At 37.6% G+C, this 125000-nt stretch overlaps 2 protein-coding genes and 2 pseudogenes across 5 annotated transcripts; 1 reads left to right on the top strand and 3 right to left on the bottom strand.

The window, feature by feature from the left end:
• The first annotated feature begins 60 nt into the window (after nucleotides 1-60).
• On the top strand, nucleotides 61-32814 carry LOC132593306 (RING finger protein 11-like). Its single transcript, XM_060293435.2, is given in 4 exon segments — nucleotides 61-3169; nucleotides 23834-24018; nucleotides 24020-24047; nucleotides 24049-32814. Coding segments are annotated over 3 exon segments (369 nt in total). The 5' UTR covers nucleotides 61-3169; the 3' UTR covers nucleotides 24205-32814.
• On the bottom strand, nucleotides 2086-35040 carry LOC132593318 (centrosomal protein of 78 kDa-like; annotated as a pseudogene).
• Nucleotides 35041-47988: 12948 nt separating this feature from the next.
• LOC115849905 (mitochondrial import receptor subunit TOM20 homolog) lies at nucleotides 47989-48415 on the bottom strand (annotated as a pseudogene).
• A 15947-nt stretch (nucleotides 48416-64362) lies between these two features.
• On the bottom strand, nucleotides 64363-113971 carry LOC132596498 (hippocampus abundant transcript-like protein 1). 4 transcript variants are annotated; one of them, XM_060293432.1, is made up of 11 exons: nucleotides 113878-113971; nucleotides 98382-98444; nucleotides 84331-84458; nucleotides 82229-82343; nucleotides 76605-76823; nucleotides 74860-74973; nucleotides 71867-71938; nucleotides 70327-70439; nucleotides 68735-68832; nucleotides 66841-66983; nucleotides 64363-66124 (listed from the first exon to the last, which is right to left on the bottom strand). In XM_060293432.1, exons 1-11 carry the CDS (start codon nucleotides 113884-113886, stop codon nucleotides 65873-65875), a joined length of 1326 nt encoding a protein of 441 aa, XP_060149415.1. In that variant the 5' UTR covers nucleotides 113887-113971; the 3' UTR covers nucleotides 64363-65872. The 4 variants fall into 4 exon arrangements, with proteins under 4 accessions (XP_060149415.1, XP_060149416.1, XP_060149417.1 ...); XM_060293433.2 differs by lacking the exon at nucleotides 113878-113971 and adding an exon at nucleotides 98767-99062; XM_060293434.1 differs by lacking the exon at nucleotides 98382-98444 and having other exon boundaries at nucleotides 113878-113921.
• Between the last annotated feature and the right edge of the window lie 11029 nt (nucleotides 113972-125000).

Raw genomic sequence — 125000 nt, 5'->3', positions numbered from 1 at the left:
GAGTGTCCTTTCCCTTCACCGGCTGACTCACCAGTTTTTCACGAGTCCTTTAAGACTTAGCTTAGCGACTGCCTCTTTCAATAACTTTTCTTTGCCTCACAGCTCCCCCTCTTCTTCCACAAACACTGACCAAACGCCCTGAATATGCCCATCACAGCATGTCATGTGCAGGATGAGACATCTGCTGTGTGTCTTCCCCTCTCACTCCACTGCTAAAGGGCCAACGCTACATCTTGCTCATTGTTTCACTCCTCTAACACCTAATCCATGACGAATGAACTAACTAGTACTGTAGTAGCCCTCTTAGTAACAATCAGGCAGGAACTTCTAGAAGAAATCTGACACTCCAGCTGTTCTCTGCTCTCACCTTTCAGTCTGAATGAACTAAAGACTCATCCGTACATGTTTTACCAGGGAGACATAATTTAATCCAGAGATGTGTCATCACATACTCTTACATACTCTGCCGTTTAAAAATTCTGCTCACGATGGGGGAAGGAGACAGGTGTGCTTTCTGACAGCCCCACTGTTTTGCACTTCTAGTGCTCACTGCATTCTCTCTCAGTCCCTTCCTTAAACCCTTCTTCTCTTCTTAACAAGGAAACAGGATAACAAAGTAATTAAGAGCTTGGGTTCTGCCTATCTGTGAAACAGAAACATAACCAAGGACAGAGAGAATAGACTGGTGGTTACCAAGAGGGAGGGAGTGGGAGAGGATTGGATTGGGAGTTTGGGATTAGCAGATGCAAACTGGTGTATATACAGGATGGATAAACAAAAAGGTCCTACATGGGACTTCTCTGGTGGCGCAGTGGTTAAGAATACGCCTGCCAATGCAGGGACACGGGTTCGAGCCCTGGTCCGGGAAGATCCCACATGCCAGAGAGCAACTAAGCCCGATGCCACAACTACTTAAGTCCATGCACCTAGAGCCCGTGCTCTGCAACAAGAAAAGCCACCACAATGAGAAGCCTGCGCACCGCAACTAGAGAAAGCCTGCGTGCAGCAACGAAGGCCCAATGCAGCCAAAAATTAATAATTTATTTTAAAAAAGGTGGATGTATTTTAAAAAAACCAAAAAGGTCCTACTGTAGAGCACAGGGAACTATGTATCCTGTGATAAACCGTAATGGAAAAGAATATGAAAAAGAGTGTATATAAATGTGTAACTGAGTCACTTTCCTATACAGCAGTAATGAACACAACACTGTAATTCAACTATACGTCAATAAAAAAATAAAATTTTAAAAATTGCCATAAAAATAGTCACATAAGGGGGACTTCCCTGGTGGTCCAGTGGTTAAGACTTCACCTTCCAATGGAGGGGGTGAGGGTTCGATCCCTGGTGGGGGAGCTAAGATCCCACATGCCTTGAGGCCAAAAAACCAAAATATAAAACAGAAGCAATACTGTAACAAATGCAATAAACACTTTAAAAATGGTCGACATCAAAAAACATCTTTAAAGAAAAAATTCACATAAATCAGAAACAAATGAAACATAATAAAGTCCATACATTAAAAAAAAAAAAAGAGCATGTGTTCGGGTCACATCGCAGCTTCCCACTTACTTACAGCTGTGTAATTCTGGGCAACTCACATAATATCTCTTCAGACTCCTCATCTATAAACGGGGATGGTAACAGTTCCTTACCTCAGAGCGTTGCTGTAATCCATAAACACGGTTAAGTGCCTTGGTAAATGTTTGAGGCTCTCTGGTTATTGTGAATTAAAATACCTCAATGGCTTCTGGCCATGTGATTTATAATAGTTTGACATTTAACCAAATGGTAAAACTATTCCATTTATTATTCCCATCTCTTTTTAACCCTTACCCTGCTTTGTTGTTTATGTTTTCTCCCAACACAGAGTGCTAGTTCCAGGAGAGTAAAGGCTTTATTTTGTTCACTGCTGAAAGCAATAGCACCCAGAAAAGTACTGTACATATGAAGCCCTCAGTAAACACTAGCTGAATGAATGGTGCAAAGTGTCACAAGGAAAAGTACACCAAAACTTCCATTATAATTAAAAAGTATAGATAAATCTTTCTCTAATGGCTTCCAGTCAAGTAACTGAAACCACCATATGCTATAATAAAAACATAAGTAATTTATTAAAATTTGAAGGCAAAAACATAATTTTAAAAGATTTAGACCTATGTTAGGCGTGATAGAGTATGGATGCTTTCTTGAAATTCACAGTCACATCCAGGAGTATCACTTTCAGAATGTTCTAGTAGATTGAGTTTACTTTTAGTTGTCTTTGATGAAAGTCACTATTCTACTCTCTTTCTTAACAGAAATGTTTTTTCGAAGACTCACTTTTAATTGGTTTATTAACCAAAGAATTATTTTGCCCAATTCCTTTGCTTTTCCGCTTTACAGGTGAGTCAGAGCAGGAATGCAGGTCCTTCCCAGGTTGTTTCCTAGCAGAGTATTTTTTGGTATATTCACCTGCTTTGCTCATTTTCTCTGAAGAAGACCTGCTATTTCTAGATAATTCCTCTTCTTTTCTTTGACTTCCAGTTCCAGAAATGATGTCTGCTGAAGGGAGAACATGTTCTAGCAATGAAATCTTCAAAAGACTCCTGCCGCTGCTCTGTGACTGGGACCCCCAGGTTGTCTTTGGAAGTTTCTAAGGCCTCCTGAGTAGACACTGGGACATGGAAGGAGTCCAGAGGCAAAGGAATCCTAGCATCACCTGTAATTTTCTGAAACTGGATGGAAAAACAAAAGACAAGACAAAAATTCAGTGATGAACAAAGCCAACCATTAAAAAGTAGAGTTCAAAACTTCAGTGTTACTCTGTGATCTTATTATTAACACAGTCAATATTCAGATTTCAGAGCCAGTTTTTTTCTAATTATATCTTGCCAAGTGATCTCAGCTTAACCTAGCTATATCCAAGGGTATGTCCGCTACATTTTCAGACTTTGGTGACTGGGGTAGTTATTACCCATTTCCTTTCCCTCACTAAAAATAAAACCCTATTCTGTAAGATAATTAATTTCTCTTCTATCCTCCAGGCACATGCAAACAGTATATAGTTTGTGACCAGACTGTGTTCTCAAGCTGTCAGTTCCCAAGACCAGTCTGAGATTGGTTGATGGGGGCTCCAAGTAAGGCTAGAGGAAAAGCTGACAGGTTTTCCCCTCCCATTCCCATAACCAGGTGAGTCACTGTAATATGTTACCTATTAGCTATGTCTGGATTACTTATTTTAAAAATTATATCAGTATGTGTACCTTCATTAGTGTTCCTTCATTGTAAGCTGACTGCATACAAATAGAAACCTAAATAAAATATGAATAGAATAGACATTTATATAATTTACAATCTGGAATATTTTCTCTAATGTTTTCTTTCTTCATTAAGGATAGTTTGCTTTAACTCATAAATTTTCGAAAGAACTTCCAGTCTCCTTATTTACAACAATACAGTATCATGAAATGGGCAAACATTTACTAATCTCAGATTTGGAAAGGATTCCAGAGTCTTCTAGCTCCTGAGCATGTGAACTATTAGAGATTGATCATTATTGTTTTCTCCCTGACTTGGTCATTTCCTTTTTGCTAATCACTCTTAGAATCATTAAGTGCTGTTCTGTCCACTTACCTGGAGATTTTTCATTTGTCCTGGGGCACCCTGTTTTGATTCTGATTTTTCTTCTTCAAGTCCCTTTTCTTCTTTACATGGACTACTAACAGTAGAATTCATCTAGGGACGACCTAGTAAATGAAAATCTGACTGATCTGTACCAGCCATTGTGGCCAGCTGCCCAAGCCTGGACCAGAGGAGAAAAGGAGAAAAGACAAAGGTTATTATAATCACATAAGAGCAGTTTAGATTTCCCCAGACCTACAATCATGAAATACTTCTAAAACTCTTAAAAGCCAACATCCTACTCCAGACAAGCCTCTCTCTCCCCCAAAATCTCAGCCCTTTCCAGATTCATCCTCTAAGACACATCCCACTGTCTCACTAGGAGCTTCAACATGTACCATGCATTTCGTCCACTGCCTGTCACACCTCTATTCTCACACTTCTTTACCACCTTTCCTCCAGTTTCCAAGAATGTGTTTGTTCCTTCCTTCCCAACACCAACACCAATTCATTCACTGACAAAACACCACTCCATCAACTATCCATCTCCACCTCCCTCTTCCAGCAAAATTGCTCCCAGTTGAGAACCACTGACCTATATCTCCCCTGCAGATTAATAATAATTTTTACGTCTAAGGCAAAAATAACTTTAATTCAGACTTATCAAACAAGCAAAATAAGTGAAAGATAGGAAAATTCTTATGCATTCCCGAATACTTTCAATGAAAACTGCCTTCAATTTAGTCCTTACAAAAACCTACACCTACTAATTATCTACAGGTTACTCTTTTATAATGAGCTCCCCACTCTACCAAAGCAGGCTTCCCTATTTGCATTTCTTAACAAATTTAATTCCTCATTTTAAAAAGTCAACTATATTACCTATTATTACACTAAATATGGCCACGGAAGTGATGAAAATTGCTCCAGTTCCTCAGCAAACTACCATTATAGTCGCAAAGAGAAGAACGGCCATGAAGAGAAATGAACTAACCCAGCATCTTTAAGGACATCCAAGAAAGCCTGGAACTTCTGAAAAGAATTCTCAGTGCTGCCCAAAACACCTGCATCACCCAGGATCAAGCTTGTCAATGAGTGGGCATGAAGGGTTTCAGACAAAGAGAAATTCATATTTCTTAATTGGGCATTTTCATGTTCCAGCTATAAAAGAAGGCTAAAAATGTCTGACATGATTTTTTCTCATTGTCGTCAGAAGTAGTCTTGCCTATTTCCAAGGAACAAAACTAAAACACTCAAAATGTAATTAATTTGTAATTAACCTAACTTTCCACCAGTAAAGACAGAGACCATATCACACAGTAACCAAAACCCACAGGCACCCAACAAAGTTTCCTATATAAACACTTAGGTGGTATATAAATAAACCGAAGTTATTGTTTTATTAATGATTTTTCACAAAAGATCACATTTCTAACTAGTTCAATTCATAATGGAGCCTCATTCCACATTAGAAAATTACCTGCTTTAAGTTTCTCTTAAATTAGAAAATGAAATATAGAATCTGATTTGAATAAAACATATTACAACTCTGCTGAATGTTAAGAATTAACTTTAGTGAGCAAAATATCTAATGCTTACGTTTAAAAGTCCTAAATCATACCCAACCCAATTTATTAAATGTACAATCACCAATATTTTCTTTGGCTTCTTGAAAATATTCCCCCTGTGCACTCTTCCCCTTCCGCTCATCATCTATGCACTTAAAACCCCCTGTAAGCTCAACTCTAGTATTTCTCAGAAAGGCCATTAATGTTCATGATGCCCCTTGTGCCTTACATGAGCAGGTGCTAAACATTTATTGAATGAGTGTCCGCCAATCCAATGGATGCACTTTCAAAAATTCCTCCCTACACTCACCCTGTGATAAATTATATTTAGATAGAACTTTTTAGATTATGCCCTGCTTTCATGCACATTCCCTAATGTAATTCTCATAGTATATATTTTTATCTTTCATTGCATTCTCAGAAGTTTTCCAATATCTTAAATTTATTTAAATGATTCACTTTCCTAATTCATTGCCAGGAGAGTCTCATCGTGTACAGTATATGCACAAAAAGTGCCTTTTTGAATCAAAGAATCATGAACAGGAAATAAGCTAATGTCATCTAAAAGCACGCACGCACACACACACACACACATAACAAAACCAGATTTTCACATTTTTAAAAACATGCTTTCCAGAATATAGATCATATGATCACTAAATACCAGTAAATGCAAAAGTCCATATTACACAACCAATTTGCAACATATTACAGTTTTAAAGCTTACAAATTATGTGTATATGGCTTAAAATCAAATCAAAATAAAACCAAAACACTCTCTAAAGCAGAAGAAGAAACTTGTTTACCTCACTGACTCGTTTATCAGCCTTCAGTCTTATTACTCTTTCCTCCTTTAACTGCTTTAGTCACTCCTCCAGGTTTTCCTAAACAAACAGAGTCAATATTATAACTAATTCATAGTATAATATCCCAAAGCCTTTCCAGCTATTGGTCTCATCAGGATTTAGGGGCAGAGCCAGAAGTGAACTCAGATTTTAGTCTGCTACTGGTAATATCATACCATGCTAGTGAAATGAATTATCAAAATCTGTCAAATTAGCATAGGTAAGATTTATTTAAATTCCACTCTTCCCAACATAAATTTGTGGCAGCCCACCATAAAAGGCATATGCATATAACATAGTAAGTCAGAAATAAGAAGTTAAGACCAAGAAAGAAAAATTCTATTTGTGGCTCTCTTTACAGCAGGAAGTCCTATTAATGAACATGCTTAACACACCTGAATTGCCTAATTGCAGATTCAAAAGCATGTTTTTAAAAAGTAATCACTTTCAAAGCAATTCACAGTCAAGCACTGTTCCTGGAGTTCCTTGGGTATGAAATAATCTAATCATCAAAACCCTAAAAGGGGGCTTTCCTGCTGGCACAGTGGTTAAGAATCCACCTGCCAGTGCAGGGGACACGGGTTCGAGCCCTAGTCCGGGAAGAACCCACATGCCACGGAGCAGCTAAGCCCGTGCACCACGACTACTGAGCCTACGCTCTAGAACCCACGTGCCACAACTACTGAAGCCTGCACGCCTAGAGCCTGTGCTCTGCAATAAGAGACGCCACCACACTGCAACGAAGAGTAGCCCCCCGCTCGACGCAACTGGAGAAAGCCCGCGAGCAGCAACGAAGAACTAACGCAGCCAAAAATAAATAAATAAAATAAATGTGTAAAACAAAAAACCCTACGAGGAAAGAACGATCACTAACTCCATGTTTTTGTTTTTGTTTTTTTGCATTACGCGGGCCTCTCACTGTTGTGGCCTCTCCCATTGCGGAGCACAGGCTCCGGACAAGCAGGCTCAGCGGCCAAGGCTCTTGGGCCTAGCCGCTCCGCGGCATGTGGGATCCTCCCGGACTGGGGCGCGAACCCGTGTCCCCTGCATCGACAGGCGGACTCTCAACCACTGCACCACCAGGGAAGCCCTATTTTCCAGATGAGGGAAACAAGAGGCAGAGAAGTAGAATAAGTAGAGCAGCACAGCCAAGGTCACACCACTAAGTAGCAGAGCCACACTGTGGACTCAGGAAGCTGGGTGCCATTCCTGTTCACAGAGGTGGTAGTCTTCCCATTCACCAAGGGCACTGAAATAAAATGAACACTGATAAACTCCCTTAGGAGTTTCAGGAACTAAGACACTTCGCTCCTTGAAGTGGGGACACTGCTTGCAATAGGCAGAATTCTAACAGAGCCCCCAAGATTCCTACTTACTGAAGTACACAAACCTTCCACTTATCCAATCAAACTCTAAATCTAGGTGCTGTAATGAAGGGATTTTGCAGATGGAATTAAGGTTCAAAATCAGTTGATTTTTTAAGATAGGGAGATTATTCTAGGTGGATGTGACCTACTCAGGCACCCTATGAAAAGGACCTGAACTCTTCCTGAATTGAAGTTCAAAAGGGACAAGAGGGAGACTCTCCACTGCTGGCTCTGAATAAGTCCAATGCTGCGGCAGGGAAGGCAAGCGAGAGGCCTCTAGGACCTGAGACTGTCCCCCGACTGACAGCCAGCAAGGAAATGGGGACCTCTGTCCTGCAACTGCAGAATCTGAATTATGCCAACAAGCCGAAGAAGACTGGAGGCATTCTTTCCCAGAGCCTCTGGATGCTAACACAGCCTGACTGACATCTTGATTTCAGCTCTGTGACCCACACAAACTATGGTGAACATCCAACATTTGGGGCTCAGTGTCTTACACTTAAATTTCACATGCTTTAACACTCTTGGGAGGGAACCCACATGTTCCAGTGTGTATCTGAGCAGGAAACGCAGTCACGCTGTGCCTGGACTTCTGACCTACAGAACTGTGAGCTAGTCAAATAGGTATTGTTTTCAGTCAGTAAGAGTGCAGTAAAAGAATTAATATTCTACTCAGCTTCCAGGTTCGTGAACAAAACAAACGATTTTCATTGTTTTACGCCACTGTTTCAGGGTGGTCTCCTATGCAGCGATAAACAATCAGAATACCTACACTTATGAAAACAGTAAGGTATATTTATACATTTTAGCTGCTTTGAACAATCACTTAAAGAATGAGGAACTCTATTATATGCCATCATTGGGAGAGGAGCTGGTATGACTTTCTGGAGAGTAGCTTTTGGTACCTAACAACAATCCTACATCAGGGGTTTACCCTAAGGAAATCAAAGATGTGGGCAAAGATTTATCTACCAACATGATGTCATAAGATTGTTTATACCCAAACCCTAGAAGAAAGCTAAGAGCCTCCAAATTAGGATTGGTTTAAACAAAAACAGCTCACCATATGAAGGAATGTGCTATGAAGCCACTAAGAAAATAATGACAACAGGTCTCAACCAGAGTTAATGAATGGGCTTCAGGAGTTCTACATTCAAAATATATCTCTGCGTTTTTCCTGGGAGATGGTGCATAAGCTTAATCAAATTCTCTGATGCAGAAGAGTATTTAGTGATAAGACAAAATATTTTTCATACATTTTTCAGACAAAAGAGCAGATTAGGTGTGTGTACATGCAGAGGTGGCTTTTATTTCCTTCAATGAGTTGTCCATTGTTTTCAAAAATTTACTCAATGAACATATATTTTTATATTCAGATCATATGTTTAAAAAACTGACAGTCTAAGAACTTCAAATTCTTTAATGTTTCATGACTAAAGCCAGCCAAGTTTTCAATGGGGAAAAAGGGGGAAAAATTGCAAAATTCCTCTACTTTCAATATAATGGTTTAATAAATCTTCTAAAACTGATTTCAAAGAATTTCTAAACAAATAAGCAAACAAACAAAAAAACCCTCACCACAGGAAAGTAGAGTAAAACTGTCTGACTGGTTCTAAATAGCACATCAAAGTGCAATTACATGAAATAGTTTCTCCTTCTAGTGGAGGGAATTAGAACACAGTGTTAAATTTTTGTGAAAAAGTGTACCCTCCTCCCACAAAGTATTAGTAATTCATGCCCCTTACATGGAAATATGGAAGCAAAAAAGTTAGAAAGTAAAATTGCTTGATATTCTATTACTTAGGTAAGACTAATGATAAGGCTTTGGAATAATTTTCCTTCCTGTCATCTGCTCTCCCTTCCTCCCTTCTGTACACTGGCTAGGGTGATTTTTCTGGGACAAAGCTCCCATCATATTGGATATCAAATTTTAGGTTCACCTTTTCTCCATTTAACATTGAAATCAATCATTTCTCATATAATCAGGGGATTCATAACCTAGATTTTTTTGTGTGGGCTACAGAATATTCCACTGAGTGGGTTTACTGGTTAACGACTTTACACATTTAAATTCTTTCCAACTTTTCAATATTATAAGACAAAATAACCGTTTTTACGCATGAAAGCTTTTTTCTGTATTGAGAATAACGTTCTTGCAAGAAATCCATAAAAATGAGTTTGAGGTCAAAGCAAATGAACATTTTTAAGGCTCTGAGGTACCTATCTCCAAACTTCTTTCCAAAAGATTTCTGAGATTTTGGGGCTGCCCTGGTGGCGCAGTGGTTGAAAATCTGCCTGCCAATGCAGGGGACGCGGGTTCAAGCCCTGGTCTGGGAAGATCCCACATGCCGCGGAGCAGCTAAGCCCGTGAGCCACAACTACTGAGCCTGTGCGTCTGGAGCCTGTGCTCCGCAACAAGAGAGGCCGCGGTAGTGAAGAGCCCTACGCACTGCGATGAAGAGTGGCCCCTGCGCGCCGCAACTAGAGAAAGCCCTCGCACAGAAACGAAGACCCAACACAGCCAAAAATAAATATAAAAATAAATAAATAAAAGATTACTATTAAGAAAAAAAGATTTCTGAGATTTTATACTGCCATCAGCGATGTATCACTTGGTATATAACCTCTACTACAACTGTTGGCTTATTTCCTCACGTAGAGTGCAAGTTATTTGAAGATAGGGGGTGTATTTTATTAAGTGTTTATCCCCAGCACCTGTGCCTAGCACAACGTAGGCGGTCAATAAATAATTGCTTAATAAGGAAAATCCCTGCCAATACAAGATGTATGTGTGTGAAAGACAGACTGTGTGTTTTTCTCTAACTGGATAGATGAAAACTTGTCATCTTCTTTAATGGCAATGTTTTTTCTTATAATTAGCAATTAAATTTCTCTTTTAGATTATATTGTAAAAATTCAGATTCTCTGAGGCAAATGGGCCTGGCACTACCCATTAGCTATATAACCTTGGACAAGTTTTATAACTCTAGGCCTCAACTTCCTCATCTATAAAATGGAGATAAGCTCCCGTATCACAGAGCTCTTGTGAGGATTACATGAGTTAAAACACATATAAAATTAGAAGAGTGCATGGTACGCAGCATATGTCCAATTAATGCTGAATGAATAACATGTGAATGCAAACAGTAGTGAAGGGCTTAAAATGAAATAGTCTCATCCCACTCCCACATCCAGCACTCAAGAAGCGACCGATTCTTTACTCAGGTTTTTAATTGTAAAATACGATATGCGTACTGAGAAGTGCACAGAACAAAACGGTCAGTGTGACGAAGAGAATACTTACATAACCAGTACTCGAATCTGAAAGTATTGATACTTGTCAGCATCTCAAAACCCCCCCATATCCTTTTCCCATCACAATCTCCTTCCTTCTTCCCAGTTAAACACCATCCTCATTTCTTGACAATCCTTTCCTTTAACCTGCATGCATCCCTAACAAGAGTTTAGTTTTGTCATCTAACTTTATGTAGACGATCATAGTATATGAAGTCTTTTCCATCTTATTTCTTTCACTCAACATAGGTTTAAAAAATTCATCCACATTGCAGCCTGTAGCTCTAGTTCATTCAATTTTATTGCTTGATAGTTTTCCCACTGTACGAATACACATAATTTATTTAATTTTTGACTCTTAATGGACATTTAGTTTGTTTTCAGTTTGTGCTAATGCAAATCATGGACAGGAATCCTGCTGTACCGGCTATTCTGGTGCATTTACACAGGGCAGGGGTGAGGGCTACTGGGTCCCAGGCTATTTATATACATTCAGTTGATGGAGAGTGCTAAATGCTTTCCAAAGTAGTTGTGTCGATTTATACTCCAGTATAAGCAGGGTAGAGGATTCCCATAGTACTCCAGGTCTACAATACCTGATACTACCACACTTCATGTATTTGTCAAACTGATTGGCATGTAGTTTCATTGGTTTTGACTCACTTTTCTCTTATTACTTAATGAAGTCGTACACTTTTCTGTGTTTACTGGCTGTTTGGATTTCCTTTTTTATGAGGTTTACGTCAACTACTGTTATTTTTTAATTATTATTATTTATTTTTGGCTGAGTAGGGTCTTCATTGCTGCGTGCAGCCTTTCTCTAGTTGCGGTGAGCGGGGGCTACTCTTCATTGCAGTGGCTTCTCTTGTCATGGAGCACAGGATCTAGGCAGGCGGGCTTCAGTAGTTGTGGCACGTGGGCTCAGTAGTTGTGGCTCGCAGGCTCTAGAGCACAGGCTCTGTAGTTGTGGCGCACAGGCTTCGTTGCTCCGCGGCATTTGGGATCTTCCCGGACTAGGGCTCGAACCCATGTCCCCTGCCTTGGCAGGCAGATTATTAACCACTGAGACACCAGGGAGGTCCAACTATTGTTATTTTGAATTCTTCTCCATTTCCACGTAATACTCTTACATGATCATTTTCTGACTAAGCTGGAGGCATTATCTGTTCACTTTCTATTTTACTAAGTAAGGGTTTAGTTCCTTTACACTCTTCCTATGTCCACACTGCTCAGTAAAGTTATGTCATCATTAGTTATTCCACTGCTCATGATCTCTTTGACTTGTAGTGATATACTTAAAAACCTACATTGTTGATCAACTATAAACTCTCTCAACGTCACGCTTTGTAAAATGAGGACATTCATACCATCTTCCCTTTTTTCTACCTCCTGTCTACCTTCCAGACCTAGCTTTTACATTGTCAGAGTTGAAATTTATATTCTGTTCTATGTGCAGTTAAGTCTTCTGTTATTTGAGAGTCAGTAGGGAGTAAGGTTTAAGACAACAGGTAGAGAGCCTAAACTCAAAACCTCGATCCAACCCTAAATTAGGTACAGCCTGGGCAAGTTCCTACCCTGTCTTAGCTTCCTTTTCACAAAAGTGGGAATGATATTAGCACCAACCTCATAAGGCTATTCAGAGGATTAAATGAGTTAATATATGCAAAAACACTTAGAGCCTAATATATACTAAGTACATACTAGTACATTTCAGTACATACCAAGTTAATGCAAATACATACTAAGTATAGTTTAGGTTAGTTATTTGTTATTACATGCAAGTTGACAATAAAAGCTGCAAACCAAGACAGTATTGCCATTATTACAATGAAATTAATATTGCCCACTGCAGATGTACTGTCTCTGTGTATAGACTACACCTCGTTCCATACTGTGTCAGTGTTACTGCCCTTGTGCAGGGTGACCACATACCCCAAGCCGCCTTGGGCTGTTCCAGTTTATACCTGTTGTCCTGATGTTACAGCATTAGAGTGCCTCCTTACACTATTGAAGTGTAAGGAGTTTGGACAAGTTCTGGTTTGGACAACAAATTAGATAGGTGGTCATTACCCCCGTGTGTTGCTGAAAAGGGGGACATCTATAGTGTCAAGTTTAAGTGGATTCTTCTCTTCCTCACCAATAGTAGGTTAAAAATCAACCATAGCTTAGTTTGCTTCAGGTTTATGTCAGTATAGCCTTTTGTCCTCTGGAGTTCAAGTTCCTTCTCCTCTTCCTCTCCCTCCTCCCTTCCAACAGTGCCTAATACCTAGTAAGTATGATATGCCTCAAGGTGTTTCTCAGCTCTCAATCACACAATCAATAGAAGCCTCTCCAATCTAGACTAGCTGCTCTCTGCACTGAATCCCCTATTACCTTCCTTCTTGGTTTATTGCCTCATTTTGCTGGGTTATTTCTATAAATAGCTTAAGGTGTAGCACACGAGGTCAAATTTTCAAATTTCTTTGTGTACAAAATATCTTCTTCAGCCTCCACTTATGACTGATAGTTTGGCTGGATACAAACACCTAGGGTGAAAATTATGTGCCTGAAAAACTTTGGAGGTATCTTCTCATGCCTTCCAGGATCCATGGTGCTGATGACAAGTATGATAAAATCAGATTTTAACTTTTTCTTTTTAGGTGACCAGTATTTTTCTCTCTGGAATGGATGTATCCTGTCAGTATTTTATTCTATGTTAAATTATTTTTTCAGTATTTTAAAGTTTCATAACGAAGGGTGCCTAGGTGTGAGTCTATTCTTGTTCATCATGCTCAAAACTTGAGTAACTATTTTCAATCAGAGGCCTGATGTCTACTTTAAGCTGTGGGGAATTTTGTTGCCCTTTGACAGCTTCCCTCCATTTTTTTTCTGGGTCTGGAGTTTCTAATAGTTACATGTTGCATCTCCCAGATGCAACCTCTTTAACATATTGCTATCACATTTTCCACTGTGTCTTTCTTTTTTATATAATGAGAAATTTTTTAGATTCCTACTGAAGTTATTTCAGCAACCATATTTTCATTTCCAAGAGAACTCTCTTGCTTTCTGACCATTCTCTTTTTAATTAACACCCTAGCCTTATTTTATAGTTGCTAGCTCTTTTTAAATTTCCCTCAGAATACTAATTAGGGTTTTTTCTTAAATTATTTTGTTCCCTAAATTGTCCCCGGTCCTACCAGGATACGTTTACACACTTTTTCCCCTCTCTCATGTTGTAAGCTTTACTCAACTATCAGGCAAATGACAGTTATTTTCTATTTAAGAATGAGCGCAGAAAGCTCCCTGAAGTCAACGATTGATTGGTTTTCTTATGCAGGAAGAAGCGGGGAGTAACTGTAATAGGATCTCCCCCAAACACAATTTTCTAGGGTGTAAAAACTCACACTAGCTGCCCTAGTTCTCGCCAGTTTCACTGTTTTCAAAATGAAATCATCTCATTTCAGGAGAGTGAGGGCGGGGCTGGGAGTCCACTCCTCCAAACACAACCCTTCAATGAGCTCCCCTATTTCAGTCACACTTTTAACTAACTCCACCCTCTCTCCTACATGCGCATCTGAGCATGGGGCTACTTCTGCAGGTGGGGTCAGAATCCTCCTCAGTTGCAGGTGGTCCCTGTGCATATTCTAGGTGATGCTTTTCCTCTGTCCTACTGCCTCAGTTTCACACTCTTCCACTTGTCTTCCGTCTTTCAAAACTATGTTGAAATCCCTTGATTGTTGTGGGCTTATATACTTAAACACTTTGATACCATCCTTGTAGTGTCTTGTCAAAATGGAGAAGAGCTGAAAGGGTTCTCAGTGCATTCTGAATCTGCTATTCTGTGGTCCCAGTGTGTAAACTTCTTGGTCCTCCCCAGTGTCTATCATTACTATTAGAAATACAATCTCCTGGTCTACTCATGAAGGAAATGAATACAACACATCTAAAATGACAAGGAATGCGGGTTAGATGCTCTAGGGTCTTGTCGTACTCTGCCATTTACTAATAAACCACTTACGTGCTACAAATTGTAGGTGCTCATTTATAAAATGAAAGAGGGTAACACTACATGAACTATAGATTTCTCCTACTCTAACATTTCATAATTTTCTAAGTTTTTTTCTTAAAATTTCTCTATATTATCATTAATTTTAATTAAAAAATAAAAATCTAACTTTCTCTTTTGAAAATCAAAGAGTTAATTCCCATAGTCCTACAATAATGGGATAATTAGTTCTGAAACCGGTCAAGTTTCATACGAAAAGAAAATCATATTAAATTTTTAAAAATTAAACATGGGACTTTGTAGCACAAAGACAAGGTCCCCCCCAAATGGTGTTCCTTTATTTACTAGAAATGTTCAGCTCTTCATTAAAGTTGAAATAAAATAAATATATTATATTTTAGGTGCAAAAATTTCTTATGAAAATCAATTTTTCTTTTCTGTCCATACAAACAAAAGTATGGAATGACAATAGAGGTCAGGTTTATTTGGTAATAGAATGTAGCTTCTTGATATTTTTTATTTTAGGAAAGGAGAATATCGACATCAAAACTTTTTTCAACTTTACTTTTATTTAAAATGAGGCCATATTTTCCTCTTGTAAAAAGAGAGTTCAACTAGAACTGTCAATTTTCTCATCTGTAAAACAAGAGCATTGAATCAGCTGACTATATTCATTCAGAACTCAATTTCTTTATCTTATGATCACTAAGGTTCTCCCTAAATCTAATATACTAAGGTTCTAAGGAAAGGAAAATATATTACTAACGACATGTTTTGATTTTTATTTCTTAGAGTTCAAATGTCCACCATTCACCTTGGTCTAAGGTTAACCATTCAAGGGGATACAATGCAGATGGGAGTAGAAAACAGAACCCTCACACAAGCTGTGCAGTGTTGCAATCAGGCTTGCGTTTGAAAAATAATCTTCTCTATAGCTTTAAAGTGATACCTTTGTACCGGCAATGCTTCTTGTTTCAAATGGATTTTCTCTGGCTCTTCCTGAACACTTTCTGAGGAATCATCGACCTCTTCAATTTCTGAGGAGGAAGGACTCTCTACTGTCACAGTCACAGGAAATTCTCATGGACCTGAGTGTCACAAGAAGAAGACAGGAAACCACACAGTTGTTAAACTATAGTGCAAAGAAAGAAGACAAGATTGTATAAAAGACAACACAAGCCAGATACCAAATATGCAAATATTAGAGGACATTTAACAAAAGTGATCTGAGGTATCATTATTTATAAACGTCTCTCACTGCTCCTTAGTCTAAAACAGGCAATGACTAATTAAAAGTACAGTAACTTATTTTTGCTATGTTACTGTACAGACCTCTGTTGTACATGGTTAGGATTAGTAATGGGAATTGCCCATATTATTTTATTAAGTTTCTTTCACAGAAGCCAAGGGAAGATCCAAGGTAACCATTTTTTCTCAGATCAACTTTAGACTGCAAATGAAAAATTTATTTTTCGCTATCAGACAAAAACAGTCTGGAAGAAAATGTAGTTTTTCAGAGGAAAATACATCAGTAAAGGGACTGATAAAGAATCAGAAGAATAATCAGAAAGTCAACATATCTAAGCTGTGTATAAAACAGATGTTAGAATTTAAAAAAGTAAATAACATACACATACATAACTAAAACTGACCCATCAAAAATTTCATCTTCTCATCACCCTTAAGCCAAAACTAGGGTAACAGTAATACAATTCTCCTGTCAAGCTTCACTGTCACTGCAATGTTATTCAATTGGACATTTCCAAACATTTAAAACCTGACCTGGCCACAACCCCATAAAAGTCTACAGATCATAAAGAAGTGTGCTGGGATTATGTAACTATGCAGAAGACAAGTCACTAGGACATCATTTTGACAACAAGCTGCAAACCTGCAGCATAGGAAAATCCCAACAGGAGAACAAGGCGCACATCCTTCTCTCTGGGCATGCAAGGGCAAGACTGACACCCAAGATGCTCTTCTCTCAACCTCAGCAGAGGTGCCTCTCACAGAGCAACTATGCAGTCTCCCAGAACCACTGGGAAGGAGAATCTGATACTGACAGTATTAGCTTGCCATGAGGCCAGAAGCGAGGGAATGTGTGTGGCCTTGGTGAGACAGCAGAGGTTTGGGAGATGTTGCTTTATATTGGCTTTCAGATCAGGAATTTGTACATATAGCCCATAAACAACGTTTCTTGAAAACATATGAACATTCTTGAGTATGACAGCTCCATGTGAGGGGTCAGAAATGGCAGTAAAGTTCATTTTACTGGCTAACAGCTGATTTGCAGACTGGAGAACAGGCTTTCTTGTTTACAGACAACCACAAGGCTGCCAGTCGTGTGCCAAATCCACACAACTACACAGTTGCATTGGGAGAGCGAACAAACATGTTTTACATGGATTTATTTCAGAGAGGGAAGTGCTGCTTGTAAGGCTCTGTCAGTTTAAAAAGCAAGAAGAATGACCATCCACCTTTCCCAATTCAAGCCCTATATATCACAAATATAGCTACACACCAGCAACTGATTACATACATCACGAGCTTTGATGAATGGAAAGCCCCTAAAAAAGATATCAACAAAACGAAGCTAGATATTGATGTAAATACATCACCAGTTAAACCCAGTTAATTCTATTTAGTATTATGTACAGTATCCACACAGAATTGTGTATAAAAATAAATAAGCTCAAAAGAAGGACCTGGAAGGCTCTGCTATGGAGAAAACTGAACAGAATTCAGCTGACTGGCTTGGTAATAACTCTCTGAACTGCTGAGAGGCCCCTTCAGTTCCTATGTTCAGTATGGTTGAGATTTCAGTCTCACTTCTGTAAATGGTGATATTAATCGTTCTCTAATTTACCACTCTGTGTGACGAGGATGGACCTGAGATAGTGTCTCAGGAAGAAGATAAAAAACCACAGAGTTGTTAAACTCAAATGCAAAGACTGGGGATTCAACACTATACTTTATGCAACAGCAATTCACATTACCATTTGGTCAGATTCTTTCAACAAAACAAAAGATGCACTCACATGTATTAAAAGACAAATTTAACTGCCATCTGTATCAATATGTTAATGTGCTCCAATCACATGTTTTCATGAAAGTTTAAACATAAAATCACCTTTACGATCTGGGCCATGTGATCTGTTCCCTGCCATGTCAGATTATACCCCGTGAAGTTTACTGTCTTAAGAGTGATAGAGTTCTTTATACCTTGACAAATAACTAAAAGGAAAATAAAAACCCACACACACAATAAGATGAAGAGCCTATACATTTGTCAATCTTGATTTATTTGCTTTTCTTGAGTCAATTGGAGGTTTATAGCCACATTCTTAAAATCATTAACTGCAATCTTCCCAAACAGGTAATTGATGAACTGATGCATTCTAAAACTTGTCAGTAACGAAGTGTTATTCCAGTTTACAGCAACAGTTTAATTCTATTTCGGTACTAAAACTGAATACACTGAATACTGCAAACTTTATTCCCAACCACTCAGTAAAGTACTACATACATTTGAGACAAAGGGGAAAAAAAGAAAAACCTAAAAAGCCTAAGACTCTTCTGATTTTCATTTCCAATGATACATGCCAATCTTGATGATCAATCAGCGACTTAAATGTCAACTATAAACCCAGTATTTTATTAGCTGCTATGCAGTATAAGAGCAATAGAAGAGAGAGGACCTCAAACCCTCTGTTCCCTCAAATTGAAAGGCAGGCTTCCTGACCCCTCCAGACCACTACTGGACACAGGGAACACACACTAATGTTTCAGGACCCCAATCAAGAGTCACCTGCTTTGTGATTACTTCCATGACACACCCTCACCAACACCATTGAATTTGCTGCTCCTACGGGACGTTACATATATTTCCTATTTTAACACATACCACAGTGCAGTATAATTATGATTGCAGATACATGTTCTAACAATTTAAAGATCATGATGACTTTTTTGCTCTTTATATCTTGCTATTTCCCTTCCCATATTTCTTGAAGAGAAACCATAAAAATATAAACAAACACAAAAAACAGAAAATATACAAAACATGTGGTTTATGGCTTAACACAGACTTAAGATTAATTCTGACAGTATCCAGCATGACAAACTTCCATGGTACAAATGAGAATGGACCAAGGTTTGAGCAGGTATAGGAGACAATCCAGGCATGAACAACACCAAGAAAAGGTAGACAGGAAGTAACGTGGTGTGTAGGAAATCACGAGACCAGTCTGATGGGAAGAGACTTAAACAAGACTGAAACTCACTTTCTAAACCTCCATCTCCAATTGGACAATTCGCAAGACACAGGTGCCCCAAAGTGGCCGATTTATTCAATCCCTTTAATGGGGAGGAACAGTTTAAAATTTTACCCCTTTAGTTTGCCCCAAAAGCAACTATCAAATGTTGGCAGGACACAATGAAGGCTTACCTTTGTTAACATAGTTACGTCTCTTTCTCTCACAACTAGCCCACTTAGTTCCAGGTTCCTTAGCGCACCTGACGCACTTACACAGCGTCTAAGAGCTTTACACAACTGGAAGGTCACATCTTTATTTCTCATTGCAGGAACACAACTTCTGGAAACTTTATTTCTGTCAGAACCTAAAGCAAAATTATTGTAAAATGAGTGATATAAACCATACATTTTATCACCGTTAAACAACTAAAAAGAAAAAAAGCGTCTGCTCTGTGCTAAGGATTAGAAACCACTCCTGCCCTTAAAGCCTCATTAAGGAGGGACATGTGTAAACTCAAAATTTCAATCACATGAGATAAAGAACCATAACCTTTATGCACAGAGGTTCCTATGGAAGCTAAAAGTTATGTCTGACGGCTTCATGATAACCCTGAAGTACAATCGAGAAAGATGAGGCTATGCAGAGTTGGAGGAGGAGGTGCATTAACTGCAGAGGGAGCACCTTTGCAAAGACACTCAAGCCTGACTCCTGCTGGGCACTGCAGGTGGGGATGACTAAAGGCCAGGGGTCCAAGTGTGAGAAGGGACAGAAAATAGAGATGTTGGTCGAATCAAGCCTGGGAGAGAGCATGGCTTGTATCCCACAGGTGATGAGGTCCGGGGCTACCACTGGCTGAGTAAGGGTGCCTCCACTGATTAGCAAAAGGCACCCCGCTGCTGAAGGACCAGTTAGATAAAGGGAGTGATCACAAAAAGCTTCCCTTCCTCAGGGCCAAAGAGCCCCAGGAGGCTTGGTAGAGCACAGTTCAGACTACACGCCTCTGGGCAGAGCACACGCTGGGCGGCTAGTATGCACTAACTCTGTGTGGGCAAGCCATTAGCAGCATTATTTTAGGCGTTATCTTTTCATGTTAGAAGATCACTCAACCCCAGTAGGCAGATGAACTTAGAGGAACTGAGTCCAGGGGCCGCGAAACCACCCAGGAGCTTCTGCCATAGTCCGGGCAAAATGCAATGTGGATGAAGAAGCAAATTTAGGAGGAGGCCAAAATCTACAAGCTAGCCCCACTGGATGCAAGACATGAAGAAAGTTCAGTGAAGGAACTCTGAAGAGAATGGGCTCTGCAATAAATTTTTCTTACAATCAATGTAAAATATTAGGCAAAATTAAGTACAGTGGCCTTCCAGCTCTAATTTCTTTTGATTTCTAACTTATTACTCTGGTTAAGTAAAGTCCCTTCAGAGGTGCGGAACAGTTCCTACACCTGAATGGGATGCAAAGAAAAATCTAATTTCTCTTCACCAGGGGATGAGTTGAACTGTTCTTACAGAAGAGATGACACATGGTGTGAACCCCAGATCCTAGAAAAGGGCCAGGCTCACGATAAGTATTCAACTTTTTGAAAACAAATGAACAATCATTTCCTCTCCTAGATCTTAATGCCCTTTCTCTGCTGGCTACTTTCTTTCAGCTTATAAACATCCTCAATATACTCACTTTAAAAGCCCTCAGACCTATGATTCTTTGGATCTTCTTGTGGGTAACCTAAGTATCTCCCATGCCTTCAAATACCTGTCCTCCCAAAAAGCTCAGATCTGTACCTTGGGCCCAGACCTGTCTACCAGGCCCCTCTAAAGCACTGAAGATGAAGTAAGATCCTCTCCCCACCCCCAATCCCTTTCCTACTGTGCTCTGTATCTCACAAAAAGATGCAGCTGTAAACCGTCACCCACACTTGCTGCCCTTCCTTTTCTAACTGGTCACCAGGCCCCACCCATTCTCTCTCGGATCTGCAAAATCCATTTCAACCTTTTATAACTTAAGTGGGACCCTTAGATTACAATTCACCCTGCACCCAATCAAGTGCCTTCCACATGGAGGTCTGAGTGAGTCTCTAAACCAGAAGTCCATCTCACTGTTCTTTAGGGTTTCCCACAGCCTTTAGGATAAACATCTAAACTTCTGACAGGACAAACAAGGCCCCTTTCTGTTGGGCCCCACTAGGTTTCCAGTATCAACTCTCATTTCTTTCCCAAACACTGAGTTCCAGTCCTGTATCTTAGTTTTGCCATATTTTCTTATATTTCTCCAACTTTGACACACACTGCTCCCTCCTGCCACCCCAGGAGCTTCTACATATCCTTAGAAAGGATGGCACCTCCTCCAAGAAGCCTACCCTGAACTTTCCCTTCCAAGATTCTGTGCTCTGCAAAGGGGAAACATGGGGGGGGAGGGATAAGTTAGGAATTTGGGATTAACATATACACACGACTGTATATAAAATAGGTAATCAACAAGGACGTACTGCATAGCATAAGGAACTCTACTCCATATCCTGTAACAACCTGTATGGGAAAAGAATCTGAAAAAGAATGGATATATGTATAATGGAATCACTTTGCTGTACACCTGAAACTAACACAATATTGTAAATCAACTATGCTCCAATATAAAATAAAAATTAAATTAAAAAAAACAAGATTCTGTTCTCTGTAACACCAGAACTCACTTCTTCCCTAGCACTGACTACTGTGCTTGTGTTTACTTGCCGCCCAGTAGAAGGGGACATTACCTAGGGCAGAAGCATCCTCTCCAGCAGCGCTTGGTTCTGACAACTCATTCAAGTGCCAGGATACTCTACACACATAACCTGCTTAATTAATTCTAAGAACCCACAGAAAGGGTGGTTTTTAATGTCATTTTACAAGTGTGGGGATTGTAGTGCAAAAGAAACCTGCCCAGGCCACAGAGAGCATAAACTCTGGAATTCAAACCCTAAGCTGCCTTCACACCAGTGCTCTTTCCACTGTATGATAGGACTATTGAAAAAAAATTTTTTTTTCCTGAGCCCTGTTTTAATGAAAAGGAAATGAAGCTGGGATATATCAATTTCCTAATTGCTTTGGCGTGTACCAGGCAAAGTCATTCAACAGACCAGGTAACATCTGTGGAACAATGAACCATGCTCCAAACTGTGCTAAGTGTTCTACATTGTAGAGTCTATAAGCATTAACAGAGTGCGACCTTGTAACTGCCACAGAGAGTGACCTTGTAACCGCCACAGAGAGTGAGTCCTGTTAAGCCCATGCTACAGATGAGAACACTGAGACCTAGAAGCCTTAAGGCACTCGGCCAGGATCACCGAGCCGGCAGGAGTCCTAGGCCACATGCCCCGTCTAGTGCACGCACACCTGGGCACTGGGCACCGGTTCTAGTGCCCATCCTCCACTTTGTACCATCTAAAACTCTGCTTCGCAGCGCCGACACGAGAGCCCCTGGAAGTGGAAAGTACAAACCCGTCTCGCCAAGCCATGGCTGGAAGAAGCTCTGGATACAGATCGCGGGCAGAGGGTGCTCAGGGGCGGCGCCCAGTCCACCCTGCGCAGGTGGTGGGTGTTGAAGTCCGGCAGGCCCTCCCACAGGGAGGCGCCCACGGCGGGCAGAGGCACCGAATCCTGCAATGCACACAGGTCCTCACAGCGCCAGAAAAATGTCGGCTGTGCTGTCGCGGCACAGCTTCACTCAGTGATGATGGGCCGAGCGTGGCCTCGGGGACGCTGGCTGCACACAGGATGCCCACACACGCCTGGAAGACCCGGCTAGCCTCCTGGCCCCTCATGCGGCCATCTCAGTCCAGGGAGTGGTAATAAGGATCAAAGTGGTAAAGGTCTTGCATTCTTCTTCTTGCATTATTTCAAAACCGGCATCGCTGGCGTCAGGCAGTCCGGTAACTGGGTCCGGCGGACCGGTAATTGGGTTCATTTGCCTCTGCCTTATCTGCCTGCCATCTGCTTCCTGAAATGCAAACAGCTACACAGGGTGATTTGCTACAAGACAGTGCAGGGAGCTTAAGCACCAGATGCAGGATGTAATTTACACTGATAGCTAGGGAGTGATAGGAACAGGATGTAATTTAGCTTTGTGAAACTTACATCTAGTTACAGACAGTACAAATCAGTAACAGTTTAAATAAAACTAGGATCGATTAACACTTTCAGGCCAGTTTATGTGTCTTCTCTAGACTGTTCACTGTCCCCTTTACTTTCCTTATTTTCTGGAGAGGAAAAACTTCATTTCTATTTTTGCTGGAACACTATTATGCTTAGTGAAATAAGTCAAACAGAGAAAGACAAATAGGGTATGTTATCACTCGCATGTGGAATCTAAAAAATAAACAATAAATGTAACAGAAAGGAAATGAACGCACAGATGTAGACATCAAAGCAGTGGTTACCAGTGGGTAGAGGGAAGGGGGGAGGGGCAAGATAGGGGTAGGGGAGGGGATGAAGAGGCACAAACTACTATGCATAAAATAAGTAAGCTATAAGGATAGCCAATGTTTTATAATAACTTTAAATGGAGTATAATCTATAAAAATATTGAATCACTGGGTTCTAATATATTGTTATTACAATATAATACTGTAAATCAACTATACTTCAATTTAAAAAATGATCACCACAGTACGTCTAGTTAACATCCATTACCATACATGGTAGAAATCTTTTTTTCTTGTGATGAGGACTTTTAAGATCTACTCTCTTAGCAAATTTTAAATATGCAATACGGTATTATTAACTATAGTCACATCCCCAGGACTTATTTATCACTGGCAGTTTGTACATATTGACCACCTTTACCCATTTCACCCACCCTCCACCCCCTGCCTCTATGAGCTTTTTTAAAAATTCCATATAAAGTGAGATCATACAGGATTTTTCTTTCTCTGTCTGACAGATGGGGAAGTGCCTTAAGTCCCCCACTTCGGATGACATCTCCCTGCCTCACAAGTCTCAGTCCGGCTGGGCTAGCTTTGGCAAAGGGACGGAGCTGGATCAGGAGCCGCTGCTGCCATATCAGGATCAAGTTCCAGTTTTGGTCTATCATCCAACACCTAGCCAGACTCGCCTAGCAACACAGCTGAGAGGAACAAAATAGGATAGCTCAAAAGTATAGGCCTCATACAGCATCAGCCTAAAGGAGTTTATGACCCTGGAAGAAACGGATCAGAAAAAAGAATCCGGGGGGCTTCCCTGGTGGTGCACTGGCTAAAGTCTCTGCACTCCCAATGCAGGGGGCCCGGGTTCGTTCCCTGGTCATGGAACTAGATCCCACACGCATGCCGCAACTAAGAGTTTGCATGCCATAACTAAGGAGCCCACCGCCTGCAACTAAGACCCAGCGCAACCAAAAAAAAAAAAATCAATCAATAAAATAAAACAAATATTATAAAAAAAGATCCAGGAGTGTGTGATCTGTATGATGGACTTTGTTTATGAGAACCCAATTTGATTTCTGCTGTGTATGCAGGTCACCTGGGCTGTACAGATGACTGGCTGATGAGATCCTTCACATGCCCCTCCTGCATGGAGACAGTTGATGCAGCACTGCTTTTGTCCTACGAGACTAACTGAGCCAGTGTCTCTCACCTGACTTCAAGAGAACCATCATTTTTGGTGGTTTTGATCTTTTGTCGTTGAGCCCAAAGAGCGGGGGATTAGGGATTAAGATCATGCATGAAAGTTTCCTAAAAATTCCTGAACGGCTTCAGATGTTGCGGAAAAGTACGTGATATTTTAGAAATTCAGGGGGAAAAGTACGATGCTATTTTTATGTAAAGCCTTCGCCCAGTGTTTAAAAATATAATTGTATTTAGATCTTGTTATTGCTCCAGTACATAGGATTTGTGTAAAGTGTTACATTAGCTATAAATGTTTCAATTGTGTGTAGAAGATTAGGAGAAAGATACTGGTTGTTTTTCCTAAGTGAGATATCTTTCTTCTTCCCCATACCCAAATTCTTTTCTGAAGTTGCTGGCATTTGGGTCAAGGTTTTATTTAAAGCTACATTTTATAACACTGGCACAAAAAAGGTAGTTTTAAGCTTTTTTGCATAGTTCTTTTTTTTTTTTTTAGAATAAACATAGAGCATTTATTTTTTACTTTATAGGAACTCCACAAGTTAAGGTCCCATTGTTTTTTTGCTGTGATTGTTGTTACTATTGATGTTGCTGTTTTCTGTCTTTGCTGGTTCTTTCTAATCTACCATTTGTCGTTATTGGCATACAGTCATCTCAGGGTCACAAGATAGCTGCTGTAAAACCAAGTATCATATTCTAACAAAACAAGGAGGAAGCAGAAAAAGAGTCCCAATGGTCATTTTCCTAATGCATATTTATCTTTTTTCAGAGAAAAATATCATTCTCATAAGCACAATAACAGCCTTCCCCTAATTACTCATTTGCCAAAACAGACTGATATGACCATTCATAAGACAATTCATGGCAAAGAGGGATATGATAATGATTGCCTCAGCCTAATAAGGATTTATCCACGAAAGCTGAATGCTTCACTCCTCAAAGAAATCAACACTTTTCTACATACAAAACACAAGTCTCTTGAAGGGTTCTTCATAAGTGCATTATAGAAGAATTTAGTATGTCATAAGCACTTAAGGATTTGACATTCAACTGTAGTAGTATCCATGTTGGTTAATTTTCTTACAAGCCCCATGATGAGTTTGAGAAAAACTGAAAGAATTACAGTATCAGGTTCTATTAAATCCTTACATGTATCTTGCTTAAGTTTTGGTTCATTAATTTATATCCAACTACATAAAGCAAATTTGGAGGAAAAATAAATAAATAAATAAATAAATTAGATTTAGGTCTCCAAATATTTTCATAGGAAGATGTCCACCATATATTAAATTATAAACCAGAATGTCTAAATACTATACCATTAAATCACATGTACAGTCAGTGCTGTATATCCAACGGTTCCATATCCTGCAGACATGGAAGGCCGACAATACTACACCATTTTACATACGGGAGTTGAGCATCCGAGGATTTTGGTATCTATGGGGAGTCCTAAAACCAATCCCCTGCAGATACCAAGGGACCATTGTATATGCTTATATCTGCATTTTTTATGTCTCAAAAAATATGTGCTAAATTATTACTGGTGGTCACCTCTGAGTAGGGGGCAAAATTGCCTTCCCTTCCACTTCCTACATTTCTCTGACTGCATTTGTTGCATTCAGCTTACATTACTACTGTAAACAGAACAATTTAAACATGGTCTGCCTCTTGGGGTTGGCAACTCACCTGCAGATGTGGTAGCCAGTCCTGTTTAAACCATGGGTACAGTGGACACCAATAAGTCTGTCTATAAAACAGGGAATATGGAATTAAGTAAGCGAAGTAGATACACTAAAAACAAGTTATACAATTTTCTGAAGAGTAGCGTTTATTAGTTACCAAAACACGACCACTAACCTGAAAAGGAAAAACTCTGAAGAAAGAGTGTTTTTGCAGGAACGTACTATCAAGAATTAACTACTATAAAGTCAAAATTCATTGTCTCTGGGAAATTTTGCATAGCCTCCAATCAGATGCAATAGCGTGGACTGGAGAATGCCCATCAGGAACTGACCTGACTATAGAAAAAGGGAGTGGAAACACAAAAACAAAAACAGGCTACCAGAAGAATAGAATTTGTTTTTGAGTGAAACAAATGGAATGCCTTCAATTTTAATGCTCAATATTAAAAAGAACAAACGGTTTCTGAAGTGCTCTTGGGGTCCCAAAGCACTTCCATTCCTTCTCTCATTCACTGCTCCTCACATACTATGCGTCTATGTGCTTGTGGACTTCCCAGGTTAACTAGTATCGTTTTTATTTCACAATGAAAAAGTAAGGCTTGAGACGTAAGCCCAAGCTGCACAGCAGGCAAACAGAAAAAAGACTAGAATCGAGTCTCAGATTTTTCCAACTATGCCACAGTAATTCGTGGTCCAGCACTTAAAAAAAATTATATGAGAAAGTAAATATAAAACATCAACATGTAGCTGATCTCTGCAAAAGATGTCTGTGACTAGGTGGTGACTAGGTCTGTGACTAGGTCTGTGACTATGTCTGTGACTAGGTGGTGTCTGGCATTCGTCATCTGCCTGGATTACTACCGCCCTATAATTCTAACAGTCTCTTCTATTTCAACTGATCCTCCACATGGAAGATGTTATCTTTCTAAAATATAAACTAGGCTGGATTGCTCTGTTGCTTGAACATCTTCACTAAGCACAGAATAGAGCCCAGGTTGTTAGCACAGCATTGAGAACTCTTTATAAACAAATATCAGTCTGTCTCTCCAACTGAATTATAAGTTCAAACTATGACTTACAAGGACCTACATCATCCACCTCCCTCCTTTGCCCTGCCAGCCTCCCCTGATCTCATTCTCTACTGCCCTGCCCTCACTCACTTTCCCCTGTCCAGCCACACTGGCTTCCTTACTATTCCTCAAACATGCCAAGCACAGTCGTGCCTCAGGGACTTTGCACCTACTATTCCTTCTGCTTCAGAACACACCCTCCCACCCCATTTCCACTCTCCCAGAACACACCCTCCCACCCCATCTCCACTCTCCCAGATAGCCAATGGCTTGTTTCTCACTTCAAGGCTCTGCTCAATCGACATCTTAATAGAGGGGACTTCCCTGATCACCTACCACATTCCCTCACCTCTTCATCTTCTTTTGTTATTCTCCAAAGCATTTACCACCACTTCACACTCCATATATTGACTTATTTATTCATCTCTCTCCCCCACTAGAATGGAAAATACGTAAGGGCAAGAACTTTGTTCTCTTCCTACTTCCTAGAACAGTGCCTTCAACTTAGAAGGTGTTATACAAATATTTGCTGAAAATCAATGTATGACTTCTTTGCCCTTTCACACTACCCTCTAGTCACACCAGAGGCTGCCCCTCCAGAGCACAAGTTCAAGCCCTGTGCCTTCTGTACCTGTCCCCAATACCTGGGCTGTCCTTTCCTCATTCTGGCAAAATCCTCTTCCCCCAAGCCCAGCTCCAACGCTGTCTCCTCAGTCAGGCCTTCCTCAATTTCTCCTCTATATTCCTGCTGCACTTGATTCTTTTATCATAATTAACCCACTTATACTCACTACATGTTTCTCTTCCTAGATAACTGTAAGTTGCTACTGAACAAAGACTTCTACTCACCTCTGTATCCCCGTGCCCTAACAACAAACCTATAAGCCTCTCGGTGTTTACTGAAACAATTTATTTTCTGAGTCTCTACCAATCCTAGGGAATGCATAGTATAGTCTCCTCCTCATTATCAGTGAGCCTGGCACCTGTGGGAGGGCCTTACAGCAGAGGAGAGTCACCAATGGATCATAACTAAGGTCCTGAGACAGCAATGGCAGACAGCATGGTGAAGTTAGCCCACTCCATGCAGAAGACCCACAGAGGAGTCAGCATATGCAACGGACTACACTTGGTATAACATGTGAACAATCAAGGTTTACAAACGTGTTCTCATGCACTTGTAAGGATCTTCTAGCCCACGCGGAACAGACAGAACACACACAAAGGAGCCTGGAGGAAGTGAGTAGGCCGGCAGCTGTGCCCTAACATCTTAAGAGGGAACATTTCTGTGACTACAGTTTAAACAAATCAGATAATTTGCCTCCTTTCTAGACACCCTGGTTATCACAGGACAGGCCAAGCCTCTCAAGTTTTAAAGCTAAAGTACACAGAAGGTCTGTGAATAGGGCTTAAGATATTTAAGAGCTAGTACCTGCATTAAGCAACCAGGTTATAGAATGAAAATTTATCTTGAAATTCCAGTCTCTCCCTCTCTCTCTCGCCTCCTATCCCCTATCTTCCCACCTCCATCTCTATTCCTTCTCCCCTATTTCCTGTTTTATGTATATATGTGCATCATTTTATATATACACGGAATATTTACTGTCTGTTACGTTTATTTAATAAAGTGCACACTCCTCAGGCTAAATTTAGAAAGAGGACAAAATGAACACTTTCACATGGGCGTCAGTGGTGTTCCAAAGACAAAAGATTCCTCAGTCTTAAAACATGGCAAACACCATGTTCCTTCTGATAGTTAGATGCTAGAAAAAGGCAAGTGGATCCTTAAAATTCACACGCTATTAAGACCTACTATCAACAGAGTAGATCTTAAAGCGGAAACAAGAAAACACCAGCCTTTTAAGTTCTTCCTGTCTGAAGATAAGAATAAGAGGTGGTAGTGTTCTTCCTCACTTGCACCGAAGTGTAAAAGCAGCAAAAATATCTTAAACACATATATGATGAGGAAGCCGCTCTTCTGGTCCACTCTGTTTTGTTTTGCTTCTAGGGATCTGTCTCACTCGGAACCTTTGCTTTTTGTTTTCTCTTTTATATATGCTAAGAACCCGAGAGTCTTAACCTTTTCTTCCACCTCTCAACCAATAAATACGACAAAAGAACGTTTTAATGTTTTTATGTATTTTCCATTCAAATTTTTAAAAAAGAGATAAGTAAGCTAGCTCAGTTCATATTTCTCACAAAAATCACTTTCCAAACTAAATTGTTTGTGACCATAAACAGGAAAAACACCGTACTCTATTAGCACCATCTGACATTTCCACCTTAATGTTACCAAACACAACTTGACACTAATGCCAGAACTATTAAAAATGTTAAAAATCCCCAACCCCACTCAAAATGCATACCAAAGTTCAGGTAAAGGAAAAACAGAAACAAAAGCAACTCACCGTTATTTTTATGTTCTTTCAGAAACCCATTAACAGCACACTGGAATTTAAAACTAGCGTCGTCATCTGACACCTGATGCCCAATTGTACAAATTTTTAAATAAGGAATAGTTTCTGGTAAGTCCTATAAGGCAAAACCATGAAAATATGTATTATTTCCTTTGTAGCGAAAGAATAAAAAATTAATTAGAGAAGGCAGGATATAAACCAGGAGAGTACATTAAACTTAGTATGTCAGTCATTCTGATGAGAGCCATTTTTTCCAAAGCTGCTTTAACCAGTAATTATCACTTGATTTTCATTAAAACTGCAGAACGGACAGTTACCAGGCATGCAAAAGGAAAAGCAAATCTATATGAATGAATGCACATGTAACTCAAAATGATATAAACGGTTCTACCTACATTTATGTTCTATCTTACATTTCAAGGGCCATAAAGCGGCTGTGATTTAAGGAGAGTAGTAGAATAGAGTCAGAAGAACTTGGATTCGAATTAGGAAATAGAGGCAATTTCAGGCATTGTTGAGAACTGGTATTCTTGGGGTGGGAGAAAGTAGACTATCAATAGAAGACAGAAAAGGATAAGTGAAAATTCTCTAGTTCTGAATTTAAATGGAAAGTAGCAGTAGGAACATATGACATATTTTAAAAATATAAACAAACATACATATTTCCTAGCTCTGACCACTGAAAAAGTCTAGAAACAACTGATGTCATGTTAAAAGGACTCAGGAGTCACTGAGAAGCTCCAACTGGCCAAAGATAGGGCCTCAGTTAGAATAATAACTGTAACGGAGTCCACGGTGATAGGAGTAAATAAAATTTTACAAAACTGGTCACCACTGGAGGATATTTGTGAATCAACTCATTATTCTGAAAACTGTTAAATAAAAGAAGAGAATCATGCCTCTACAACTGGGCAACCAAACAGTTGATGAGGGGAATCTTCTCCTCATACAAATATACCCAGCTAATAAGTGAAAAAAAGAACAACAGAATTCACCATTCTTTGAAGCCTCAACTGAATTAATGGATGTAGGTATGAATCATCAGTGACTGCTAATACCACAGAAAGAGACAATTATACATGTCTCCATGGAAGAACACATCATCACCTATGAAACTGTCTTGCCAAAACAAAACATGCAAGCTTCATTCTGATCAACTACCAATTTACAGGAAAAAAAAGGATTGAAGAATATGTTACCAACACATGGAATGTAATCATCGACATCTAGATGGGACAAATTACCTGGTTTCTTTAAAATCAAAATTCAAGGAGGAAAAAAAACGTGAGAGAGACATGGAGGGAGAACTTATAGATTAAACAAGACTTCAGAGACCTAACAATCCACGGCAAAGTGTGGACCTTATTGGGATCTAATTCAAAATTCTTATAAACAATTTTTTATGACGTTTAGGAGACAACTGCAAATTTGAGCACTCCCTGGGTATTTAATATTAAAAAATGATATTAAGGAATAAAAGTCCAATATTTTACATGCACGTACCAAAAACGTACAGGTGTAATTACATGTTGTCTTGGAGCTGCTTCAAGATAATATGGAATGGGGTGAAACAGGTGGGCGTATAGATAAAACATGACAGCCATCAGTTGGTAAATAAGAAAGCTGGATGAGTTCATGGGTATACAAGGAACATTCACAGTATTTTTATACTTTTGTATATGGTTAAAATTTGTGATAATTGTTTAAAAACAAGACAACACTGTAGAAAACAGTTTGGCACTTTCTCAAAGGTTAAACGTAGAGCTACCGTATGATCCAACAACTCTGCTACTACCTACGCTGCACATCTAACAGAACTGAAAGCAGGGATTTGAACAAATATCTGTACACCAATGATCATAGCAGCATGATTCACAATACCTACAAGGTGGAAAACAACCAAGTGTCAATCAACCGTTGAATAACAAACTATGGTCTATATACACACAATGGGATTTTCTAAGCCAAAAAAGAAACGGCATTTCTTTACGTGCTATAACATGGATGAACCTTGAAAACACGATGTTTAGTGCAATAAGCCAGACACAGAAGGACAAATACTGCAGATTCCACTTACACAAGGTACCTAGAATAGGCCAATTCACAGAGACAGAAAATAGAATAGAGGTTACCAAGGGTTGGTGGGAGGGAAAATGGGGTTGTTACTGTTTGATGGTTACAGAGTTTTTGTTGAGGATGATGAAAAAGTTTTGGTTATAGACAGTGGTGATGGTTACACAACACTGTGACTGTACTTAATGCCACTGAACTGCATATTTATAAATGGTTAAAATAAATATGATTTATCTATATTTTACCACAATAAAAAAAAAGGAATAACAGAGCTGAAATTTCAATTCTTCCGAGAGTCAGTTTCATCATCTGTAAAATTAGTAATTGTAGTTGTCTATCCTCTGAGCTTAGTGCAGAGTAAGCACTCAGTAGGAGATATCAGTACTACTTCCACTTCAAGAGCAAAGGACTGCTGTGAAGATTAACTAAGTCAATGGATATGAAAGAACTTTCTAAATGACAAACTGCTCTACAAATATTAAAAGACATTAGGTGTTACTGTCTCCCAAGGCCATGGAACAGGTCAGAAGAAGGATAATTCTTTTGCACTGGAATGTCCTACATGGGCCAAGAGAATATATGGGTTTCTGTACTATATCAGAAGGCATTAGGAAAAGGAAGCATAAAACTTAGAGAACAATTGTCTTTTACAGTGATGCTTAAACATGCTCAGGCAACTGCTTAAAATAAGTGCTAAAGACATAATGGACATACCTTTCTTTCTTTTTAGGATACTACTGTAACTACTAAAAGTTTACTTCATTTTCAAAATATAGAACATGGAAGCTTACAGAATTTCTTAAGCATATCTAGAGCCAACTGCCAAATACTATAGTTCAATTCATATCTTTAATCTCATTTTGAAACAGCAATTACAGGAAACCACTAGCTTCCCTTTTTGAACCCATGAGAGAAGGCCAGGATTCACCTTAGCATAAGATGATAACTACTGAACTACTATGAATTATTACAGTATCAGAAAGGTCATTTTCAATTACGGCTTCCATTTACCTCTGGCTTATAACAGCGGCGAATATATGTTAAGTCAATAATCAGCCCAAGTTCTTCATTCTGTCCTTGGATTTTGTTAAGAAATCCAAGGGGGAGAAACGTTCTTCTGGAGCAAGATTCTTTTCAAAACTCTGTCAGAAAGAATAAAATAAGGAAGAACATATTTTTAAAATCCTTTACTACATTATCCATTTATTCAAAACCTGTGATGCTAACATATGAGATTCAAAGTAAAGTTTCCTCCTCTGGAGTTTACAAGCGATATTACAATCCTTTCTTCCAGAGAGATTAGACGGAAGAAAATAAGCTCACTTCTATATAGTTATTTCTATGTTTGTTTATTTCATGTTGGTCTCCTAACCTGACTGTAAACTCCGAGAAGGCAGGGACCACATCAATTTTGCCCACCACTGTATTGCCAGCTCCAAGCAGATTGCCTGTAAATAGACACATAAATAAATACTTCTTGAATATCTACCTATATAAAGGATGGCTAAATATTCTTTTATGTATTGGTTTATTTATGTACTCTGTTTGATTGATCTGTTTGGTTATTCAAGTGCCAGCAACACAATTTTCTTTTCAAATTAGTAGACTAGTTTTAGAGCAGTTTGAGTTTCACAGCAAAACTGAGCAATATGTACACAGTTCCCAGTTATACTCTCTCTCCTTCATCCCACACATCCTTCCCCATTATCAACATGCCATACCAGTGTGCTTCATTTGTTAGAATTCATGAACCAACACTGGCACATCATTATCAATCAAAGTCCATAGTTTACTGCATTCATGGTACAAGTAACTGACTATTTATTTCTAGTATAGTCATCCCCAAACATTTACATACTGAGATACATATTACTTTCTTATAAATTACTTTATTCTTTATTTATAGTTAGCGCATTCCATTGTTGTATTTTTAAAATTTTATTAAGTACAAAAGTAGGTTGTATTTATCTATGAATTCCATTTCTGGATAGTAAAAGAGGTATTAAAAAGTATTTGCTATAAAAAGGGAAAATGGAGTACGATGGGGTTGAGAGCCAGGGCTCTATATGGAGAATTCAGATTTCTGAAAGAATACGGTATTAACTTTTGCTTACCTTTTTTTAAGGAACTTTGAAAGCAATGAAACGAGTCCCAGGCATCCGCTGTTCAACTGGGAGATAGTCTTTCCACCTGTTAATATATTTTTTGTTAGGCAAATTTTATGTTAGGCTGTCTCCCTGCGTAGGATGAATGCGCCTTGAAAATGGAAATCATATCCCTCTAGGGTAGGTCCCTCTTCTTTCTGCTTTACATTTTGCTGCTCCACTTATTCAACCCCACCTAGTAATAACCTATACTTCCCTTGTTCCTGTTTTCCCATCTTGAAAACAGATAAAAGGCAACAAAACAATGCAAAGGTCTCAACAAATAAGGGATATCTAAAACCAGAGATGGCCAGAACTTCTGTATCCCTGATAAAACCTAGCCCGCTGTTGACTACTAAGGTATCATTAATACATGCGTGTTGACTGAAATAGTTTAAACTCAATTCTTCCACTTCACAATTTACTTTTAGTTCTTATACAAAACCTGATAATAAAATTCCTTAATGCTAGGAAACACAGTGAAGAATAATATCTGAACTGATTTTTGTAAGATTAGTTCGAAAATTCGGCGGTACCGGTGCGTTTTTTCACTCAAACTTAGTTCCAGTGACTATTACTCACATTTTCTGTGCCTAAACAACACAGCTTGAGGAACTGAAGGGGATTCCATCCTGGTAATTAAGGAGGGTCCCCAACACTGACAGTCCCATCTTAAAAAGCAGTCCCTCTGCATTTTACCCGAGGAGCAATGGCCAGAGCCTCCGTTTTAAAACGATGGGGAGAAATCAGAACATCACACACTGTCCCTTTCAGCTACTGTGAACTGAGCCGCGAGACGACCAGTACCCCCTAGCACAGCGCGGACGGGCCAGCGCGCGGAGGCAACAGTCACAGGAGACAGCACAAGATACGAAGCCCAGGCCCAGGGGCCAAGCCGTATTACCTTTCCGAGATGTGCTTTCCGCCCTTCCTCCTGGCCGACGAACGTCCGTCCGGAAAAGCCGCGACGCTGACCCCAGCGCCCACGGGCATGATGCCACTGGCTCATGCGACCCCCCAAGATGCCGCCCACCCAATGCCAAGAGTGCAAAAGTCGCCAACCCGGCGCCCCCGGTGCCAGCACAGGGCCCCGAACCACAAGCGCCCATGCACAAACGCACGCAGCTCGCCGGCCTCCTTCTACTGCGCATGCGCCACCGCGCGTCGAGATGACGTCATTACGCCGGCCGACTGAGACGCTTCCTTAGTAAAGAGGAGTCTGACGCCTGCAATTCCCTCCCTTGCCGTAAGATGGTAGCAGAGGTCCATTAGTTCGTGTGTTTACCCTTCAGAATTCCAATCATGGGACATGGAAAGTTGTCCCACTCTCCCAGTATCTTGTGTGGTTCTTTCAGATATTTCCCAAGTGTTTACATTCACACTTGTTATATCTTGTATGTAAGTATTTCTACGTAGTGGAGCTCCTGTATTTTATACAAGAGCAGCATAATATACATAGTCTACAATCTGTCTTGGATAGTGATCTTCCCAGTCAATTTTTGCGTACATACATTCCATTCTCTTTAATAGCTGCGTCACATTACATAATTTACATGGCCAGTCCAATATTGATGGACTTTTAGTTGTTTTCAGTTTGGGGATATTTTGTTTCTGTCCTCTGTTACAGATAGGCTGCAATGTGAACATATACACATTGTATACATGTGTATAGCTATATATAAATTTCTAGAACTAGAATTTCTGGAAAGAAAGAGATGCAAACTTAAAATATTGATTTTCAATCAATCTAATCTTCCTAATCAACCTTCAAAAATATTCTATCAACTTATACTCCACTCACAGTGAAACATTTATTGGGTTTCTATTATGTGCCTGGTATCATGCTGGAGGTTGACAGTATGTATTTACATTTTAGACAATACCAAAAAATGCCTGAGAGAGATAAGAGTGGAGCTCAAGTATAACACTTCCTCACAGTATCAGGCCTAGGGATCTGTACCTGTTAGAAAAACTATGAATCCTGCCACAAGTGGAACAGCAAAGAACAGCATGTCCTACAGTAGGTCTGAAGGTATAACAGCATACTAAATTCCATTGTTATTTATAATAACAAATATTTTTTGTTAGTTTTACTTTTCAGTTTCTAATTTCTGAAAGTATCTTACATACACTGGTAGTAATCTTCACAACCAGGTTTAAAGGGAGGGTGCTAGGAAGAAATTCAATCATTGTTTCTAGTTTTAGATTTTATCTATAAGGAAGAGCTATTATTCACCAATTTGATCTCTGTAGTTACTCTCTAATACAGTTATTAATTAATAGGTATAAAAGCTTAATAATTCCCTTAACATTTCTTGGGAATAATTTTAGATTCATAGAAAAGTTGCATAGATAGTACAGAGTATTCCCTTTACCCAGTTACCCCTAGTGTTAACATCTTTCATAACTATGGTACATTTTTCAAAACTATGAAATTAACATTGTTGCAATATTGTTAAGTAAAGTATAGATTTTATTCAGATTTCACACTTTTCCCACTAATGTCCTTTTTCTGTTCCAGGATCCTATCCAGTACACCACGTTGTATTTAGTCATCATATTTCTTTAATCTCCTCTGATCTGTAACAGTTTTCCAGTCTTTCCTTTTTTTCTCATGATCTTTAGACTCCACTTTAAAGAGTACTAATGAAGTATTTTGTAGAATGTCCCTAAATTTGGATTTGTATGGTACTTTATTATAATTATACTTAAGTTATGGGTTTTGGGGAAGAATTCCACAGAATTATAGTCCCCTTTTAATCACATATGAGAAATACATGATAACAACATGACATTGCTGGTGATGTTAACATTGATCATTTTGTTAAGCTTTCTCCAACCAAGTTTCTCCACTGTAAAGTTGCTATTTTCCTCTTTCCATACTCTCTGGAAGTGAGTTACTAAGTCTAGCCTACACATAAGGGGAAGGGAATTAAATTCCGTCTCCTAGAGGAAGGAATATCCACCCATTATTTGGAATTCTTTTTTAAGGAAAATGTGTCCCTTCTCACACATTGAGCTCTAACCATCTTATTGTGACATATGTACAATTAGGCTTAGGGCTAGCCTTAGGCTTAGAGTTAGGTTTGTGGTTGAAGTTAAAGCTATGATTATGGTTAAGATTAGATCTGAGGCTAAAGCTAAGGCTAGGATTAATGCCAATGTTAGAGTTAAGGTTAATATTAGGGTTATTGCTAGGGCTAGGACAAGGGATAGAGCTAGGGTTAGCTGAACCTCAAGTTTTGAGGTTCAAGATCTGGATCTAAGAGTAGGTCCCTTTTCAAATTCTAGTTCCAATGTCCAGGTCAGGTCTAAATCCATATCCAAGATCCTGAGTCCAAAGAAAAGTTCTAAGTTAAGTTTAGAATCCTGGTGTAGGTCCAAAATGATATGATCATAGAATTTTTCTTCTATAGCCAGCTGATGTGACGGTTTCATGAATTTATTTTTGCATGTTGAAACAACCTTACGTGTATGGTATAAATCCCATTTGGTCACGTGTATATTTTTAAAATACATTGTTGTATTTGATATGCTATTATTTTTTTGATATGCTATTATTTTGTTGAGAAATATTGCATCTATGTTCATAAAAGATATTAGTGTTTAGTTTTCCTTTCTTGTAATGTCTTAGTCTGGTTTTGGTATTGGGGTAATGCTGGCCTCATAGAATGAGTTAGGAAGTATTCCCTTTGCTTCTATCTTCTGAAAAGGATTGTAGAGAATTGGTACAATTTCTTCTTTAAATGTTTGTTAGAATACACCAGTTAAGTCTGGTGGTTTTTTTGGAATGTTATTATTTATTCAATTTCTTTAATAGATATAGGCCTAATCAGATTGTTTATTTCTTCTTCTGTGAGATTTGGAAGGCTGTGTCTTTCAAGGAATTGGTACATAGTTGTTCATAATGTTCTTTTAATGTCCTTGGGATCTGTAGTAATGTCCCCTTTTTCATTCCTGATATTAGTAATTCGTATCTTCTTTCTCTCTTTTTTTCCCTTAGCCTGGCTAGAGGTTTATTGATTTTATTGATCTTTCCAAAGAACCAGCTTTTGGTTTCATTGATTTTCTCTACTGGGACTTGTTTTTTTAATTTCATTGACTTCTGTTCTGTTCATTATTTCTTTTCTTCTCTTTACTTTAGATTTCATTTGCTCTTCTTTTTCTATTTCCTAAACTGATAAGTTATTGATTTTAGAGTTTTCTTTTTTTCTAGTTCTTTAATTTTGTACTTATATGATAGATGTTCACTAAACTTGGAATAATCACTTCATGATGTATAAAAATCAAATCATTATGCTGTATACCTTAAATTTATACATTGTTGTATGTCAATATATCTCAATAAAAGAAGAAAAAAATGAATAAAATAAAAATTGCTTTCTACATATTTTTTCTTTTCTGTTCTATGCATTCAATGCTATAAATTTCCTTTTAAGCACGACTTTCACTGCATTCCACACATTTTGATGAGCTCTGTTTTCATTTTTATTTAGTTCCAATTATTTAAATTTTTTTTCTTTAGATTTCTTCCTTGACTCGTGTATTTAGAACTGTGTTGTTTAATCTCCATGTATTTGGTGATTTTCCAGTTATATTTCTATTATTTACTTCTAGTTTAATCCATTGTGTTCTGAGAGCAGACACTGTATGATTTCTATTCTTTTAAATTTTTTAAGGTGTACTTTATGGCCCAGAATATGGTTATATTGGTGAATGTTCCACATGAATTTGAGAAGAGTGTGAATTCTGCTGTTGAAGTAGTTTACAAGTGTCAACTAGTTGATTCATGGTACTGTTGAGTTCAGCAATGTCCTTACTGATTTTCTGCCTGCTGGATCAGTCCATTTCTGTAAGAGGAATGTTGAAGTCTCCAACTATGATAGTAGATTCATCTATTTCTCCTTGCAGTTCTATCAATTTCTGCCTCATGTACTTTAAGGCTCTGTTGTTAGGTACATACACATTAAAAGTTGCATGTCTTCTTGGAGAATGGATCCCTTTATCATTACGAAATGATTTTTTAAAATTCCTGTTAACTTTCCTTGCTCTGAGATTCATATAGCTATTCCTGCTTTCTTTTGATTACTCTTTCTTTTGTTATCATTTTCTCCATCTATTTACTTTTAATCTACATGTGTCTTTACATTTAAAGTAGGTTTCTTTAAATAGACACCATATAGTTAGGTCTTATTTTTTGATTCACTCTGACAATCTCTGTATTTTAATTGGTGCATTTAGACCATTGACATTTAAAGTGATTATTGATATAGTCAGATTAATATATACCATATTTGTTACTGTTTTTGTCACCCTCATTCTTTGTATTTTTGTCTTACACTATTCTTCTTCCATTCACAGTTTATTTCATATGATTCTATTTTCTCTCTTTAGTACGTGAGTTACACTTTTTAAAGAATTACTTTTTTGCTTGTTTGTTTACTGGTTGCCCTGGAATTTGCAGTATACATTTACAATTAATCAAGGTCCACTTTCAAATAACACTACACCACTTCACATGTACCTTGTAATAAAAGCAATAATCCTAATTCTTCCTTCATGTCCCTTTTGTCATTGCTGCCATTCGTTTCATTTATATATAAGCATATATACATGAGCATTATGTATGTTTATACATTACATAAGATATATAATCATACATAATCAAATACATTGTGTTGATATTATTATTTTGAACAAACTTTTGTCTATCAGATCAATTAAGAATAAGAAAAATGAAAAACTTAATTTTACCTTCACATTTCTTCTTCAACACTTTCTGTTTTGTGTAGATCTGAGCTTCTGACTTAATTTCATTATCTCTAGAGAACTTCTTTTAATATTTCTTGCAAGGTAGGTCTACTGGCAACAAATTTTCTCAATTTTTGTTTGTCTGAGAAAGTCTTTATTTCTCCTTCACTTTTGAAGGATAACTTCAGAGTACAGAATTCTGGGTTGGTTCAACACTGTAAATATTTCACTCCACTCCCTTCTTTCATGATATGTAATTCTTATCTTTGCTCTTCTATAGGGGTGTGTTTTATTTCCTCTGGCTTCTTCAGGATTTTTTCTTTATCTCTGATTTTCTAGTTTGAAGATATGTCTGGGTGTAATGATTTCAGAATTTATCCTGGTGTTCTCTGAACTTCCTGGATCTGTAATTTTGTGCCTGACATTAATTTGGGGAAATACTTAGTCATTATTTTTTCAAATATTTCTTCTTCTTCCTTCCTTCCTCCCTACCTCCCTCCTTCTTTCTTTCTTTCCTTCCTTCTTTCTTTCTTTCTTTCTTTCTTTCTTTCTTTCTTTCTTTCTTTCTTTCTTTCTTTCTTTCTTTCTCTTCCTTCCTTCCTTCCTTTCTTTCTTTCTTTCTTCTTTCTTCTCCTAGTATTTCCACCACATGTATGTTGCAACTTCTTTTTTTGTCCCATTTTCCTTGGATATTTTTTCTCCCCCCTTCAGTCTTTATTCTCTTCGATTTTTGTTTTATATGTTTCTGATTGAGATATTCTCAAGCTCAGAGATTCTTTTCCAGCCATGTCCAGTCTACTAATAAGCCTATCAAAGGCATTCTTTGTTGCTGTTACAGTGTTTTTGGTCTTTTATCATTTCTTTCTAGTTCTTCCATCTCTTTGCTTACATTACCCATCTGTTCTTGCATGTTGTCTACTTTATGCACTACAGTCCTTGCCATATTAATCATATTGATTTTAAATTCTTGGTTTGATAGTTCCAACATCTTGCCATGTCTGGTTTAATGCTTGCTCTTTCTCTTCAAATTTTAATTTTTGCCTTTTAATATGCCCTTTAATATTTTTTCTTGATAGCTGGATGTGAAATGGTGGGTAAAAGGAACTGTTGTAAATAGGCCTTTAGTAATGTAGTTGTAAGGTGTAGGGGGAAGTTCTATAGTCTTATGATGAGGTCTCAGTCTTTTTCTGAGCCTATGCTTCTGCTATGAAGTTCACAAGTGTTTCTCAGGTCTTTTTCTCCTCCTTAGCTAGGACAGGATAAATAGAGTGAGTTGGAATAGGGTTATTTCCCTTCCCCCTGGATCAGTCAGGCTGTTAATACCCCAGAAGTTTAGGCTATGGTTAACTAGTTTATTCTAAGGGCAGGTCTTGTTAAGAAGAGAATGTTCTGGTGTATTTTGAAATGGTTCCTCCTCCACCCCTCCCCCCACTCTCTGGGCTAGAAACATAAGATTTCCCCCCAGTATTTACCATGAGAACCTGGTCAAGCTCCTGGTGGTAAATCTCATGAAACTGTGGGGACCCTCCTAAGACTGGGTCTTCCTGCAGTTTTTAACTCTCAAAGTTGTTCACACTGAGCCTCCAGCAATTCATCAATTATGATTCAGTGTTTCCTACCCCAGCACTGGTTCCTAAGGTAGTTTCTGTTCATGAGTCTCTGCTCCCATAAGCTGTGATTTCATATATTCATCTGTCTGTGTCTCCAATCTTGAGGGCAGCAATTTGTTCTCCCATCTCTTATGGACACAAGAATAGCTTTTGAGTTTTCAGTCTCCAGCTTTTTACTTGTTATTAGGATGGAGCTCCTTATATGCAGAACTAGAAACTGGAATTTTTGTTTGTTCCCTTTACTTATGACTAGTGCTTCTGATATAGAGTTTAACAATTCACTAATTGAAGAACATTTAGATTGATTCCAGGTTTGGCTCTTACAAATAAAACTGCTATGAACATTCATGTACAGGGGTTTGTGTGAACATAAGTTCTCATTTCTCTGGGATAAATGTCCCAGAGTGCAGTTGCTGCGTCATATGGTAATTGCATGTTCAATTTTATAAGAAAGTGTCAACTGTTTTCCAGAGTGACTGTAATCTTTAATATGTGTGTGTGTGTGTGTGTGTGTGTTTACTGTGAAATGATCAGCTACTTAACATCCATCACCACGCAGTAATTTTTTTCTTGTGATGAGAACTTTTAAGATTTACTCTCAGCAACTTTCAAATAGACAACAAAGTATTATTAACAATAGTCACCATGCTGTACATTGCATCCCCATGATTTATTTATTTTATAACCGATGTTTGTACCTTTGACCACCCTCACCCAGTTTTGCCACCCCCACCTCTGAAAACCACCAATCTTTCTCTCTGTTCTCTTATTTATGAGTTTGATTTTTCTTTTTTAGCTTTTTAGATTCCACATATAAGTGAGATCATACAGTATTTGTTTTTCTGTCTGATTTATTCACTTAGCATAAATGTGCTTCAGTCATGTTGTTACAAATGGCAAGATTACCTTTTTTAATGGCTGAATAACATTCTTTTGTGTGTGTGTGTGTGTGTGTGTGTGTGTGTATACACACATATATCTGGCTGTTCAGTTTTCCCACTTATTGAAGAATGGTCCATTTCCAATTGTATATTCTTGGCTCCTTTGTTGTAAATTAATTGTGTGAGTTTATTTCTGGGCTCTTTACTCTGTTCCATTGTTCTGTGTGTCTGTTTTAATGCCAATATCATACTATTTTGATTATAATATCTTTGTATATAGTTTGAAATCAGGGAATGTGATGCCCTAGCTTTGTCCTTTCTCAAGATTGCTTTGGCTGCTCAGGGTCTTCTGTGGTTCCATACAAATTTTAGGATTGTTCTATTATTGTGGAAAATGCCATTGGAACGTTGATCAGGATTGCATTGAATCTATAGGTTGCTTTGTGTAGTATGGACATTTTGGCAATATTAATTCTTCCAATCCATGAACATGGAATATCTTTCCATATATTTGTGTCTTTTTCAGTTTCTTTCATCAATGGCTTATAGTTTTCAGTGTACAGGTCTTTCACCTCTTTGGTTAAATTTATTCCTAGATATTTTATTCTTTTTGATGCAATTGTAAATGGGATTGTTTCTTTAATTTATCTTTCTGATAGTTTGTTATTGGTGTACAGAAATGCAACTGATTTTTGTACAATTATCCCTTGGTATCCTCAGGCATCTGGTTCCAGGACCCCTGTAAATACCCAAATCCACGGATGCTGAAGTCCCTTATATAAAATGGCACAGTATTTGCATATAACCTACACACTTTCTCCTATATACTTTAAATAATTTCTAGATTACTTATAATACTTAATACAATGTAAATGTTATGTAAATAGTTGCTGGCATGCAGCAAATTTGCATTTTGCTTTTTGAAAATTTCTGGAATTTTTTAATGAACGGTTTCAGTCTGCAGTTGGTTGAGTCCACAGATGCAGAACCCAGGGATATGGACAGAGGGTCAACTGTTCAATGATTTTGTGTTCTGGAACTTTACTGAATTTGTTTATTAGTTCCAATAGTTTTTTGTGGAATCTTTAGGGTTTTCTATATGTAATATCATGTCATCTGCAAATAGTGACAGTTTTACTTCTTTCTTTCTGATTAGGATGCCTTCCCCCCACCACCACAATTGCTCTGGCTAGGACTTTCAATGTTATTTTGAATAAAACTGGTGAGAGTGGGCATCCTTGTCTTATTCCTGATCTTAGAGAAAAAGCTCTAAGATTTTCACCACTGAGTATGATGTAAGCTGTAGGTTTGTTATATATGGGCTTTATCATGTTGAGGTACATTCCCTCTATACCAAGTGTGTTGAGAGATTTTATCATAAATCGATGTTGAAAATTTTCAAATGCTTTTTCTGCATCTATTGAGATAATCATATCATTTTTTATTCTTCATTTTGTTAATGTGATGAATCACACTGATTGACTGGCAGATGTTGAACCATGCTGCATCCTTGGAATAAATCCCACTTGATGATCGTATATGATCCTTTTAATGTATTGCTAAATTCAGTTTGCTAATATTTTGTTGAGGATTTTTGCATCTATGTTCATCAACAGGGCTATTGGCTTGTAATTTTGTTTTCTTGTGGCATTCTTTTCTGGTTTTGGTAACAGGGTAATGTTGGTCTTGTAAAATGTGTATGGAAATGTTCCCTCCTCTTCTATTTTTTTGGAAGAGTTTGAGAAGGATTGGTATTCTTTAAATGTTTTGTAGAATTCACCAGTGAAGTCATCTTGTCCTGGATTTTTGTTTGTTGTGTAATCTCTATATTTGGAGTGTTTAATACATTCACACTTCATGTAACTGATATGGTGGAAGTTATGTTTTCCACTTTGCTATTTATTTTCTATATGCCTCATGTCTCTTTTATTCTTCTTTCTTTACTATTTTTCAAAATAAAATTCTATACTGTACCATTTTAATTCAAGTGTTGATTTTTAAACAATTTTTGTTATTTTCTTAGTGGCTGGTTGCTCTGTGGATTACAATATGCATCTTAATTTATACCACAATCCACTTCATGTTAATTCTAACTTAATTTCAATAAAATGTAGAAACTTTATTCCATCCTAACTTCATTTCTGTCCTCCTCCTTTGTGCTATTGTCAGTATATTACATTCATATATGTTATAAGCCAAATGGTAGTGTTACAGTTATTGTTTTATATCCCATAGATTTTAGCTCTTAAATATTTCCTGAATCCATTCACACCTCTGTATCCATTCACATCTCCACTACTACCATTTCTTTCTCTCAACTGGTCTCACCACATCTATTCTCATTCCAGCCAGGTGGATCTAATTAAAATGCAAATCTGGTTAAAGTGTTCCCATCTTAAAACCTTCTCATTACCACCCATGGTGGTTTTCAAACCCAGTTGCAAATTTTTTGATACATCTCTCATGACCCCTCCCTTGAATCTAGGTGGGCTTGTAACTACTTCAAACAATATATATGGCAGAAGTAATGCCTTGTGTTTTAAAGGCTAGGTCTTAAAAGGCCATTGGCCTTTTTCCTGGGAACACTCTTTCTTAAGTCTTGAGCAGCCACATAAGCTGACTATGCTGGAAAAGACATTGGTAGTCACCCTGGCTGACAGTCTCACATGACATTATTAGTTTCAAATATCTGAAGCAGAAGACATTAAAGTATACTGAAGATAGAGTTTTAAAATACTTTAAAAATTCTATTCCAGGGCTTCCCTGGTGGCGCAGTGGTTAAGAATCCGCCTGCCAATGCAGGGGACAGGGGTTCGATCCCTGGTCTGGGAAGATCCCCCATGCCACGGAGCAACTAATCCCGTGCGCCACAACTACTGAGCCTGTGCTCTAGAGCTTGCGAGCCACAACTACTGAAGCCCGCGTGCCTAGAGCCTGTGCTCCAAAACAAGAGAAGCCACCGCAATGAGAAGCCCGTGCACTGCAATGAGATGTGGCCCCACTCTCCGCAACCAGGGAAAAGCCCGCGCGCAGCAACGAAGACCCAACGCAGCCAAAAAAAAAAAAATTCTATTCCAATGGATGAGCAAAACTAAGACCTTAGGTCAGAAAGATCAATCAAAACATTAAAATAGTCCTTTCTATAAGAGAAAAACACCTCTTAGAGAAGATCAAGTGTCTTTGCCTGAGGCCTCTGGAAAAATCTATTAAAGAGCAAGTGGATATCACTCTATTCAGCCTTGCTCTACTGAACAAATATCTTTTTTGACATTTATTTTTCCCAGCTTTATTGACATATAATTGACATATAACATTGTATAAGTTTAACATATAACATTGTATAATTGACATATAACATTGTATAACATGATGACTTGATATATATAAATATTGTGGTATTATTACCATGCTAAAGTCAGTTAACACATCCATCACCTCACATAGTTAATTTATGTGCGTGGTGAGAACTTTTAAGATCTACTCTCTTAGCAACTTTCAATCACACAATAAAGTATTGTTAAGTATAATCACCATGCTATAAATTAGATCCCCAGAATTTATTCATCTTATAATGGAAAGTTTGCACCCTCTTACTATCTTCACATATTCCATCTCCCTTCCCCAAACCCCTCCAATCCTGGTAACCACAATCTGCTTTTTAGTTTTTTGGGGGTTTTTTAGATTTTTTTTTTTTTAGATTCCACATATAAATGCTGTCATACAGTATTTGTCTTTCTGTGTGACTTACTTCACTAAGCATAATGCCCTCAAGGTCCATCCATATTGTCTTTTTAAAAATATTTATTTATTTATTTTTGGCTGTGTTAGGTCTTTGTTGCTGCGCGTGGGCTTTCTCTAGTTGCGGCTAGCAGGGGCTACTCTTTATTGTGGTGCACAGGTTATTTATTGTGGTGGCTTCTCTTGTTGTGAGCATGGGCTCTAGGTGTAGGGGATTCAGTAGTTGTTGCTTACTGGTTCTAGAGGGCAGGCTCAGTAGTTGTGGTGCAAGGGCTTAGTTGCTCCATGGCATGTGGTATCTTCCTGGCCCAGGGCTTGAACCCATGTCCCCTGTATTGGCAGGTGGATTCTTAACCACTGTGCCGCCAGGGAAGCCCCATGTTGTCTTAAATGGTAGAATTTCCTTCTTTTTTATGGCTGAATTGTACAATTCTATTGTACATATATACCACAACTTCTTTATCCATTTATCTGTTGACAGACACTTAGGTTAGTGCTGCAATGAACATGAGGATGCAGCTATCTCTTCAAGATAGTGATCTCATTTCCTTCAGATATATACCTCAGAGGGAGATTGCTGGATCATATGGTAGCTCTATTTTTTATTTATTTATTTTTTTTGCAGTATGCGGGCCTGTCACTGCCGCGGCCTCTCCCGTTGCAGAGCACAGGCTCCGGATACGCAGGCTCAGCGGCCACGGCTCACGGGCCCAGCCGCTCCGCGGCATGCGGGATCCTCCCGGACCCAGGGCACGAACCCGCGTCCCCTGCATCGGCAGGCGGACTCCCAACAACTGCACCACCAGGGAAGCCCTATTTTTAATTTTTAAAGGAAGCTTCATGTGGTTTTCCATAGTGGCTGTACCAATTTACATTCCCAGCAACAGTGTACAAGAGTTCTCTTTTCTCCACATCCTTGTCAACATTTGTAATCTCTTGTCTTTTTGATTATAGACATTCTAACAGGTGTGGGGTGATATCTCATGGTTTTTTTGTTTTGTTTTGTTTTTAACTTGAAGGTTAAGTTTCAGATTAATTTAAATAAGTAGTGATAGAACCATAATTTCAGTGAAAATCAACACAATTTATATCTTAAAAAAACAGTTCAGAAATACCAAGTCAGGCAAGCATGTAAAATTCAGAATATTAAAAAATGCAAGTGTGGTTGCCCAAACAGATATATCCCTCAGAAGAAGGTGGATTTGAAGATGCTGAACAGAACCAAAGAAATTAGAAGCTGAAAGGGAGGCTTCTCTGAATAAGCAGACCAATTCTCTCATTTTATAAATGAGGTAAGTGGGCAGACATTAACTGCTGAAGCTCATTCATCTAGATTAGGGATGCACATAGATCTAATTTCCAGTGCTATTTGCAACTACATATATCTAAATGAGTTAGATAGTTATTAAGGAGATAACTATCCAGAACACATTAAGCCCACTGATTTAACCAAAACATGTCAAGATTAATATACATAGTGGAGGGTGAAATTGTTACTACAGTACAGCAGCACATCTCACATGTATAAAAGATTAAACAGGGCTTCCCTGGTGGCGCAGTGGTTGAGAGTCTGCCTGCCGATGCAGGGGACGTGGGTTCGTGCCCCGGTCCGGGAGGAAAAAGATTAAACGGAAAGAATCAAAGATTTTAATGTTCACCTTTGATAAACACAATCAAGTTTCCATCCAGTTTTCTGATGTAAAGCAAAATGTACTTGCTTAAAAAAAATGTGCATTCTTCAGCTTTCTTCTACACTTTTTTGGCCATCTTTCAAAACTGAGCACTGAGTATTTGTAATGTAAACAATGTGATATGTATATTTTAATTGCATGTTTTAGGAATAAACAAAATCTAAATTTCAGTAACACACAGTGTATTTATAAAATGAAAATCTCTCTCAAAATATGCTTTTTACTGGGAAAAATAAATAAAACAGACAAATGGCTCTACACAAAGTAAAAATTAACTTTGGTAGATTTCAGTGTAGGACAGTCAAAAACAAGCATATTTGCCCTTATGTCCCCCACTACACCCCCAGAGCTGCTCATCTTCTGAGTTAAGATTTTTAAAATATTTTAAATGGAGATAATTATGTTGACATTTTTTCTCATTCCACATCACCTTCAGTCAAGCTCTGAGCATTTATAATTAATTCTCTAATTGTTGGAAGCTTAGTCAAAAGCATCTGGAACACTGGTTGTTGAATTGTTAGCCCTAACACTTGCAATAACTGCTATGACTGTCCACACACAGCAACTGCATTTGTCAGGTGGTCTATACCCTTCTCAATATTCACCCTGGGCTAGTAACTCTTCACCAAGCCATAGTTATTGGAAAAAGAAATTCTGAATAGCTTCAGCATCTTTAAGGTCAGGTAACTTGGAAAGCCAACTCTCTCTTTGTCAAGCTTTTGTTTCTTTCTTCATTCTCACAGCCTGTTCTTGAATTTGGGGTCACTCTGTCTCGAGGTCAAAGTAAATGTAGTACCTGATGAAAAGTGTTCCACCCAAGATGGTGCTGTTCTGGCCCACCATATTCTCTCCACGGAGGAGTGGGGTGGGTGGCAGTGGGGCCCCAAAAAAGCAATTGGCCCAGAACCTTCAGCAGATAGCTCCCCTCAGATCTGCTGCCCACTGTGAGGGACATGGAGAAAAACCTTATCGTGGTTTTGATTTGCATTTCCCTGATGATTAGTGATGTCAACCACATTTTCATGTACTTTCTGGCCAAGATATCTGTGTGTCTTCTTTGGAAAAAATGTCTATTCAGATCCTCTGCCCGTTTTTAAATCAGATTTAGGTTTTTTTAGTTTGATGTAGACCCACTTGTTGATTTTTGCTTTTGTTGTCATACCCAAAACATTCATTCCCAAGACTAATAACAAGGAGCTTTCCCATTTCCTTCTAGGGGTTTTATGGTTTCATGTTTTGTATTTAAATCTTTAATGTAATATTTTATGAGTGGTGTAAGGGAAGGGTCTGGTTTCATTCTTTTGCATGTGAATATCCAGTTTTCCCAACACCATTTATTGAAGAGACTATCATTTCCCCATTGTATATTCCTGGCTCCTTTATTTCTGGGCTCTTGAATCTGTTCCATTGGTCTATGTGTCATCTTTTATGCTAATATCATACTGCTTTTTTAAAATTACAATAGCTTTGTAGTATAGTTTGAAATCAGTAATTATAGTGCCTCCAGCTTTGTTCTTTCTAAAGATTACTTTGGCTATTTGTTCTTTCTCAAGATTACTTTGGCTACATACAAATTTTAGGATTGTTTGTCCTACCATTGTGAAAAATGGCTTAGAATTTTGATGGAGATTGCATCAAATTTGTAGATTGCTTTAGGTAGTATGGAGATATTAACAATATTAATTCTTCTGATCCATGAGTATGGGATAGCTTTCCATTTGTTTTTGTTTTCTTCAGTTTCTTTCATCTAAGTCTTATAGTTTTCATTGTGCAGATGTCAATTCATTTGTAAAATTTGTTCCTAACTACTTTATTGTTTTTGATGCTATTGTGAATGGGACTTTTTTTCAGATAGTATGTTGCTATTGTATAGAAATACAACTAAATTTATGCATTGATTTTATATCCTGCAACTTTACTGAATTTGTTGTTAGTTTTTTTTGGGGGGTGGAGTCTTTGGGGTTTTCTATATTAAGATCATGTCATTTGCAAAGACAGTTTTACTTCTTCCTTTCCAATATGGATGTCTGTTCTTTTTTTGTCTTTTCTGATTGCTCTAGCTAGGACTTTCAGTACAGTGTTCAATAGGAGTGGTGAGAGTGGGCACACTTGTGCTCTTTCTGACCTTAGAAGAAAAGCTGTCAACCTTTTATCATTGGATAATGTTTGCTGTGGGTTTGGGCTTGTCATATATGGCTTTTGTTGTCTTGAGGTTCATTCTTCCTATACCCAATTTTTTGAGCTTTTAAAAAAAATTTTATGAAAAGATGTTGAATTTTCTCAAGCTCTTTTTCTGTGCCTATTGAAATGATCATATGACTTTATCTTTTATTCTATTTATATATCACATTGATTTGTATATGTTGAAACATCCTTTCGTCACAGGGATAAATCCCACTTGATCATGGTGAATGATCCTTTTAATGTGCTGCTGAATTTGGTTTGCTGGTATCTTGTTGAAATTTTTTGCATCTATATTTATCAGGGATATTGACCTCTAGTTTTCTTTTCTAGTAGTATCCTTATTTGGCTTTGGTATCAGGATGTTGGCCTTGTAAAATAAGGAAGTGTTGGAAGTGTTCTCTCCTCTTTGATATTTTGGTAGAGTTTGTGAAGCATTGGTGTTAATTCTTTAAGTGTTTGATAAAATTCACCAGTTATCTGGTCCTGGGCTTTTCTTCATTGGTAGAGTTTTGATTTCTGATTCAATATCCTTCTAGTACTTGGCCTATTCAGACTTTCTATTTCTTTCTGATTCAGTCTTGGTAAGTTGTATATTTCTAAGAATATTTCCGTTTTTTTCTAGGTTGCCCGGTTTGTTGACAAATAATTTTTCAGAGTAGACTCTTATGATTTTTTGTATTTCTGTGGTATCAGTTGTAATGTCTCCTTTTTCATTTATATCTGATTTGGGTCTCCTCTCTTTTTTCCTTGGTTAGTCTAGCTAGGCGTTTGTCAGTTTTGTTTATCTTTTCAAAGAAAAAACTATGGTTAATATTTTCTATTGTTTTTCTGTTCTCTATTTCATTTACTTATACTCTAATCTTTATTATTTCCTCTCTTCTGCTAACCTTGAGCTTAATTTCTTATTTTTTTCCAGTTCTTTGAGATGTTTTGTTGTTTTCTTGAGATTTTTTTCTCCCCTCGATGTGTATGTTTATAGCTATAAACTTTCCTCTAGAAGCGCTTTTGCTGTAACCCATAAGTTTTGGTAGTGTTTCCATTTTATTTATCTCAAGATGTTTTTTGATTTCTCTTTTGATTTCTTCTTTAATCCACTGGCTGTTCAGGAGCGTGTTGGAACAAATATATTTCAGCTTTGTTTGCTCCAACACTTTCACAGAACTTCTGTGAAGATTAAGTGAAATAATGACTAAATGTACAAAATGCCAAATGGGAACTTTTGTAATCATCATCATCACTCACTATACCCATCAAAATTAAACTAAGCTTGGGTCAGTTCAATGACAGGTATTTCAGAAGATATTGGAACAGTCAGGAGTGATGCACAGAGACAGAACATCTGGAGGTTTTGTTGTTGTTGTTTCCTATTAGGGTCCCTGTCCTAGTCATCCTGTGTCCCTATTCCTTACAGCAATGTGTAATACATACTGAACCCTCAATAACAGTGTCAAATGAGTAAACAACTGAATGAGTTCCCTGGGAAGGATTGAATCACTCTAGCATTCTGGGTAATTTCTTGGGAGCCCACTTACTTTGATGAGAGTTAAGTAGTCTGGGGCTTCCCTGGTGGCGCAGTGGCTGAGAGTCCGCCTGCCGATGCAGGAGACATGGGTTCATGCCCCGGTCCGGAAAGATCCCACATGCCGCGGAGCAGCTAGTCCCGTGAGCCATGGCAGCTGAGCCTGCGTGTACGGAGCCTGTGCTCCGCAACGGGAGGGGCCACAACAGTGACAGTCCCGCGTAACGCAAAAAAAAAAAAAAAAAAAAAAAAAAAAAGAGTTTAGGAGTCTGGTGGAGATTTATGTTTGCAGGGCTATTCAGTTGGTTTTGCAACCTGTTGGCCTCCGTGGAATGATTATGAAAGTGTTTGTCTTTCTGGGATTGGGGAATTGACTTTTTTCTCCTCCAAAGATTATATATATATATGTATATATATATATATTTCCCCCCTGGGGTCCCCATACTTCCTAGGCAATGCAATGGGTTGAAGTCAGTTTCTCCCTAGTCCCCTGCTTTAGTATGGGAATAATCTAATTTTTCCTTGAATAGCTGTTGTTGTTCACTTTCCGCCACAAAATTATGAGAGCTTCTCAGTGCTACACCAAGAATAAGGGTCATAACACTCATTGAGAACACTGGACCCACATCCAACTGAAAGATGAAGTATATTCATTCATTCAGTATTCAAGGAAATGGCATCTGAGAACCTAATTGAAACTAATTTTTAAAAAAATTATAATAAATTAGCTGAATTTTGGTCACTTGAAAACTCTGAGGGAAAGAATATTTCTTTTCTTAACTGCAGGAAAGTAGATTCTAAATCTATTTAGACAAAAGGTTTTTTTATTCTTATATAATTACAAAGCAATAGGCATACAACAGAAAATCCACAAGAAATTTTGGTATGTAATTATCTTTGCTGATATCCTAAACTCACAGTTTTGAAACCAGCAATTGGCCAGACTTAGAACTCCCCTAAGTAGACTTTTCACAGCTTGTCACACTGGTAGAAAAGCCAGATGAGAAAATGGAAGATTCAAGTACTCTTACATGACAGAAGAGGACAATGCTTTCTTCTAGAATCACTATGGTCAGAAAAAAAAATAGATGAGCATACTTTATATGTTATTACCACTCTTCCTTTTAATACTCTTTTTATGTACTATATACATTTAATATGAAATCATGACTGATGCCAAACACAGGTAAGAACAATGAAAATTTAGAAGTACAACTTTGTAGTGTCTTGATATTACTGCTCAAGAATTTTGGTATGCAGATATTTAAAAATGTCCATTTTCACAAAATTCCATTTATTTATTTATTTATTTTAGTAAAGGTTCTAACAGAACCTAGCAATGCTCTGCATTGGGCCTAACATTGAAAATCACTGTCTAGCTTCTGTCATCTAGTGGTCAGTGTACTTTAGAACACAATGACTCTAATGATCATTATGCTCTTTCTAAGACAAGTAATAGCTTCAAAAAAGAAAATGGTCATGACTGTTAAAGCAACTTTAAATGTATAACCCATAAACAAAACCAAAATAGCTAATATACCAAAGTACTTTAATACATCTAATGCATGTTAATATTTTGTAATACGTTTATCTTTACACATTCACATTCTTGAGCATTCTAAATGACTCAATTTAGTGAAGTTAATCTCACGCAGAGTTGAAAAGAAACAATTCATACTTAAGTACGAAGGGTCTAATAACCTTCACATCACTCATCCCGGTCCCCCAAATATCATGGGGTTTTTCATAACGTTTTTTTCAAGTTATGTTCCTTTAATGTAAGCCTTTTTATTCTTCTTACCCCAAATGACCAAAATATAAAATCAAGTTATTGGAACTAAAATGGTAACAATCAGTATTAGATATCCATGTATTTCAGTATTCCAAAGACCTAAATGTGCAATGATTCCCAGCTGGCACATGAGGCCATGTGAGAGTCATTGCAGAGAAGGTCATAGCTCAGGCCACAGCAGTGGAGCTGCACTGCTAATCGGAGGAATTGTGAGATAGATTTCTGGGCCCAACATCAAGGAAGATCAGGCAAACACATAAAAATTAAAAATAAAAAGAAAGGAGGAAAAAGAAGCTTTCAAACACAAGCAAGCCAGAAAGAGACAAGGAGATCTAGTCAAGAGGCTCACTCCCTCTGCCTTAAAGAACTGAGAAAGAAAAAAGAAGCATAAAAAGAATAAAATCCAAACTCCATAGTTTTGTATGAGAAACAATATAGGGTATTGTCTCTCAGAGCCAGAATACAAGGATTTAGGTAGGACTCAAGGGAGGAAGTGGGTTGGCTCCTCTTACCATCACACGTACCAACATTAACCCATCTTTGCAACTCTGAGAGCTGCCAGGGGGAGATAAGTGGATAATGCTGCCACAAGGTGACACAACTATGATTCCATTGCACTGGTGAAAGTGGGGTGTTAAAGTCCCCTACTATGAATGTGTTACTGTTGATTTCCCCTTTTATGGCTGTTAGTATTTGCCTTATATATTGAGGTGCTCCTGTGTTGGGTGCATAAATATTTACAATTGTTATAGCTTCTTCTTTGATCAATCCCTTGATCATTATGTAGTGTCCTTCTTTGTCTTTTGTAATAGTCTTTATTTTAAAGTCTATTTTGTCTGACCTGAGAATTGCAACGCCAGGTTTCTTTTGGTTTCCATTTGCATGGAATATTTTTTCCATCCCCTCACTTTCAGTCTGTATCTGTCTCTAGTTCTGAAGTGGGTCTCTTGTAGACAGCATATATATGGGTCTTGTTTTTGTATCCATTCAGCCACTCTGTCTTTTGGTGGGAGCATTTAATCCATTTACTTTTAAGGTAATTATCGATATGTATGTTCCTATTCCCATTTTCTTAATTGTTTTGGGTTTGTTATTGTAGGTCTTTTCCTTCTCTTGTGTTTCTTGCCTAGAAAAGTTCCTTTAGCATTTGTTGTAAAGCTGGTTTGGTGGTGCTGAACTCTCTCAGCTTTTGCTTGTCTGTAAAGGTTTTAATTTCTCCATCAAATCTGAATGATATCCTTGCTGGGTAGAGTAATCTTGGTTGTAGGTTTTTCTCCTTCATCACTTTAAATATGTCCTGCCAGTCCCTTCTGGCTTGCAGAGTTTCTGCTGAAAGATCAGCTGTTAACCTTATGGGGATTCCCTTGTCTGTTTGTTATTTTTCCCTTGCTGCTTTTAATATGTTTACTTTGTATTTAATTTTTGACAGTTTGTTTAATATGTGTCTTGGCGTATTTCTCCTTGTACTTATCCTGTATGGGACTCTCTGTGCTTCCTGAACTTCATTAACTATTTCCTTTCCCATATTAGGGAAGTTTTCAACTATAATCTCTTCAAATATTTTCTCAGTCCCTTTCTTTTTCTCTTCTTCTTCTGGAACCCCTATAATTCGAATGTTGGTGCGTTTAATGTTGTCCCAGAGGTCTCTGAGACTGTCCTCAGTTCTTTTCATTCTTTTTTCTTTATTCTGCTCTGCAGTAGTTACTTCCACTATTTTATCTTCCAGGTCACTTATCCATTCTTCTGCCTCAGTTATTCTGCTATTGATCCCATCTAGAGTATTTTAAATTTCATTTATTGTGTTGTTCATCGTTGCTTGTTTCCTCTTTAGTTCTTCTAGGTCCTTGTTAAATGTTTCTTGCATTTTCTCTATTCTATTTCCAAGATTTTGGATCATCTTTACTATCATTATTCTGAATTCTTTTTCAGGTAGACTGCCTATTTCCTCTTCATTTTTTAAGTCTGGTGCATCTTTATCTTGCTCCTTCATCTGCTGTGTGTTTTTCTGTCTTCTCATTTTGCTTATCTTACTGTGTTTGGAGTCTCCTTTTTGCACGCTGCAGGTTTGTAGTTCCAATTGTTTTTGGTGTCTGTCCCCAGTGGCTAAAGTTGGTTTAGTGTGTTGTGTAGGCTTCCTGTTGGAGGGGACTAGTGCCTGTGTTCTGGTGGATGAGGCTGGATCTTGTCTTTCTGGTGGGCAGGTCCACGTCTGGTGGTGTGTTTTGGGGTGTCTGTGGACTTATTATGATTTTAGACAGCCTCTCTGCTAATGGGTGGGGTTTTGTTCCTGTCTTCCTAGTTGTTTGGCGTAGGGTGTCCAGCACTATAGCTTGCTGGTCGTTGAGTGAAGCTGGGTGTGTTGGTGTTGAGATGGAGAGCTCTGGGAGATTTTTGCCATCTGATATTACGTGGAGCTGGGAGGTCTCTTGTGGACCAGCGTCCTGAAGTTGGCTCTCACACCTCAGAGGCACAGCAAGCCTCTGCCTGCAGCACCAAGAGCCTTTCATCCACACGACTCAGAATAAAAGGGAGAGAAATTAGAAAGGAAGAAAGAAAGAGAATAAAATAAAGTAAGGTAAAATAAAGTTATTAATATGGAAAAATAATTATTAAGAAAAAAATTTTAAGTAATAAAAACAAAAACAATGGACGGATAGAACCCTAGGACAAATGGTGAAAGCAAAGCTATACAGACAAAATCTCACACAGAAGCATACACATACTCACAAAAAGAGGAAAAGGGGAAAAAAATCATAAATCTTGCTCTCAAAGTCCACCTCCTCAATTTGGGATGATTTGTTGTCTATTCAGGTATTCCACAGATGCAAGGTACATCAAGTTGATTGTGGAGATTTAATCTGCTGCTCCTGAGGCTGCTGGGAGAGATTTCCCTTTCTTTTCTTTGTTCGCACAGCTCCTGGGACTCAGCTTTGGATTTGGCCCTGCCTCTGCATGTAGGTCACCAGAGGGCGTCTGTTCTTCGCTCAGACAGGACGGGGTTAAAGGAGCCACTGATTAGGGGGCTCTGGCTCACTCAGGCTTGGGGGAGGGAGGGGTACAGAGTGCGGGGCGAGCCTGCCGTGGCAGAGGCCAGCATGACGTTGCACCAGCCTGAGGTGCGCCGTGCGTTCTCCCAGGGAAGTTGTTCCTGGATCCCGGGACCCTAGCAGTGGTGGGCTGCACAGGATCCCTGGAAGGGAGGTGTGGAGAGTGACTTGTGCTGCAAGTGGCACAGCAGCCTTAGCGTCTCATGCCCGTCTCTGGGGTCCGTGCTGTTAGCCGTGGTTCGCACGGGTCTCTGGAGCTCCTTTAAGCAGCTCTCTTAATCTCCTCTCCTTGCACACCAGGAAACAAAGAGGGAAGTAAAAGTCTCTTGCCTCTTCGGCAGGTCCAGACTTTTTCCCGGACTCCCTCCCGGCTAGCCGTGGTGCACTAACCCCTTCAGGCTCTGTTCATGCCGCCATTCCTCTCCCTGCACTCGGACCTACGCCTGAGCCTCAGCTCCCAGTCCTGCCTGCCCCGGGGGATGAGCAGAGAAGCCTTTCGGGCTGGTGAGTGCTGGTCGGCACCGATCCTCTGTGCGGAAATCTCTCCATTTTGCCCTCTGCACCCCTGTTGCTGCGCTCTCCTCCGCGGCTCTGAAGCTCCCCCCTCTCCGCCACCTGCAGTCTACACGCTTGAAGGGGCTTCCTAGTGTGTGGAAACATTTCCTCCTTCACGGCTCCCTCCCACTGGTGCAGGTCCCGTCCCCATTCTTTTATCTGTTTATTCTTTTTTCTTTTGCCCTACCCAGGTACATGGGGAGTTTCTTGCCTTTGGGGAGGTCTGAGGTCTTCTGCCAGCGTTCAGTACGTGTTCTGTAGGAGTTGTTCCACGTGTAGATGTATTTCTGATGTATCTGTGGGGAGGAAGATGATCTCCGCGTCTTACCCTTCCGCCATCTTCCCCCTCTCCCCTCTATTGCACTGGAAGATGAGATTGCCACTTGGCTTCCTCATGTCACTGAGGCAGGAGACAAATGGGTTGTACTGACAATGGGGAAAGGAGAGCTATGTCTGGAACCCAGGGGATTCTCTGAGGTGTCTCATAGTACTCCATGCTTAGTAGAAAGGTCAGTAGAAAATTACAGCTACCAAGAAAAATGGCACGACTGCTGAGGGTGCAGATCCTTCCGCGATGAAGATCTTGGTCACCGGTCAGGTAGAAAACCCCAACGAGATGAAGTGCTAATGAAGGCCAAAGAAATATGGAATGGGTAAAAGCAGAAGTTACAAATACTAGCTAAGGCCATGTGACCAGTCACAGAAAAGAGGACAGAGCAGCTAAATATATCATCTCCTTCCTTTTGCTGGTATGTGTTTATATATAGAGAGTAAGCATTTTCTTTTCTTTCCTCCTTATTTTATACAAGTTTTTTTGGAGGTTAATTATACCTTTTTGTAAGAGAATTTTCAAATGGTACTATGATTGATTTGGGGGGAGTAATCTACATAGTCCAGTGACAGATAACTGACTGCTAAGACTTTGTGTCTCTGATTTTGTGGAGAGGGTGGGTGCATCAATTGCAAATAAGATAGTTACACGCCATTAAATAGAAAAATGGAGTTGGTTGGTGGCCACATAGGAGCTCACACAGGTGTAGCAGGTATGTTGATGGTGCCAGTGGTTCAATTATTGTCTCTCAGTTCCAACTTGTCCTTTAGCTGGCATACCCATTCTGCTTTTGCCAGCTGGCTGTTAGCTCTGCCAATAAAGGATGCTAGAAGGAAACTGCAAACTGAAGAGGAAGAGTGAGTGACTGACTACTCCTTCTTATGTTCTCATTTCTCACACCCACATTCCAACAATTTCTTTACCCTGACAGCGGTGGTTCCTTCCCATAGCAGCAGCTAAACCCAGTTTGCAGTTTTCCCAACACAAGCAGAACCCCAGGTACACTGTGCCAGCTCCATACACCACCCCCACAGACCTTACCTCCAGGCCTAGAAACACCACCATTGACCATTTGGCAATCCCTGTTCAGAAATCTGAGATCAAACCACACAGGGACCCTTCCCTAAGATTCTATGTTTTAATAATTCAAACTTGTACTCTTTGTTCCCTCAGCCTGGGGAAACTACAGTTGTTACCCTCATGATACTTGAAACAGCAGTTCTCAAAACTGTGGTGCCAGGATCAGCAACATCAGCATCTCCTGGGAACTGGTTAGAAATGCAGATTCCCATGCACCACCCAACCTACTGAGTCAGTGGCTCAGATGGTGTGAGCAGGAATCTGTTTAGCACTCCAGCTGACCCTGATGCATGCTGAAATTTGGGAATCACTTCCCACTGCCTCAGAGTTCTCATTTCACTCTTTTGGTTGCCTAGTTAACAGTATAGTTAACTATTCGTTATATTAAACTCTCTGTTTAAATAACTGGTGTGTGATACCCTAATACTGTAGCATTCTAACAAATGTTTAAAGTAGTTATCAACACTAATCCTTCTTAAACTCTTCCAAAAAATAGAAGAAAAGGGAACATTTCCCAACTCATTTATATGAGGCCACCATTACCAAAGCCAGCCAGAGACGTCACAAGACCTATATTTCTTATGAATATAGATGCAAAAATCCTTAAAAAGAAAAAAATTTCATTGAATCCAGCAACATATTAAAGGGTTTGTGTAACATGACCAAGTGGGAATTATCCCAGTAATGCAAGGGTAGATCAACATGTGAAAATCAACCAATGCAATACACTACAAAATAGAATGAGGGAAACCACCCCCACAATCATCTCAATGCAGAAAAAGCATGTGACAGAATCCAACATCGTTTTATTATAAAACAAACAAAAAAAAACAACACTCAACAAACTAGGAATAGAGGGGAACTTCCCACAACATGGGAAGAAATGGACAAATTCTTAGAAAAGCACAACTTCCCGAGACTGAACCAGGAAGAAATAGAAAATATAAACAGACGAATCATAAGCAGTGAAATTGAAACTGTGATTAAAAATCTTCCAACAAACAAAAGCCCAGGACCAGATGGCTTCACAGGCAAATTCTATCAAACATTTAGAGAAGAGCTAACACCTATCCTTCTCAAATTCATCCAAAATATAGCAGTGGGAGGAACACTCCCAAACTCATTCGACAAGGCCACCATCACCCTGATACCAAAACCAGACAAAGATGTCACAAAGAAAGAAAACTACAGGCCAGTATCACTGATGAACACAGATGCAAAATTCCTCAACAAAATACTAGCTAACAGAATCTAGCAGCACATTTAAAGGACCATACACCATGATTCAGTGGGGTTTATCCTAAGAATGCAAGGATTCTTCAATATACGCAAATTAATCAATGTGATAAACCATTTTAACAAATTGAGACAGAAAAACCATACGATCATCTCAATAGATGCAGAAAAAACTTTCAACAAAATTCAACACCTATTTATGATAAAAACCCTCCAGAAAGTAGGCATAGAGGGAACTTACCTCAACATAATAAAGGCCATACATTACAAACCAACAGCCAACATCGTTCTCAATGGTGTGATACCATTTCCTCTAAGATCAGGAACAAGACAAGGTTGTCCACTCTCACCACTCTAATTCAAAATAGTTTTGGAAGTTTTAGCCACAGCAATCAGAGAAGAAAAAGAAATAAAAGGAATACAAATCAGAAAAGGAGAAGTAAAGTTGTGGTTGTTTGCAGATGACATGATACCATACATAGAGAGTCCTAAAGATGCTACCAGAAATCTACTAGAGGTAATCAATTAATTTGGTAAAGTAGCAGGATACAAAATTAATGCACAGAAATCTCCTGCATTCCTATACACTAATGATGGAAAATCTGAAAGAGAAATTAAGGAAACACTCCCATTTACCAATGCAACAAAAAGAATAAAATACCTAGGAATAAACCTACCTAAAGAGACAAAAGACCTGTATGCAGAAAACTATATGACACTGATGAAAGAAATTAAAGATGATACAAATAGATGGAGAGATATACCACGTTTCTTGGATCGGAAGAATCAACATTGTGAAAATGACTCTACTACCCAAAGCAATCCACAGATTGAATGCAATCCCTATCAAACTACCAATGGTATTTTTCATAGAACTAGAAGAAAAAAATTCACAATTTGTATGGAAACACAAAAGACCCCGAATAGTCAAAGCAGTAATGAGGAAAAAAAATGGAACTGGAGGAATCAGACTCCCTGACTTCAGACTATACTACAAAGCTACAGTAATCAAGACAATGTGGTACTGGCACAAAAACAGAAATATAGATCAATGGAACAGGATAGAAAGCCCAGAGAGAAACCCACGCACCTCTGTTCAACTAATCTATGACAAAGGAGGCAAGGATATACAGTGGAGAAAATAAAGTCTCTTCAATAAGTGGTGCTGGGAAAACTGGCCAGGTATATGTAAAAGAATGAAATTAGAACACTCCCTAACACCATATACAAAAATAAACTCAAAATGGATTAGAGACCTAAGTGTAAGACCAGACACTATAAACCTCTTAGAGGAAAACATAAGAAGAACATTCTGACATACATCACAGCAAGATCTTGTTTGATCCACTTTCTAGAGTAATGGAAATAAAATAAAAAATAAACAAATGGGACCTAATGAAACTTGAAATCTTTTGCAAAGCAAAGGAAACTACAAACAAGACGAAAAGACAATCCTCAGACTGGGAGAAAATATTTACTAACGAATCAACTGACAAAGGATTAATCTCCAAAATTTTCAAGCAGCTCATACAGCTCAATATCAAAAAAACAAACAACACAATCCAAAAATGGGCAGACCTAAATAGACATTTCTCTGAAGAAGACATACAGATGGCCAAGAAGCACATGAAAAGCTGCTCAATATCCTTAATCATTAGAGAAATGCAAATCAAAACTACAATGAGGTATCACCTCCTCACACTTAGTTAGAATGGGCATCATCAGAAAATCTACAAACAACGAATGCTGGAGAGGGTGTGGAGAAAAGGGAACACTCTTGCACTGTTGGTGGGAATGTAAATTGATACAGCCACTATGGAGAACAGTATGGAGGTTCCTTGAAAAACAAAAAATAGAATTACTATATGAGCCAGCAATCCCACTACTGGGCATAAACCCAGAGAAAACCATAATTCAAAAAGACATATGCACCCCAATATTCATTGTAGCACTATTTACAATAGCCAGGTCATGGCAGTGACCTAAGTTTCCATCGACAGACGATGTGGCACATATATACAATGGAATATTACTCGGCTATAAAAAGAAACGAAATTGAGTGAGGTGGATGGACCTAGTCTGTCATACAGAGTGAAGTAAGTCAGAAAGAGAAAAACAAATACCGTATGCTAACAGATATATATGGAATCTAAAAAAAAAAAAAGTTCTTAAGAACCTAGGGGCAGGACAGGAATAAAGACGCAGACGTAGAGAATGGACTTGAGGACACAGGGAGGGGTAAGGGTAAGTTGGGACGAAGTGAGAGAGTGGCATGGACTTATATATACTACCAAATGTAAAATAGCTAGTGGGAAGCAGCTACATAGCACAGGGAGATCAGCTCAGTGCTTTGTGTCCACCTAGAGGGGTGGGATAGGGAGGGTGGGATAAGGAGGGTGGGAGGGAGGGAGACGCAAGAGGGAGGAGATATGGGGATATATGTATATGTATAGCTGATTCACTTCGTTATAAAGCAGAAACTAACACACCATTGTAAAGCAATTATACTCCAATAAAGATTTTTTAAAAAAAGACAACCACAAATGGTACAGGGCACTGGATAACTACATGAAAAAGGATAAATTAGGACTTCTATCTCAAACCATAAACAAAAAATTTACCCAAATGGATTAAAGACCTAAATGTAAGAGATACAACTATATAACACTTAGAAGGGAAAAATAGTTGTAAACCTTCATGACCTTGGATTAGTCAATGGTTTCTCAAATATGCCACCAAAAGCAAAACTGACAAAAGAAAAAAATAAATAAACTGGACTTTATCAAAATCTGTGCATGAGAGGACACTATCAAGAAAGTAAAAAGAAAAACCACAGAATGAGAGAAAGTATTTATAAACAGTATATCTGATAAGAGTCTACATCCAGAATATATAAAGATCACTTACAAGCCAACAACAAAAGATACTCCATTTTAAAAATGGGCAAAGGATTTGAATACACATTTCTGCAAAGAGAATATTCAAATGGCCAGCAAGCACACAAAAAGATTTTGGAGTTAGATAGTACAGATGGCTAAACAATATTATGACTATACTAAAAAACACTGAATTGTACTTTTAAAGTGGTTAAAATGGTAACTTTTAAGATGTGTGAAAAAAGAAAACAAATGGATAAATTCATTACTTTGGATTTGATAACAGATTCTTAGATATGACACCATACAAAACACCAAAAAGAAAAAAAGCTGATAAATCGGACCTAATTAACACAAACTTTTGTGCATCAAAGGACACCATAAAGAAACAGAAAAGCCAACCCACAGAATGGGAGAAAATATTTGCAAATCATACATCTGGTAAGAGTCTGGTGTCCAGAATATATAAAGAACTCTTACAACTCAACGAGAACAAACATCTTGATTCAAAAATAGGCAAAGGACTTGAATAGACATTTCTCCAAAGAAAAGATATAAATGGCAAATAAGCACAAAAAGATGCTCAACATCATCATCATAAGGGAAATGCAAATCAAAACCACAGTGAGATACCACTCTAAACTCACTAGGATGTCTATAAACAACAACAAAACAGAAAATAATAAATGTTGGCAAGGATACAGAGAAATTGAAGCCCTCTTACATTACTGATGGGAATGTAAAATGTGCAGCTCTATGTCAGTTGCTCAGATGGCTAATCATAGTTACTACATGACCTAGCAACTCTACTCCCTGACATACACCTAGGAGGACATGTTCACACAAAAACTTAGACAAGAATGTTTATAGCAGCATTATTCATAATAACCTAAAAGTGAAAACAATCCAAATGCCAACTGACATTTGATTGATACATTATCAATTAACTAAATAAAGAAAATGTGGTATATGCCACACAATGGAATATTCAGCCTTAAAAAGGAATAAAAATTGACACATGCTACAACATAGATGAACCTTGAAAACATGCTATGTGAAAGAAGCCAGACACAAAAGGTCACATACTGTATGATTCCATTTATATGAAATGTCCAAAATAGGCAAATCTATAGACATAAAGTATATTACTGGTTTCCAGGGGATGGGGATAGGGGGAATTGGTAGTGATTGCTAATGGGTATGGGGTTTCTCTTTTGGGATGATGGAAATGTTCTGGAATTAGATAGTGCTAATAGCTGTACAACCTTGTGAATAAACTAAAAACCACTGAATTGTACACTTTGGAATGGTTAAAATGGTTAATTTTATCTCAATTTTAAAAACCTACCTAATTTTAAAAAATGACATTTGTTATACTGGGTAAAGAAACTACAATTAAAAAAAAGAAACGAAACTACAATTTTGATAAGCAGTGGTAAAGAACAAAGACTCCATGAGAGCATCTTTTAAAAATTGTGGCAAAATATACCTAACATAAAATGGATCATTTAAACCATTTTTAAGTAGTTCAGTGGCATTAAGTACATTTACATTGTTGTGTAACCATCCTCACCATCCATCTCCAGAACTTTACCTGCAAAACTGAAACTCTACCCATTAAATAATAACTTCCCACTTCCCTTTCCCCTTAGTCCTACAACCACTATTCTACTTTCTGTATGAATTTGACTAGATATTTCATATAAATTGAACCATATAGTATTTGTCATCTTGTGACTGCCTTATTTCACTTAGCATAATATCTTCAAGGTTCATCCACATTGTAGTGTATGTCAGAATTTCGTTCCTTTTAAAGGCCAAATAATATTCCATTTATGTATAATATATACCATATTTTCTTTATCCATTCATCCAACAATGGACACTTGGGTTGCTTCCACCTTTTGGTTGCTGTGAATGATGCTGCTAATAAATATGGGTGTACAAGTATGTTTGTATCCCTGCTTTTTAAAAAAAAAAAAAAAAAAGTTGTGATCTCTTTTTGAAGATCACAACTTTTTGAAGGGAGATTTTGAAATGAAACTTATTTTGAAAATACACACATCTTCTTCATTAGCTTAAGGACTAAAAACTTATTTCAGTTGAAAGTCACCCAAAGGAGAACGCAAAGATCAATGGTACTGTTCGCTGTAAAGAAACACAAAAGACATAAAAGTATCCATTGCAAATTTATTATGCATTAGGAAGCTTAACTTAAAAACCAACAGCATAGTAAAAAGATATGTTATCTTTGTTCGCAGCAGAACAAGTTTCAAAATATATTTTCTTTTAAATGTATTCAGTCAGTACACAATCCTTTATAAAAGTTGTATATATTTTTTTCTGTCAATACCTTCATTACATTTATAAATACAAGATTTACATAGCACCCCATCAAAAAAAATTAAAACTCCTTATGAATATCTACATATATTTCATACCTATAAAACTTTCAAAGGAGTGCTGTGTTAAAGATGGGCCCTAGTTAATGGTCCACCTACTGGTGCAGGAAAACACATATAATCTAAAGTTTTCTTTGTCCATAAAACATCTCGAAAAATTAGCAAGACACTTATTTTGAAACTGAGCTTCTTAAACCATCATATTTTAGAAAGGAATTTACTGTGCATATTCCCATGAGATTCAAGTGGCAGATACATAGATGAAAATAAAGACTGACTGAAAACAAATGCCTACATAGAGCAGTTAAGGCAGGGGTGTGATGAATGAAAAACATTGAAAAGTAAGACACAGGAGATGTAGGTGGGAGCAAATATAGTAAGAATGCATTACATGAGTCTAAACTTGGATATAAACTCCACTGGTATCCAGTTACTAACTCTCATTCTCACCTAGGAATGTTTACATTGTTGAAAACTTTCTTACAAGCACCCTCCAATTTCTATGTTGCCAGAATGGCTGATGTATGTTTTTCTTCTGTAAAATCACCTTGGATCTAACCAAAACATTAGGCCCAGGAATCTGAATTGCTAGTTCTTCATGATTTAAATTTATTTAAAAAATTTCCTTCATCTGGTAAAGGTTATCACTAATCAATATTATTACTGTCCAGATGTGTATATACTGAATTTCATTCTAGCCAAGAATAGGAAGTAGAGATAAGGAAAGGAGAGTAAGACTAGTTATTTGCTTGACCTTTGAACAAAGGCAATAGATCCCCGATACTGAGCAGCCACTCATAAACACCTATGGGCTAAACGGGCACAGTTCAGAGAAACAGGAGGGAAGAAAATATGGGATTCTTTATCTCAAATTTTGCCAGAGAAGGCAGTTGTACTATAATCCTGCACCTTCTACTGAAAAGGACATGGTCACTCTTACTCTGGAGTTATTAAAGGAAAGTCATCCTTTCTACCAGAGATGACTTTTTCTGAGTTTCGAAGTGTGGACTCCAGATAACTTTGAGAGTTGCATATTATTTGCAGAAAAGTATTTCAAACCTTAACTTGTTCTAACATATAAACAGAAAGAAAGAGAATGGTAGAAAAGGAACAGGAGGAGGAAGGGGCGGGAGACGAGGGATGGAGGTGGTTACTTCTCAAACTCAGCCCTGAAGCATGCCACTAGTATCTCTCCTCCAGCACCATGAAGTCTCCAGTGTGGTGTGGCTCCTCCATGGCTCTCAGAGATGGAGTCTACAGAATTCTAGTTTCTGCAGTTTATAGTTCAGTGCACTGATTCCCAGGCTCCTCGAAGGAAGAGAGCTCCCAGATGCTGCTGTCCTGCAGTAGTGGCTCAATGTCTTCATCACTGCCTCGTTCTATTGTGTTGGTCAGGCTGCCGCTGATGCTGTTGTTATGTTTTTTAATTCCACTGCCTTTACTGTATTCAGGGATGAATAAGGCAACCAGAAAAGACATAAGAACTATACATGCCCCAAATAAAAACGGTGGGCCTGGGATGACAGCTCCCTGATGGGTGTGGGAAACAAATGAAGAATCTGGTTAGTCCTTCCAATCAAAATTAGTCCTGGACGACCCCAAAAAAGCACACCACTGAGAAGTGAGTTATTTTCTCATAAGCAAATGTTCATTAAGTGTCATAGCAAATTCTAACAGAGCCTGGTGTCTGGAATATGATGGAGGGCAACTAATCACTGCTTTGTGCACCACTTTCCAACAGCTTAACCAAACTTTCCAACAGCTTAACCAAACATGTAAACAACAGTTATTTATCTCTAATCCTGCCCTGTGACCTGAGATCATTAACTATGTACATGAACAGTAATTCCAATTTTGTATAGAAATCTATATTAAATATAGCTTGGAAGGAGGGAAGTAATAGCAAATAAATAGTAGAAAAAGCACTCTAGCTCAAATTCTAGCTGGAATTTTAGGTCATTTCATCTTTTATTTGGCCTGAGCTTCACCAGAGGACAGCATTCTGATCAGAGTAATTATATAGGTGAAAACAGAATCTGAACAAAGTTAAGACAAATCTTTTATATAAGATATTAAATCACTGAAATGATCCCTCCCTAGTCCCAGGAAGCAATGAACATAGCACTTACTACTGTCAAATACAATAGTATTATAAAAATAAGAACACTTTCCAAATTTAAGGTCAGAAGATTTTGCTATAATCAGACACAACTGCTATTGTAAACCTAGACTTATTACCAAATTACCTGCAGGGCAGCATTGTTAGAATTCAATTCCAGTTCCAACTCAGTCAGTTCCACGTGGAACATGTAGAATATGAAGCCATACAGGGCTGGCCCCAGGCCATTACACAGTCCTCTTATTCCAGTTATGATACCTTGGGCAACTCCTAAGTCAGAAAAAAGAGAAGGGAGCCAGTCTTCTCAGATAAGCATCTCAAGACTGGAGACTTAACAGTACTTTCTTACTAATATGAAATACTGCTTCTGCTGGACTGAGTAGTCTGGGCTGTGGAAAGGATATTTTAGGGACTTTACCCATCATATTTTCATTCATTGCACAAATGTTTCCTTGGTTTTCTATGTCCTTTTAATGTTGTCCTCACTCAATGTCCTAAGATCTATAGGGTATGAAATGACAGTGATGTTTCTAAAATCCTTTTGAGGCTGAATTCCCTAACAGCAGATCTTCCTATAATCAGGGAATAATAAAAAAGTTTTAATATTCTCCATTTATAGGCAATTTACACTTTTCTGTGGATTGAGATTTTCCTTTTCTACTCACTTAATGGCACTTTTACAATAAAAATCTGCCCTTTGCCTCTTGTATCCCTGCCCATGTGTGAGTCCACAGAGGTCCTGATGCTGTGTGCTCCCAGCACCTTCAGACAGATTCTGTTCCTCACAGTGACCTCCATATTCCAGGTCCATCTCCCTGTACACCTCTACTGAAAAATCCAAGTGCTAATTTCTAGATATCTCTGGTATCTAATGTGGCAGGTCAAAAATTAGCTTGAATCATGAGATGAATATTTCTGTAAATCAAAAATGGTCAAATATAATTCACCCTAATACAGTGTGTTCTAATAAGTTTATATGCTGACATTTAGAAACATCTGTATTAATACATGTAAGCATAAAAAAAGCCAAAGAAAATTCATGCCCTGAGAGATAGGATAGTGTCTCTTAGATGCCAAAGCAATGCCCATCCTTCACAGATAGCTCATGCCTTTACTTTAAGCACAACACCTCCCCAAGGATGCAGTCAGCTAAGTTAACATAACCAGGGTAACACACAGAATTTGTGGTCTTCAAATGATACTGCTATGTTTAAAATAGATAACCAACAAGGACCTACTGTTAAAAAAAAAAAAAAAATTAAAAAAAGTAGATATGAATAAGATGGCTAATTTCTGATGCGGAAAAATAGTTCCAATGAATAAACTAGCTTTTCCAATCTAGTTTTTAATTGAAACTTCAGAAATATCTCTAAGGCATTAAAATTTTTTTCTTCTAAAATTCACTACTTCCTGACTACAGTCAGGTAAGCCATTAAGTGATGGTGAAAGAAAAGGACTAATTTTGGCAGTAGGAACTGCTTGATAGGGAAGCCAGAGGCACAAGAAGGATGAAGAGTCTAGACAGAGTGCTACTCTACACAGTCATCTTAATTTTGTCTCTCACTCTGCATCCAATTATCAAGAACTACTCAGATTTATTTTTCTTTGTCCACTCAAAGAATCATTTCCTAAATTGAGTAATGGACTTTGAGTGATTCCAAATTAAAGAAATTTCAGTGATTAAATAAAGACCTCATTGTTTTACTAACTAGTCTGTTAAAATATGATTAAAGTCTAGTAAATTCTAACAGTGACAAATAAAAGAGGAGTCAAAACTGAAAAGAGAAAATGGATAACTATCTTAGTATTCTGACCTGCTGAGTCCAGATTTCAAAAATATGATCAAAGATCAAAGTAGGAAGGAAAACAGAATTTTCCTATTTGCCAAAGTAAATAGGTATGATTGTTGAGCAGGACCACATGGCTGTAACCTCTTGCTTTGTTAATGTGAAGAGAGATTCAGAGTTGCTCATGCTTATGGCAGGTACGTCTCCGTTGAAGGAGGAAAACAGTGACCTCACCTTGCTGATCTGACTCTGCATTCCGAGAGACGAGGGCACTGACTGCTGGAAATGTGATGCTGGACATGGCGGCCACGGTCCCTGCTGCCCACATCATCCTGCAATGACAGGACAGGCTGCGGTCAGGGAGCAGGCCAGCCCCAATGAGCTTGCTGTTCAGAGTACAATCAATGGCAAAAGCACTAAATGCTTTCTGTTTTCTTGTGTTAAGTTGCATTTATTTTTTTCCTCTTTAAAAATGGATTTTTTTTTTTAACCTAGAAGGTTATGCATCTGTTTATACTGATCACTTCACGGGCTGGGAAAGTTTCATTTCTTTATTTTACCTCTGTCGAATCTGTTCTTCTTCCTAGTTTCCCTATTACCGTATTTAGATGCAAGCTCAATGAAATGCAGAAGGATTTCTTGTTCCTATAAATACCACATTTTCACTACCAATTTTCCACTTTTTTCTTTGTACTTCTCAAAGGCTCACCTCCATACTGTCTTTGAGCTGCTCAGTTTTCTACCCCTCAATAAAGTGTTGTGTGTCACCTACAGAAAAAGTTGGTGGCACATAACACTTCAGAGACCTGAAGTTCAGGATGACATCCTGCAGACTTCCAAGTGTGCTTCCTTTAGACCTTTGTTTTTTTCTCAATGAAAGGGACCTACATGTGTGTCAGTATTAGGCGTTGAGTGTGAGCAAAGTGAGGCCCCAACTGGGCTTAAAACCTGCTTGGCCAGACTCTCTGGGGGATGACATGCACGTCCTTACTTAAAAGGAAAAACCCTTTAGGTTGACAGAATCTTTCTAAGGTAGCATGAGTTTGACTGAATCAGCTACTGAATCAAAGTTCATGGGATGAAATTAAGATTTCCAAGAACAAAAAGAATCAACCACTGACCACCTAAAGCATTTCGAGTTCTTCTAAATTGTGTCATCCATTTATGACTGCAAAATGGGGACCAATTCAAATATCTAAAACGGAGATATGGACTCTAGTATTTGGTAGCCAGGCACATAGGGAAACTTGCCACACAACAAAATAGCACTCAAAATTCTTTTTATTTCTTCTTATTCCACAGGGCTTAATTTGACCTTCCTTCCTCTTAATGGGAATCTAATACATTAGGAGTAATAACTGATCAGGATATACAAGATTCTGGAGGAGATCTCAGTGTTCATCTAACTCATATGCTTTGTATTATAAAGGTTATGTCACTGTCCAAAGTCACTCAGCTAATGATAGTAATAAATCCCACCATAATCAGTCATTTTTCCTTGTCTTCTTGTTTTGTTTTTGCCTATAATGTGTTGTCTCCAAAAACTGACAAATGTGTTTAAAAATTAGGCATAAAACTTTTTTTTGGAGGGTCGGAGGAAGTAACAACTCACTGAAAGCCTGCTGAGGTGAAGGCAATCTATCCAAATAATCCTAAATTACCAGCTCTACCCTTTCCCAAATTAAGTCTAAACAGTTTTTGAAATGTTGAATACACTATGCCAGTAAAAAAACTCCTGCTTCCTTCACATCACACTCAACTAATTCGAGCTCCTCTAAAAGATACATCTGTCTATTAGTTCATAAGAATCTATGGGAGAGGCTTACCATGCCTGAGATCCAAAACCGTACCAGGCTAACTGGAACATCTGAAAACCCAAACCAAGGAGAACGGTGTTCTTATTCCCCAATGACCTCATCAAGATGGTAAGAAAGACCGTCTGCAAAGCAAAGGGGATAATCCTGAGTAATCATATGAATACAAGCACAAGATCTGATGCAAGTTCTGTGGGGAAGCCCATTAATGGTGACCAAGAATCTCAAAATAGCAGACCACCTGACCTAAGACCTTGGAGGCCATGCAGTACTGATGTAGCTCAAAAGGGGTGAAACTTCGGGGCCTTCCCAGACTAACCTGGGCTCAGGGCCTTCAGCCTCCTCCCCAGAAACCTGTTTATCTGGTGCTTATCACTTCCCAAAAGGTCATCACAGCTGTTCAACAGTTACTGTGATTGAGAAGAAAATGCCTCTGTCTCTTTGGAGAAATGCCAATAATTTAACTACCAGTGAATAGCAAACCCCTGATGAACATTTACAGAGTATGTGGGATTTTGGTGGGGGTTAACAGTTTCACAAAGTTGGACTGATACAAATGTGATTTTAACAAATATATACTCTACTAAAAACTTAGGTGATATAGCCTGAAAAGGCATAGGATAAAAGGTGAATCTGGGCTAACTGACTAACCAGAGTTAATATAAAAAACAAGCCAAAACCATAAGCAACTTGAAAGTTTAACATAATTTACATTTGCTGATACAGTTAAAAAAAATAAAAGGCCCTTGGTTTGATGCATTCCTATAAGCCTTGTCAATTCTAATATTTGGGCAAAGCAGTTTTGCAGGCTTCTCATTTCTCTTTGAAAGAGTTATCACAGAAGAATGCTCCACCTGGCCTACCATGCTTTAAAGCAGCATATAGCGGTTCCAGGAAAATAGCCTCATAATAGTCCCATATGATATAGTGAATGCACCTAAGCATATCAATGAATTAATTTAAAGCACATATGCCCTGCCTTTTGTGGTCCTATAATAGATGGGGAAACGTTTAATAAATACTCTTTACTCATTACATATATCCTAACATACTGACTTACCACCATTTCTTCAGTCCTGGGGATAGCAAGGATTGTAATAGTTACAAAATTTCATTTCTGCTTTTCACCTTCATTACTTTTCAATATCAAAATAACATTGAAACATTTTTCTGGTTAATTTTGCAATACTGGAGTTAGATTGTGGCTGGTGGTTGTAAAAGCAAATTTTTATTTGCTGAATTGATCCATTAGAGGTAACAACACATGCTCCACAAAGTATTGAAAAGTTGTGTTAAATTCCTCCTAAATCATAACCTTAAGATTCTATTAAAAATGGAATAACTCTATGGTCTGTATCCATTGTCAGTTTACTGGGTTTGATATTGTACCACAGGACACAAGATGTTACCATGGCAGAGGAGGAGGGGAACTGAGGTAGTGATGCAGGAGATCTCCATGAATATTTCTTTGCAGCTTCCTATGAATCTACAGTTACTTCAGATTAAAAACACTAAAAAAAAAAAAAAAAAGGATGGGTAAAATAACACTCACCTGAGCCACAATAGAAAGAATTCCTACCATAGCTATGAATGCTGCAATTTTAACAGATCCAAAACCTATGACCTGTGGAAATGAAAACACTTTGTAATACAGATATTATAAAAATAAGGAATGTTATGTTCCATTAAAGCCATAAAATAAAATAGTTGAGGAAAGTTCATAAAACCTTGACAATGGCAAATTAGGCAGTGCTCAAAGTTGAACCTATTTAACCAATAATTTATATCTAAATCTGTCATAAGAAATCATTATAAGTGGCACAACTTAATTTAACAAATATTAAATATTAAGATAATATTTTCTATTGTAGGCCTATTTTTTTCATATCCATCCCCATCTGCAACCCACCAAGAGACAAACATAACATTATCAAGCGTTGGAGAGAACATGAAGAAAATGATTCGATTTTTGATGCTGCCAACACAGAGTATGCTCACTGGCAAAGTCAGTGGCTCTCAACTTTGGCTGCACATTAAAATCATGTGGGCAACAGAGAAGGGGAGAAGAGAAGAAGGGAGAGAGGAGAAATGAGATGCTGGAATCCACTTGAGACCAATTAAATCAGACTCTCTGGGCCCAGACACAGGTATGTTTTAAAAAGCTTCCATGGTGATTCTAATTCTAATAGGCAGCCAAAGTTAGCTGGTAATGATTTCTAAGCCTCTTAATCTTAACAGCAGCTCCGAAATGCCTACTAAAACTTTTAAGTTTTAAATATCAAGTTTTTATTTGCCCTATCTATTGAAACTTTATAAAATTCCAAAAAAGCTTTAAAAATTATTGTATACAATCTTCACATTTCATAAATGACCGTGTTGCTTCAAGTTACACAACTAGCTAATAAAAAGAGTTAGAGTTAGAACCTCTGGTTCCCAAACCAGTGCTGCTGACATTAATAATATCCTATTACTCTCTAATCAAATGCAATTTTTAAAAATTGGAATCTATTTCTCAGTCTAATTTGTAAATATATATATATTTTTAATTGAAGTATTGTTGATTTAAAATGCATCAGTTTCTGCTGTACAGCAAAGTGACTCAGTTATGCATAATATACATTCTCTTTTATATTCTTTTCCATTACGGTTTATCCCAGGACACTGAATATATAGTTCTTTGTGCTATACAGTAGGACCCTGTTGTCCATCCATTCTATATGTAATAGTTTGCATCTACTAACCCCAAACTCCCAGTCCATCCCTCCCCACACCCCCCGTAAATATACTTTTTAAAACAGCTTTATTGAGACAGAATTAAAATACCATACAATTCACCCATTACAAGTGTACAATTCAATGGTTTTAGTTTTATATTCACAGAGTTGGGAAATCATCACCATGATCAATTTTAAAAGCTCTCATCACTCCTCAAAGAAACATCGTACCCCATTAGGATTCCCATTCCCCCAGCCTACTCTACCACCTAGCCAGTAATCTACTTTCTATCTCTATGGATTTATTTATTCTGAGCATTTCATACAAATGGAATCATACTATATATGGTCTGGCTTCTTTCACTTATAATGTTTTCAAAGTTCACCCATGTTGTAGCATGTATCAGTGCTTCATTGCTTTTTACTGCCAAATAATAACATTCCATTGTATAGATATTTCACATTTGTTGATCCATTTCATCAGTTAATAGGCATATGGGTTGTTTCTACTTTTTGGCTACTATGAATAATAATTTGTGTAAGAGTTTTTGTATAGGTATGTGTTTTCAATTCTCTTGGCTATATACCTAGAAATAGATTTGCTGGGAACTCTATGTTGAACACTTTGAAAAGGAGACATGTTTTTTCACTTTCTTCCTTGGACTTTCCCATTTTTCCTACATTATTTTCTATATTAAATGCAAATTTAATGTAATTTAATATATGCATATATAATTTTCTACATTAACCACACTATCTCACCACTCTTCCGTCCGAATCTCCAGCATCCACCCACCATAATGAGCAAAAGCAAAAATAAAACTGCTTGAAAAAAGTTTTACTTAAACGTGCCACCATATAAAATATTATAGTCTCATACTCTCAGGAAAACTATGAGAATGGAGAATTTAACAAATTTTATTTAAAAATATCTCTAAAAATAGAGGAATTTATCTTAGGAGGAGGCTTGCTCTGACAAAGTGAAGTAAACCATTAGCAGGAGGACTTCTAGTGAAATCAGTAAAAGACCAAGACAGGATTGCAATGGAAGGCAACTCAGGTCTTAGCAATCCCAGAGACCTAAAACAACAGTTGGAAAAGGGAACTTTTTTTTTTAATTGCTGTAAGTCAATTGCCTTTTGGGGAGGACAAAGTGTAATTTTTTTGTGTGCGGTACGCGGGCCTCTCACTGTTGTGGCCTGTCCCGTTGTGGAGCACAGGCTCCGAACACGCAGGCTCAGCGGCCATGGCTCACGGGCCCAGCTGCTCCGCGGCATGTGGGATCTTCCCAGACCGGGGCACGAACCCGCGTACCCTGCATCGGCAGGCGGACTCTCAACCACTGCGCCACCAGGGAAGCCCAAAGTGTAAATTTTTAAAGAGAAAAATCAGAAGGGAGAAAAGATTATTTTGGTTATTGTTTGTGAGCCACCTTGAAGTCTACAGTGGTGTTGAGCTATGGCCTACTACAGATGGCTAAGCAAGCTGGCTGTGATCAGACCCAGGGGTCAGGGCACTTCTGAAATAAACTTTACCTCTCTGTGAAATTTAATGGGTATTATTAAAGATTTAATAAATTCTGTTTCTACTAATTCTCTTTCTGTATAACTCTCAAAGAAATTTTTTCCACAGTAAACATTTTATTGTGTTTTTAAAATTATTGCACTAAAGGTCTCCTGACTACTAATTATATGTCAGCACCTACATTTATAACTAGAAGCAAGTTAACACATTTTTTTTCTCTACAGTGTTTTCCCACAAAACACCTCTAGCCAGATCCCAATCTCTGGTTTTCCTCATGTTCAAAAGCTACTAGGCACTCACTACTCACCTGCCTGAGATAGAGGAAAAAACTTGAATACTGTCCAGCCTCAGGAAGGTATGAAAGAAAAACGGTGATGCAGATTAGTAAGACAGTAGAATCTTTTCCAACTTTCTTCAGTGACTAGGAATAAGCAGAAACAGAAACATATTAAAAGCAAATAGATACTGATGTCACTGATATTCTGGGATATTGGCTGCACTGTTTTGATCTATTAAGGTGGATAACAAAAGATGAATGGATTATAAAAGGAATTGAGCCTTAACATTAAATCTATCACCATCTCTTTAAGGAGGTTACAAGTCCTAATTTCAGAGGTATGTTTCAAATATTACAGCTTTCTCTCTTTGTTAACAATACTGGTTCACATCCTGAAACAGACCCTGAACGTCCTATGAACAGACCCTGAAAAAACATTGCTCCAGAACCTTTTAAGAAAATCTCCTCTCTCTCTTTCATTCATAATACAACTCCTTTAAAGCCATAAACAGTACAGTGTTTTCATTACACATAAATTTACTCTATTTTTTTAAATGTTAGCATTAAATTTGCCTTTAAAACTGGTAGACAAAAAAGTATGCTCCAGCCATGGGGTCAGTGACGACAAGATTCTCTGACCAGTAACAACTTTTTGAATGTTACAACCTTGTCCAAAATCCTATACTCCTCTCTACACAGGATGTTTGAGTAGACCAAAAGGTGCACCAAAAGTTGTCTACAGAGTGTAGAATTCTGCAGTGCATTCTAGGTGATCATAACTGTAACCTTCACATAATTAAAAGCAAAAGTAGCTAATGTCTATTGGGACCCTGCTATATACCAGACACTAGACTGGTTAATTTATATACATTCACTGCAATCCTCGTAACAGCCCTGAAAAGTAAGCCACAATAGTTCCACTTCACAGAGGAATTTCTCTGTGTAGCTTGACAAGGTGGGAGGTCTGACTGGCTCCACTCCTGGTTTCCTTTTCTCCACACCTACTTCTTGATATCTGACATTACAGCACAAACAGAATGAGCAGGGTCCCCAGGTCATATAATGAGGGAGCTTTTTAGAAAAGAATTTCTCATGAGTTAGTTTTTTTATATGTATTTTTCCTAAAAGGTAAACTTAAGGGAAAAATGCAAATATCAAATCTCTGGTTATATTTTTCCGTACATATTTTCTTCAAGAACAATTTCAAACCAGAGAAGGTGGGGAGAGAAGATTCTTCTTCTCAGTACTTTTTCTAGTTGTTAATGGGATTCCCCCATGACAAAAGAGAAAACAAAGACTCTACTCAATCTGCAAAAGACAAGTTCAAAGCCTCTGTTCAACGTGGGTGTATGTTAACAACTTAGATAATAACTACTTTAGTCGGTCCAAATGTATTTAACCTTTTTGAATTTAAGTGAATCGAAACAACCTCTTCAAATGGCCACTTTCATTTATTTTGTTAAAAGAAGGATGAAAACAACTATGCAAAAAGAAAAAAACCTTCCTTCCCAAGTCTTCATCAGGGATAAACTGGACATTTCTTGTCTCTTCCCACAGGATAACCACGTTTGACTTAAGAAGTAGCAATTCTATATATTCCTTGGTATACAGTCTACCTCATTCCCTTACTTGCAAATACATTTTTTCTATTTTTACTGGGAAAAAAAAAAATAGATCAACAACTGCTAGGATGCTTGAGGCTGCAGGAATGTTCTTTTATTTGCATGGCTTAGAAAGATATTTAGGAAAGTAAATGTTTTCATGTTTTTATTTACCGCAAAAGGGTCTGCTTGTTTCCAAGAAATCTGAGCTCCCCAGGAAAGAGGTCTCATTTTCTCTGGCAAAGATTCTGGAACAGCCAATAAGATGAAGCAGATGTCCAGAAGAGCCACCACTGTGGCCACCAGCACAACAAGGCTGTCTCCATAACTGGCGGACAGGTATGCTCCAATGGCTGGGCTGCTGACCAGACTGGCTGCAAATGTGGCTGAGACCTATGGAAAAAGCACACTCTCACCCAGGGTCCCATCTGCTGCAGGTGCACAGCTATATTCCTGTTCTCATCCAGGTTCCCACAGGTACATACCTAAAGTCATCCATCCCTGGCTTTAAAAAGACAAAAGGATTGTGCTGCACACAACTTTTAAGAATGAAAAAGAATGAAAGTAATTTTGTTTTAAGGACTTGTTCATAAGCTATTAACTAATTGGAGTTATTCTAGAAAGCTACAAGAATACAAAATAATGATTTGTTAGAAATAAAAATTGTAAAACCTTCCCCATAAATAAAATATACATGTTTTAATCTTCTTTATTTGGGGAATGGGGATGTAGAGAGAAAGGTATGAAAAAAATTTCTGCAGGGTTGATGATAAAATCTACAAATTACTCAGAGACTAGGCTTGATTTCATCTTCCAAAAACATGTACTGTTTCACCATTTCATTAGCACTGAGAGGGGGAAAAATCTCTGGTAATCTTAGAAAAAGCTATAACAACAACAAAAAATCCGAAAAGATTTGTTGAGGGAGATGTCAAAGCTTTTTAAATGGAGAAATCCCCAGGCTAGGGACTTTTGTCATGCTGTCATCCCCAACCTCCACCTAATACCAGAGACCACTGACTCAACTGATCACCCTTGCAACTTGAATCCATGTGAAGCTTCTTCACACTGCTTTCCTACAAGCACGTAGAAAGCTCCCTTTATTCTGAAATGTAATCTGAATGTTCAGAAGCTTAAATGGGCAGTCTCCAAATTATAACCAGACTGAGTGTCAAAAGCACATTTATAATAAGTTGGTTATTTAAACTTCTAATGGATTTTAACAGAAACTACAGAAATCATTATCTATGATTGAAATTATGACTCCTGGGTAGCCAATAACATTTTTTCTTCATCCATCACCCCCCAACTGAATGTGATAATACAACGTATTGGAAATTAGTATTATACTAAAAATATTATAAAAGCCAAAAGTAAAAAAATTTCTGGAGAAAAAAAGGGAGTATAGAGAATTCTAATTTGGGGAACAGGAATTCCCTGGTTCAATATTTATTGAGCATCTACTATGTGCCAGATAAATAAGAAGATAGAGCTCCTGCCCTTCAGGGTTTTTCATTTTATTTTAGAAGATCAAGGCAATCATGTAACTTTATATTATAAATTGCAATGACATGCAAACAGCTATGGGAGCACTCCTGCAGCATCCTCACGTGCTACGGAAGCACTGCTGCAGGGTCCTCAGGTGCTAATACTAACAACATCATACCTGCACAAAATGGGTCATTCATTCATTTATTCATAACAGTTTTCCATTACTTAATCCTTATCAAATTACTGTATGTAAATTGAGAAGATATTCTACAACTCAATGTACAAATAAAGAAACAATATATGTCTTAAGTTCACATAGATGAGCAAGAACTGGAAGCCATTTTCCAATTTCTCAAATTAATCTTTCTCACTAAAATGCACAGACTTAGACCTAAATTTCAGCTAAAAGTGCTTCTATAATTCCACAGCATTCCAAGTGTAAAGAATCTAAAGATCATGGAGTATACAGAAGAAAACACTCAATCATTTATTTCGTTATTTGTCAAAGACATTTCTAATTCTACTATCATAATTCTATTCTAGCCAATTGGACATTTTCTAAGATAAAGACTGTTCAATAACTCAAGATTTGGTCATTAAGAACAATGGAATTGGGCTTCCCTTGTGGTGCAGTGGTTGAGAGTCCACCTGCCGATGCAGGGGACACGGGTTCGTGCCCCGGTCCGGGAGGATCCCACATGCCGCGGAGCGGCTGGGCCCATGAGCCATGGCCATTGAGCCTGCGCGTCCGGAGCCTGTGCTCCGCAACGGGAGAGACCACAACAGTGAGAGGCCCACATACCGCAAAAAAAAAAGAACAATGGAATTAAATTATTATCTATATAACAATAATTTAATATATAAGAATACACGATACATCAGTTTTGAATAGAAAATGACTGCCTTCTTTACTAAGCTCCCCCACAAATTTGAAGGGGATACAGTAACTACTTCAGATATAAACAAGAGGGATAAATAATGATTGATTATGAGATTAATGCTCATTATCAGTAAATGATGCACTCCAAACCACGGTAAACTTTTAAATTCATCTTTCCCATCCATGTGATGTATCCTGCAACACTGCTCTAAGGGAGAAGTGCTCTATTTTCTGGTATTTCCATAATTCAAACATTTGTACACTGCCATGGAGAAATTACCAAAGGCAGAAATCTTAATGAGAATCTTTAAGTCTTGCAAACCACGAAAAAGACATGAGCATTATTATTTACAAGTCTATGTATCTGAAGACTTGAAAGCTTCATAACTTGACTTAGACGGTACCGCAAGGCAAATTCTCTCAGACACAGAGGGGCAGGCCTATCCCCTCCTCCTAACACAGCCCAATTTGTTTAGGTCCTACAGTGCTCAGGATTTCCTCCTCCCATCTCTCTGTCTACTAATGCCCACCTATAATACCCTAATCTTCCTCCCTCCATTCCCTTAGCGGTCCACTGAAGCAGGTATAACACTTAAAGATCAGTTTAATTTCTTCAAGTATGCAAAAAGTAAAACATAATTATTATATACATGTAGTAATAGTGAGAAACAACAGGAATTTAGTGGGAAAAAATCTGTTATTAAAATATTTAATAATGAATACTCTGAGAGCCAATTTAATCATGTGGAATATGGAAATGAAAATAAAAAGGTTAGTCACCAAATTTCAAATATCAGAAGGGGACAGGGAGCAGCAGTGGTTTCCTAATTGTTTTATTTGATTAGTTACATTGTTCAATAAATATTTGTTGAATGAGTTTCTGAGAATCTATGGCCCCATGAAATTCTATGTAAAATGTTGCATCTTTCTTAAAACTTAAAGCAGCCTACTTGCTTAGTTTGTGTATTTATCTAAAATCCCTCTTTAACACTCAATACGACACGAGTGAATAAATCTAAAGGATGACTTCACCACAACAGTCTCTCAATGAGCATTAACTTAAATTCATTATTGCAGCCATTGAAAGAAATTACCACTTTTCTTTGTTTACTGGAGGAGTTTCAGTAAGGAAGATATACATATATATTCTTTAACAGATCTCAAAATGCTTCTTAGAATTTCAGCTAGACTTGATTGACAATCCTATAATTAACTGGCAATAAATCCTCCTATATCTGTAAGGTAGCCTGCAAGCTTTTTTTCTTTTACTTTTTTCAGGTTTGTCATCTCAACATCTGACATGTAGAGGTAAATGTAAAGGTTAGCCACTGGCCAAATCCTGGGTCCTGTGACCAAGTCCAGGAAGCCTTACATGCTGGCTGAGGGCACACTTCAGTAGGGCGCTCCTCTCACTAACTTCTCTCAACATACCTACGAACAGCCATTATTATAATTGCCATTTTACAGATGAAGAACTGAGCTGGAGACAGGGGAACTAAGTCATGATCACTTTGGTTCCAGAACTCTCTCTCTCTCTGAAATCTTTCCTAAGTACGACTGCTTAGCACAACAGCTTCATGAGGGGTTTTTCTGGTGGAAGCAAGGAACAAAAATCGAACAAAATTGGAGGGAAATGAGTGTTCTCTGTGATGTTGAGAAAAGCTGCACAAGTGTGATAGATGAGGCTTCTGGCACCCCTCAAATCTGCTGACCGACCCTGAGAGCCCACCTTGAACACCCTGCCTTCTTTGAAGCCTTCCTATCTGCTTCTCCCTCTATCCTCCTCCGCAGCACTCTGGAGATGCCCCTGTTTTAGGACATGACATGAGAAACGTTCAGGGAAGGTGGGAAGAAGGAAAGGAGAGAGCAAGTAATAGCTACAGGGTAAGTGGGGTCGAAGGAGAAGTTTTTAAACTACTGATGTCTAAAGTCAACAAAGTAAAAATTGCTGTTGTGTTCTGTGGAACAGCAGTGACTGACTTATATGTCCATCATTGATCCATACAATTATTCATTCAGTCAACACTGAATGACTACTTACTGTCTTCTAGGAAGTGGGATTTAAAAGAAAAAGTAAGACTCAGGAGAGAAGTCACCTGAGTTTCTGGCATTCAATTCCCCTCCAAACATTCAACAACCCAGCCAGATCATCTTTCTTCTTCCATCTTCTTACTATAAACATTTCAAACACAGGAAAGTGGAGAGAAGTGCACACTGCACACTGAAGGGGAGCAGAATAAGCCACCCCAAAATGTGCCACTTTGGCATGTAGATTGTTTTTAGCTGAAGGCAATTAAGACCCAGGAGACTCAGGAAAAGCTTTTTACCTTTCCCTTAACAGCCTAAAAGAATTTAGACAGGAGGCCTATGCCAGGAAGAGAGCAAATAGTAAAGATAACTTTTTATATCAGACTTATCTGCATGGAATGGCAAACATTTGTTTACCAGATATTTGCTCTCATCTTCCTGTGAATTGTCTTCCTTCCCTTTGAAGCCCCAGACCCCTACCCTCTTTCTCCTTAGCTCAGGATGGTATATAAGCCTCAATTGCCTGACTTTCCTTGAGTATCTCACATCTTTGTGGGACTCCCATACAAATGAAATTAAATTTGTTTTTCTCCTGTTAATCTGTCTTACGTCAATTTAATTATTATGCTGGCCAAAGAACCTAAAAGGGAAGAAGGGAAAATTTTTCCTGTCCACACCCAATTACCCCAAGAGGTTCACACACTGAACACATACCCACAAATGCTCGCCTGTCATCTTTTCCCCTTGAACCACTTAAGTAATTTTCAGAGTTGTGACACTCTGACCTAAATGGCTTCAGCCTGCCATCTTCTACAGGTCTTTCTTCCCCTATGTAACCACAGTGCCATTACCTTGCCTAAGAAAATTAGAAATGATTGTCAATTACCCAAAAAAGTTCTCCTATAACTTTTGTTTTACACTCAGCAATTATTTGCTGAATGAATGTAGTCCTTTTTCTGTAGTACCATGTCCCAAATAAGTGCCCGAGTCACACAACTAGCAATACAGTAACAATGGATTAACATGGCTGAGGTTTTATCATCTTTCCAATTCTTATTAGGTACACAGAGACCTATGATCGTAGCACTTGTTTACTGTTATGTTTCCTCAAGAGATTAGCTAACAAGAAACAAATCAAACCAACTTTAGAAAAACTTTGCAACTGACAACTCAACACATCCTGCCAATCTTACAACACTAAAACCAGAAAATAAATTACTAGCAATTTCTATCTTGCTATTTTTAACTTCTCATAAGTCTCCTTTTTCATTTCAATTGCTTTGGATTTTCTTTTACATAAGTCAATATTTAACACTATTTTAATAAAATCTCACTTTCCAGTGAATTTTTAGTAGAATGTTCATTATTTCTCTGATTAAAAAACAATCTATTATCTTACCCATCCATAAGCAGTACTTCGCTCATGCTCCTGAGTAACATCAGCTACATAGGCAAATATCACAGAGAACGTGACTGAGAAGACTCCAGACATGGAAATCATTGCAAAATACCACCTATAAAAAGATTATTTTAAACACCCATGAGAGAGGTAGTGTATACACACTTTTATAACCAAAGCCAAAGATACCATGTAAAGACTATAAACCAACAAATAAATTTAAAAAATACATGTATATTTAAAGATATAGAGGACAACTAATAAAATTATAATCAAGATGGAGAGGAAGGAGAAACATACTAATTTTGTCATTGTTCAACGGGTTTCAGTAAATGCAGTTTATAAAAATGAAAGAGTAAGGGTATGCAGTAAAGTTATACTTTTAAAGGTAGCCAGAACAGAAATTAAAACTTTCTAAACTTCCTAGCTTTAGCTAAGAATAATACATATACACAAAAGCAGGAAGCATTTTAAAAATTAATGTAATTAAGACAAAAAATTTCTATCATATGCATAGATGCTTAAAAAATCTAGTTAAAATATTAGCAAACAGAATCTCACAGAAAAGTAGGGTTTAATCCTAGGAGGTAAGGATGTTTCAATATTAGAAATCTATTAATATGCTTCATCATGCTGGTAGATCTAAGAAGAAAATTCAAATGATCTCAACTGATGCAAAAGGCATCAAATAAAATTTGACATTCAACCTTGATTTTAAAAAAGAAAATCTCTAAATAAAATAGGAACAAGTATTTTTAAACCCAAAAGGCATTTTAATACTCAATGATGAAACATTATATTTCCTTCATATATATGAGGTAGATAGGTCCTAGATAGGTCCATAATCATTACTTTTATTTAACATTATTCATTAGTCTACACAAGTAGCAGAAGCAGCAGCATGAAAACTGGAAGAGGGCTTCCCTGGTGGCGCAGTGGTTGAGAGTCTGCCTGCCGATGCAGGGGACACGGGTTCGTGCCCCGGTCCGGGAGGATCCCACATGCTGTGGAGCAGCTGGGCCCATGAGCTGTGGCCGCTGGGGCTGCGCGTCCAGGGCCTGTGCTCCACGGTGGGAGGGGCCAAAGCAGTGAGAGGCCCGCATACCGCAAAAAAAAAAAAAACAAAAAAAAAACAACAACAAAAACTGGAAGAGAAGAGGTAAAATCATTTAAAGATCTGAAGAAAATAATTTTAAGGTATTGAGAGGACATTAAAAAAAAACCCTAATTCATCAGAAAAGCATGACTTGTTCTTGGACAGAAAGACTCAATACCAAAAAGTATTTTATAAAAATTTATCTGGTAGGAAATAAAATGATTCATTATAGATAGCCAACACATTTGGAACATGACAAATGTTGACCTAAAATTTCTATCAAATGAGAGTATTTTCACATGAGCAACCCCCTCCAAAACTATTAATTGAATTTTTTAAAAAAACCCAAAAAACTGAAACACAAAAACCCTCCATTCTAAAGTATGTTCTTCACATAGGAATAGCATCTCAGCAACAGGAATTTTGGCCAAAATACCATCCTCTGTACTCCAGAAAAACTAAGTTACTGCTCAGGTGCAAATTCCAACCCATTTTTATTAACTAAATAGCCTTGGTTACATGCTAACTATTCTCTCCTTATTTATCATGAAAAAATGAGATCAAATTAAAATTCACATTATGATTTAGAATAGGTTATTGGTCTTAATACAGTACACACAAAAGTGACTCCTGCCTTTTGATATAAACTATGTTCATGTCAGTGCCCTAGAGCAATGAGTTGACAAAAACAACATATTTTCAAAGTCAAATGAGCCACAATTGAGTGAGTACAGGGATTGTCTGCCCCCTCCCAGGACCCAATCTTGTAACTTACCTCATGGCAACAATAGCTGCCCTTAGAGACATCTTTTCTTTCTATTTCTTCACCTAAGTGAAGAACTTAGGTGGGCATGATGGCAACTGCCTACTAGCTTTCAGTATTACCGAAGAGTTCAAATGAAAACACAGGTACAACTGTTTTGCAAAGGTTAAAAAGCACACTGCAGGTGTACTGTCCACATGTGACCCAAAACAGACAGTCATGATGGAGGACCTAGCCACTCACCATGGACTAATCCTCATCAGTGGAATTGGGAAGCAGGTGAAGAAGACGGTGCCGAGGAGAAAGGGCTTCCTTCCCCACACATCAGACAGCGCACCTATGAGTGGGGCGCTCAGAAAAGAGAGCAGGCCCTGGAGAAGAAAGCAGAAGCAAAGGTCAGATTTATAATGTGATCCCCCAACTACTTGTAATTCTTATTTTCTAAATGTATTTCTAAATGCTCCAATTCATTTCAGTGGCTCCAAAACAGAGTAATTTGAAACATTAAATATAACCTGTCATTAAAAAAAAAAAACTAACAAAATTTTTAAGCGTGCTGTTTGAGAGGGAAGAAAGGGATAAGAGCTCGTTTTCTGGGAGAAACTGGAAAAGAGAGGTGATGTAAAATATATACACCCACAGTTGGCCCATAACGTGAACACACACCAAGTGTATGGAAAGAAGCCAGACACTTAATTCATTTTAATAAATATGTATACCATATCTATCACGTGCAAAGCTCTGAATTAACCGAAGTGAAGACACTCAAATGAATACACACCTTCTGCTCTCAAAGGGATAAACTAATAGGGATAGCAGGATAAGTATGCATATACTAAATGTCCATAAGAAAAGCAAATTTTCTTGGCATCAAATTTAAAGTTCCATTTGCCTCGTGAACTTAGGACAGAGATAATGCAAGTTGCATAAGATTTGAAAAAAGAGTTGAGGCTAAGGGGAAGCAAGAACACCACACATAAGCAAAGGAAGAAACTCACATTTACCACTTCCTCACAATTTGCCAGTCACTCTGCTGGCTGGCCACTTCCGTATCTATTTCCTTTTTGAAATCAGGGCCCTTTGAGGTGGCCACAGGCTTGCCTCTCAGACCCTGTTGGTGCTATCATCCTCCCTTTACATGCTCTGTCTGCACACATGGCCACCACCACCTACATTATGAACAGCTTTGCAATATCTCTTCTGAGCTCTGTGCCTACAGCCAAATGGACTTCCCTATTTCGACATTTAACATGCACACTGTTCCCTATAAACCTGACCAAACACCCACACTTCCCATCTTTGCTAAGAAGCTGTCCAAAGCTTTCCCATCATCCCTCCACTCCCCAAGGCGATTTTTCAGACCATTCTCTTGTAATGATTTCTCTTTATCCATCCCCTGCTGTGTGACACTGTTCAGCATTTCTTGCCTGGATTTAAATAAAACTGCTTTCTAACTGCTTCCCGCCCCTGGTCCTAGTTCCCTCCAATCTGTCCTCCACATACCCCCAAGAGAACCTTGATGAGCTGCAGACTTCCGTTCTTTGATCCTTTGTTTAAAACTCTCCACTGTGCAGAGTTGAAATTCTTTAGCAGGTATTTAATAGGTGAAATAATGAGTGTCTGAACTTTGCTTTTAAATACTACAAATAGAAACTAGGTGATAAGTACATGGGCGTTTATTACATTATTCTCTCCTTTTGTGTATTTGAATTTCATAATACATTAAAAAAATTCCTCAGCATAGCATACAGGTAGAACACTCCAACATCTATCACCTAACACACATCCTCTATGTTTTGTCTATATACAATACTTCTTAGTTTTCTGAACATATACAACATTGTGTTCCTTTGTGCCAAAAGGCATTGCAAAGGCCCTTGTTGTGCCTGTATGCTTCCCACACTTGGACCTGGTAAACTACTAGTCATTCTTCTCAACTCCGAGCAAGAAGCACCTCTTCCTCTATTTTCTTAGCTACTCAAACAGAATTAATCACACTGGTTTTTGAGGGGTGCAAAACAAACAACCCTCCCCCCCAACCTGGTACATATTGCTTCTATTATAACTGTAACACTCTATTACAATTACTTGTTATTTGTCTATCTTCTCTATTGGATTAGAAATTGAGATTAAGGTCAGAGGAATGGTTTCTTTCCTTCTCTGTACGCTTGATGCCTATCACAGGGTCTGGTAATAAGGGCTTTCAAAGAGGTTTGGTAAACTGAATAGAACTTTTAAGAGCAAATCAACTCACAGTAGTTTCCAAGGTCACATGGCTGAGAAGAAGAATAGGATTCTAATCCCTTATCAGTCACCAGTAAACTGATGTAAGGGGAGGTGAGAGAAGACTCAATGGAGGGCAGGCAAGTTGAGGAGAAAAGCATTTTGGCTCCTCTGAAATAAAGTATTAACCCTACCCAGGCATCAAACCTTGTAATTTATAAGCCACAGTGGATTTCCAGGGCATTTGGTCTGTTCTTGCATCAAGACAGTTAAATGATCTCCTTTTTAACTAAGAGCTAAACGACTGCAGAAACAGGGCTTAAATTCACGACTTGCAACTATCAGTTTCATAAATTTTAGAAACGAAAATCTTTTACGTTGCTTTAAAATTCTCTAAAAATATCAGGGCTTCCCTGGTGGCGCAGTGGTTGAGAATCTGCCTGCCAATGCAGGGGACACGGGTTCGAGCCCTGGTCTGGGAAGATCCCACATGCCGCGGAGCAACTAGGCCCGTGAGCCAAAATTACTGAGCCTGCGCGTCTGGAGCCTGCGTTCCGCAACAAGAGAGGCCACGAGAGTGAGAGGCCCGTGCACTGCGATGAAGAGTGGCTCCCATTTGCCGCAACTAGAGAAAGCCCTCGCACAGAAACGAAGACCTAACACAGCCATAAATAAATAAATAAATAAATAAATAAATAAAATTTAAAAATATCAAATGCCTGAGTTCTTGGCATATCAAATACCAGTTCAGTATAGAACTGGTCAAGAAAAATACGTAAAGAAATTTAAGAGGACAAGGCAGTTGAAGTAACAACCACCACAAAAACAGTAATAAAAACTCTAAACACAAAGAACCCTGGAAAACTTTTTGGACAGTTCTGATTTTAGATTTCATACAATGCTTTAAGCTATAGAATGCATGCCATTAAAACAAAGGATATGAGAAGGCCAAGCACTGAAGTTTTATTTAAAATAATGTAGTTTTTACAGATAAAAGATACTGCTATCTAGATTCTGGATTTAAGTTGTAATTTAATCTATTCATTAAATAATTATTATTTAAATAAAATTCTCAGTGACAACAGATGTTGAAAATACCCTCTGGGAGAACCTACATTTTTATTAAGATGCTAAAATTCAATCTAATAAATACTTGCCTCTTTGGAAAACTTGTATTTCTTAAAAATCAAAGACTTTTTTCTGTCCCAGAGTTATTTCTTCACTACCCAATCTAGCCCTAGATCCTATCAGACCACATTATTACAACAGTAGATTAAGAAGGATATCGGTACCTTGATTAGGCAAGTACTTCATCAGTCCTAAAGATGCAGAGCATAATTTGCAAATGAGAACAAAATGTTTAAAAATTAAAACGAGACTGACATCAAGGCCCTAGCCTTTAACACAAATACAGTTGATTCTCATTATTCACAGAATTAGAGAACATGGAACCATTGTTGATAGAGGAAACACAAGGTTGGGTTCTTGCAAGCCTCTGGTCACATAGTTTCATTAACTGATCAATACATAACATTGATTAATGTGTGTTTCTGTTTAAAGATGCCTTATTTAATATGTATATTGTTGATTTATTAACAATGAAGTTTCAGCTGACAGCCCTATGACTCATGTCTGAATGAGGCTTATCTAACACAGTATTTTCTCCATAAGGTACATCAAGGCCCTCCTGCATTTAGAAATACTTGACAACACTTTGGCACTACACTTGGGGCCATTTTAAACAGAGAAATTGTCAACAAAAGGAACAAAAATGCAAAATATATGGCATTACATGGACTGCAAAAAGAACATGTTTATAGTATGAGACCTGAAACAAGAAGAGAGAATGTCCCCTTGTTCAACCTCAGCTGGAAACTCGCAGTTGGGCAACTCAAATTCCCTCCTTATGCCATACATAAATGAACATGGAAGCACCGTATTGATTTGGGGGTTACAAATAAATTTAGCGAGTAGGCAGATCTGCAAATATGAAATCCGGGAAAAATGAGGACTGAATGTACTAAGCCATGCTATCGTGGCCCAACGAATACTGGATAAAACATGGTGTGTAGGAGCCTAGGTGTGGATGGCAAAATTAACCAACAGTTAATACGTCACTTTTGTAAATTAGCTTCCCAGTCCAACAGGTTTTTAAGGTGGCATAATTAATTGGCCAGTAATTCTGACATGGCCTTACAGGCTCTAATTTGACAAAACAGCAATTAAAGCTTATTGTTCAATTAAATACAATTATCCAATAAACTTTTTAGAGCATACAAAGAATAGCAAATACAACTCATCTGAAGCAAAAGTACATGAATTTTATACTTTATATAGCCATCATAAAAGTTTTAAGCATAAGTTTTCCTTAACATATGCAGTTGGCAAACATTTGACTAAAATAATTAGGTCAAAACCCTTAACAAGTTTTAAAACTAAAATTTTTTTTCCTTCAAATATTTTAATTAACTTTACAACTGAGTTTGAGGGGGCAATGGTACCACCAATGAAGAATAAAGTACAGTTATTTAACTACTTCTGAAAATTTTCATTTTTCCATGAAAAAGTTCGCATCTTATAACAAGTATCCTTTTATAAGTATCCTTTATAAGCCGCAAGGAACCTGCAACATATAGACATAGTTTATCCCAAAATTATATTCATTCACTTTGATTTTTCATGCAGTATTTTACTAATAATGACTTTCATTTCTTTCACTTCTTAAAAGGACATCAAAGAGAAAATTTCACACTAATGGAATTGTGGTTTTTATTTACATAACTGACAAATGCAAATCCTTTCACATAAAATAACTGTACTAAAACAGGGGTCACCTTTCAGACCTAGGACCCAGTAAGACCCTGTACAGTACACAGCTTCCCTTCCCAGGGTGCATAACAATCAGTTTAACAGGGCAAATGAGAAATATGATCCACAAAATGACTTTAGTTCAACTGAAGTCCGGGAAAGGGAATTTGTGAAGCATGAAGGTCTAAGAACAGCTGGTAATCCTGAGACTTCAAGGAAAGAACAATATGGGCAAGAGGGCTGGAGTGTTTTCTTTTGATAAGGGGAGAAAAGGGGATGGATGTAGGGAAGATCCACTGAAAGCAGAAAGAAAAGCATATGAAAGTGCAATTAAATTTAATTAAAATATAAAGAAACAGACTGTCACAGGCTTTCCCTTAATCTTAGAAGTAGTAGGGCCATTACTTCAAATTGATTACAAGAAAGAATAACAGCTAGCATTCCTATATGCCAAACTGTTCTATGCCTTTCACACAAATGTCTTACCTTCTGAGATGGGTACTATTAGGGTAAGTAGCCTAAGGCTCACGGCTCATAAGCAGTAGAAGAGGGATTCAGCTCAGGTGTGAGGTGGCTCTAGGACCTGAGACTAACCCATAAGCCCATAATTCAAACCAATTATTACACTTTTTTTTTTTACTGACATTTTAGTGGCTCTATCCTGAAGCATATAAAGTACTAGACTTATCTACTTGTGAATTCTCTTAAACATGTTTTAATAAATGGATAAATTAGCAGCTTGTTATAAAAAACTATTTAAAATTTATGAAGTCATCTCTCTCAAGTAGGTTGTTTTAACAATTTTATTTACAGATAATTAAAAGGATATTAAAAGGACAAGTTCCTGTCCAAATTAAGAAAGCAAGAATTACTGTGTGTGTGTGTGTGTGTGTGTGTGTGTGTGTGTGCGCGCAAAGCACTTCGGTACTTAGTAATCCTAAAGAGTAGCTATAAGAGGACTTTAAAGGTATCTTGTTTTTTATTTTTAATTCTTAGAAACATCAGCCAACAGTTTCTCTGTGTGCTTATGCTATGCGCTGCTTCATAATTTAATTCATTAAATAGCAGGATGAGACAGCTCAGCAGCAATTCCCAGGATTAGAGAAACTCTTGACATATTAAATGTCCCCGGATGAGTGTCCTGGTAGATCTACATGGCCATCTCCTTGATCAGACTTGACCATCAAGTCTAGACTAAGAAGCAATGCATGTGAACTTCTGTGGCCAAGCCCTGGGATGGACTGCTGGGTCTTCTACTTTTTTGCCTTTCCCACCCCTTGCTGTGAAGTCAAAGCTAGACAAGATTAAAGCTGCATGCTACAGAGGCATCTTCTTCATATCAATTGATCCAGGTGTAAATCAACCCTGGGCATCTGGCCCACTTAGTTTTAGTTTGGGACACTGATGAAGATATCTAGTTTTGTATTAAATATAAAACATGCTAAAGAAGGAAGCTTCAAGAAGTTTCAAGGTAGACATTGGGCAATCAGACCAGCTGGTCTTCATGAAAAAATGATTACAGTCACTCTATCTGCTCATGTTAACCAGCAGTAATACCTAGACTTCATCTACTAAGTCAAACCACAGCATCTCAGTCTGGTTATACTTCCAATGAAGTGTAGCCAAAACTATAATACTTTAGTGGTTAATTTTGTGTGTCAGTTTGGCTAGGCTATAGTACCGAGTTATTTAATCAAATACTAGTGTGGGTGTTGCTGTGACAGTATTTTGTAGATGTGGTCTAACATCTACAATCAGTTGGCTTTAAAGTAAAGGGTATTACCCTCAATAATATGAAAGTCTTGTTTAATCAGCTGAAGGGCTTAAGAGCAAAATCTGAGGTTTCCAGTAGAAGAAAGAATTCTGCCTCAGGACTGTAGCATTAACTCCTGCTTGAGTTTCCAGCCTGCCAACCTGCCGTACATATATCAGACTTGCCAGCCTCACAATCATGTGAGCCAATTCCTTAAAATAACCCTCTTTATATATATTCTATTGGTCTTATTTCTCTGGAGAACGCTAACAAAACTTCTTATTGCTAGTCACATAACAATGTCTACCATATGTTTCAATTCCATAAAAATAAAAACTGCTATTGAAAAATGTTTGGAGAATAGGACTTTCAAAATCTGAGAAGAGGGATCAAGTGTGAGTTTTTCCCTTTATAATTGTTAAGATGAACAGGTACTTAAACTAATAATCATTAAAATGAGGGGATTATCATAAAATGAAGTACATCATTTAAAAATAAAGAACTGAACAATCCTCATTAGAAAAATAAACAATAAACAAAGAACTTGAAGGCACTTCATAAAAGTAGCCAGCAAATAATGTAAAAATACCCAACCTCACTTGAAATCAAAGAAATAAAATTACATTGAGACATCATTTTCAAGCTTATCAGATTAGTGAAGATCTGAAAAGTAATACTTGTATTAGAGCATGGTGAAACAGATACACTGTTGATGGACGTGTGAAATGGCACAACTGCTCTAGGAGATAATGTGGTACTATATATTCAAGATCTTTTAAAATGCCCAAACTTTTCTACCCACTAGTTATACCTTTACAACTCTAATTTTTTGGGAAACAATAAAAAATGTAAAGATTTATTTAAAAAAATTTGTTACAGGGGCTTCCCTGGTGGCGCAGTGGTTGAGAGTCCGCCTGCCAATGCAGGGGACACGGGTTCGTGCCCCGGTCCGGGAAGATCCCACATGCCGCGGAGCAGCTGGGCCCGTGAGCCATGGCCGCAGAGTCTGCGTGTCCAGAGCCTGTGCTCCACAACGGGAGAGGCTACAACAGTGAGAGGCCCGCATACCGCAAAAAAATAAAAATAAAAAATAATTTGTTACAGAATTATCTTCAGTAGTTTGAAATTAGAAACCACTTATACAAGGAAATGGATAAATTATAGCATATTCATACAATAGAATAGTATACGTATAACCACTTCAAATACAGGCAGTTTTTGCTTTGCATGGTAGTACAGGACTGAAAAAAAATGTGCAAGCTGAAACCATGTAAAGTGATTTTAATCAATGGGAAAAACTGATTTATTCTACGACATTTAGAAATTTTTGTCAGAACACTGAAAACTTTTACTATCAGTTATACATATTTAGTGAAATGAAAAAAATAGTAAAACTATCAATAGTATGTATTTAGTACACTGTAATTTAAAGAATTAAAGTGTTTTATTTCTTTGTAAAAAACTTATCAAGAGTCATTTGAACAGTGCTTGTCTTCTTTGTAAGGCATATAATGTATGATGCACAGTATCTTCTTTGCTTTGGAAAACTGTCACACGCCTTTTTAAGTTTGGATCAGCTTCCAACATTTATCCTTTGTGCTTTCAGTGTCATGCAATATCATCTCTGAGAGCTCTTTTTTTTTTTTAAACATCTTTATTGGAGTATACTTGCTTTACAATAGTGTGTTAGCTTCTGCTTTATAACAAAGTGCATCAGTTATACATATACATATGGCCCCATATCTCTTCCCTCCCGCGTCTCCCTCCCTCCCACCCTCCCTATCCCACCCCTCCAGGTGGTCACAAAGCACCAAGCTGATCTCCCTGTGCTATGTGGCTGCTTCCCACTAGCTAGCTATTTTACGTTTGGTAGTGTATATAAGTCCAAGCTTTTTGCTGGCATCACTTCCTCTGGGACATCTTTATCCTTTTCATCACAACCATTTTCCTCATTTATGCTGATAAATTTATCTTCACTAAGTTCCTTTGGCTACACATCTAGAGTCTCTCCAACCAGCTGGTTCTTCTATAATTCCTCTGAGGTTCTATATGAATCCCACTTCCAGCATTATCATTATTTATTTCTTTATTGCATTCTCATCCTTGTTGGCCAATTCCTTCTTTCAATGATCCATTTTTGTAAACTGTCATGTGGGTTTCTCACTGGATCAAGGAGGCAACACAATGGCATGTTTTGCTGTACGTGCATGAACTAAGATGCACAGTGACTGGTCACCAACACTTTGAAATGCGTGACTGGTTATGATGTGCATCTGTTATTTATGTAGTGTTTTGTGGACTGAGGAGTTAGCAGCAGTTTGTATTTCATGCAGCTTCTCAGTTAATACACCAGGTAACGGAATTCTGCATCGTGCTGAATTGGGAGACTCATGTTATATAACCGAACTGTGGTAACTGAAATTTGTGCATATTGGAACATGCAAGAGGGGGCTGCCTGTATTTTATGTAGTTTTAATGTTATGGGGAAATTACTATGATATAATTAGTTACCGCTGATACAAGAAAAAAAAGATACACAGTTAAAGTCTCTGAGTAAGCTGGATCTTGACTATATAAAAATGCATAGAAAAAGACTGGAAAGAAATGTTATTTCAACAGTATTTACTTAGTGCCTACCATGTGCCAAGAACTGTTCTAGGTGCTGGGGACAGCAATGAGCAAAGTGGACAAAAATTCATGTCTTTAAGAAACTTCCAGTCTAAAAGAGGAGGGGTGATGAGAACACATAATAACAAGATTAAGATAAAGCAAAATATACAGCATGTCAGAGGTAAGATAATGCTTTGAAGAAAAAGCAAAGAAGGGGGATTGGGAGTGATGAGAACTGGACACATTATTCAAGATGGTAGTCATTGAAGGCTTCACTGAAAAATGACATCTGGGTGAAGAGCTGAGGGGTTAAGGAGTGAAGCCTGCCAAAATCTGGGAAAAGCAAGCAGAAAAAACAGTACCTGCAAAGCCCTCAGGCAAGCACTGGCTGAGGAAGCTGTGGCTGCGCAAGGTCAGCAGGAAGTGGAGGAAAGAACAGGGATGACACCAAAGGAGAAAACAGGCTGTGGGTGGGGTTGATTAAGAAGAGTGCCACAAACTGGCTTATATTTTATCATGATCTCTACTGAAAGGAGACCAGGTACTGTTTTGATTATAGTTCTATTTTGAAGGTAGAATCACAGAACTTGCTGATGGATTGGGTTTGGGATATGGAAGAGAAAGAAGACTGATTCCAGGAATTTTGGCATGAGCAAGAATGGCATGACCAGTAACTGATATGAGGAAGACTTGTGGGTTGGTCAGGCTGGAGGGGAAGACCAGGATCTTAGTTTTGGAGCTGTTAACTTTGAGATACTTATTAGGCAAGGAAATAGAGATGTCAATTAGGCAACTGGATAGACAAGTCTGAAGTTCTGGCCCAAGGTCGAGGAAGATATTTATTTGAGAGTTGAAAGTGAGTAAGTCTGACGATACCACCAAGGGAGTAAGTGTAGAGATAAAAGAAATTGTTGTCCATGGCTTCAGCCACCCATCTGTCAGAAGTCTAGGAGATGAGGAACATATATTACTTGCCAGAAACAGGGTTAAGAAAGAAGTTAATTTCAAAACATAATTTAAAAAAAACTCAAGTTACCATATAACCCAGCATTTCTACTCCTAAGCATGTACCTAGGATGAAGTGAAAACATATGTCCACATGAAAACCTGTACACAAATGTTCACAGCAGCATTAGTCACAATAATCAAAAACTAGAAACAGGACTTCCCTGGTGGCGCAGTGGTTGAGAGTCCACCTGCCGATGCAGGGGACACAGGTTCGTGCCCCGGTCTGGGAAGATCCCACATGCCACGGAGTGGCTGGGCCCGTAAGCCATGGCCGCTGAGCCTGTGCGTCCGGAGCCTGTGCTCCGCAACGGGAGAGGCCACAGCAGTGAGAGGCCCGCATACCGCAAAAACAAACAAACAAAAAACTAGAAACAACCCCAAATGTCTATCAACTGATAAATGGATAAACTGTGGTATATCCATACAGTAAAATATTATTTGGCCATAAAAAGAATGAAGTACTACTATGTGCTACAACACAGGTGAACCTTGAAAACATTATAAGTGAGGGAAGCCAGTCACAAAAGAACATACTGTATGACTCTATTTACATGAAATGTTCAGAAGAGACAAATCTATAGAGACAGAAGGTAGACTTGTGCTTGCTTAACACTGAAGAGGTTAAGGGGAAATGAGAAATGACTACTAATCAGTACAGGATTTCTTTCAGGGGCAATGAAAATGTTCTAAAATTGTGTGCTGATGGCTGCACAACTTTGTGAATACATTAAAAACCACTGAATGTACATTTTAAGTGGGTGACTTGCATGATAGGTGAATTATATCTCAATAAAGCTGCTGAAATAACCAAAAACAAAAACAAACAAACAACTCCAAAACTAAAACTGGAGAATTCACAAAACAGAACTGGTTACTCTTGCATCCTTAATTGATGCTCACCCCAAATCTAAACCTTCTCTTCCATGCATTATGACAGTAAACTTAAAAAGTAAAAGTTAACTGTAGAAAATCTACAAAGATAAACAAAATACATAAAGAAGAAAATTAAAAATCATCCATAAATCCACATACTTTCAAATTTCAGGTTTGAAATCATTTTTTCCCCCTGCTTATTTACATTTATTTTGGTCAAAACACACTTGAAACCATACTGTATAGTTGTATATTCTTTTTGTTTCACACATTACATGGTGTTCTTCAAAAACATGTTCTTTATATGCCTGTATTACATTATATGGCTATACCACAACTTTTTTTTTGTTTTTGTTTTTGCGGTACGTGGGCCTCTCACTGTTGTGGCCTCTCCCATTGCGGAGCACAGGCTCCGGACGCGCAGGCTCAGCAGCCATGGATCATGGGCCCAGCCGCTCTGCGGCATGTGGGATCTTCCCGGACCAGGGCACAAACCCGTGTCCCCTGCATCGGCAGGCGGACTCTCAACCACTGCACCACCAGGGAAGCCCCCACAACATATTTATTCTTTTAATTTTAAGGCATTTAAAAAGTTTCTATGTTTACTATTACAAATAGCCCTTTACCTGAACCTCTGAATAACTCTATTTGATAAGAACAACTTTCTAGAAATGGAATTACTTTGTTAAAATATGTGAATATTTTTAACTCTTAAAATACTGCCTTACAGAAGAGCTATATTTATCCTGTCATCAACAGTCCACGGGGACCCAATTTACCACAAACTGAAGTAGTTCTTGTCAGTTTAAAATTTCTTCCAGTATGTAAAAATATTATCTCATTTAATTTGGGACTTACTGCTTATTAGTGATAAACTTATTTTCACACTGACATCTTTTGTAAACTGCCAAGTTACACCCTTCTTTGCCCTTCTGGGACATCAGTCATTTTCCTATGGTTTTACTTTGTGAGTGCTTTTATGTATTCCTCCTTCTATTACCAATAACATTTTGTCATTTGTATTTTCAGTTTGATGATGGTGGCTTTGACTTACTAAAGTTAAAATATTGATGTAAATGACTCAATTTTTTCCTTTATGAATTCTTTTTCTAAAAAAAGAAAATCTTTCCCCAAACTGGTAAGAAAAATGGTCACCAAGATTTCCTTCTAATAGTTTTTGCTTTTTATGTACTCTTCTTTGCAAAATTTACTGAGTATTTAGCACATGAATGAATGTACTATGCTAATAGCTTTACATCTACTAGCTCATTTAATCCTCATAATCACCCTACTAGAGGTTTTTTTTGTTTTTCTCATTACTTCATAATGAAGGGGAGATTAAATTATATGACTAAGGTAACAGTTAATAAGATGTAGACAGAGATTTAATGTTAAAGCAATCCAAAGCCATATTCATGCCACTGTGCGCATATCCATATTAGGATATCTTAATAGAGCTGTGCTTTGCTGTTGGGTTCTCTTATTATATCCCCACCCCAGAAACAATAGCCAATTATTAAAGTATATAACTCCTTACTTAAGTTCAATAAATTGAAGTTCAATAGTCATTGAAGGTTAAATAAATTCTTGTCCACACCCTTGAATCAAATACTTTTTGTTCTATGGTTTTTTAGAATAATATTGTGGATGTCTCTAAGTGAAAGTGTAATAAGCATGCCACTTGACTTTAGGGTGCAGACCTAACTGGTTTTATTTAGCAGAACCAGACTAAAACACATTTTATTAGCTCCACAAGACAAAAGAAAAAGATTCATGGTAACTTCCACAAGAATCTACTGTAAGGATAAGCTTATGTTGTATTTTTAATCAATGCCCTCTCTCATTTATTTAGTTTTTCTTTTTATCATGTAGTTAAAAACTGCTCACAAACTGGTGCTTAAATGAACACACATCAGATTCTTGATAATATTCCTCCGCTCAATGAGTATTAAAAAGTTCTTGTTTTACTTTGTTTAAGTTGCCCTGGTTTACTTATGTGATTATTGTAAGCATTCTCAAAATGCTTTTTGAAAATAGGCAGAGAATAAATAGTATTAATGAAATTAATGCTGCTCAAAGCTATGAATTCAGCAAATTACTAGGCAGAGAATAAATAGTATTAATGACAATTAATGCTGCTCAAAGCTATGAATTCAGCAAATTACTAGGGTATAATTTTAAGTGTGCTGTTCAGCACAAAGTAAAATTAAGTAGGTTGATACTATCTAAGTTGAAAAGGACAAATTACATGCTATACCCATATACTTTACTACAAATTGCGACCGGAACATAACATCATATTTTAACCCTTATTTATAAGCTTTTCTGACAAATATCACTTTAAATTTAAACAATGAATTAAGCCTAATTAAGTCAAGTAGTTGAGAGCTCAGAAAGTTATGGCTAGAACACCAGCCTTGCCGAAAGACTATATATACAACTAAATCCTGATTGCTCCTCTTCTTCAATCTCAAAGTCTATCTCAAAAGAAGATATTAATACTTGCCCATTTTATTCGGTTGATACAGCAATTAAAAGTTCACATAGGGCTTCCCTGATGGCGCAGTGGTTGAGAGTCCGCCTGCTGATGCAGGGGACACGGGTTCGTGCCCCGGTCCGGGAAGATCCCACATGCCATGGAGCAGCTGGGCCCGTGAGCCATGGCCGCTGAGCCTGCGCGTCCGGAGCCTGTGCTCCACAACGGGAGAGGCCACAGCAGTGAGAGGCCCGCGTACCGCAAAAACAAAAACAAAAACAAACAAACAAACAAAAAAGTTCACATAATTATACCCTTCATATACTGCTCTGTACATGCTAATAAAAATAAAGTACTGTTCTTACCAGTGTCTTATGGATTTGGGTTATATTTTATTTTGACTTTGATAATCCAGCTAAAATTTTGATTTATAGAATTTACTAATGGTAACCATTTCCCTATGTTCCGTTTAAACTTCCAGAGTTAAACTACTAAGGGTTCCTGGCTTTGGTTCACTGTGAACCACACAGAAATTGTTCTTACCTTTACACCTTGAATGAGACCATTCATGAGGAATGTGTGTTGAGGAAATGTTTCATGCAGAACCTACAAAAAGCAAACAAACATCAAGAAAAATTCAAAAGCAAATTAAAGGAAATGATTTCTGCCTCTGTTAATGGCAGACTAGGTAAACAAAATAAACCCTGGAATGAAAAAAATTTAGGTAACAATGACTAATGAAAAGGTAACAAGATAGTGAGGCAGAAATCTAAATAAAGCAGTAACCTAAAAAGGTTATGCCCAACATTCAGCTGCTTTTGCTACAAAAGCATTTGTAGCAAAAATAAACTGTTAAATTGGCTACCCCCTCAACCACCTACAATTTTAAGTATGTACTACAAGCAGCTATACAAACTCAGGTATGAACCTGCAGCCCAGCTTCATGTCACCTACGAAGTCCAGGAAACCTCAAACCTTTAAATTTGGATTACAGTGATCCAGACTGGTAGCACCTCCAGATGTCTAGGAAGAAAAATATCTAAAATCATTTCTGAAAAGGTCATCACCTCGGCTTCAAATCAACCGTATGTGTATTTTTCAAATATAATGACAAGCACATAATCAAAGGTAATCAGATACAAAAGTAAATAAGACATCATGAACAGCAACAAGCAAACAAAACTACAAAACAGAAACAGACTCTCAAAGACCTCACATTTTGGGATTACTCAACAGACTTTAAAATTAGCATGTTTATTACTTTGTTGCAAGATATATAAAACAAGCTTGAAACTTTGTAGCAGATTAAAAGAACAAAAAGAAATCCTAGAAGAGAAAAAATGCATTAACTTTAAATTAGAAACTCAATGGATATGTTTAACAAGATTAGGCACAGCTTAAAGAGAATAACTGAACCGAAAAGTTGGTCAAAAGAAGTCATCCAGAATGCAGCATAGAGAGACAAAAAGACAGAATATAAGAGAAAAAGTAAGAAACACAGAGGGTCCAGTAAGAAAGTCTGACAATTAAACTTGTCCAGTAATGAGAATGAGGCAGAGACAATATTTCAGGAGCCAATGGCTGAGAATGTACTAGAACCAATGACAGACATCAATGCAGAGATTAAAGCAGCCTAACAACTTTTAAGCAGTATAAAAAGAAATCCACATTCACAATTAAAATTATAGAGAACCAAAGAAAAATACCTATAAACAGCCAGAGAAATACAGATTGCTTTCAAAAGAACAACAGTTAGACTGTTTCATAATTGTAACAACTGAACCCAGACAAGGAGCATGCTATTCTATCATCAATATAATGAGAAAAACAAAACAAATGCCAATCTAAAATTCTATACCCAGTTAAAATGTCCTTTGAGGACAAAGGCAAATATAACATTTTTGACCTAGCAAAAACTAGGTTACTAACTTACAGTAATGAGTTTACTAACTTATAGACCCCAATTAATAAAATATAAAAAATATACTTCCAGGAGAAGGAAAATAATCCAGATGTAATTAAGGTTCAAGATGCAAAACAGAATAAAGAGCAAAGAAAATGGTAAATATAAATGAACAGGGATGCTACAAAACAAAAATAATGGGTCTTATAGGTTTTATTTTCAATTATACAGAATTAAAATACTTAATAATATTAGCATAAATGAGGTAAATGACTATAAAGCGTTAAATTCATTTACCTCATTTATGCTAATATTATCCTAGATGAGAGTAAAGATATTATTAGACTTTGATAAGTTTGCATGTAATGCCATGGTAACCAAAAATGACAGGAATAGAGTAGAATACTTCTAATATAATAGGAGAAAAATTAACCTAACTATTCAATGCAAAAGAAGGCAAAAAGGAATAAAATGACAATTGAGAACTGTGGTACACAGAACAAAATAATGAGGTAACTGAATTCACGTAGACTTAATACACCAGTTAAAAGGCAAAAAGTACACCACTCTAAAACCAAATTTTAGACAGAAACTGAACCACAGCATTTGGAACCACAGGATCTCTTATACATTGCTGGTAGAAATCTAAATTAGTATAATCACTTTGCAAAACAATTTAGCAAAATCTGGTTAAACTGAACTTTTGAATACCTATGATCCAGCAGTGTTTAACCACCAAAGAAAATCAAGCATGTGAACGCCAGGACATGTACAAGAATGTTTATAGCAGCACTGTATAGACAATGGAACAACTGGAAACAAATGTTCACTACCAGGAGAACAGAAAAATAACTTGTGTTAAAAGTACATAATAGAAAAAAAAGCTTGAAGTCCCAGAAGACAACAGAACATTATACATGTTATATACTCTTTTTTAGAAGTTCAAAAATAGTCAGAATTAAATAACATAGATATATCTTTGTGTGTGTATACATACAATAATGTGAGCTAGAACTAGAAAATAATCAAGTAAATGATAAATAAATAAATTCAGAATTGTGGTTGTCTTTGTGGGGGAGGCAGGGAAAGAGTAGGCAAAGAGGACACAGATAGAAATAAATTGTTGTTGGGTTAAGCATGGGTTCACAGGTGTTCCAAACATCCTTAAAAAATATGTTATAGAAATAAATTTTAAAAACAAAGAAGGATAAAACATAAAATAAGGGGGGATGAATGTTTCATTCCATGAGTGAAACAATGAAATCTATGTATCATGAAAAAAGAGTTATGATTAATCTAATTCTATGCACCTGAAGTCCTATGAATTATAAAAAAGGGGGGCAGGATAGAGCAACTGTATTCTAACTTTAGACAGTTTATCTCCACAGGTTCTTCAAAAAATGAAATTAAAATGTATCCATAGAAAAATTACTTCCAATCTATCTCCTAACACATAATTTTTAAGGTTTAGAAAAAATGTGTCATCTAAGCTAGTGGCATTTGAACTCTACTTCCTGTACTGAAAAAACAGAAAAGTAAATGAAGGACACCAAATATCTCAAGCAGAAAATCATCAAAGTTTTCAGAAAAATCTTCCTTAAATAACAAATTTCACAGGATACAGAGATACAGAAATTTTCTTTAAAGAAAAAGGAATACAAATCAATATTAGAACTGTTTAATAATTTGTCATATGCACCACCGAAATATGGTACAATAGCAAAACACCAGAGTCAGTATATTTTAAATAAAGTTTCTCTGATCCTGGGTGTGCCAGTTATTTATCCATTGTCTTAGCCCCACTTTTTCCCTATTATACTCTGTCAGACCAAGGCTGAGAGATTACAGATATTTTTCTAACTCCCCTTTGCCCATGGATTTCTTCACAGTTTTTGCCAGTGGGAAACAATAGGGTTGGGGTAGTGCTGGTGAACACTACACCAATAACTTCAGAGCTGTCTTCATTCTGTCAAAGGGGCAGCAATGCTTCTCCTCTGCTGCTCCCTGCTTCGTCCTCACCCTCCAGACCTCTGACCTCCCCTAAAACAATTCTACACTCAACATGACCCAAACATGCATTCACTTATGCAGGTGATGCAATCTAGGAATAAGAGATAACTTCTTTAATTTGGCAAAACCATATCCATGTATGAATGACAGAACTTGGATTTACTGAACTGCACATTAAAATAAAGATCTAATGGAATTTCTGGCAGTACGAGAGACTGTTTCTGGGTAATAGAGCCATGATGCAGGAAGTTCCTCTAAAAATTTTCAATCTGTGCTTTTTAAAACTTTCCTACTTTTTCCTATTTAAAAAAAAAGAAATAGTAAAGTTTTATTAAACAAGTACGTAAAACAAAACAAGTCAATAAATTTTTTTTTACAAAGCTAAGGACTAAACCTTCACAAAATAAAGCAGCTGAAAACAGCAACGTTCCAAACTTATGATAAATTCAAAAAAATTAAAATAAAGTATATAATTTTACTACAAAAGACAATAACTGTTACCATAATAAAGTAAACCTAATGATAAAAAGTATATTAAATATCTCAGATAAGATCAAAGCTTTCATTTTAAATATCTTTCTATACTAAAAACTTCAAGAAAGATATTATCTTTTTTCTTGAGAAGGAATACAGTAAACATAAAATACAATGGCATTTGCTTATCACTTAAAAAAGAAATTTAGAAACTTCAGAGAACTGAATTGACTTCCAGTACAATGAAGCTAATAAATATCTGTGTGTGTATATATATTACATTCAAACATACACACATATACAGCTGCTCTTCTCCACTTCTACCTAAAGTATCACTGATATGACAGAAAAAATATGAAATCAATTTATAGCATTCACTATTTACTTGGAAGAATAGTGAAACACTTCTGGATGATACAGAGCAGATAGGAAAACGCTGAAAATGAACCCTAAACGAGTTGAAGAAAATAGTCACATGTTAAGGTGAAAAAGATCTTTGAAGTAAATTTTTCAGAATCCAAGGAAAAAACAAAAAAACAGAACTGGAGGAGGAGGAAGAACATCCATAACTGAATAGGTCATTAAAAGGTTACAAAATAAGCCCCTGCTATCTTGCTCTCAAAGCTGCTGACCTCTATATTTGTCCCCAAGATAACAATCACAAGCATAGTTCTCTGAAGTGGGGCTTGTAAGTGGGATACGTGCAGAATTGAATGGGGGTGGGATTCAAAACTTAGTTTCCCAGGTCACTTATGGCTGCCAAGAGTGCCACAAAGCCTTACAATCACTTGAGAAACTACTTCAGCACTGCAGAGGAAATCCCAGAGCACCCAGACTTCCAGAACTCCTACAAGCAGTGCTTGTATTCGGTACTACAGAACAGGGATTTCCACCTGGGCTGGAGAATGACACTCTATAAGCTACCTGAGGTGTCTAGAACATGGGTGGCAAATTGGTAAAATGATATGCTTTCTGACTCATATTTTCCAAAGTGAGCTGGCTGTCATGTGTAGATTTCAGGAAATTTCACCAAACTCCATATGGTTTTCTAGTACTTCATAGGAAGTCAGAAGATTTCAAAACATGGGGCCTGAACTGCCATGTCATCGACTGGCTAAGTAGATAGTGGCTGCTGCAGTAGAAACAGCATGTATTCCACCGATAACACCAACCCATTCTTACCCCCACTTCTCACGTTTACTACACTTGCATAGCCCCAGAAGACATTTGTTTTCACAATCCCTGACCTACCCCCTCATCTGTAAATATAAATATGTATAAAATTCAACAAAAGAAGTTGAAAAAAAACACTGGAAGGCACAAAAAAGAACATAGAAAGGAAAAGATAATCTACCTCACTGCCAAATAACCAAATCATGGTAGGAAACAGAAGAAAGCTTTAAAATAAGTATAAGTGTCCTCCAAAAGTTTCAAGAGGATGCCACATGCATTAAAAACAATGTGTTACACAAGGACCAGCACCAAACAAAGCAAAACAAGTAAGGAAAGTCTTCAAGAATTGATTAGAAGATAATATAGAAAGAGGAAGAAGAGCACCAGAATGGAAATATAATAGGGTAAATCTAACTGAATACTGACTGTATAAAATATAACAATGTATTATATTGTTTAAAAAATATATAATTTAGCTGCACAACAATAATGGAGGTAGAAGAGAAACACATCTCTCTCAACATATGGCAGAACAGGTAGACAAAAACTTCAGTGATTATATAAAAGGCATCAAACATAATTAACTCAAAATAGTTAACACTTAAAACACTATTCCAACCACAAAATACTTGCTCTCTTTAGATCACATGGAACATTTATCAGAATTAACCATATACTAGAATATAAAGCAAACTTCAACAAATTTCAAAGAACCGAAACAATTCATCACAATATGTTCTCTAATAACGCAAGCTAGAAAAATCCCAAATGTTTAGAAATTAGAAAATACACTTCCAATAATCCGTGATTCAAAGAAGTTATAAGAAATATTAGAAAAAAGAATGAACAAAATGATAATAAAGATATAAATTAAACCTCATGAGTTATATGTATATCAATATTAATGCTTGAAAGGAATTTAGTTTTAAATACATGTAACTGAAAACCAAAAAAGGGCTGAAATCAATGTTCTAAGCTTCTTTATGAAGAAGCTAGGAAAAGAACAGCAAATCCAACCCAAAGAAATAAGGAAATGAGGTAATGTTTTAAAAAAGAGAAATCAGGGGCTTCCCTGGTGGCGCAATGGTTGAGAGTCCACCTGCCGATGCAGGGGACATGGGTTCGTGCCCCGGTCCAGGAAGATCCCACATGCCGTGGAGTGGCTGGGCCCGTAAGCCATGGCCGCTGAGCCTGCGCGTCCAGCGCCTGTGCTCCGCAACGGGAAAGGCCACAACAGTGAGAGGGCCGTGTACTGCCAAAATAAATAAATAAATAAATAAAATAAAAAAGAGAAATCGATGAAATAAAATCCAAACATTCAATAATGGAAATCAACAAAGCCAAAAATAACTTCTTTGAAAGCTTAGTAAAAGTGATAAACTATCAATAAGATTAACCAAGGGAAAAAACACAAATTACTAATAACAAGAATGAAGATTACGTACAGCAAAGGAAACCATCAACAAAATGAAAAGGCAACCTACTAACTAGGAGAAAATATGTGCAAATCATGTACCTATAATAGGTTAATATCCAAAATATATAAATAACTCATACAACTCAATAGCAAAAAACAGAACAGTGTGACTAAAAAATGGGCAGAAGATCTGAACAGACATTTTTCCAAAGAAGACATACTGATGGCCAACAGGTACATGAAAGATGCTTAATATCACTAATCACCAGGGAAATGCAAATCAAAACCACAATGAGATATATCATCTAACACCTGTTAGAATGGCTATTATCAAAAAGACAAGAAATAACAAGTGCTGGCGAGGATGTGGGAAAAGGGGAACCCTTGTGCACTGTTGGTGAGAATGTAAATTGGTGCAGCAACTACTGGAGGACAGTATGGAGGTTCCTCAAAAAATTGGACTACCATATGATCCAGGAGTTCCACTTCTGGGTATTTAGCTGAAGAAAACAAAAACACTAATTTGAAAAGATTTATGCACCTCTGTGTTCATCACGTCATTATTTACAGTAGGCAAGATATGGAAGCAACTGAAATGGTCATCAATGGATGAAGAAGATGTGCTGTGTATGTATGTGTGTATATATACACACATATATATGAACATTAATTAGTCGGCTATAAAAAAAGAATGGAGGGCTTCCCTGGTGGCGCAGTGGTTGAGAGTCTGCCTGCTGATGCAGGGGACACGGGTTCGTGCCCCAGTCCAGGAAGATCCCACATGCCGCGGAGCGGCTAGGCCCGTGAGCCATGGCCGCTGAGCCTGCGCGTCTGGAGCCTATGCTCCGCAACGGGAGAGGCCACAACAGTGAGAGGCCCGCGTACCGCCAAAAAAAAAAAAAAAAAAGAATGGAATCTTGGTGACAACATGGAAGGAACTTGAGGGCATTATGCTAAGTGAAATAAGTCAGACAGAGAAAGACAAATACTGTATAATTTCACCTATATGTAGAATCTAAAAAAACAAAAGCAAAAAACCAAGCTCATAGATTTGTGGCTGCCAGAGGCAAGGGGGCAGGGAGTAGGCAAATTAATGAAGGGGGTCAAAAGGTACAAACTTCCAATTATAAAACACATAAGTCATGGACCTAGAGACCGTCATACAGAGTAAAGTAAGTCGGAAAGAGAAAGACAAATATCGTATGATATTGCTTATATGTGGAATCTAGATAAATGGCACAGATGGACCTAATTGAAAAGCAGAAACAGATGTAGAGAACAAATGTATGGATACCAAGGGGGGAGGGGGGATGAACTGGGAGCTTGGGATTGACATATATACACTACTATGTATAAAATGGATAACTAGTGAGAACCTACTGTATAGCACAGGGAACTCTACTCTGTGCTCTGTGGTGACCTAAATGGGAAGGAAATCCAAAAAAGAAGGGATATATGTATACATTGAGCTGATTCACTTTGCTGTGCAGCAGAAACTAATGCAACATTGTAAATCAACTATACTCGGATAAAAATTAATAATAAAAAAGACAAAAAAAACCCTAAACAAATAAGTCATAGAGATGTAGTGTACAGCATGCTGATTTTAGTTAATAATACTGTATTGCATATTTGAAAAGTGCTAAGCAGGTATATCTTAAAATTAAGTTCTCATCACACACAAAATTTATAACTATGTATGGTGATGGAAGTTGACTAGATTTACTGTGGTGATCATTCTGCAATATATACAAACATCAAATCATTATGTTGTAAACCTGAAACTAATGTTATACATCAATTAGACCTCAATTTTAAAAAAAAGTAGGGGCTTCCCTGGTGACGCAGTGGTTGAGTCCACCTGCCGATGCAGGGGACACGGGTTCGTGCCCTGGTCTGGGAAGATCCCACATGCCGCGGAGCGGCTGGGTCCGTGAGCCATGACCGCTGAGCCTGAGCGTCTGAAGCCTGTGCTCCGCAACGGGAGAGGCCACAACGGTGAGAAGCCCACGTACCGCAAAAAAAAAAAGGAAAGAAGATATTATGAACTTTTTGCTAATAAACTAGACTCTTATATGTTTAGTGAAAAAATTCTTTGAAAAACAGAACTTACCAAAACAGACACTAGAAAATATACATAATCTGAATAGTCACATCTCATTAAAAAAATGAAATGTTATTAAAAATCTTTGCTAAAATAAACAAAAGAACAAAAAACTTCAGCCTCACCAAATTCTTCCAAACATTTAAAGAAGAAATATCAGCAATCTCACTCAAACTTTCCCAGAGAATGAGGAGACCCTTTCCAAATTAATTTTTATAAGGCCAACAAAACCTTAATACTAAAACATGATGAGGACATTACAAGAAAAGAAAATTACACTCCAATCTCTATTGTGCCCATAATTACAAAGACACGAACAAAATACTAGTAAATCATATCCAGTGATGGTTTTTAAAATTATATATTTCTCATAACTGAGTGGAATTTACTACAAGAATACAAGGGTGGCTTAATATTCAAAAATCAATATAACTGACCACATTACCAGAATAAAGGGGAAAATCTAATTGTCTGGTTATATGCAGAAACTTCATCTGATAAAAGTTAACACCCATTCATTATAACAATAAGCAAAACAGAAACAGAAGGGAACTTCCTTTCTCTGATAACAAGTGTCTATAAAAACAATCTACAGCAAACATCATACTTAGTGGTGAATTTTAGAATATCAAATCATTTATGAGATAAGGACACCCGCTATGACTGCTTCTATTCAACCTTACACTGGATGTCATAATCAATACAACAAAGAAAGAAAAAGAAATAAAAATAAAAAGGATTGGAATGAGTTAAAAACTGTCATTATTTACAAAAGATATGAATGTGTATAAAACCTACAGATAAACTATAAGGATTAATAAGTGAATCTAGAAAAATTACTAAACACAAGGTCAGGACACAAAAACAAATTGTTTTATGTACCATCAACAATTAGAAAATTAACCTTTAAAACTACATTATTTACTATAGCATCAAAACCCAAATACCTAGGAATAAATCTCGTGAAAAATTCATGCACTGAGAAATGTAAAACATTATTCAGAGAAAGTTTTAAAGACTGGATAAAAGGAGAATATACCATGTAGATTAGAAGACTCAATAGTGTAAAGATGTCAGTTCTCCCTCAATTAATCTGTAGTAATGCAATCACAATCAAAATTCCCAGCAAGATATTTTGTGAATATTGAAGAGCTGACTACAAAATGTATATGGATATAGAAAAGACCTACAATAGCCAAGGCAATCTTGAGAAAGAAGAACCAAGTTATGAAAGTTATATAAGATATCAAGATATTGCTATGGAAATCAACACAGCATAGTATCGACACAGGATACATACACAAATAGAATACAAAGCCTAGAAACAAATCCACATGAATATGGCTGCCTGCTTTATGACAAAGTTGACACATACAGTGGGGAAAGAAAGATTTTTTAAATAAATGATGCTGGTTCAACTATATATGAACCAAAATGAATCTTGACCACTATAAAATACAGTGATTTTTTTCTAGATGTATGGTAGATCTGTGTGTGTAAAATAAACCAATAAAGCTCTGGGGAAGAAGAAAGTTTCTTTAGCAAGATTTTAAGAAAGCAACCAAACATAAGAAAAACATCAGTTAACTGAACTATGTAAAGATTATGAACTACTGTTCATAAAAAGACATTATTAAGAGAGTGAAAAGGCAATCCAAGGAGGGAAAAGAAATATGATCAGATATTCACATGGCAAATAAATATACATAAAGGGGGTTAACTTCATTGATCATTAGGAAGATGCAAATTAAGGCCACACTGTACCCATCAGAATGACTAAAATGAAATACCAACTGTGAGTGAAGATGTAGAGCCTGGCTTGTTGGAGGGTAAATTGATTCAACCACTCTGGAAAACTTTTGGCAGTATATACCTAAATTGAACAAAACCCTCCAATTTTTCTCCTAAGTATGTATTACAAGAAACAAGAAAAAATGTTTACACCTTAACTGATAAGACATATACAAGAAATATCACAAAAGCAGTATTTGTAATAGGCAAACACAGTAAACCCAAATGTCCATCAACGATAGAACGGATTTCAGAGATTTGCTAAAAGGATTCACAGGACTCAGAAACTGTTATACTCACAGTTATAATTATAGCAAAAGGATATAGCTCAGAACTGCAAACTCACTATTCTTGCCTGAAGTTCAGTAGCTTAATAAATAAATGCTTCTCAGTTTGTTGTGTGCCTTTGAATCCCAGAGCACTGAAATGGTTGTTTTTGACTGTTTTGTCCAGCTTTATTAGGACAGAATTTGTTGACCTCCTGTAATATCAAAAGTCAAAAGTCTGACAGTAATTTTTGAGGGAAAAAAAAAGATGAACTTTGCTTCCAAGACCTGTGAAACATTATGAAGTATAATGAGAGTCCCAAAAGAGAAGGAGAGAAAGGGGAGCAAAAATATTAAAAAATATAATGGCCAAAAACTTCCCAAATTTGATTAAAAATGTTAATCTACAGACCCCGGAAGCCAAACAAACCCCAAGTAAAAGTAACACAAAAAGGGAATTCCCTAGCAGTCCAGTGGTTAGGACTCAGCATTCATTGCCGAGGGGGCAAGTTCAATCCCTGGTCAGGGAACTAAGATCCCACAAACTGCAGGGCATGGCCAAAAAAAATGTAACACAGAAAGATCCACACCTAGACACATTATAGCATAGTCAAACTGTTGAAAGACAAAGAGAAAATCTCTAAAGCGGCAAGAAAAAGGGAATGAATTACCGTTTACATCAGGGACTGACAGACTTATTCCATAAAGGAACATACAGTACATAGTAAATATTTCAGGTAAGGTTGTCTGTGGTGCAACTACTCAACTCTGCCACTGTAGAACAAAAGCTGTCACATTCAATGGGCATTGTCATGGTCCAACAGAATTTTACATTTGAATTTCATATAATTTTCATGTGTCACCAAATACCTTCTTTTGATATTTTCCAACCTTTTAAAAATGTAAAAAACATTCTTAGTATACAGACCACATAAAAACACGCAGTAGGCCAGATTAGGCCTGTGGGCCATAGTTTGCAGACCCCCTGACATCAAGAGAACAATAATACTTATTAACAGCTGACTTCCTGTCAGATACAATGGATGCCAGACAATATAATGACATATTAAAATGCTGAAAAAAATCTATGAAAAAAACAGAATGCACACTAAATATTTTATATACCAAATTTTAAGCCGAAGAGACCCACCAACAGTTTCCTTGTATTTCCATGTCAACTCTTCTTATAACTGTATTAATTAGGTAAGTTGGAAATCAGCATTGTTTTTTTTTAAGCATTCACAAGTTTATAGATATAAAAGCATGCTACAGATTACAACATACAACACACAAAAATAGGTCAGAAATAAATGCCAAACAAAGGTCACTGTGTCTAATTAATACTCATGATATCATAACGGTCAGCTTGGCAAAAGAAGGCAAAGATTTAACACACTGTCATCATATATTATGGATACCTTTAGTGAATGCTACTTATTTTAATAATTATATGACACACAAGAGGGTAGGTTCTGGGTACTTTGGTCAAAACACTATTAGGAACCTGTCAAAACCATAAAAATGAGCCTGGAAAATCTTATGAATCCAGAAAGCAAACAGTGTCCATGTGACTATAGTTAGAACTTACTTCCTTTTCATGTGCAGAGCAAATCATGCCTCAAAGTGCCTGTGTATTATGCCCAAAATGCCTGACAAACAGCTCTATCCATTCCATCCACCTCAACTCCCAAGAGGAAACACTGATTAAAGCAAAGGAAGCAGAAGCGCTGGACTGTGGAGCAAATAAGGGGCTGATGAGATAGAATATATGTTTGTTAAATGAAAACATATTTTGAGAGTAAGTAAGAAGGGATAGGAAAACTGAATGTAGCAGGGAAGTGTTTAAAGAGAATTCTTTGGATTATTAGATCACCATACAGACAGAAGATGGTATAGTAAGGAATATTGAGTCCTTGAATCTCTATCAGGATTCCAGGAAGGTGAGCTTATAAAAGAAAATCTGCAAATTGCAAAACTAAAATTCTTCACTCACAAGAATATTAAGTATATCTTTATTGAAATAAGTGTTCTATTTAAATATACCTAAAGACTTTTAAATAAATTTAATCAGATTACTTTATTTATATTAAAATGAGATCAGGCCCTCTAAAAGGATGCACATTTTGAGTAGAGGGTAGAATGTCAGGCAGGGATGTAAGACAAGAGAAAGGTCATTTTTATGTACGAAGAACTAATAGTACTACTAGAAGGTTAAGGTCACTGTGTAAGGCCAACTTTGTGGTTTTGCTTCAGTGTATTAGGGGTGGAGACCTTTCTGATGGTGCTTAATTAGCAAACTAAAGTTGTAATCTATGACATGGCCACATGAGACAGGCAACAAATCTCAGAGAAAATGACTAAGAAGAAGAAATTGTTCTACACTACTTCAAACAGAGGGTCCTAATGAATGCTAGGATGCAGAGATAGTCAGATTGGACAATATATGAATATGTATGTACTGTTTTATATTTCCAAATCCTCATCTCAAGACTGTATTTTCTTGCTTTGGAAACAGGACAGAGTGCTGCCCACTAGCTACAGCAAGGGGGGAAAAAAAGAGATCTTTCTTTTCAAAAGGAGGAGTGAACCAGTCCCCCCATGTCAAAAAAGAAAGAGAGTTAAATTGTGGTGTAAAATCTGGGGGAGATAGGAAAGTAAAGGACATTTAGCTTAATTTAGCAACACCAAGAGCTTAGAGAAAGAGAATAAGCACATCTATTAACTCAACAACACTTCTTCTATGACACTGTAGAGTGAAGCTAGTAACTCTGTATTCCTCACATAAATGTTCTTTTTAACCAAATCTTTGCAAGAAGCAAAATTGCTCAGAAACTGCAAAGAGGCAGTAAAGCAGCACTTAAGCTGGTTTCTAAGACTGCACTGCAGGGTCTAACAGGGACACAGTAACCCTAAGAAAATTATCTGCTTTGGGCAGTAAGAAGGAAGAAGGTACATTAATTAGTCCATTAACTTATTAATTAAATTTAAAAGGGATCTGATAATCTGGTCTAGGGTTAAAAAGGCCCAAGAATTTTAACCATCTGGAAGGAGGTTTTAGAATTTCTCACATGGTATCAAAAACACTACAACATTCTTCATTTCAATTTGAATTCTTACCAAATGAAGAATGATTACAGAATTACTTCTACATTTAGCAATTATAGGCAACGGGTTGCATCAGAAAAATACTGGTTTGAAACTCTTAACTTTGTAAGCTAAAGAAACTGTGGGGAAAAATTCAGAGAACTAGGGCCAAAAATTAAAAATTAATGAAAAATTATTTTTATATGGGCTTCCCTGGTGGCGCAGTGGTTGAGAGTCCGCCTGCCGATGCAGGGGACACAGGTTCGTGCCCCGGTCCGGGAAGATCCCACATGCTGCGGAGCGGCTGGGCCCGTGAGCCATGGCTGCTGAGCCTACGCGTCCGGAGCCTGTGCTCCGCAATGGGAGAGGCCACAACAGTGAGAGGCCCGCGTACCGGGGGAAAAAAAAAAAAAATTATTATAACAGTTTATTAAAATGAGCAGCATGGTGTGTCTATATTTACACTAAAAATATGTCTTGGAGAAGCAATAACTTGACAACACATTATGTGTGTGCCCACAACACATACATTTGTTCAAAGAAAATACACGTTGAGCATCAACTGTGTTCCAGGCAGCCCTAGGCACTAGAGACTGTGATTCACACAGCACGCAGGATTTCGTGAAACTTAAAATGGAGACCACTTATCCCCCATTAACTAATAACCAGTTACCTCCTGCAGTAAAGCATTATGAAGAAAAAGGAAATGCAATGAAAAAGAATAAATAGAGGATAAAAACACAGGCAGTTTTTTAACCTGTTCCATCCAAAATGTAATTTTAACTGTGCCAAAAGAATTAAAAACTTTAAAAAGGGTATAGCAAAGTCATATGTAAGGCTAATAGTCATCCTCTAAAGTTCTCTATTTTCTAAACCTAACTTGGGAACAAAGTTTATCTGAACCCAAAGGGATTCTCTGGTAAGGCTGGTGATTGGGAAGGGTTAACCAAAGATTTTTTTTTTTTTTTTTGCAGTACGCAGGCCCCTCACTGTTGTGGCCTCTCCCGTTGCGGAGCACAGGCTCCGGACGTGCAGGCTCAGCGGCCACGGCTCACGGGCCCAGCCGCTCTGCGGCATGTGGGATCTTCCCGGACCGGGGCACGAACCCGTGTCCCCTGCATCGGCAAGCGGACTCTCAACCACAGTGCCACCAGGGAAGCCCTAACCAACGATTTTTAAAAAACAATTTAAGTCAACTGAACTGTAAGGCCAATTAAAAAATACCTTTACTAAAACTAAGTGTTAAGTAGTTACTAGGCACCTAAAATCTGCACCCCAATCTTTTCTTCAGCATCTCCCTTCCCTCTAACCACACTATATATCAAACATCCAAGTTCTTACTAAGAAATTCAATGGCTTCTACAAAGAAATGGCTGTAGGTCAGCTATCAAAAACGGAAATCGGGGCATTCTTACATTCATCACTGTCATTGTTAAACGGTACTTACTAATCTCCTGTTACTATGTTCTTAAGTCAAAGGTCATTACACCCATACAAAGGAAGTTACAAACTTCAACAAAGCTTTGCAATAATTTCTTAAAGACTTCTTAAAGATTTTCCTAGATATACAGACTGTAGTTCATTCACAGCACTCCCGAGATTCTGGGAGTGGCCCTGCTACCCAGGAATATTTAATAAGCAGGTATTTAGTTGCAGGTGGTTCACAGTCTACACAGTGGAAACAACCCAATGGTAAACAGTCTTAAATTATTGTCAAGAGCTACTCTCAAATACATACCTAGACATATAGCTCTGGGGACATATGCTTAACAATGTCTCTGCTCTCATAAACAAGGACCTAGTTCAGCAATACTTACAGTTAACATTGGAGTTGTCAATAGGCCCCATGCAAAGAATTCAAGGAAGATGACAAGAGCAGCATGGTGTACACTTGGTCGGCCAAAGCCTTGTAGCTAAAAAAGGAAGGAAATTATTATGAAAAATAGTAAACAGCTATAAGAAACTCATTATCCTAAAATGGTATCTAACATACACACACACACACACACACACAAACTGTATAAAATAAATTTAGGACCTACCTATATTATTTAAGATAAAACTTAATTCTGTGGTATCTCTGATTTCTTCATCTTCCCTAATCATGGAAGGTGCCATTGATGAGACTTTCTACTTGTCCCATCAATGCAAATCACTGGAACTTTGGTAGGAAATCAACTGCTTCTTCAAGAGACTGGAGTTCCAGGACCTGAATATTCTGTCTGAACACATTAATTATGTGTTCCTTAGCAATTTGGCCTAAGCCTGAAGTTTCCCTTGCTACACAAGAGTGGTAGGCAGGGGATATGCTCAAAAGCTTCAGGGGCAGCACAGATGACGTAAAATTATAGGAGGTGGGGAAGAACAATAAGGACTAGGTCAAATCTGAAAACACACTTTGATACCTCAAGGTGTCAAAATCCAGCTTTCTGTTTCTGTTTTGTTTGAAAAACTGTGCCTATTCTGCTAGTTTTCTGCAGTTTATGACTTCTGGAGATAAAACCTAAAAGTCCACTCAATTTAATGTTCTTTGACTCTGTGCCAATGGTTTTTACAAAATCAAGTGCTGTACTAGCATTTTGTAATAACTGGAAGTGATACTTACAAAAGACTTTGCAAAATCCCCATTATTCCTAAGCTTATATTTTTAAGACTTCAAAAGGTAAAAGCATATCTGCATGGTTTAATTAGAATCTAATCATGAGGAAATGATCAAATTCAGATTGTGAGACATTCTACAAGACAACTGGCCTGGTCTCCTTAAAAATGTCAATGTCGGGGCTTCCCTGGTGGCGCAGTGGTTGAGAGTCCGCCTGCCGATGCAGGGGACATGGGTTCGTGCCCTGGTCCGGGAAGATCCCACATGCCGCGGAGTGGCTGGACCCGTGAGCCATGGCCACTGAGCCTGCGCGTCCGGAGCCTGTGCTCCGCAACGCGAGAGGCCACAACAGTGAGAGGCCCACGTACCACACACACACACACAAAAGTCAATGTCATAAAAGACCAAAGTAAAGGTAGGAGACTTGTACAAATTAAAGGAAACAAGAGTCATAGAAAACAAATGGGGGATACTGAACTGGATCCTGGATAAAAAGGAGACAAGAGGAAAAAATTTCAATATGTACTATATATTAGATAATCATTTGGCATTGAGACAGGAAGGGGGCAGGGCACAACCTTTAAAAGAATGACATGGCCTGAGGACACAATAAACTGGTTAGAACCAACTAGGTTCAAGATGGCGCACAAGTCGACTTCCACTAGACCTTGAGCCTCAGTATATGCTCACTGTAACACATCAGCACACTAAATGACACACCCACAGGTGCCATAACAGTTCCAAGGCTGACCATAAAAGGTCAACAAGTGGGAAATGGCCCAATTCCTGGAAATCCCCATCCCTTCCCCAAAATAGCTGGAATACTCCTCCCACTCATTAGGCTATGAAATTACCTACCCCTATAAAAACTGACAACCCCGTACCCTGGTGCCTCTCTCACCTTCTGAGATGGTCCACACTCTGTATATGGAGTGTGTTTCTACCTGAATAAACTTTCTTTCACTTTACTATGGCTTGCTCTTGAATTCTTTCCTGTGCAAAGCCAAGAACCCACACTTGGTGGCTGTCCCAGGGATTCGCCTGAGATAGGAGGTGACCATCCTCTCACTCCCGCTATCTTTCCTGCAACAGCCTTAATGTTACTGCAACTTGTTGTCAAATGATTTGGCAAAAAAAAAAAAAAAAGGAACATATATACTTTCTAAAGCAAATGTCACAAAATTTAATTTTGTTAAATTGTTGAATTTAGATGAAGGGAATGACTATTCATTTTACTATTCTTTTAATTTTTGTAGTTTTGAAAATTTTCAAAACGGGCCAAGAACAATTGTTATTAAAAATCCAAACTTGTAAATTTCTAGATTTTTGCAATGTCTAATAATAAGTAGTTTTAAATGTCACTAAATAAGACATTTGAAAAACAGAAAGCATTTTACAAAATTTAAAAGAAAAAGAAGCAATTAAGCATCAAACAACTAAAAAAAAGATCTTTAATATAACCCAGCCTTCAAACCATGTTTTGAAACAAGGAGGGAAGGGGGTAGAGCACAACCTTTAAAAGAATGACATAGCCTTGGATACAGCATAAACTAGTTAGAACCAACTAGGTCCAAGATGGTGGTAGATTCGACTTCCACTAGACCTTGAATCTCAGTATACACTCATTGTAATACATGAGCATGCTAAATGACATACCCACAGGCGCCATGACAGTTCCGAGGCCAATCACAAAAGGCCAAAAAGTGGGTCGTGGCCCAATTCCTGGAAATCCCCATCACTTTCCCGAAATAGTTGGAATAATCCTCCCACTCGTTAGCCTATGAAATTACCCAGCCCTTAACAACTAGCCACCCCATATTTCAGGGCCTCTTGCCTTCTTAGATGGCCCACACTCTGTCTGTGCAGTGTTTCTCCCTAGGCCGCTCTGACTTTCCAAGACAACTGCATTCTGTCTATGGAATGTGTTATCTCTCTAAATAAATCTACTTACCTATCACTTTGTCTCTCACTGAATTCTTTCTGTGACAAGACATAAAGAACCTAAGCATCATTAAATCCTGAGACCAGGTGTGTGACCTCAATTAAAAGACAGTGGGTTCAAGTCTGGGTTCAAATCCCAGCCTGTGGGTTCAAATCCCATCTGAGCTGTGAGGTTTCAGTTTCATCAGTTCTTTATCAATAGAATAGTGAATGGAAATGGTAGCAACTCATCAGCCTCTGCCTGTGAGGAGACCTTCTGCATCAGTTGTTCCAGCCCCTGGAGTCAGAAACTCTGCCATTGTAATTGTGCCAATAACAGAGTAGCTTTCCATCCTAGCTCCTTCACCCTCTGCAGGGCAGCCAGAGCAACCATTTAAATGTAAATCAATGTTACTCCTCTGCTCCACCCTCCCTAGCTCCTACTGCACTTGGCCACACATCTAACACATCCAACTGGTCCTACACGTCCCTATTCCCTTGTTATGCTCTATTGTTTTCTAGAAGATGTCTAACAAACTTCATTCTGTTTATTGTCTACCTCCCCTGGAATGGGAATGTAAATGCCATGAAGGAAAAGGATTTTTTGTCTGTTTTGTTCAGAGATGTATCCCAAATAGCTCTTCTCTCTATATAACAAGCACTCGACAAAATACACATGATATAGAAGAAGGAGCTCTTCTGAGACTGATGTCTTTTCTCTGGTCTTTTAAACAGCAAACCCCAGAATGTAGAAAAAAATGACCCATATTCCTCAAAGAAACAGTATGGGGTGGGGGGGAGGAACCATATACTACATCAGTATATAGATTAAAACAAATTTAAGAAATATTAACCAAAAGCAATATGTGCACTTTGGGTTTTGACTCAAACTAACTGGAAAAAAACTGAGTCAACTGTGAAATAAAATTCGTATTTTATGCCAAGACAAGAAAAATTTAAACATAAAAAATTTTCTCTGCCATTTGGCACCCCCTCTCTCCCCACTGTGGATTGTGTATCTGCATTATGCATCAACCAAACCTTCCCCATCAGCAGAAATTTCCCCTCAACCATGAAGAACAACATTCTCCCAAGTCAACTCCTTAAAGATAACATTCTTTTCTTGATAAGGTGTCACATGGCACTCAGATCTGGATTGTGTGAACTGTCAATAATATGTCATTTGATGGACAACGCTCTGTCTCAAAAAAGCTTAATATAACTGTGTCTTGACTTCTGATGGGCCAAACAGTTCTCAGAGTTTTCTGAGATGCTCTTCCCAGTTATAATCCTCAAATTTGGCTCAAAATTTTCCATTTCTTTCTTAGATCGACTGATTAATTTTTCATCAACACAGTCAGGGAAATTTGAAAATGGAATATTAAATGATACTCAAGACTTATACTCATTGTAATAATGGTACTGAAGTAAGATTTTTTAAAATATCCTCACACCTTAGAGCCACATGCTAATGTATTAAATTTTGAAATAAGAAGATATCTGTAATCTGTTTTAAAATCCACAGCATGAAAACAAAAGCAGAAGTGGTGGCAAAAATAACTTTTAAAAAAGTAAATGGGTTATATGCATTTACTAATAATTTCCAAATTATTTGGGTGGAAATTCTGATAGTTACCCACCCCACACTGCAAAGAAACTACTCTCAAACTGCGAGTGAATATGTCAACAAATAGCCTAACTATTCCTTTTAAATCATTTTGTTTATCAAGCATCATGCACACAAGAATTAAAAACAAAACAAAACAAAAAAACCCTCTGAAAACCACCCACAGTAGAAAGCATAGGCGGGCCACCCTATTTCTCATTTGCAATTTCTGTGATTTAGTGCTTCTTTCCCAGGCAAGCTCTATTTATGGAGACCACTGGAAAAGAGATCCATGTGGCTGCAATGCTGATTAAATATAAAAACAGGTACACACTTTTGTCTGTGTGCACATATCATTATATAATTATGCTATTTTTAACACCTTGCAAAAAATAGACAACCCACCTTTTGTTCAAACATTAAAAGCTTACATCTGTCAGTGAGAAATTGTTTAAATTAACAAACACCTCTTCTAAAATGCAAACACTTTCTTTCACCTCTACATAAACTACTTTAATTGAATTATCATTCATCCCTAGCAAATACCAATGTGGCATGACAGCCGGGCCCTGGTATGGTGGGAACTTTGTGTGGGCAACTGGATATGAAATGGTGACAAAAATAAATCTGCTTTCCTTCCAATTCTTCCTAAGCTCTTGGTGGCTAGTATGCTAAAGAAAAAAGTGACACAGGCTTCTCCTTTAAATTATGAGCTAATTATAAAGTATTTATCAAAGCTTAACTGATTATTTCTTGTTGAACATTATCTAGTGCAGCCTCTCTGGATCAGTTCAATGTCTCCCCTCTCCATTTTGCCTCTTTATAAATCAGTATGGAACATCTTGAGATGTTTAGAAGCAGAGGATGAAAAGTGTGTGATGATGTTTTTACACACTCACATTACCATCTCTCCCACAGATGATCCTGCCTTGACTCCTCTTCACTGCCCCCTCCAAATCTTTCTTGACACTACACTCAGAGTGATCATTCTAAAATACAAATCTTATTCTATTACTCCTGTAGAAGACTGCAAAAAATGAGCTATAGGTTCCTCCCATTCCTGTACACAAAACCTTTCTACAACATGACTGTGCTGTCAGTTCCATCAAAAGGTACAGTCTATTTCTCCACTTCCCTAGATCTGGGGTGGTTTAATAACTTGATCTAACCAACAGATAGGTAAAGTAACAACACGGACTTCTGACATAGGCCTCCAGAGGCCTTCTAGACCACATGAAGAAATACCATCTAGGCATAGGAGAATGAGAGCATATGAGGCCCTCCAGACCAACCAGTGAATAGCCATTGCCAACTGCCTGATACAGGGGCAAGGCCAGTTGAGATCATCCAACTCCAATCAAGCCTGCAGATGACTAAAGAAGTATGAGTAACTCCAAAAAAATCCAGTGAAGAACCCCACACTGAGCCTAGCCCAAACTGCTAACCCAAAGAATATTTGTTTTAAGCCACTAAATTTTGGGGTAGTTTCTTATGTAGCAAATAGTAACTGATACAACTCCCCACCCCGTTGCCCTCATGATTAATTTTAAACTCTTAAGATTATTTTTGAGTCTCTTTTGTAACTCTCCAATATCATCCTTAGTCCAAACATAACTCAATGAAAAACGTGTGAGATTACCCTTCATCACAAACATCATTTTTTACTATCTTATTTAAAAGAGTAGATTGTGTAGTCACTATATGTTATAGACATTTGTGATTAGAAAGAGCAAACACAAATGTCTGAGAAATCATTTTTTGAACGCTAGACTACAAAAAAACACACAACACTTCACAGTATCAGTGGTGTTCGGAAGCAGGGGAATGTGGGTGACAAATGACTTAAAATATAAGCATGTGAAACATGTTACAACATGAATGAACCTTGAGGACACTATGCTAAGTGAAATAAACCAGTCACAAAAAAAAAACAAATACTTTTTGATTCCACTAATATGTGGTATCTAAAGTAGAAGAACACATAGAAACAAAAGGTATGAGACTTCCCTGGTGGCGCAGTGGTTAAGAAACCACCTGTCAATGCAGGGGACACGGGTTCAAGCCCTTGTCCAGGAAGATCCCACATGCTGCGGAGCAACTAAGCCCGTGAGCCACCACTACTGAAGCCCACGTGCCTAGAGCCCGTGCTCCGCAATAAGTGAAGCCACCGCAATGAAGCCCGCTCACTGCAACAAAGAGTAGCCCCTGCTTGCTGCAACTAGAGAAAGCCCGTGTGCAGCAGTGAAGACCCAACGCAGCCAAAAAATAAATAATTTTTTTTAAAAAAACAAAAACAAAAGGTAGAATGATGGATGCCAAAGCCACAGGCCAGGGTAGGAGGAAAGAGGAAATTGTTGTTTAATGGGTATAAGTTTGGTTTGCAAGATGAAAATGTTCTGTCGATTAACAATGCAAATATAGTTAATACTACTGAACTGTACACTTAAAATTTACCATTTTATCCATTTTTATATTATGTGTATTTTACCACAATTAAAGAAAAATGTATATATACATACATTTACATATATAAGCATGTGGAATATTCGAAATCATGTAAGGGACCCCAAAAGGGCATTCTTCAATAGAAGGAAAGGAAGCCTGTGTGATTAATGATGAGGCATCCATATGGATTAAGACCTATTTCTTTCAAACATAAACTTCAAATAGAAAAAGCCAAGAGCAGTTGTAGGTCTAGACTTGTCTTTGAGCTTTCTCTCACATGTAGGGTACTCCAGGGTGCTAAATGCAGGAAGTTTTTAACTCAGTGATGATTTTCCTAGCATATTGAAAGTTAGCTTATAGGTAAATAAAAGGCATTGTCCATAGCATTCTGTTTAAAAGACTGTATACTACCCGTCATAGGAAACAGTAAGCACTGATTTTATTTTTTTAATATGAGGAATTAACATTGTATTGCTTAAGAAGGAAAACAACTTCTAGTCTCAGCTCTCTTTTGTGTGTGTGTGTGTGTGTGTGTGTGTACGCGGGCCTCTCACTGTTGTGGCCTCTCCCGTTGCGGACACAGGCGCTGGACGCGCAGGCTCAGTGGCCATGGCTCACGGGCCCAGCCGCTCCGCGGCATGTGGGATCTTCCCAGACCAGGGCACGAACCCGTGTCCCCTGCATCGGCAGGTGGACTCTCAACCACTGCGCCACCAGGGAAGCCCCTAGTCTCAGCTCTCTTAAGCCTACTGTGATTCTCCCCTAAGGAGACATGACAAGGGGTTTAACATCACTCTGGCTATAGTATAGAAGCTTGTAACTAGTCATCAAAACAAGACATGGTGCAAAACAAGTACTCCATGGATTTCATTCAAAGTAGGACACAGCAACAAACCAATGAATCACTGCACATATACTTCTAAAAGTTAGCTGATGAGCTTTAATACAAAGAACCAAAATATCAAATACATGAAAGGCAGTATTAAGGGAACTACATACTTGGACTTAGCACTTCTCTTCCACCTAATGTTTTATATAACAGTAGAGACTAATGAGTTTATTATCTTTCTGCATTCCTTTTTATGGAATATATACACTTAAAAATATTACAACTGTTACATGAACAAATGAAAGTCATAAAACCTTAAAGTAAGGGAATATACATGTTCTACTCTCCATAGGCAATCACAATGCTAGAAATGTCATATATTTTTATGAATGTACATTCACAGGTAAAAACATCCTTTTATATAAATGGTAACAGAATATACATATTACCTTTTTTTTTTTACCTTATTCTATATCTTTCCATGTCACTGTATACAAATAGCTACATGGTATTCCACTGTATGAATATAGCATTATTTTAACCATTCCATATTGATCGTTATCAATGGAGTTTCCACTTTTTCAATGTTGTTGCAATTAATAATTTTCATTTTAAAACTTTCTGAGATAATTTTAAACTTATAGAAAGCTGTAAAACCAGTAGAGTCCTTGTATACCCCTTACCAGCTTCCCCAAATGTTAACATCTTAAATAACTATGGTACAATTATTCAAACCTGGAAACTAACATTACTACACTACTTTAGCTAATCTACAAATCTTATTTGAATTCACTATTTTCCCCACTAATTTTTTCTTTTTCCTAGTTTAGGACCTAATCCAGGATTTCACACTGCATTTAGGTCTCATGTTTCCTTAAGCTTTTCCAATCTGAGATGATTCCTAAGATTTTTATTTTTCATGATCTTGACACTTTTGAGGAGTTCTGGTATATACTTCACCAGTTATTTTGTAGAATGCCCTTCAGTTTGAATATGTCTAATGTTCTCTCATGATTAGGTTGGAGATACTCATTAAAATTTTTTTATTGGGATATAATTCATATCCCATGAAATTCACCACTTTCAAATATACAATTCAGTGGTTTTTCATATATTCACAAAGTTCTAAAACCATCACCTAAAAAGAAATCTCATATCCATTAGCACTCACTCCCCATTTTCTCCTCACCCCATCCCCTGGTAACTGCTAATCTACCTTCTGTCTCTGTGGATTTGCCTATTCTAGAATCATATATAAATAGAATTCACAAACGTAATCATAAAACGTGTGGCTTATTGTGTCTTGCTGCTTCCATTCGGCACAATATTTTCAAAGTTCATCCATGTTCATTTTTCAGTTCTATGGCCAAACAATATTCCATTGTATAGATATACTGCATTTTGTGTATTCATTCATCAGTTTAATTGACACTTGAGTTTTTTCTACCTTTGGCTATTATGAATAGTGCTGCTATAAACACTGATGTACAAGTTTTTGTAGAAACATAGATTTCCAATTCCCTTGGCTATAACCAAGGAATGGAATTGTTGGGACAATTAATATCCTTTCATATATACAAATGTACAGCATTCTAGGATAAATTCCTGGAAGTAGAATTGCGCCAAAGGTTATATACACACTTTAAATTATAATAAGAACCAATTATAATCAAAAAGCTGTACAAACTGTGGGTAAAAAAAAATACACTTCAACTTACATCAGCTAATCAACTAATACCTCTAACATAAAATTCTTCTAAAAAATCAAGAAGAAAAAGACTAACAACGCAATAGTAAGATGGGCAAAAGGTAAGCACAAACAGTTCATAGAATAAGATATCAAATAGCACTTCAACAACTTCATTCATAATAAGAAAAATGCAAAATTGAGGTTTACTCAGATAATTTCTCACTATCAGAATAGCAAAACTTCCAAAGTTTCACAATATTCTCTTACACTGCTAATGGGATGAAAAATGGTACAATGTGGCAACATCTAGCAAAATTACTTACATATTTATCCTCCAAAGAAACAATCCCACTTTAGGGATTTGTCCCAAAGACAAAACGGCCAAAATATGAGGTGCCATACACACAAGGCTTTGGGAACACTCTGATAGTGCTTCTGCCTTCACAAGGGACTCGGTTCATTCAGTAAAGTACTGACAGAGTAGACTATAGTAAATCCACACACTGGAGTATTATACAGTAATAAAAGGAGATGTCTACATATTGCTTTGGAGCAATGATCAGAATATGTTGTTAAGTAAAAAAAAGCAAGGCACACAATACTGTGCAATGTACAGTACTTTTTAATCTAAGAGATGATCAAATAATATGAATACCTATGCACACACATATATTTGCTTATATTAAAAAACAAAACACAGGTGGAAAGAAAAATAAGCAACCAAAGAAAAGCAGTTACATACAGAAGGAAGGAGGGAGAGAAATGGAGGCCACAGAGATGGTAGCAAGATTTCATACCTTGTTTTATATACTTGACTTTGGAACCATGTAAATGCGTTACCTAATTCTAAAACAAAATTAAATCCAAATGAAATAAATCAACCTGTGTATCAAGATGTTGTTTAGTTGCTTTAAAACACAGAATTTGAACGCACATCCTTAGAGGCTACATTCTAAGGGTCAAAAAAATCTTGAACTGTTTTAAAGTAATCATGTTGGTACTAATAACATTGTTTTTATTTCCTGAAACTTTCAAATGTAACTAGTAGAACAGAGTAAATAAGGTACTATGCTATTGTCTCTAGGAACCAAGATTTTCTTTGTAAGAGAAAAAGATACAAATATAAAATCAAAGAAGTAAATACTTGAAATCCTAAATCTGGTTTAAAAATATCAGTATAGATTATGATACACATTACCTTAAAGGAAAATAGTTACGATTTCCTAATTCTATTCACTGAAAAGACCTAGAAAAAAATGAGCAAACCCAACAGAAGCGAACATCTCCTAGAGCCCAGACTGTGGTCTTGAAATATCATTTCCCACTAAAAGAAAATTGAACTTTTTAGACAATGAGCTGATTCCAGGTTTGGGGCAAAATATGTACATGATCCTGGAACATATCTTTCCAAAAGCAAAGATGCTATCACAGACTACAGTCATATCAAAAGGATTCAGGAGCCAACCTGAAGGAAACGGCACTGGGCAAAGACTGAGTAAAAAGAGTAATGTCTGCCACAGATTGAAACATATATATATTCAAATTTGTAAGTCCATCAATCTTTGGTGGATGCTAGAAAACTAAGCCATTATTCTGAAAATTGGTAAATGTGGAGTAAAAAAAAAAAAAAAGAGAGAAAGAGAGAAGCATTTATTCTGCTTTTCCATATCTCAGGGTAACCCAATACTGATTAGCTAAAGTTCTCCTTTTTAAGAATTTCAATAATGAATGAAGAAGGAATGATTAACATATAATCCTCACACTTTGTAATAAGCTCACTTAAATAGTAAATCTAGGCAATAACTATTAATGGCCGTGAAAGTCATTAGGTAAAAGTGAACAAGGTACTTC

Source organism: Globicephala melas, unplaced genomic scaffold, assembly GCF_963455315.2.
Source record: "Globicephala melas unplaced genomic scaffold, mGloMel1.2 SCAFFOLD_564, whole genome shotgun sequence".
NCBI lineage: Eukaryota > Metazoa > Chordata > Mammalia > Artiodactyla > Delphinidae > Globicephala > Globicephala melas.
Note: the sequence above shows the minus strand (reverse complement) of the source record. Positions and strands in the feature narration are given on the sequence as shown.

What these genes read in the sequence shown, in the direction of transcription:
- LOC132596498 (XM_060293432.1), bottom strand. An exon ending in AACAAGCAGACCCTTTTGCG is followed by an intron (nt 74,974 to 76,604) that starts GTAAATAAAAAC and finishes GCTTATTCCTAG; the next exon opens with TCACTGAAGAAAGTTGGAAA. An exon ending in TTTTCCTCTATCTCAGGCAG is followed by an intron (nt 71,939 to 74,859) that starts GTGAGTAGTGAG and finishes TCATTTCCACAG; the next exon opens with GTCATAGGTTTTGGATCTGT.